This window comes from Tenrec ecaudatus, unplaced genomic scaffold, assembly GCF_050624435.1.
Source record: "Tenrec ecaudatus isolate mTenEca1 unplaced genomic scaffold, mTenEca1.hap1 Scaffold_453, whole genome shotgun sequence".
NCBI lineage: Eukaryota > Metazoa > Chordata > Mammalia > Afrosoricida > Tenrecidae > Tenrec > Tenrec ecaudatus.
In genome coordinates, this window is record NW_027459360.1 from 60,347 (window position 1) to 204,525 (window position 144,179).

At 45.5% G+C, this 144,179-nt stretch overlaps 1 long non-coding RNA gene across 4 annotated transcripts; it reads left to right on the plus strand.

Annotated features, from left to right (window-relative positions):
- The first annotated feature begins 41,300 nt into the window (after positions 1–41,300).
- LOC142436604 (uncharacterized) lies at positions 41,301–119,675 on the plus strand. 4 transcript variants are annotated; one of them, XR_012782023.1, is made up of 7 exons: positions 41,301–41,464; positions 41,759–41,801; positions 92,498–92,643; positions 97,690–97,801; positions 101,511–101,637; positions 111,267–111,360; positions 117,451–119,675. It is a non-coding gene; the product is annotated as an uncharacterized LOC142436604 (long non-coding RNA). The 4 variants fall into 4 exon arrangements; XR_012782022.1 differs by lacking the exon at positions 117,451–119,675 and having other exon boundaries at positions 41,303–41,464; positions 111,267–113,627; XR_012782021.1 differs by lacking the exons at positions 111,267–111,360; positions 117,451–119,675 and adding an exon at positions 105,592–110,088 and having other exon boundaries at positions 41,303–41,464.
- The last annotated feature ends 24,504 nt before the right edge of the window (positions 119,676–144,179 follow it).

Sequence of the window (144,179 nt, forward strand, 5' to 3'; positions counted from 1 at the left end):
TTTCAAACACAAGCATAGTTACCCGTGGTGGAAAATTTTCAGAAAAGCTTACAAGCTAAATAGACTAGAAAGAATAACCTGCCAATCTACATCTGAAAAAAAATAGTGGTGTTTGTGGAGCACATTGATAGCAGTGGAATATTGTTTCATATAGTGCAGGATGATGAACCCCTCAAGTTGGAAGACACTCAAAATATAATTGGGGAAGAGCTGTCTCCTCAAAGTAGAGTTGACCTTAGTGATATAAAGTTTTCAGGACCTATATTTGTTGATGTGGCAATGACTCAAAATGAGAAGAAACAGCAGTACTGCAATAACCACTAACAAGAAGATGGGATGCATGAAATATGGATCTAGAAAAATTGGAAGCCATGAAAAAATGGAACACATAAAGATCAAACACTCTAGGTGTTATTGAACTGAAATAGACTGGTATTGGCCATTTTGAATGTCACAATAATATGGTTTACATACCAGAGTAACAAATTTGAAAGGAATGGATGACTTTCATGTTAAAAATGAGAATGTTTCAACATCGATTCCAATGTTCACCATTGTTAGGTGTAGGATATATTACACCTACAAGGATGAATAATTAATAAAGTTATTATTCAAATTTACACACCAACCACTAATGCTAACAATAAAGCCATTGAGGATTTTTACCAACCTTTTCAGTCTGAAATTGATGAAACATGCAATCAAGATTACTGATGACTTGAATGCAAAAATTGGAAACTAAGGAGGAGGATCACTAGTTAGAAAATATGGCCATGGGGATGGAAGCCACATGGGAGATCTCATGATAGAATTTTCCAAAAAGGATGGCTTATTGATTGAAGATTTATTTTTCAGGGATGTAAACAGTAACCATAGACATGGATCATGTATATTCGATAGAAATACACACGAATTAAATCAACTATATCTGTTGAAATAAACTACTATACATACTCGAGTATAACCCAAGGCAACTAATTTTACCCCCCAAAGCTGGGGTGCTTTTTCAGCATAAAAAATGTGCTGAAAAAACCTCGGCTTATACTCAAGTATTTACGGTATAAAGAAGTTCAATATCATCAGTCACGAGACTGGAGACGAACTGTGGAACAAACCATCAATGGCAAATTCAACTCGAATTCCAACAAAATTAAAACAAGTCCCCAAGAGTCAAAGTATGAATTTGAGTATATCTCATCTAAATTAGAGGATACTTCAAGAAGAAAGTTGACACATTGAACACAAATCACCTGAGATGATACGAGTTCTGCAATAATATCAAGAACATCATAAATAAAGAAATTCAAAGATAATTAAAAAGATAGAAACTAAAGAAAAGACAAAACGGATGTCACCTTGAATGTGGAGTAGCTGAAGCCAATGAAAGAAATGATGAAGTACGAAAAAGAGAGAGAGAAATATAGAAATAATTGATGAAGTAAAGACGCTGAATAAAGAAGCTGAACATAAAATTTCAAAGGGGAATTAAAAAAAGATGGAATAAAGAATTATATGAAAAGGTGCAAAGACCTGGAATTAGGACAGCAAAAATGAAAAGCATGTGCATTTCACTAGCTGAAAAAATTGAAGAGAAATTCAAAATACAGAATTACACAGATAGCATCAAAAGAAGATGAAAGGGATTCACTGACCACATGAAGCCCAGGCTCCACAGCGCTGAGTCCAGAAGACCAAGATAGCATAGGGTTCTCACTGCAGATTGCTCTGAAAGTGCTCACAGTAGTAGGCCCTGGATCAACTGGGGAAAATGTAGAACTCAAAATAAGAAGACTAACCTTAGGATATGATAGGCACTAGTGGAATTCCCATTTGACACCTGACCTCACCTCCATGGCTCAACTTTCAGCCCCCAAATAGGAGACCTATACTGTCAACGATGTACAATTCAGAGCCCAGCATTTGTCAGGGAGTTACTCAGAAGGCAGGAAGGCATGGGAACGAAAGACCAATGGAAACGGCAAACAAAGGGAGGGAATAGGAAAAGTAGTATTGCATTGTAGGTATTGCAATCAATATCATAAAACATTGCATGAATTGTAAAGAAAATCAATTTACTCTGTAGATTTTCCCTCACATCACAATCAAAACAGTGTAAAAAGAAAATAAGTCATATGACCGAGTACACTGGTAGATCTTGCTGAAGACCAATTTCCAGTGTTAAAAGATGTCACTTTGAGGAATAAGGCACAGCTGAGCCCTAGTGGTATAGTGGTTACAAACATAATGCGTCAGAACCAACCAAGTTGGGTTGCTCAACACAAGATCAGCAGTTCTGCTCCCATACAAAGTTCCAGTATTGGAAACCCACAGGGATATCTCTCCCCTGTCCTATAGAGTTGCTAAGGGTTGGAATCAACTTGATGGCAGTGAACTGGATGTAAGCCAGGCTGACTAGAGACACAAATCAAGTGACACTCATATATGTGCAATAAATAGTTTTTAATCAAGAAGTCATTATAGTATTTCTATTTCAAGGAAATAGCCCAGGCCAGTCCAACTCAAGTCCATAAGTCCAACACTAGCCCATAAGTTCCTTTCCAACTTATGCAGTTACATGCAATGATGCAGAATGCAGGGATGTCAAAGGCCAGTGATTGCAATGTCGTGTGGACCCAAGGTCGATGGAAGCATGGCAAGACTCTGGCAGCTCTCAACGTGGGCAGGACGCAGTCAGGTGAATGCAAAAAGAAGGGGAGGTTCCCAGGGCCCTCCTTATGAGAAGGCCATGGTCACAAAGAGGCACCATCAGGCTATGGTGTGATTGACAGATTGGATACCAACCTTACACTTTTACATATCTTCAAACTGACATAAAATTATATAACTATCATACTATGGCATTTTCAATCACCTCATATGTACTTGAAAATGGACAATAATTATGAAAGGTAAAATAAAAGTTGATGTCTTTGAATTATGATGCTGGTGAAGAATATTGAATATTCCATGGACTTTCAGAAGAAGGAACAAATCTTTCTTGGCGGAAGTAGAGCCAGAATGCTTCCTAGACGTGAGAATGGCAAGACTTCATATCACATACTTTGGACATCTTAACAGCTGAGCATAGTCCCTAGAGAAGGATATCATGCTTGGTAAAGTGGAGTGGTGAAAAAAAGAAGAAGGTCCTCAATGGGATGAATTGGCATACTGGCTGCAAAAATGGTCTCCAACATTAACTGTGAGGAAACAGGCTGTGGGTGCTATGAGTTAGAGCCAAATTAACAGTGTCTAACAATGACAACTCCCCTCCCGCGCCCCATCTGTCAATTTGCTGCACTGTGGTAGCTTGTGCTTTGCTGTGATGCTGGGAGTTAGTCCACTAGTACTTCAAATACCAGGCAGGATCACCCACGGTGAACAGATTTCAACACAGCTTCCAGACTAAGAACTGACAGGACAACAAAACAATCAGTCCACTTCTGAGGGATTCACCATTGAAAACTTTATGCATAGCAGTAAAATATTGTCTGATATAATGCCAGAAAATGAGTCCCTCAGATTGCAAAACAATCAAAATATCACCGAGAAAGAGAGCTTCCTCAAAGTAGAGTCCACCTTAATGATAACTCAAAACCTCACAACTAGAGCTGTAGATAACATCATAATAAATGGAGAAAATATTGAAGTTATCAAGGATTTCGTCTTGCTTAGATTCACAGCTAATGCTCATGGAAACAACAATCAAAAAAACCAAATAACATATTGCATTAGGCAAATCTACTGCACATAACCACTTTAAAGTACTGAAGATCAAGAATTTCACTTAGGATTAAGTTGCGCCTGGCCCAAGGCATGGCATTTTCCGCCACACCTTATGCATGTGAAATTTGAACATTGAATGAGAACGACTGAAGGAGAACTGGTGCATTTGAATTAAGGTACTGACAAAAAAATACTGAAAGTACCACGGGTGGAGAGAAGAACAAACAAATCTGTCTGAGAAGAAGTGCAGCTAAATGTTCCTTGGCAGATAGGATGGCGAGACTTCATCTCATGTACTTTGCAGATGTTATCAGGACAGACCAGTCCCTGGAGGACATCATACACATTACAGTGGAGGGGTTGCAAAAAGAGGAAGACACCCGATCAAATGGATCGAGACAATTCCTACAACAATGGACTCAAACATAACAAAATTTTTGAGTATGGGGCAGGACCAGGCAATGTTTCATTCTGTTGTGTAGGCATTATTATGAGACAGAACTGACTTGAAGGCATCTAGCAACAAAGTGTACTAAAGCTTCTTCTGGCACCTTCATTTGCTAATGGATTATAATTCAAAATGAGAAAAATCATTGCAACCATTCATTAATAATCAGAACATGAAACGTGCAAAATAAGAATCTAGGAAAATTGGAAATCATAAAAAAACGGAATCTGACCTACAAAGATCAATATCCTAGGCATTGGTGAGTTGAAATAGTCCCTTTGAATCTTAAAATGATAAGAATGACTATGCTGACAATGACAAATTCAAAAGAATGTCTCTTTCATCCTCAAAAAGAGCATTTTTAGATCTATCTTGAAGTGCAATGCTGCCTGTGACAGAATAATATTTATCTTCATACACAAGGAAGGCCGGTTAATAGAACCATTATTCAAATTTTCTCACAAACCACTAAAGCCAATGAAGAATTGTACCAACTTCTTTAGTCTGAAATTGACCACACATGTACTGAAAATGCATTAATAATTGCTGACAATTGGAATGCACACATGGAAACAAAAAGGAAGGAAGAGTAATTAGAAACTATGGCTTTGGGGATTGAAAAGAAGCTGAAGACTGCATGAAAGAATTCTGCAAGAGCAATAACTTCCTCATTGCAAACACCTTTATTCAACAACAGGAGCGGCATATATACATGTGGAATACACAGGAATGGAACTGATTAAATCTGTGGGAAGACAGGATAGAGAAGCTCAATATCATTGAGACAAAACAAGACCGGGGGCCAACTATGTAAAAGACTATCAATTACTAATATGCAAGTTCAAATCAAACCTGAAGAAAATTAAAATAAGAACGCAAAAGAGCCCAAATACAGTCTATATTATATCTGTGGTCGGCTGGGGTTTCTAGAGAAACAAACCAGTGATACTGATACATGTAGAAGAAGGAAATTTATATCAATAAGAATTTTACATTAAGAAGTCCACACAACAAGAAACCCCAGTCCAACTCCAGCCCATAAATCAGATGCAAACTAGAGGCCCTTCCAGACTCCTGAAGCTGTTGGAGGAATAGCCCAAGAAACAGGAAAACCACAGGTTGGTGGAAGCAGAGTTGGGAGAATCCAATGTCAACAGGCAGTTGGCAGGCCACAGACAGCTCTTAGGGTCAGCAGGTCTCATGGTGATTGCCATCCCAAGAAGCCAGACGTAGGGTCCAGGGTCATTTCATCAGGAAGAAAAAGAGTGAGCCCATTCTCCACAGTCTACTTATAGCTATGAAATAGGTCATACCCCCAAGGAGAGTGTGAGCTGCACCTTCTGAAGATCCTGGTCAAGCTAAATTGACACGAAACCTTACTATCACAATATCTCACCTGAATTTAGAGCCTATCTCAAGAATGGTTCGGACATATTGAACATTAATGATCAGCTACCAGAAGACTTGTGAAATAGCATAAAGGTCATCAATCTTTTTTTTTTGTCATGTCACCTGTGGCTATTTATTTATTTATCATAAATCATTTTATTGGGGGCTCCTCAAAAAGATCATTAATAATACAGGAAAGAAAGAAAATACTACAGTGGATATCAGAGGAGACTGGGAAACTTGCTCTTGAACCTAAAGCAGTTAAAGCAAATGGAAGAAATGATGAAATAAAAGAGTTGAACAGAAAAATTTGAAAGGCCAGCTTGAGAAGATAAAGTAAAGAATTATATTGTAACGTGTAAAGACCTGGAATTAGGAAAGCAAAAGGAATGAGTACAGTCAGCATATCATAAATTGAAAGAACAGAAGAAAAAATCCAAGCCTCGGATTACAATGTTCAAGGATTATTTATCAAACTATTGAATGATGTAGGGAGAATCCAAAGAATATGGACGGAGTGTCCAGAGTCTCTGTTCCCAAGAATTAGTTGAGGTTCTACTAGTTCAAAAGGCCAAGAGGAAGTTGAAGCTGCAATGTAAGCATTAGTGAAAAGCAAGGAAGGGATAGGAATGGAAATATTTCAACACGCTCATGCAGTGATAGTCCATGTCAAGAAATTTGGAAGATAGCTATCTGGCCAACCAACTGGAAGTGATTAATATTTGTGTCCACTCTAAAGAAATATGACGCAACAAAATCTGAAAATTAATTTAAAATAACATTAATATGACATGCAAGTACAATTTTATTGACGATACCTTTAAAAGTAGTTATAGCAATATGTCAACAGGAAGCTGCAAGAAATCCAGGCTGTATTAAAAGAGGGCATGGGGCAAGGTATATCAATGCTGGTTTCAGATGGACCTTGGCTGAAAACAGAGGATACAAGGAAAATGCTTACTTATGTACTATTGACTATGCAGAGGATTTTACTGTGTATCATAACAAACTTTGGGTAGCATATGAATACATATGAGAACAATGGGAATTCCCGTACATTTAATTGTGCTCCTGTGGTACCTGTACACAAACCAACAGGAAGTGGTTCGAATAGAACAAGTGGATAGTGCATGGTTTAAAATCAGGAGAGTGTGTGTTGTGGTTATATCCTTTCACCATATGTGTTAGACAGGGTTCTCTAGAGAAACAAAACCAGGACATTTATGATTTGATAGATAGATAGAACACGAAGGAATATAACAGCTAATTAGTCCACATAGCAGTACAAAGGACTCAGTTTAACTCACTTCCATGCAACAGTAATTATGGCAGTACAGCCAGGCAGCAAACTGCAGAACTAGGTAAGGCAGCCACACACTGGTCTGATCACCAGAGAGCAACTGAGAGATAGGTGTGGCTTGCTGAGCCATTTATCTCTTTGCCCACGAATCAAACTGCGAACTTATTAATCCCACATGTTCTTATTGGCCAGGTTGGCACTATAAACCTACCTATCTATCACACTATACTTATTCAAATAATCTGAGAAGCTGCTCTGTATGAAGAAGTTGAGGCATCTGGTTTGGAGGAAGAATCATTAACAACCTGTATTATGCAGATGACCCAATCTTGCTGGCTGAAAGTCAATAGGCCTTGAAGTACTTACTGATAAAGCTCATATAGTACACCTTCAGTATGAATTAGTCTTCAACACTAAGAATACAAATGTCTTCTCAACTTGACAAATATAAACACACAACATCATTACAAATAGAGAAATGTAGCTAAACTCTATTTTACTTGGACCCACAATCAATACTCACAGAAGCAGCAGTCAATAAATCAACGTATTTCATTGGAAAAATCTGTTGTAAAAGACCTCTTTAAAATGTGAAAGAGCAAATGTTTTACTCTGGGGATTAGCAAATTATGCCTGCTTTTAGCCTTGATATTTTTAATCACCTTAGATGCATGTGAAAGGAGTCTTAATTTCAGTGTCTGGTATGGGTTGAATGACTAACAGCAAGGTTGGTGGTTCAACCCACTTGCTGCTCCACAGAAGAAAGAGGAAGCTATTTGACCCTGTAAAGATTTACAGCCTTGGAAACCCTATATGGTCACTATGAATAAGAATAGACTTGATGGTAATGTTTGACATATGCATGTAAAAGATGGACCATAAATAAGGAAGACTGAAGAAAATATGATGCCTTTAAAATATGATGTTGCAAATAATATTGAATATGCCATGAATGCCCAGCAGAACAAAGAGGTCTATCCCGGAAGAAGTACAGCCAGAATGTATTTTAGAAGTGAGGATGGTAAAACTCCATTTCATATACTTTGAACATGGTATCAGGAGAAATTAGTCCCTAGAAAAGGACAAAATACTTGGTAGAGCATCGTCAAAAAACAGGTAAGCCCTGAATGAGATGGATCAACACAGTGGCTGTAACAATAGGCTAAAATATGACCATTGTGAGGATGTCACAGGACTAGAAAGGCTTTTATTCTATTGTGCATAGGGTCACTATAAGTGGCAGTGCGTGAGTTTTTGTTGATTAACAACACTGGGATATGAGCAATGTGCCCATGGCATATGCTAAACTGTCACCATGCTGGACACAGTTGATCTTTGTGGCTTTAGAGGGTAATTATTTAGAGGGTTATGATTCCACTGAATTTTTTTCTGTGTATTCAAACTATTCCATCCTAAGATTCCACAGATCTATCCAAACCAAGCTCACTGCCATTGAATCAATGCTAACTCATATCGACCCTACAGGACATGGGTAAAATTGTACCTGTGAGGTTCTGAGACTGTACCTCTTTACAGAGGAGAGTCCCATCTTTCTCCCGAAGAGCAGCCGGTGATTTCAAAATACCGACCGTGCAATTAGCAGCCCAATGTGTAACCAAGAACTATTCAGGGAAGCTAGAGGGAGAGCATGAAAAGAAATGAGTAGTTGAGGTGGTTGGATGCGCATCCATCCCTTTGTTCTACTCTCTATGACTTTTTCTGAGTTCATTCAAAATGTAAATTAAGACACAAAATAGAATTCTACCCAACCCTGCTATATGCCTAAACAGTATCCATTTTTCTCATTCTTACTACTAATAGAAGCTCAGTTTTGTTTAGGGTGATAATGTACCTACTTAAATCGCTCCCTCCTAGGCTCCCTTGCAGCTATGCATAAGCATTTGACCCAGTTTGGGCCAAATATGTGTAGGTGAAAGATACTGAGTAGGACTCCCAAGAAAGTTTTTGTTGTTGTTTAAGGCAAAACACTTGTCTGGCATAACCCATTTCATTTTTGTCCTTGGCTCTTCTGCTGTCATGCTCCCTAGTCAGAATATTGAAAGATGAGAGAGTCACATAGGTTACATGAGTTTGGCAGACCAAAAAGCATGCATTCTCCTATATCCAAGATGAGTCCCTGAGCAAATACGCCAGACCTAGGCTACCTATTTCAAGACATACTATTGTATAAGGCAAACCCCTGTGTGGTGCAAAGGGTTAACACAATTCACTGCTAAGACAAAGATGCCTTGGAAGAAAAACCTGGCAATCTACATTTAAAAATTCAGCCCTTGAAAACCTCATGGGGCACAGTTCTACCCTGAATCATATGGGGTAACTGTAAATCAGAATCAATTCAGTGGCAACTGGTTTGGTATTTTTGGTGTTAATATAAGAAAAATGAAGCTTTTGTGATTAGACCACTAGTGTCGGTTTGTTTTTTCCCATGTAGCCAGATGCAATTTGGACTGATAGAGAAATAATTAAAAGAATGTAGAGTTAAGTAAGCGTAATGATTATGGAACTAATCATTTAGCAATGGGCTGTCACGGCGTATCATATGAGGTCAGCCAGCGGGCCTTGGGGGCCCTTCCCATTATCCATAGATATTTGAAATAAATGGAGGCCCTCAGCAAGATGGGCTGCAGACACCTCCAGGACTCACTTGATCCTTGGGAAGCTCCCTTAGCCTTAGGACACCACCTGCTGGAACTGTGGCTTTGCTGCCTCTCCTGGCTCTCAACTTCCCTCCTAGAGGACTCCAGCCACCCTTCCCCTTCCAGATCCTTCCAGCAGGAGGCAGATATTGGTCTCTATGCTTTTGCATGTGGCCAGTTTTCTAGGGACAGATCAGCCTCTCCCAAGAATTTGGGTTGACCAGAGTGAGCGTGCCCACAAGTCTGCAGAGCGTACGGCCAGGCCTCTGAAGAGAGAACTGCTGGAAGATTTGCCCCTTTTCAAAAGCGCTAATTCCATAGTTGAGAGCTCGTCTCCTGGGGACTCAGCTTGAGTCTTAAGGAGCACATCCCCTTTGACACTGCTGGCAACTCGAGGTGCTGTGGATCATTTTCTTGCCTTTGAGGAGTGCAAGGGAAATGCTACAATCTGTCCCTTCACATGAACCACCAATCCTTATCTGGAGAACTCTCCGAGATGACAGGGATGGGAGGGAGATGTTTCTGGGGCACGCTTTCACCTGCACATCTCTCAGGTGAGTCAAACATTTGACCCCCCAAAAGTTGAGTGTGATGGTGAGAGTTCAGGCTGGGAGATAGAGTGTCTGGGTTCAAATCAAGAGACTGCACATCTCAACTCCCATGGTTCTCCTGCATAAAACCCAAGCCAAGCAGTTTATCACTTCCCTGCTGAGCATCCTACTGAGGCCAGCTAAACTCAATCTTTGCTGATGACAACGTTGCTTGTACCAAATGGCTTTGCCATGTAGCCCTTAGCAATGGCCAGAAGGGCTGCTCATCAAACCGCAGAGCAGGGCTTCTGGCGCACATGTTAAGAAGGGGGCTATTCACAACAAAGTCGGTAGTTCAGAACCCACTAGCTGTTTCTCTGGAGAAAAACTGTGGCTGTGTGCTTCCATAAAGATGCCCAGCCATGGAACCCCCCTGGAGAGGGCCATGATGAGCTGGAGTGAGCTCTACAGGAGTGGGATTTTTTACTGTGGATGTAATCCCACCCGGGCAGAGATTTTCTTTGTGACATTAAAGAGGCTGTACCTTACACCAATCACTTGGCTGATACAAAAGGATTCAATTCAACACTGAAGCAAACCAACTCCAAGGGAAGAAGGCAGAGAGCTCCAAGGACCACCAACCATGGAGGTTTTTGAAGTCAAAACAAGAATACCGCCCACGAGCCCTCAGCCCCCAGGGATGGACAAAGAGAGCCTGCCCATCAAGCTGGTGCACTGGCATGATGCTGTCAGCCTCCGGTGCTGTGAGAACATTGACTTTAGTGTGTTAAAGGCACCCACTTGCGGTATGTTTGTGATGTCAGCGTGTGGAAACTATGGCAAGCCCCCCTCCCTGCCTCACAGCAGCAAAGCCTTGGCATTAAAACCCCGTGCCTTCTGTGGCGCTTGCCAGCTGTGAGAGGGCAGTAAATGCCCTTGGCTTTTCTGCTCCTTGTTGCGACCTCCCGCTGAGGCAGGGAGCAGAGGATGTGAGGTTGGAATCTGTTTTGTTTCATCACTACCCTTTGTCATCTCTCTGAACACTGTCATGTGCTCCTCACCAGTGCTTCGCCCTCTCTATCACCAAGCCATGTGCTCTTTAAAACATGCACACACACACACACACACACACACACACCTGATGTTCACATTTTGAGGCACATTTGTCTTTAATTCACTAATAATAACCATAATTATTCAAGCCCCTTTACCATCTGAAAAGAAATCTCTATGCATACACTTAGATCATGGATGCCAACTGCCTTCTTAACAACATTTCCCAATGAAATATTCAGCAGCGATTATATTAAGCCTGAAGCTGTTCATCCAGTTTGTGTTAATCAAAACAAAAACAAGAGACGAAGGGATCCAAAAGGACATGTAAGATCATAGACTGAAAGTAGCCCCCTCGAGCACCAAAGGCTTGTCCAGAAGGGCAGAGCCACAGGTAAAAGCTATGTCTCTCTGGAGTTGCTGGCATTTAACTAGATGCAAAATGTCAGCGCAGGAAATTGCTTGCCCAATGCAAATACTAACAAGGGTGGCATGTGTTCCTGTGTAAATGGAGCTTCTGCCAATCCGGGCCTTCAGGATCCAGCTCCCATCGCAGCATCCACGGGAAGCACCAGGGGAATGTTCCGTTTGCTTATTTTCCCTCTCTTTGCTAAGAAGAAAAAGAGCCTTTGTGGCCTAGTGGCTACAGGTTGGGCTGCTAATTGCTATAACAGCAGTTTGAAACTACCAGCTGCTTTGTGGGAGAAAGATAAGGCATTCGGCTCCCATAAAGAGTTCGAGTTTCAGACATTCACAGGGGCAAACTTACAGGGGCAGTTCTACTCTGCCCTATAAGTTGGCTGTGAGTCAGCATGGATTCGATGGCAATGAGTTTTCTAAGAGTAAGGAGTATCTAGGGGTGTAAACAGTTAATGAGCTCTGCTATTAAGGGAAAAGTTGTCATTCCCAACCCACTTAGAGGAGCTGTGAAAGAGAAGCCTGGCAATCTTCTTCAGAATCCTCGGCCATTGAAAAGTTTATAGAATGTATTGACCTTGGTTGTTAAATAGATCCAAGTATATGGTGGAGCATACAGGGACCAATGTCAAAAATCTCTGAGACAGATGCAAAAACTGTGAGGGAATGAGTTGTTGAGCCTGGGGGATCAGGACCATCGTCTCTGGGATTTTCAAAGTTCCTGAGCAATCAGGAAAGGGGCAACAGTTGGTCTCTCCACATCCAGAGGACAGCAGAAGAGGAGAACTGATTGGGCACAATGAATCAATGACTAGTGACTCAAGCAACGATCACCCTCCACCACTGGAGACCAGAAGAACTAGATGGTGCCTAGCTCTCACTATCGACTGCTATGAAAGAGATCACATTAGAAGGGCTTGATTAGAGTAGAAGGGAAATGTGGGGCAAAACTCAAAATCATGATAAAACACCAAGCTTACTGTTTGGATAAAGGCTGGTGAAATTGCAAGACTATGGTGCTTAGTTACCCTGCAGGTCTGGAACTGAACTCATCATGGCTCGATGTTCAACCAAACAATAGACAGGTCTATAATGGGAACAATGACATTAGAGACATACAAATACCGTAGAATAATAGATCACATGAGATCAAAAGACAGCATTCCCCCAAGAACGAAGTTCAAAAAAGTTGAGAATGAAGGCAGCTTGGAGACAAGAAACAAGAAGATGTGGGGGAAGTGATGGTACATTGTGGGAATTGCTGTCAATGACATGAAACAAAATGTGTATGCATTGCTCAATGGACAGCTGAGCTGCTCTTTAACCTTCACCCAAATCACAATAAAAATGTTTTTAATCAAAGAAAACTTCATGGTTCACTTCTACTCTGACACACACGGGGTGATGAGGAAAGAGTGTCAACCGGGTTTGCTGTGGTCCAACCACCAGACATGTGCTTATGGGAGAAAGAGCATGATGACGCTGGCAATACCGAGCAGGACCAAGATGGTTTTATTTGCCTGCATCATGAAGATGGTAGCCTGGTGTTGAGATGATTCAGAGCTCAAGTGCTAACCAAGAAGCCACCCAGTTTAAACTCACCCAGCCCTACTGAAGGAGATTTCCCTCCTCAAAGGTGTTGTTGGTTGTTATGTGCCATTGAGGCGATTCTGACTCCCTGTGACGGGAAGGAAAGGCACACTGTGTTATAGTGTTAGGGTTTTCAGCGGCTACTTCCTCTGAAGTGGGCAGTGGGACCCTTCTTTGTATTCTGTTCTTAGCCTGGAAGTTTCCCTGACACCTCTTCACTTGGGGTAACCCTGCTGGCATTTGAAATACCAGTCACGTGGCTTCCAGCATCACAGTAACACACAACTCACCACAGCACCACAAATGGATAGACAACAACAGGCTAGGAGTCTTCATGGGAGCAGGCAGTCACGTCTTCACTCTCTCGATGGGGATCAGCGAGTTCAAACTGCCAGTCTCTCTGTTACAGCCGCACATGCAACCCCTGTGCTGCTAGGTACATTTCCTTAAAATTCTGCCTAGAAAAATCTGTGGAACAGTTCTTCTCTGTCACAGAGGGTCACTGTGAGCCAGGATGGGCTCTGAGACACACAAATGCAACACCATGAAGCCACCTTACTCTGTCCTGCTCTTATTTAACTCTATTCTTTTCTGAGCTATCTTTTCCATATATTCAGAAGAGACTGGCACTGAGCAGTGTTAATTCCACCAAGGCCAGGAAGGAGGTCAAAGAGTCACAAAGGACTATCTCTTTGCTCTCATGCCACTGCACTAAGGAGGCTTGGGTGGCAGCTGGAAGCTGCACATTTCACTCCCTGTCCCTACACTCCTGGCTGAGTCTCCTCAGAGTGAGACTGCCCCTTTACCCAGCTCACTGCATTGGCTGTCTTGCTCTGAAAAGAGAATTCGCACATGTGAGTCTGACTGGGTGGCAGATGGGAATCTTAATGCTGCTCTTTGGAATATGAAAGGTCTTGGATCAGAGTGCTGCAGGGGAGTGATGTCTGCAGAAGACCTGCTGGTCTCCCAGTTAGAAAGAAGCCTTCCCCTTTGCCTCAGAGGTGCGTTCACTGTGGGTGGCAAGTCAGATCCTTGGGCTGGCACTCTCAGTAAACAGATCATATGGGCACCTTGAGAAGCGCTTGCTCACTGACCCAGCTCCCCAAGGATGTAAATATACCAACCAGGATGACTAAGGACACCAGTGCCAAGAATGATCACATTCTTTGCATGTGTACAAATGAGGTGGGCAGCCACCTTCGCTGATGGTGGCTGCACAGTGAGTGTCTGGAATCACACCTGGCTAGGTGGACCATTGAAAGAGTTGGTGACATGATAATAGGGAGTACACCCCCTTGCCAGTAAAGCTGAGGAAATGGCATTTGAGGAAGCAGGGGCAGCCGGGTCGCCAGAATGAGGTCAGCGAGAACCTTGCTTGTGCCTCCTTTGTTCACTGGTGGCTGCTGGCATCTGGGTAGTGAGGACACCATGGCTACTGCCAGAATTCTCCACGGTCCCTGGTTCCACTCTCAAGTCGCTGGCTTCATCACTACCACTGCCATCGAGTCGATTCTGACTCACAGCAACCCGAAAGGACAGAGTAGAACTGCGGCTGGTGGGTCTGCGGGGACTGTGGATCATTATGAGAGCATTTCTATCTCGCAGTAGCTAAAGGGTCCAAAATGCTGACCTTATGGTTAGCAGCCCAACATAACCCACTTGGTCATGAACCCTTGCCAGCTGATCCAGGGAGTCCATTCCCAAGTGCATATCTAAAAGAATGAAAGACGAGTACCCAGATGGATGCTGTACTAATCACTATGGGCAAAAGGTAAACAATAAGCCAACAATACCCATCAGTAGAAGAATAGAGAAAATATGATCTACACAGAGTGGGGTATACATATAGTCTGTCACAAGAAAACTAAGGCCTTTGATTCGGACAGACTCTGTAACACAGGTGAATGCAAGACATGAAGTGAAAGACGCCAAACACCAAATGCCATGTATTGTGAGTCCATTTAGAGGAAAAATGCTGGACAGGTAAATCCCGTAGAGCCATAGAGTAGATTGGTGGTTTCCCAGGGTGGGGTGGGAGGGGCAATGGGGAATGACTGCTTAATGGCTGCAGGGTCGATGAAAATGTTCTGGAACTGGATGGTGGGAAGCTTTCACAGTGTCCTTAAAACTACTCTTAAAAAGGGGAGAGAAAGAATCTGCAGAAAGCACAGTTCTGATTGACTCACATGAATGCGGTCACCAAGAATTGGAATCCACTAGAATTGGAATGGCAGCTAGACTATTGTTTCCTTGGGAGGTGCCTCCAGGAAGGACCAGTAGAGAAGGGTAATACTGATAGAGCAAAGGGAAGGGGCCGATAAAGAAATGTCATTGAGTAGGTTCCCAGAGACAGTATAAATCCTCTTGTAGTTGTCCCACCCAAAGGCTGAGGGAACTGGAGTGTGGCTCCACCTATCCCCATGTGTCATTGGTTAAAGTGGCATTAGGTCCTGGAGGATGTCAACTCCCCTGTCTGCTCAATGACTGTTCCCTGTGTGGGGAGTTACATGTGCTTCCTGTGAGACCATTGGCATTTATGGGAGTGGTATATGCCAAGTGCTAATACATGGGCACATTAGCAGCTGCTACAGCAAGTGTTGTACATTTTTAGCTGCTTGAGTGACAGGTGGGCCCTACCTCCTGCCTATATTCAGTGGTAGGGTGTTCAGATGGGGGGCATTCGAAAAATAACAAGGCCCTATTCTTTGCAAATAGACATTATTATTATTTTAATCTGTCCCAACCCCCTTTCTTATCTGTCCCTGTGAACTACCTCACTGGCTGAAATATCAGTTCCCTGGGGAAGACACCACATTTCAATATGGTCACAAGGCTGTTTTCATTGGCCCAGTGGAGACACTGACATAAGATGGGTCAACTCGATGCTTTTTCTGGAGCATTTCCAACCAAAAAACGAAAAAGAAATCCCGCTTTTGCAAGTGGCCTGGCATCTAAGAAGCATAATTCAGAAGCACATGTCCCGCCACGTGGAGGAGGCGGTCTATGTTGCGAGATTACAGCATGTGCCCTGAGAGACAGACACAAAGAACACAGGAACATGCCAGTGGTGGTCAGGAACGGTCGACAGAGCCAGCTGTCCTCTTGTTCTCCCCACCTTTCCATTCTCCTAGGATTCTCTCTTCCAAGTATTGGTCCCTTTGCCTGTTTACAACCAAATGAGCCCCAAATAAGATCCAGATCATAGAAATAGAAGGAGGAAGTTGGATGGAGACTGCAGTTCATACTCCCTGGAAGCCATTCAGACTCCCTGCAAGAAGGAGACACTGTGATGGAATTAGCTCTGGATTCCTGACATTTATTGAGGAATGCGCAGGGAATAAGCACCTGTGGGGGGAATCAAGGAAGGGCACAAGAGGGAAATCTCAACAGAGGTCTCAGCCCTGCCTATGGAGAGTGTCATAGTCAGTGTTCCCTAGAGAAACCAAACCAGTTATATAGCTGTAACTGGAGATATCTGTATATCCACCAGGGCTCCTATGGTTAACCACTGCACCAGCCACTCATTGCCATCAAGGTGGACTCAAAGTGACTGTGTAAAACAGTATAGAACTGACCTTTTGGGCGTTGGAGACTGTAACTCTTCAGGAGATTATGAAGCTTCATCTTTCCCTCAAGGAGCCCTTGGTGTTTTCAAACTGCTGTCCTGGCTGTTGGATGCCCAATGGGCCACCCACTATGACACCAGTGCCCCAGAGAGTGAGGCTTATTTCTAGGAATTGGCTCACATAGGGGAATGGCAAGTTCCAAATTCAGAGGTCAGGCAACAGCCTAAAGAGCTCTGTAGATGTTCATCCTAAAATCGATAGGTTAGGTGATGGGAAAAGACAAGAATAAGAATGGTCAGAACACACCCTAGGGAAACTCCCTTTCTGCGCTGAAGGCCTTTGGCTGAAAGGTATACCCCTTCCCACATTATGGAAGGTATTCTATTTTGCTTGAGACCAACTCCTTCATAAGAGCAAATAGATGAGGTGAACAAGCGGCCATCTAGCTCAGAAGCAATAAAGCCCACCTGGAAGAAGCACACCAGCCGGTACGATCACGAGGTGCCAAAGGGACCATGTATAAGGCATCATGCAAAAGTAAAAGAATATATATATATATATATATCTGTGTGTATATGGGTATATATATATACCATAGAGAATGAAGGGGGAAGTGCAGAGTGGAGACCAGAGGCCCAAATGTCGACCACTGGAGATCCCCTCATAGAGGGCTTTAGGAGAGGAGATGGGTCAGTCAGGGTGCGATGTAGTACCGATGAAGAACACAGTTTTCCCCCAGATCCTGGATGCTTCCTCTCCCCAACTACCAGGATCCAAATTCTACCTTGCAGGACTGGATAGGGCAGAGGCTGTACACTGGTGCATATGGGAGCTGGAGGCACAAGGAATCCAGGGTGGACGATACCTTCAGGACCAGGGGTGTGAGGGGTGATACTGGGAGAGTGGAGGGTGAGTGGGTTGGAATGGGGGAACTGATTACAAGGATCCATATGTGACCTCCTCCCTGGGAGATGGACGGCAGAGAAGGGGGGAAGGGAGACTCCGGAAAGGGCAAGAGATGACAAAATAACAATCTGTGGATTATCAAGGGCTCATGAGGGAGGGAGGAGCGGGGAGGGAGGGGACAAAAAAAGAGGACCTGATGCAGAGGGCTTAAGTGAAGAGCAAATGCTTTGAGAGTGATTAGGGCAAAGAATGTACAGATGTGCAGACCTTCAGATAGGGCTTTGGTTAACAGGCTCATGGCCAAGAGTCTCTCTTTGTGAATAAAATTCTATCAGCACACGGCTATGTCCTTCTCTACTGCTTGCTGCTATTTTCACACTCCATCAGTTGGGTTCAGTAATAGTCTCCAAGAGTATATGACCAGTGGAATCATAAAGTATGATTTTCAGGCCTTTTTCAAAAAAGAAATTTGCTGATCCTTGATCTAGGGGAAGAGTCAGGAAGAAAAACAGCAAGACTTTCGGAAATATATAATTTTAAACTATAATGATTATTTGACAGAATATAATATTTTAAAATTTTCACTTGAATGGATAGGTAAGAACTACCTACCATGGTGGTACAGTGGTGACTTGCCCAGTAGTTAAATGAAAAGTCAATCATTCAGACCCAGCAACTGCTCTGTGGGAGAAATTTTTGGTAGAATAACCTCATAAGGAACTACAGGCTTGGTTTTCTTATATGAGAAGTTCTCATCTGTCCTATAGGATTACTAGGAGTTGGAAATGATCAGTTTTAGCACACTTTTAGTTTGGGTGAAAAGCAACTTTTTTCAATATATTATACTTGAATAAATGACACCAATTTTCAAACCACCAACTTTACAGCCATTAGTTGAGTCCTTAACAGTTAGCACTATCCAGGAACTTCACTGAGTCTGCCTGAAAGCTATTCGACTGTGGCAGTTAAGTGATTTCCTGTCAACTTGCAAAAGAATGAACTCTAGCCTGTCAATCAGTTTGCAGCTAAATGACCTAATTTGGAGGTGCAAATAAGATAAACATCTCACTAGAGGCCACATACATTCTCTCCATGCGAGGCATTCCTGTTCACAAGTCACATGGAGCTACGCAAATAGCAGCCAGAGCCTTGGAGCTGGAGGAGTCCCATGGAAACCCATGTTAGCACTAAGATGCTTTCAAGGCCACTGGATCCACAAGACCTTCCACCCACTAACTAGCCTGTGATCTGCCTGTACTCAGCGTTGTTGCATATGTTGCATGAATCGAGAGGAATTTACAGATTGGTGTCAGACATATGGACTACTATTGGACTTATAAGTTTGATCTGTCCTGGGCTGGTATGCTTTCTCAATTTACAATTGCTGCTTCTATAAAGCTCTTTCTATACACATAGAAGTGCCTATGAATTGATTTCTACAATCCACCCAGACTAACATACTGACCTCAAGACATATGCTGATCACCCCTGACAGAGTAATATACACTCCCTGTAGAACAAGCTCATTTGTTTGTTTTCCTCTCCAACAGAATGTTTTCTCTTCTTACAACTTTGAATCCACAAACATTAAGGGTAGGCACTGAATCATAAACAATATAGATTCCAAGTGGGAAACTATGAGATGAAGAACCCTGGATCAAAGTAAGAAACCTGACTTGAAACTCCCTCTCCAAATGCTCCAGAGTCAGAATGCTTCCTTCTTTTCAGGCCCTTACAGCACCCTACAATACACAGCTCCCTCCCTGCATGGGCGGTTCGTATCTGTACTCACACTGACTTCCCTCCGTGTGTCTTACCCACCGTAATACATGGAATTGTGATTGACTTTTAGACTGTCCATTCGCTGATACAGTGTGTTCTTGGCAATGTTTCTAGAGATGGTACACCAGCCTTCACGGAATCTACATAATATGCGATAGCAACAGTACTAATATGTGAAACCCACTGTAGGCCTGGAGCATGACTGATACAGGTCACAGCAGTGCTACTGAAAGTGAATCCAGAGATTGCACAAAAGAATCTCAAAGACATCTTAAGCTCCCTCAAGTCTCCTTCAGACCCAGCCGGTTGCACATTAGTGTTGACACTTGCAAACACAGAATATGCTGGTCATGAAAACCATGACATATTTCCAGTCTCCTGCTCCACACACTAGCTCTCAATAAAATGACTTGTTAAAATACCTGAGTGAGACAAGTCTGTGTTCATACAAACTACTGAATGGGCTTACCTGGGGACTCTGGTACTGAGGATCTTTTCCCAGAGCTGTATGGTTGGGAATGGTGTGGATTTTAGTAGCAGAAGGGGGGGGGGCGGTATTTGCATATCTTCCTAATATACAGTGGCAACTATGGCTGAATATTTTCAAAATGCTCACTGTTCCACCTTAAACGTAAATGAGTCTCCCAGAAGGATTCATTGGGATTATTACTTGGAAATGGTTCCTTATTATGTGATTGCGATACACAGAATACAGTCCTGTTCATATTGTTTCATACACAATAAGCGATTTATATATAGCTGATTTAAGACAGTATGTATGCTCATTTGCTTAACATATTTCACTCAATTTATTTCATTTATGTGGCAATAGACCCATAAGTTTATATCTAGTCAGCATGAAATGATTTTAATGCTTAACATCTTAGAGAAGGAACACGCATATACTACAATTTATCTCTTTTTAGACATTTAGGTTATTTCTCATTTCTGGTTTTATAATGAAAGTTACTATTTGGGTTGAAATAAAAGAGAAGAGAAAAAAAGCATTCACATTAATATTACAAGAAATCACAGTAACAGACATGGCCTTACAGTAAACTTTTCTTCAACACAATTGTAATATTAACAATAAATATCATATTTTTAGTGAGAGCGTTCCCATTAGGACAGAAACACACCAAAGTCTTAACTTTGCTAGAGAAGATGTCTTAGATGACATTGGAACTGCATAAAGATTTTTCTAAAATATTTAATAGTTTAAAGCCTCTTGTGTCAAAGTCAATAGGATCTCCCAGAAGCACAGACTTACGACAATACTTGTTTTATTGCAGAACATATCTTAAGATGTAGATAACAAATGTGGCGAAGAAAGCTGATGTTGCCTGGCTATCGAAAGAGATAGTGTCTGGGGTCTTAAAGGCTTGAAGGTGAACAAGCGGTCATGTAGCTCAGAAGCAACAAAGCCCACATGGAAGAAGCACACCAGCCTGGGCGATCACGAGATGCCAAAGGGACCAGGTATAAGGCATCATGCAAAAAAAAATGTGTATATATATGTGTGTGTGTGTATATATACATACCATAGTGAATGAAGGGGGAAGTGCAGAGTGGAGACCCAAGGCCCATTTACCGGCCACTGGAGATCCCCTCACAGAGGGGTTTAGGAGAGGAGATGGGTCAGTCAGGGTGTGATGTAGTACTGATGAAGAGCACAGCTTTCCCCAGATCCAGCATGCTTCCTCCCCCAACTACCATGATCCGAATTCTACCTTGCAGGACTGGATTGGGCAGAGGTTGTACACTGGTGCATATGGGAGCTGGAGGCACAGGGAATCCAGGGTGGATGATACCTTCAGGAGCAGGGGTGTGAGAGGTGATACTAGGAGAGTAGAGGGTGAGTGGGTTGGAAAGGGGGAACTGATTATAATGATCCACATGTGACCTCCTCCCTGGGAGCTGGATGGCAGAGAAGGGGGGGTAGGGATACTCCAGATAGGACAAGATATGACAAAATAACAATCTATAAAATATCAAGAGCTCATGAGGGAGGGGGGAGCAGGGAGGGAGGGGAAAAAAAGAGAACCCGTTGCAAAGGGCTTAAGTGGAGAGCAAATGCTTTGAAAATGATTAGGGCAAAGAATGTACGGATGTGCTTTATACAATTGATGTTTGTATATGTATGTACTGTGATAAGAGTTGTATGAGCCCCTAATAAAATATATAAAAAAAGAGGTAAGTAACAAACAAAATTGATTTCCTTCTAATCGCTTGATGGTGGCTAGGGTAGCAGGAGAGTAATCACTGACAAAATGCAACCAAACTTACCTCTCCTGAAACTCAACAGAATAAAATCACTGAAAGGCTAGGTGTACATTCATAAAAATCTATATCTGACACAGATAAGAACAAATCTGAAATTATGTCCAGAAGTTACTCTTCAGTTTGTTTGTGTATGAAGTCTTCCATTTCAAGAGGAACATAGACATTTGTAGCTGAAAATATTTTTCAACAAGGGAAAAAGGAAAGGGCAGGCACAGCTTCTCGACCTTTGCAGGAGGAAAGAAACAATGAGAAAGTCGTATCTCAGATGCAGGTTCTAAAAGGAAAGAAATGGGCTTACTTCAGGCAATGGTAGTTACCTGGACTTGAGGTGGGTGATCTTCAGTGGGGCCTTATACCCTGGGTACCATCAATCCTCCAAGGCCAAGCCAAGCAGCTCTTCTACTGAGGCATCTTGAGCAGGTTGCTCCGGAGGTGTAGTGGAATAAACTGTACCACACACTTTGTGTTGAGTGGGGCAGTCATTTCCCCAGCAACCTTTCTGTTCATACTATGGACATTACTTTCTTGGAGGTAACAAATTAGGACATACATTTGCCCATGGCCCCGAGTGGGAGCATCTGAAGCAGGGTGCTCATGGTTCACTCGTGGGTGGCCCAATAACTAGTTTAGATACACCCACTCAGTCCTGGAGGGCACTTGCTAACATTTGAAATTTAACCTTAAGTCTTGATAGCTTATATAACTTTTCCTGATCCTCGCTACTGTTGAAAACTTTGAATGCTGCACTGCGATCTTGCTGTGAAGTCTGGGGTCCACAGTCTAACTTTTTAAGGTTTCTTTTAATGTCTGGAGCTGATTGTGAGATGAAATTTGAGTGACGTACAATGATCCCTTTTGGTGTAGTAGGGTCTACTTTCATGTATTTAAACCTTCTGGAAGATGATGTGACAGAAATTTGGCAGAATTTTCATTTGGTTCCTAAATGATTTCCCTAATTTTGTCATAATTGGCTGCTTTATTTGAGGCTTTTGGCAAGCCCTCAATGAGATGAAAATCATATCATTTTGAAGAATTGGGTGCTCATGATCATCTGATAATTCTAATTAGGGTTGTGCTTGGGAACTGCCTTGAAGTCCACGGGCTTAACCCAGTCTGGGCATACCCTTCATCAGCTCTCTTTGAGCAGCTATCCAGATTCTCTCCCGATCTTCAGGGGTCAAGGTAGTTGTTAAAATCATATGGATGTCATGGCAGGTAAGATCATATGACTGAGTGACATATTTAAATTATTTTATTATCTTTTATTTCATAATCATAAACTTAACTCTGCTTTCCAGCTGGACACAGGAGAAATAAGGAAAGTAGGAAACCTGAGTAACTGGAGGGAGAGCACAAGATTAAACGATACTGCAAGCACATTGGGAACAGAAGGGTGATTTCTCAAGCTACAAAAGGAATGGTCTGGTGCTTAAGATAAAACATGAAAATTCAGATCAAATTTAATTAGAGTTGTCCACAGTCAACAATGGTGATCTTCTTGCTGGTTTTGCCATTCGCGGAACCAAAACGCTCCATGGCTTCCACAATATTCATGCCTTCTTTCACCAGACCGAAGACCACGTGCTTGCCATCCAACCACTCAGTGTTTGCGGGACAGATAACTGACTGGGAACTGTTCGTAGTGGGCCCAGTATTTGCATAGACAGGGTGCCAGGACTTGTGTGCTTCAGGATGAAGTTCTCATCTTCAAATTTCTCTCTATAGATGGACTTGCACCAGTGCCATTATGGCATGTGAAATCACCACCCTGGCAAATGAACTCTGGAATGCGCCTGTGAAAGAAGGAGCCTTTATAACCAAAGCCTTTCCCCTCAGTACTCAGAGTGCGGAAGTTTTCTGCTGTCTTTGAAACTTGTCTGCAAACAGCTTGAAAGAGATGCAGCCGAGGGGCTCACCATTGACAGCTATGTCGAAAAACACAGTAGGGGTGACCGTGGCTGGACCAGAAACCCTAAAAATTCAAGCAGCAGCATCTGCAAAGCCGATATTTAAATTCTTTAATGTAAGTGTCTGGGTCCAATGTATAGCATCTAAGATGTTTTCCTAAGCCTGAAAAATAATTTAACAAAAAAGGGATCTGAGTTTTTACTAGCCTCTCTGCTCCTGCAACATCACAGAGGGTACTGAGGGGGGATAGGATTGAGCATGGATGCTTTGGATTTGAAGGAGCTGTCTTTGTGCTGGAGAGGGCTGGACATAAAAGAATGAGAGGTGGAGATGGTGCTGGCAGTAGGGGACAGGTGTCAGATGTCTTATAACATGGCAAGGGTGGGAGGGGAACTGGTGACAGAGAGGTGGGAGGACTGGACAATCATGGTATGGACAAGGGAGGAGTTTGGGTAGAAAGTGTATGAGGTAACAGGGTAGGGGATACTGGATTACAGAGTGTGGGCTCAGAGGTGGTGGGAGGGTGTTGAAACAAGGCAGGAGTGGGAGGAGGTGGTGAGGAGGAAGGCTGAAGAAGAATGAGACACTATAGCAAGAGATATAGGGTTACAGTCTGGCAACTGGGAGAATGTAGCAGCATCCTGTGGGTTGGAGAAACCTGAAGGAGGTTGTAAAGGGGAGGGGAGAAAGAAGGCACAGCTGCAGTTTGGTCAGAGACAATAGGCACTGAAATTGGCGGCATATCATGAACAGAAGGATCACAGACTGATTCTTAGTCTGAGAGAGGAACATTCTCCTGAACCAGTAGGACTTGCATAGTGGAACAATTCTGAAATAAATGAGGTTGAGCACAAAGGAGAAAACTTGGATATACGGAATATCAGAATATATTTTGTAGATTAAAAAGAAATTATTGAGATCTTGAAAAAATTTAAAATCAAGTATACCACCTGGTGACCATCTTGAATTGTTGTCCAATTTGTACTGCAGTCATGCATTATTACATGAGAAAATCAATTTTCCCCTATGAATAACTGATTTAAGACCGAGTGAATTGAAGTTTGCCAGTACACAAACTAGAAGTATTTTATGCCATTGCTTAGTGTGGTAGTTATATAAACATTTGACAATTTGATGATTAAGACTGAAGGGGTGGAGTCCAGCCTGCCAATCAAAATATAACCAATGGCCCCTGTGTGGGTACGGCCTTCTCCTGACAATTTTGGAATTCCGGAATTTCCTTCTTGGAGGCAGGAGACAGTCTCTCTCTCTCTCTCTCTCTCTCTCTCTCTCTCTCTCTCTCTCTCTCTCTCTCTCTCTCTCTCTCTCTCTCTCTCTCTTTCTCTCGGCTCACTCTCTTAGAGACGCTCTACTGACCAGACACATGATACTATGCTGATAGACCCCATGCCCTGGGAACTAGAGAAGCCACATGGAGACCCCTGCCAATGCTGAGATGCTTACACCACCACTGAATCCAGACTTTCTACGCACTGGCCTGTGATTATCCTGCATTCAGCATCATTGCATGTGTTTCTTAAGTCTGAAGGGGACTTCATGGATTGGTATCGGACATATGGGCTAATATCAGACTTATGGGCTTGAACTGGACTGGGTGGGAATGCTTTGTTAATGTACAATTTCTCTTTATATAAACCTCTTATACACACGACTTTCTATGAATTTCTCTAGCCTACCTGGACTAACACACTGAGCATTCTTACAACCCATTTTAAAATGCTGAGTGAAAATGTGAGCTCTGTTATATGAGGTAGTAAAACAGGAGAGCGTCCTTACACTGGGTAATTACCACCTAAGCCCCCGGGGCTGGGAAGACAATCTGACTGAGCAAAGCTTTCTGGTACGTGGACATTTTCAGAAAGGCCAAGAGAAAATGAGCAGATGACCTTGAAGTAGGGAGCTTTGGATTTAACACTCACCAATGTGTTGTCAGAGGGTCTTTAGCTGAAGATGTGGAGATCCCTCTGTTAGGCTCACTGGCTTGAAGGGGGTCCAGGAAGGCTGCTGGGAACTTTAGAGGCTAGGGAAAGGAAAGTGCCACTCCAGTCCTAGCCTCGACAGCCCCCCACCTCCCCCGTGCAGGCCACCATATATCAGGTTTTACAGAGATAAGAGACAGAGTGAGACCTTTAATTTATAGATTTATTGAGGGAGGTGTGGTTTGTAGGGAACAGGAAATCATAGGGGTTTAGAATAGTTAGGTAAGAAAGGTTAGAGCTGGCCCTTCGTCTAAAGCCAGAGGATTAGCTAAATTAAAATGTGTAAAATCCATGAGACCCACTATTACATAAGAGAACATGAACGAACTACAGTAGAATTGGTGAGGAAGGGGTTAAACAGCTCTAATGTCTGCTGCAGAACCTGCAGAAAGAATCTAAGTGGGAGGGAGAGCCAGCCTTACAGGTAGAGAGAAGAGGTGAGAGCAAAAGAGGCCAGAGCAGCAGGAGGGTAGAAGGAGCCCAATCCAATCCAGGCTCAATTTGAGTGTGTAAGTCTTTGGGATATCTGTACTCTTTTTGATAGGAGGGTTCCCCCACATCTTTGTGGGTGGTCTGGATAACTCCAATGGACTGGCTGCCAGCTTCCACAGACTGACAACACAGCTGGGTGGCAAGATAGATGGAGGAAGCTTTGTAAACATAAGAAACCTATGCTTTCCTTAGTAAAGGCTTCCAACGAACCCTAGAAGGGTTCTGGCCCTTCTAGAGACCTATAAGCTTTTCCCCAAAATACTGGGTCTCCCTTTGACTGAGTTCCAGGTCACTGAACCCAATCTTTCTAGGGCGGGGCGTGTCTCTTCTTCTCCTGCCAGCTGCCAAGGTGTTCACTAAGAGCCACCGAACTGGGCCATCTCCCTGAGGCCCCAGTCCTGGAAGGGCTTAGCCCAGCAACCTGGGAATGCCAATCAGTTTCAGTGCATGGTGGCTGCACTGGAATACCACTTCTACACCCACAAGGCTGAGGCTCCCTGCGGCCACACAACAGCTGGCACTAAGAGCCAGGGAGTTTCTAGAACTGGACCTTGGGTTCTCCCCCGGCCCTGCTTCAGAAGAAGGTACCGCACAGGTGACAAGTCTTAGCAAACCTCCGGAGGAAGCCCTAATGTTTTGCGCACCAGCTGCAGCCACTAGCTTCTGGAGACGCGTGCTCTTCTTCGTAGTGAGAGAAACAACAGACCCCAGGGCTCACCGTTGAGCTGATGAGATGCAAGGAGTCTCTGGGAGAAGGTATCGATGTATGGAAACAATGAAAAGGGGGGTGAGCAGAAACCCACAAGGCAACGAAACTGGGAACCTCGAAGACAAGACCCCCAGCCTGGGATTACCTTTCTCCAACAGGGATTTCCACCAAGAACCCCAACCAATCCAAAAGTTGGGGGATGGGACACCAGCTCACCTCTCACCAGGAGAGGAGCGTCCCCTGGGGAAGGTGAGGAGAAGAGAAAGGTCGTTTACACCCCAGCAGGACTTCTGTGTGCACCAGGGTACCCCAAACTGGCTGCTGCCCACACGCACATGCTTGGGAAAGAGCGCCCCTCACCTGGGAGCGCTGGTTACTACGCAGAGCTAAGGTACCAGGAGGTTCTCTCGCACCACATGCAGCGCACAGTAAGTAGGACGCTAGGACGCGCCCAATAAGCCACACTTCCGGCTGGGACATCGCCACTTCCACCCCATCTCTGAGCACCCGGGTTAGGAGGAGCCGGCGGGGTTGGTCTCTGCCTTCACTTCACCTTTGAGGCGGTTCTGGACCGGACCATTGGCTTGGATGCACACACCCAGGTGTCTGGGGAAGGGAAGAACCAGAGTGCTGTTTAGGCTGGGGGCGGGGCCAGAGGCGGGGCCTGGGGCGGCGCAGGGAGGAGCCAGTGATAGTCCTCCCGCAACAATGGGCCCTCAGACTTTGATAATGATGGCCAAGTCACCTGAGGGCAGAAACGGTACTTTCTCCCAGCACCAAGAGTGTGCATGGGAGACATAAAACGATGTACAACGTACGTGGACTGTGTAAGCTTGTGATCAGATTCCCCAGATGGGGCATCCTCCTCACTAACATGAACCATCCAGCCATTCAACCCTGCCACGGTGTTAATGGTGCTGACGCAAGAACCGAAACTAATGACCTTTGAGGTGAAGGGCCATTCTGCTCCCCAAAGCATTGTCATGTATGAAGACTGCCTTTAGGAAAAAAGAAGTAGCTGGCATCAAATGCTCTAGGTAAATTTTATGTCAGAGTAACAAAATTTAAATATAAAACAAGCGGAAGCACTAAAACGTGATGGGAGAAGGGGGAGGGGAGTTGTTAAACTTGACTGTCCTTAGAGTTGGAGTTTGTACTTTTATCTTGTTTTATTTTGCTTGAATGCTATTGGGGCAGTTAAACATGACAGTTCGATTCAATTATGCATATCATGATTTCCCCACTCTGCTAATTTAATTTATCACTCACCAGAGGTTCTATCAATCCAATGGTTTCAAGTGCATGGGCAGAATATTTGTAGAGACTCTTCCAAATTGCGAGGTCTGGAATTTAAATTTAATTCCTCCAAGTAACTCTTGTCTGTTGGGTCTCTCACAACAAGTGCTTATGGGACAGATCAAAGTGAAGCATGTCCCTATTAATTTGCATCCATAAAGACTATGCTTCTTTTATGGCTGTTATACTAGATAATTTCATTATGAAAGTTCTAGTCAGATTCCAAAGTTGCTGGCTGAAAACGGAGATACAAGAATTTCAATATTGTTACATTTCCCAATTTGGTGAGATCATTCCACAGACGATGGAAAACTGTCGCCTAACTTTATAAGGAATCAAAAAAAAAGTCACTTATCAGCAAATATTTACTGAATTAAACTGATTTATGTTGCCAGTTCTGATGGACTCGCCATATCCTTAAATCTTGGGAAACAGAGACTAGATTTTGCAAAGAAAAGGGGACTTCTCTTGAAATACCTGCCCTGTTCGACTGGGTAGGCTAGAGAAACAAATCCAGGGACACTCATAATGTATACGAAAGAGCTTTATATCAAAGTGTAATTGGATATCAAGAAAACATCTCAGCCCAGTCCAGACCAAGTCCATAAGTCTGATATTAGCCCATTACTCCAATACTAGTCCATATATTCCTCTTCAGACTCATGCACCACATGCAATGATGCTGAATGCAGAAGGATCACAGGTCGGTGGCTGAAAATTCTTGTGTATCCAATGGCAGTAGACTTTCTTAGTGCTGGCTCAGGTCTCTATGTGGCTCTTTTGGCTCTCTGAACAGTGTGAAGGTGAAGCAGAGAGAAAGAAGTTGGCCAACTTCCAGGGAGAAAGAGTGGAAGTTCCCAGAATTCTCATGAGAAGGTCAAGCCCACCAGGAAGCATCATGGAGCTGTGACATGAATGACAGGCTAACCTTCACCCCTAGACTAATTTATCAGGTGAATATGAAATTATGTAACTACTACACCTGCTTTCATGTGAGGTTTTCTGCCCCCATGGATAAATCATGAATTGTCAAAAAAATAAAACAAGCAAACAAAAAAATCAATCACTGCGATCGAGTCAATATGGACTCAGAGGGATGCTTATAGGACAGGGTAGAACTGCCCTTGTGAGTTTCCAATTCAGCGTCCAAATTAAGTTCCCATGGTTCAGATGTTTACATATTTTTGCAGTAGTTGATTTCACAGTACATGATTTTACATTTACCCTGTAATTATAATTCATGAAGTGTTGTTTTACTTCCAGTATTGCTGCTTCCAACCCAGTAGCTGCTTTTAACAGACTAGATACTTTCAACACAGCAGCTGCTCTCTACAAAGTAGCTGCTCTCTACACATGTGTTCCTGGTAAGCAAAAGCACATTATGGCACTAACCCTGTCACACACACTTGCATTTGTACGGGGTGTATGTGATTGGGTTGGAGTTATGATATCATTACGCCAGTTACTCATATGTGGGTGTTTTTTGCATGTGGGAGGATCTGCCTGGAGACAGATAGAGGATTGGTGTCTTGGTTCCTAAGACCATCAGAAATATGTGTTTTCTGATGGTCTTAGGCGATCCCTGCAAAACGGTGTTTGTCTGGGTATTTTAGAGAAACAAATCCAAAGAAACTCGTGTATCAGAGAGAGTTTTATATAAAGGTTAAGTACACATCGAGAAAATATACCAACGCAGTGGTACCCAAGCCCACAAGTCCAAGATTAACCCTCATGTCTGACACCAATCCATTAAGTCCTCCTCCACCTCACAAAATACACACAATGACTGGAGGAAAGCCAAATCAGAGAACATGTAAACATCTCAGTGCTGGAAGGGGTCTGCCACGGCTGCTCCAGGGCTGTATTGGGGTAGGTCCATGCGACTTCTCCTTGGGGATGTCTTGCAGGAAGTGAACCTTGTCAGCTTAAGCAGAGAACTGGCCAAGGCCGCTGCACCCTGGTCCGACCATCACAACGCAAGAGACCTGGGAACTAGAAAGGCAAGGCTCACCGAGTCATTTATCCCTCGGCCCTTCAAACAATCCCACATGTGTTTATCGGCCAGGTAGGCACAATAAACTAATTACCTTGAGTAGTTCGACCTTCAAAGGGGTATCGACCCTCCAAGTTGAGAACCAGTGCTCTATAGGGTTTATATCAGTCTTAAGTGACTGGACAGATGTGAATTGTATGTTTGGGGTCCAGCCTCTAGCGTTGCACCTGAGATAGACCCAAGGTAACAAGGACAATCACAGTTAGCCATGTGTTCAAGAGGAGCATCTCCCCACTCTCATGTCTGAATTCCTAAGGTACTCTCCTCTGGAAACAGCTCCCAGAATGGACTCACTTGATTTGATTTTTCTAAATATAAATCAACCAGTTTTTAGGGAAGAGGCTGAAAAGAATTTATTTCTACATAAGTCCAATGGTCACAAATCATAATATGCTTCATAAAGGAAAGGCAGATGAACCACTCAAGAGAGATTTGAAAACAGTTTCCCCTTGCAAATTAATGGATTGAAACCTGAGGACACAGGCTTGAATGACCCAGCAAACTATAGTGAAGAGCAGTCATTGTGAACTCCAATGAGGCTAACCCTACTCTCTACCCCTGGTTTTCCCAGCTTTCCACCTGACCACTTTTTAGCACTTATTTCATGGAATATATTTGTTTTCCCTTTCCACAACTTTTTACCTTATGCTACTATTTCCTTTCTAAAGCTTTACAGCAATCCCTTTCTCGTTGTTGTTCTACTAATTCTACTACTTCTGCTTCATCTTCGTTTTCTTTTACATTAAGAGAAAATAGAATGGTTCCTACTGGAATTCCTACTAAATCTGTTGCTAAAATCCAAATTTTGTTTGAACAAAATAAACTAAAAACCACAGCAGACCATCCTATTTGTGCTCTCACTTGCACCTACTCCTGGATCCTGGGCCTGTGCTTTTTGGGCCTGAGCACACCCATTACCCTGAATTCCCTTCAGTTCAACCCCAACCCTGTGCTGCAGGGTGGTTTATATGGGAACTCACATTAACTTTCCCTCACTGTGTCTTCTTGCACAGTCATACGCAGCCGGGTCCTCCACGGCCACAGTGCTCAGGTGCAGGGAGAACTGGTTCTTGGATGTGTCTGGGTTGATGAATAGATGATCTCTGAAGGATGGTGTGTATTCGCTAAATCACTCTTACCTGTAGAAGCTCCTTCCTATCCACCCAGGGCCTCTCCCAGGGCTGCCTGATCTGCTCCCAAATAGCGCTGGTTCTGGAGCCTGAGTCCCCAGTGATGGTGCAAGTGTGCGTGAGGGTCTGTGATGCCCTCACCACCTCATGGTCTGACTCCTGCAGCTTCACTTTGGACGGGACACAAGGAGACTTACAAAACAAGTATTAAATATCCCACCTGTCATTAAAACTGCTGTGACCTACTGTATCTCCCTGCCACTGACACGATGGGAGACACAGTACCATCAAAATGAGAAAAAGAATGCAAGCAGACCTTTCTGTATCAGAGTCTCCCTGGTACAGCAGGCTCTGGAATTCTGCTGGTTCCAGAGGGGAATCTTGAGGGTGGGGTGGGTGTTCATATCATTTAAATAATAAACCACACCAGGCTTTTGCTTATGAGTGTTACTGGCTGTTATCAGAGGGTCAGAGGATGACTATTAAGAGTGTGCTAATTGACAGGGCTCACAGCTCCACATGGAAGCTTCTCCAGAGCTGGTTCTTGAAGCACGTTGTATGGCAGTGATATGTAAGCAATGAGAGTGGGGTGGCCCACAGGCATACACTGAATTTATACCCTCCCAGATCCTAATATTTGCAATCATAAAATTATCCGAGTTCCAGTGTACCTTGTATTGTTTGATTTGAAAAAATGCATCCACTAGTGTGTGCATTAATTTATTCATTTGAGTTCTGAGAGCTATGAACACGCCAGACATTCTTCTGCACTGAGGGAAAATCAGTAAACCACGCAACTGAGCTAGGAAATGAATGATCTCTTCCTCAAAAACTAAACCCACTGCGAGTGCACCTGTCCTGATTCATGGGAACCTTATAAGATTGATTAAAGCTGCTCATAGAAATTCTCTGACTGTAAATAATAACAGGAAAAGACAACCTCATCTTACTTAGGAGGAATGGTTGGCTGGTTTGTGGTGAGCAACCCAATACTTATCCCATTACATCACCACATCTCTGTATATCTTTATACTAAGAAGCCCATATTAAGGGCTTTTTAAATGTCACTTTGAGAAGCCAAGTGGTGATACTTTCAATATTATTATATGAATATGAGCCCTGGACTATGAATAAGGGGTCCATAACCAAATTTATGGCCATTCACTTACCTTTTGGAAAAGAATGTTGAAAGTACCATGGACTGGGCTATCAATATAACAAGCAGATCTCTTGTGAGGGAAACATAGCCTGGGAGTTCCTTAGAATGAAGGATGGTGAGACTTAGTTTCATGTACTTGAACATGTTATCATGACACCAGTCCATTGAGAAAGACATCATCAATGATAAAGGGGATCAGTAAAGAAGAAGGTGATGGACTGACACAGTGGCTGTAACAATGGGCTCAAACATATTTATTGTGATAATGGTGCTGAACTAGGCATTATTCAGTTCTGTTTTGCGTTGAATCACTGAGATTTGAAATTGATTCTGTGGCACTTAACATCATCAAAATTAAATGAAAAGACACAATATTCTTCCAAAGTTGAATGACAGTGCTGGGGAAAGGATATATGTTTTATTTTCCGTAGCAAAAGGAAATATGTAACAGACTACACTCTTTATAATTGTTCTTATGTGGAATTTCATTTTGCCTTGGTTAAATATTGGTTGCAAAAGTCTTGTCTTCGTATTTATAGAACATTAAGCATCCAAGGTTGTTTGGGTGCAGGAACATAAAGACTCTTAGTGACCCTACATGAAAGAGAACTCTCTGAAAGGATTTTCTTTTCTGTAATAATGATGGGATAACCTTATCAGGTCTTTAACCAACTGAGTCACCATGTGGTTTTGAACTGCCAACCTTTTGGCTAGAAGTTGAGCATTTAATCATGCCCACATAGTTTTGTGGTCCAGGTTCTACTACATATAATTTACATGTATCTACTTTTACTTCCTACAGGTGAATATTTATGTGTATGTTGACTGGTCTTAAGACATTATGTAGAGTTCTTCTAGGTCAATACTATTACTATTATTTGTTCCTTGAGTGTTTAATATGGGATTCTGTCCAATGCATTGTGTGATTTTAGTAGTAACCCTGGGCACCGTCTTCAGTGCCAGAAACACCTCCCACAATTGTGAAAACTAAGAGTGACTCCTGTAATGGCCAAATACCCCATAAGACATATCAAGGAATTGATGCATTTGGGTTATGTTGTGGCAGTTTCATCATCTCTTATCAACTTGGGAAGGGATGGAGTCTAGCCTGTCAATGAGATCTCAGCTTGATGACTTCATTTGTAGGTGCAAAGGAGATGAATATCTCCCTGGAAGCCAGACCCAGATAGCATCTCTTCTTGTTGAGACATTCCTGTTTACAAAGCCACATGGAGCTACACTGATGCAGCTAGAGCCCTGGAAATGGAGGGGCCATGTGCAGACCCATGACAGTGCTGAGATGCTTCCATCACCATAAGAACCACAAGACTTTCCACCCACCGGCCTGTGATCTACATCATTGCATGTGTTTCATGAATCTGAAGAAGAATTTATAGACTGATATCAGACATAGGGGCTAATATTGGACTTATGGACTTGATCTAAGCTGGGATGTTTTCTTAATATACAAATACTCTTTGATATAAAACTCTTTCTTACACACATGTGAGTTTCTCCCTGGATTTGTTTCTCTAGTATACCCAGAATAGCACATGGTGTTACAGAATAATATTAAATCTGTCATGGGCTGCCTGAAGGACAAGCAGGTCTGTCTTGGAGTAAACACATCTTGTTTAATTCTTGTAATCATTCAAATAAGATTGTAACTCACTTATTTGGGCATGACATTAAGGAGAACCAGAACCCAGAGAATGATCTTGTACTTGGTAAAGTAGAATGTCAATGAAAATGTGAGAGACTTTCAATGGGACTGATTGTCATAAGGCTGCAATGATGAGTCCAAAGAGAGGGATGATTGTAAGGATGGCGCACTTTCGGGCAGTATTTCATCCTGTTAGTATTAGTCTGGGTACTTTAGAGAAACAAATCCAATGAAACTCATATGTATAAGAGAGTTTTATATAAAGGCAAGTGCACATCAAGAAAACATCCCCAACCGGTGCTGCCCAGGCCCACAAGTCCAACATTAGCCCATACGTTCAACACCAATCCACAAAGTCCATTTCCATCTCAAAAATACATGTATTGACACCGACTGCAGGAGGAAAGCTGAGTCAATTAATGTGTAAGCATCTCAGCTCTGGCAGAGGTCTCAACATGGCTGCTCCAGTATCTAGGGTGCATTGGGGTGGGTTCATGTGGCTTCTTCTCAGGGATGTCTTGCAGGAAGTAACCCTTGCCAGCTGAAGCAGGGAACTGGCTAAGGCAGCTGCACCTTGGTCCAACCATCAGAAAACAAGAGACCCGAGAACTAGAAAGATGAGGCTCACCGAGCCATTTAGCACTCTGCCCTTCAATTAACACCACGTGTTTATCCGCTACATTGCACAATAAACTAACCACCTCACTGTTGTTCATGTGATCACTGTGAACTTAAGCCAACTTAAAGATCCCTAACAAAATATTATGCAGGTTATTGTAAGTTAAAATTATTACATAAACATATATTTGTGAGTATTCACTGGAAGGAAAATATTGGACATGCAGCTGATGGATTGGAGAAAATTTGAGGCTCACATAAGAATTTTATACTGCATTAATATTTTTATAAGGAGTTTTGGTGGCATAGTGGTTATGCATTGTGCTAAGATTTGCATTCACCAGTTTGCAACTACTAGCCACTCCATGGAAGAAAGACGGGGATTCTACATCAGTAAAAATCAGAAACTCACTATAAATTGGCATTGAAATAATGGCAGTGCGTTTGGGTTTGGTTTTCTTTTAATATTTTTAACTTGACAACAAATGGCACTAGTTAGTGTCCTGAATTGTAAACTGAGATCTGAGTAGATATTGTTGTGAAGTCTGCCTTTGGGTAGATGGTAAAAAAAGGCCATCCCTATAAAAAGAAGTATGGTCAGATGCCTGGAGATTCCCTAGAATCACACTCTGCACAATGGTCCCTAGAGAGGTGCTGACAAGGCGAGGGAACCACAGCGTCTGAGAGGAAAGCATCACTGACCTAAGTCTCTTGCATCTGCTTAAACCATGACCTGATGTACTAAGGTTTGTGTCTGGGCTCACACTGACTTCCCATCACTGTGTCTCTAGCACAGTAATACACGGCTGTGTCCTCAGGATTCACAGAGCTCAGTTTTAAATAAACTTGGCTCTTGGAGGTGCCCAGGTGATGCTGACTTGGGCCTGGAGAGCTGGATTATAGTCTGTGCTCCCATCACCCCGTATATCACCAACTCACTCCAGTCCTTTTCCTGGGGCCTGGCAGATCCAGTACATACCATAGCTGGTTAAAGAGAATCCAGAGACAGTACAGGTGAGAGACAGGGTCTGTGAGGGCTTCACCAGTCCAAGACCTGACTCATAATTGCACCTTGGCCAGGATACCTGGGTATAAAGACAAACACAGTGAGTCGTGTGCTCAAATGCTGTAATCTCAGACTTCATGTACGAATCTCTGAAGCACTCACCTCCCAGAGTTGCCACCAGAAACAAGAAAAGCCATACACAATTCATGTTCATGTGGCTGAGATTCATGATAAAGGAATGCTCTCCAGGGTGAGAAGGCATATGACTTTAAGTACATGTATGCTGTGGTTTCATCTGAATGCATATTAGGCATTTGCATGTGGGAGGTGCGGTTGTATGTAAAAAGGTGGAAAGGGCAGAATGGTGGTGTCCAAGTGTGTAATCTAAAAAGACTTTCCCCCAGCTTTGTCTTCCCTAAAAATATGCCAAACATTAGAGGCTATTTGCCAGCGTATTGTGGGAGGTAATTGTTTCCATGGAGAGCCAGAGAAGTGGTCAAACCTGCTCAGTGACATCCAAAGTTAGGCTGCCATCCTGAATCTGAGATCCGTCCATCTTGGCACAGGTATACCCCAATCCCTCCCCTTCCTATTGCCTGTATACCCCTAGATTTTCATCCTCTCATTACTGTATTACCTATAGTATGACCCCTCCCTGTGATGTGTGTCTTTACCTGAAATTAGGGGGCTTGCACACCCTCAAAGGTATATAAATCTTGGTTAGAAATAAAGAATCTCTCTCCCGTGGTGCTCTCCTCTGCGGTCCTCGCTTCCGTGTCCCCTCTCCCCTTGTTCTCCTTCCCCTCACTCTCCTGCCCTCAGGTCTCCCATCTCTATGGGAATCACGGAGCGGGGCTACGGTGAGCATGCTAACATGAAATTTGTCTGATTCCATCATTTTACTCTTTCTTCTATCGCCTGTAATTCTCTATGAGTTTACTATAATCTTTAATTATTATCACTGTACAATTGTGCCTACCAGACCTGGGATGATTTGTGAGGCGCTGGCTACCCTGACAGCCATGGGAGAATACAGTCTTCTCCCTGAGGTCTTCACTCTAGCAATCATACAAACATCTGTGCAGATTTCATGTTTAATGTAGCTTTATGTCATTTCCATCAAAATACCCAGATGTTCTATTGAAATTAAAGACAATCTCTATCCTCACGATATTTAGGTAACAAGACCAGGCCTACCTGAATCTTTCCATACATCTGAACACATAGGGAAACTAGAGTATGTCATCCATAAAGCTCCTTGGCCCTATGATATTTCAGAATATTTAGAAAGGAGTAAAAATACTTTAACCCTATCTTCTAGATTTAGAGTTGGAATAAAAGGTTTCCTAACAATATGGTTATTGTGTGGTTAAAAGAAACCACAGAAATAAGAAAAAGTGCATTTATCCTCTCATGAGTTATTACCGAGGGTGGGCATTGGGCTCAGTGTATTTTGAGAGGCGCCTGCTAACAGCGAGAGGCGTTTCCTGGACTTACACTGTCTTCCACAACTGTGGGTACCTCAGCAACATTCTTTTCTGGTACTGAGCTTTCAGACTCTTGGTCAGGAGTATTACCTGGAGTTGTCTCTGCAGGTTTCCTGCCATGGGCAGTAGAGCTACCATAGTGGTCAGCACAGCAGTTCTAGCTGACCAGGCACTGCAGTCCTTACCCAGACTCCTGTCTTCACTTCTATCTTCTCTTGGTCCAGAGCTGGTGGATCCTTAGCATCCATGCAAGTCTGCTTTCTCCCTGAGACTGGTTTTCTGTCTGGACTCACACTGACTCTCACTCACCGTGAAAAGCTTGGGCCATAGAGAATGATACAAGTTGCGAACACTCTGAATTGGTTGCAGTGAAATGAAGTGAGATCGATTCATGTAGATATTTATATAGATATTGTTATGAGATATATGCCACAATAAAATATCAATCAAGAAAGACATTTGCCTGAAAGACAATCAAAGTATTAAACAGAGGTTAGGGTTCATTCTGTCCACAGAAATAGGAACCATACTTAAAGCAGATTTCTATTCAAAGTAATTCAAGCAAGAGAGTTATAGAGTTATTTATTCCATGTTAAGGAAGAAATTGTCAAGTGAGAATTCTTTTTATGGGTTTCTGTGATGCGTTTGGGAGGGAATTTTGCAGCTGTTGGTAATTGTTGAACACAATAATAATCTAATGCCATTTGTGTTAGTCTGGGTACATTAGATAAATGATCCACAGAAACTCATATGTATAAGAGAGTTTTATATAAAGGTTAAGTGCACATCAAGAAAACATCCTAACTCAGTGGTACCCAAGCCCACAACTCCAACATTAGCCCATATGTCCAACACCAATCCACAAAGTCTTCTTCCATCTCACAAAACATGCACAATGAGGCCGATGGCAGGAAGAAAGCCAAGTAAGAGAATGTGTAAGCATCTCAGCACAGGCAGGGTCAACCCTCAGCTGTTCTAGCACTCAGGGCTTCATGGGGGTAGGTCCATGCAGCTTCTCTTAAGGGATGTTCTTGCAGGAAGTGAGCCTTGCCAGATGAAGCAGGGAACTGTCTAAGGCAGCTGCACCCTTGTCTGACCATCAGAAAACAAGTGACCCTAGAACTAGAAAGGCGAGGCTCACCAAGCCATTTATCCCTCAGCCCTTCAATTGACCCCATAAGAGTTTATCGGCCAGGTTGGCACAATAAACTATGTACCTCTCCATTGAATTATGTATGAGAAGAATGTTGAAAATATTATTTTGTAGCACATATATGATAAAAATAACTTAGAATATGACATAGTTTTCATTTTTTACTCACAATTAGAAATGATGGAGAGTGTTGCTGGTACAACATTTCAAAAGACTAGCTAAAATATTCAATCAGAAAAGAGATTATGATATAAGCCAGAAATTTGAATTTATAAAAAGTGTTAGCAATGGAATAAATATTCTTTATTTAATATTTTATTTATTGTCTCACTTTTCCTCCAAAACTGTTTTATTGGGAGCAAATGCAGTTGTCATATCCATCCGTAGTTCAAGTGCATCAAGCAGTATTATACAACTGCTACCCCAATTAGCTTGAAAACATCATCTTCCTTTCTCAACTAGTGGCACCATCTCCCTTTATTCCACCACCACCACCACTCCACTGTAGTCCCAGAAACCCCTATTCTACTTGCTGTCTCTTTATGTTAATCAATTCTGGCTTTCATCTACCATCAAAAAGAAAAACATATCGCTGAAATTCAAGAATGCTATCCCCCAATGACAAAATACATGAGATAAACTCCAATAAGAATTTAAATTGAGGAAGCAGGCAGTCCAAGTGCAGTCAGCAGCCCTTCCTTGGAATCCATAACAGACCTAGGTGTGCTTCGGATGTGTCAGTCTGGCTACTGGAATGTGAGGATCTTGTCAGTTGACTGCCTTTCTCAGGATATTCTGGATCCAAAAGCACTCTTTAGTAGCTGGTGTCCTGCAACACGCCCTGTGGCTCATGCTGAACACGCAAACTGCTTGTCATATGCATGATATTGAATACAGCAAGAAACAACAAAAAACACCTACTCCCTGCCTTCAAGGAGATTTCAGCTCACAGCACAGCCTTATTTCTCTATGTTTGCTGTTCTTCAACTGCAGCACAAAGGAGGGATGCTTGCAAACCTCCCTCCCTGCACTGGCCACAGAGTGAAACCACTGGCTGTGAGGACTGCTGCCTACTCTGATGGTGAGCCGGCTCTGTCTCTTCTCTGTGAGCAAACTACTGTTGCACACAGAGCCTGTGTGTGAGCTGAGCTTTTGTCAGTGACTTCCGACACTGGTTTAACAGAAATCAACAGTTATATGTGTGCAGTACACAAGAAGGGGAGTAATTCAACTTGAAGGGAGAATAAGGTTATTTTTATAAAAGAACCTTGTAAATTGAAGCACAATCAGGAAAAATATATTTAAAAGGAAAACCATTAACATGTTAAGAAAGATTTTTAAAATAATATAAAAGATGTCACAGAAAAGGATGATATAATTAAAATGAGAATATGATATATGAAGTTTTGTGGAGACCAGGATGATGGAAAAAATAGAACAATTTTTAAAAATAGAACAATTCCTGATAATAATATGAAGTATGATTAAACACAATGCAGAATACACAGAAAACAAATTAATGGACATAAATAAACAAAACAAGATGCAAATTCAGAAATTCGATAACTATAAGCCATTGGCACCGTTGAATCCCGAATCACAGTGATTCTAGGACAGAGTAGAACTGCTCCGTAGGGTGTCAGACACTGTTAATCTTTTGGAGGAGCAAACAGCCTCATCTTTCTCGCTTGGAGGAGCTGGTGATTTCAAACTACTGACATTGAACTTTGCATCCCAATGTAAAATAGATAAAAAGATGGCAAAATGAAAACCTGTGCCAGGGGAGGCTAAGAGTTAAGTGAGAAAGCCCTAATTCCACAGGAAATCCTCCCTGTCATCCATCTGTGCCTGTCTAAGGCTGGGTTCTCTGCGCCCCCTGCTGCCCAGTGTCTTCCCTGCAGGGGAGGTTTGTGTCTGGGCTCACACTGACTTCCCCTCACTGTGCTCCTTGCACAGTAATACGTAGCCGTGTCCTCAGCGGTCACGGAGCTCAGCTGCCGGGAGAACTGATTCTTCGATGTGTCTCTGGTGATGGAGAGTCGGCTTTGGAAGGACGGGTTATAACCTGTATTACCACCATAATCTATGCACCCCATCCACTGCAGCCCCTTCCCCGAGGTCTGGCGGATCCAGCTCCAACAGTAAACACTGCTTGTTATGGAGAAACCAGAGACAATGCAGGTGAGGGACAGCTTCTGGGAGGGCTTCACCAGTCCTGGACCCGACTCCTGAAGCTGCACCTGGGACAGGACGCCTGCAAATTAAAAAAAGAAAATTCCATGTCAGTCACAACTATCTCCATAGACCCAGGTCGGATATCTGAATCTCTCACCTTGGGGAACTGTCACAGGCACAGCAGAACACACAGCAATAGCATCTTTAGACCACAGCTCTGTTTCCCAAGAGACCCACAGCCCTGTCTGTAGAGAACTGATAGTTTTCCCACCCCAAGGGTGAAATTGTACCCTAGTGCCTGAAAGATAATTTGCATATGAGGGAGTCCTGTCCTTATAAACAGAAAGTGATAGAGGCCAGGCCCCCCTTTATCTTCTGAGCCCATGGTACGGTAACTGTTTGAACTCATATGTTAAGCAGGGACCCTCAGTTCTTGCTTCAGCCCCATTAACACTTTGGCAGAGTTGGGGGGTTGGGTGTTTCCAGTTTGTTAGGAGGATACACATCCACACCCAACGTACATGGTTCTATCTCAACCATGTCACCCATGCACTCCCTCTGCAAACGGCCAAATTACTGGTGCCTCAGCCATTGTTATCTGAGTCTTTGCCGCTGGAGTTTCAGCCACAGGTGTGGACCCTTTGGCGTGGACCGCCTCTCTCCTCTCTGGCTCCTCCCCGAGCCCCGCCCCAAGCCGGCCAGGCCCCGCCCACCCCCTCACCAGGCGCCTGTGCTGGCATCTCAGCAGAAATGGGCGGGGAAAGAGCTGCCTTGAGAGGAAGTGAAGGCAGACCCCTACCCCTCTCTGACCCCGCCAGCTCCTCCCACCCCGGGTCACGCCCAGACAGGGCCGGAAGTGGCGGTGTCTTATTCTGAACTGCAACTCACTGCAAGGATTCCACTGTCGGTGCTCTGCTTGCGGTGCCAGAGAAGCGTCCACAGCCTGAGCACCCTGTTGCTGGCGCTCCCAGGTGGGAGGCTCTGGGCTCCGGGACATGTATGTGGGCGGAGGCTGTTTTATTCCAGCTGACTAGGGTGCAAGCGCCCTTTCTCTCCCCCAGGAACCCTGCCAGCGCTTCTCTTGGTGAGAGGTGGGCGGGTGTCCCCAAGGCCGGTCCTATTTCCCTGCTTTCAGATTGGTTGTGGTTCATGGTGGGAGTCCCTGTTGGAGAAAGGGGATCCCGGCTGGGGTTTGGGGCTTCGGGGTTCCCTGATTCTCTCTTTGCGGGTCTCCTAACCCCCCTCCCTTGTTTCCTTCCGCACAGCGATGCCTCCTCCCGAGACTCCTTGTGCCTCCTCAGCTCAAAGGTGAGCCCGGGATCTTGTTCTGCTGACCTCTCTCTGGACCCGACCAGAGTCTGTTCTAGGCGCAAGATCTCTTGCTGGTCCGTGACAGAAACGTCTTCCCTGGCTTTAAAATATTGGTGGCCGCCCTTTCTTCTTACTCTTTGTTTTTATTTCTATCTATATATTACTAAGGTTTTTAAAATCATTCCCATTTCATTTCCTTTCTATTCTTTATTGTTTCTGTTGGGTTCAGTTTGTGAAGCACAAAAGGAGTGGATGCCTAGAGATGAAATAACATGCGAGTGTCTGTAAGGATGCCTGGGTGGGGTCGGGGTGGGTCGCTGGCGGAGTTGGGGAGGGTGAGGGGACTTGGGGAGTAAGAATGAAGGATTGAGGGGACTGAACACTACAACTGAAGGTGACTAATAAGTCTGCTTAAAGGCGATTTAATCATAGTGGGAAAATAGACGATGTGAAATCGATTGTGGTAATGATTGTGGAATGCTTAAGATGGCTGAATTGTGGGATTATGTGGGATATGTGGATTAAGTGCCCCAAAACATGTTAAAAAGAAAGAAAGATGCTCTCCATCACAAAAGTAATCTAACTAAACTATGCACAGAAGAATCAAAAACCAAACTGAAACAAAGGAACCAAAAACAAGGTAATGTTAAGGTGTTCAACCTCTATTTGGGGGATGAAACTGGAAGTGACCCTGAAATGGGCCCTTGGCGTTTGAACGTTGTGAGGCTGAAGGACAATTTATTTGGGGCTGGTGTAGTGGGCGTTGGCCCTGGGGCCCTTGGCCAAGGCGCCTCTGCCAGCTGTCCAGGCAGCAGCAGGCTCATGGTCACCAGGATGTCGCAGGCTGTGATGGTGGAGTAGTTTGGAATGTGCCAGTTGAGATGCCTGGTCGGCGATGTGCCCAAAGGTGTCTTTGATCAACGAGTGCACAACGCTCATGGCCCTGAACGAGATACTGGAGTCTGAGTGGACCTACTGGAGCATCTTGTGCACATAACACACAGTAGGTCTCCTTGCCGCTGCATTGGCATTTCTTGCTGTGCTCCCTTTGAGCCTTAGCTGCAGCCTCCTTGGGACTCCTCCCTGGAGCAGGCAGGGACTTAGCAGGGTCAGGTGGGTTGTTTGACTGGGACGGTACACCTGGTAAAGGTAATGTAGGTGTCCTAAGGCGAGCTGAGGGAGGACAGAAACCTCCCCTGGAGCAGAAATTGTTGAAGCTCACTGGATCTTGATTTTTAGTAGGAATTTAGACCATGAAAGAAGGACCTCTAGATCCCTCTGACCTGTTGGGGTTTCAGCAGGAAGTGTTGGAAAAGTTACCACAGGGATAACTGGCTTGTGGTGGCCAAGTGTTCATAGTGATGTCACTTTTTAATCCTTCAATGTCGGATGATTTGATCTAATCTTCCTTGTAAGATGGGGGTGGAGGGGTGAGGGGAAGGAGTAGAGGAGGGAGGACAGGAGAGAGGAAGGAGGTGAGAGGGAATGATTGGAGCTGCCTCCACACTCCCTGATCGCCCCTAGCCTTGAACCCCGGGCAGCCACCTGCTGGAAAAGGTGTGTAGGCCAGCCACTGAGTGGGGACTTGTTTTTCTCGACACTACCTAGGTGGTCAATGAGGAGGTCCTGTTAGGAAAATGGGTTGGAGATGCTCACATTGTGCACTTGTGTGTCAGCATGCCGTTTGGATCCCTGGCCCGCTGTCGGCACTCTCCCACCCTGGGGTCCCCAGGCTTTCCCACCTGTCTCACAAACTTGAATAGTTGAGTTGGATCCCATTTTATTTTTGTAGATCTTATCATTGTTTCAAAATGTTTCACACACACAAAAATCTATTTTCAATTTCATTATTTATGTGATTTTGGTGTGTACATAAGTGCATGTGTGTGTACCATACACGTTTTTGTAGTATCCTTTTTGATAACAACTAAGGATGTTTACCAGTAGTTTTGTTAGGGCAAAATGTGTGCTACCTGCTAACTGCATATATAAATCTCCTAGTACTGCTTTTGCCCATTTTAGCCCTGCAGGCAGGCTGGCCGGCTCTCCCTGCTCTCTGGCAAACAGCATCACCTCCTCCTCCTCTTGTGTTTTAGAAGGGTATAGGTGTGTTTGAAAGATGGTCAGCATCTTAATATGTAAGGGTTAATGGTTTGGGAGTTGGAGATTAGCAGTTTATCATTAGGGGTTTAAGTACCAAGTATTTTTGTGTGTTGAAATGTTGCCTAGAACATTTTAACATTTACTACCTATATATAGTATTTATGACCTATTTGGCAACTTTTAAAAAATTTAATAAATCTTTTTATTGGGGCTCATACAACCCTTATCACAATGCATAAATATATCAATTGAGTAAAGCACCCTTATACATTAGTTGCCCTCGTTATTCTCAAAATTCTCCTTCCACTTGGGTTCCTGGAATCAGCTCGTTTTCCTTTTTATCCCTTCCCTTCCCTCCCCGCTCTCCCCTCCCCCATGAACCCTTAATAGTTTATAAATTATTATGTTATCTTATACTTCCAGGCCTCTCCCCTCACCCACCTTCCCATTGCCCATCCCCCAGAGATTAGAGGAAGGTGATCACACAATGATGGTTTTTGTTCTTGGTGTCTGCCACCTGGTCCGTTCAACACCTTGTATTCGCTTAGGTTGCGCACTTCTCTGTGGGCTTTGTTGTTTCCGAGCTAGATGGCCGCTTGTTTGCCTTCAATTGGCAACTTTTTTACATGACATCTTCAATTTATGATGAATAAGGAATTTTCTTTTCTTCTTTTTGGAAGTCATTTTCTTCTTTTTATTAATTCTTTTTTTCTGATCAATCTAGCTAGTATCATTTTTAATATGAGTGGTGAAAATGGATATGTATGTTTATCCTGATTCTGCGATGGGGTGAACTTTTTTCTCTTTCTCTTACATGTGACATTTTCAAAGTTTTTTTTACAAGAATGTATATTAGCATATTGAGTTTTACCTATTTCATGTTAGATTTGTAGTTGTTTTTTTTTAACATGAAAAGCTTTTTACTTTGTTTATTATTCATTCTGTGTCAATTTAGATAATTGACTTTTCCCCCATCACTAGGCATATTTGAGTGTTCATTTTCTTGTGTTAAATTAATTCTGGGATGAATTAGAATTAATCTTGATGCATGCTTATTTTAATATATTGTCTGACTCAGTTTCCTATTTTAAAAATAACTTTTTCATTCAGATCCATTATCAACACTCGTCTATAGTTTTCTTAAAATATCGTCATCTGACATGGGTATCAGGTTATTTCTTGTCTCATAGAAAATGTTACTAAGTGCTCTAAAAACTATTGTTATGTTGGAACCCAATAAGTTGAACTTAAGCAACAAAACAGTAAAAAAGTGCTTATTAATCTTATGTGAATACTCTAGCTGCCAGAATTTTTAGTTTTCATCTATCTTACAGTTAGGCTGGAAGTTTCTCAAGAAATTTTATTTTGATTCAATTGATTATAGACCTTCTAAGCATCCTGCAATCCAGTGAGTAATTATTGTCAGTCTCTTGCTCTGCTGGATCCTCTGAACTTCCAGCTGAACCCTCAGTGTACAGGACTGCATGATTTACAGTTTCCTAGACAGACAAATAGCTGCTCACCACTTAGTGAGTGTGTTGTTTTAGACTAGAGCCCATGTTCCTGAAAGTACTCTGCCACCTGGCATGCTGTGAGGCCCTTAGAGAACTGCCTTCAGCTCACCAAAAGAATGGACTAATGAGGGGTGGAAATGCCTCAGTGATTTTGTTGTCACCTTGTTTGTTCCAACTTTTTTTAACTGAAGAAACCTCTTCCCTTTTTTTCATGAGAGAAATAATATCTTTTGTAAACATAACACACTAATGTCTTTGTGTTTGCGCTGGGTGTATATTTGTGGTTTCTGAGACTGTTGTCATATCAGCTGTCATTGAGTCAGTGCCATCTCACTGGGACCCATTGCACAACAGAACAAAACATTGCACTCTCCTGTGCCATCCTCATAATTGAGGATGAACGCATGTTTTTAAAAAATTTATTTATTTTAACTCATTTTATCAGGGGCTTGTACAGCTTGTATTACAATCCATGCATATATCAATTGTGTTACATACATTTGTACATGTTGCTATCATCACTTTCAAAACATTTTCTTTCTACTTGAGCGCTGTATCAGCTCATTTTATTCTTCCCTCATGAAGCCCTGATAAATTATAATTTTTTATTGCTTTTTCGTGTCTTATACTGTCTGATGTCTCCCTTCACCCACTTTTCTGTTGTCCATCCCCCTGAGAAGGGGTTATATGTAGATCATTGTGTTCATTTCCCCTTTCACCCCTCACCTACCCCTTACTCTCCTGGTATTGCCACTCTGATTATTGGTCCTGATGGGTTTATCTGCCCTTGATTCCCTGTGTTTCTAGCTCTTTTCGGTACCCATGTGCATTCTCTGGTCTAGCCAGTTTCGTACAGTAGATTTGGGGTCATGATTGTGGGGTGGGGGGAGCACTAAACAACTAGAGAAAAGTTGTATGTTTCATAGGTGTTATACTGAACCCTAACTGGCTCATCCTTGTGACCCATTCTGATAGGTTAGTTTATTGTGCCAACCTGGCTCATAGGAACATGGTATAAATAATGTTGCAGTTTGATTGGAGGGCAAAGAGATAAATGGCTAGGCAAACCGTGCCTCTCTCTCTCTTGCACTCTTCTCATCAGATCAGGGTGCGCCTGCTAGTTCTCTGCCACAACTTGTGAGCTACACTAAGTGTTGGCCTAACAACCTGTGGATCATGTCACTAGAGCTTGAGGTTCCTTTGAGAAGTGCTTCATCATGTTGCTGATGTATGCATCACTTGAGCTTGGGACTGTTGGATCCTATCTTCTTGCTCTTTGTTGATGATCTGCCCTTTGTTTGCTGCCTGTGTCCAGACTGCCTGCATTGCCGTACATAAGACTCACCTGTCTGCTTCCTTGACCTTGGACCCAGTGGCCCTCATGAGTTGAAGGACTTCCAGTATATTAAATGTTTCACGGAAGTGAGTTGAACTGAGCACTCTGGACAGCTGTGTGAACAAATTAGCTGCTATATTCTTTTGTGCTTTATATGTCTATCCATTATATAGAATATATAATAATATATAATGATTATATATAATGGTTTTATATATAATGATTATATATTGTATATGTAATAGATGTATGTATGCACATATCTATATATATTCACAAGTGTCCTGGTTTTGTTTCTGTGTAACACACCCTTCTGTAAGGGGGTGTCCAATTGCCTACAGATAGACTTTGGGTCTCACTCCACACTACCCCTCTTTCAAATTGATAGGATTTTTTGTTCTGTGTCTCTGATGCCAGATACCTGATCCTATTGACACCTCATGATCACACAGGCTTGTGTGCTTCTTCCATGTGGACTTTGTAGCTTCTCAGTTTGATGGCCTTTAGGACCCCAGAAGCTATATCTTTTGATAGCCAGGCAGCATCAACTTTCTTCACCATATTTGCTTCTGCACCATTTTGTCTTAATCGATTGTGTCAGGAAGCTGAGCATCATGGAATGCCAGGTTATTAGAACAAAGTCTTCTTTCATTGAGAGAGTACTGGGGTAGAGGTCCAATGTCTATCTGCTACTTTTATACTTAAAATTTAAATATATTTACATAGATATGTTACCCTTTTGTCATATATATGTGTACATATGTAAATGACTGTATTTAGAACTCTATAAATGCCCTTTGTCTCCTACTTCTTTCCTCTATTTCCTTTTACTTTCCTCTTGTCCCACTATCATGTTTGGCCTTCATCAGTTTTCAGTAATTCCTCTCATTACATTGCCCTTGATCACGCCCTACCAGGCATCCTACACTCTCCTCAACGTCGATTTTAGATCACTTGTTGTGCCCTTGACCCCAGGCTTACAGCCACTTCCTTTCCCCCACTTCCCTGTTTCCTTTATCCCCCCCCCCCCAGAACCATCAGCCCCATTGTTGTCTCCTCTGGTGTGTTTATCCTGCCAATCTTATCTAGACAGACATGCGGAGACAATAATAAGCACAGAAACAAGACAGAGCAAAATAACAACAACAAAAAAGGAAGCAACCACCGGAAAAAAAGAGAAAAGACTTAAGAATCATTCCAGGTTTGTTCGTTGATCATTAGGAGTATTTTACTGTTGGTTGAGTCTGATGTGGTACCATGCCTTGGCCACTCAGTCTGTTTTTTTGTATTTCCCGGGCACTTCATTGCTTTGCTCCTCTTGCTGCTCTGTTGCATGCCCTTAGAGTTTTGCCCCAGTGTGGTGAAGTCAGATCGAGCACATTTCCCACAGTGTGCCACAGTGTTGTCCCTCATAGCGCTGTGGGTCATTAAGGGATGCCGTGTCTTGTGATTGGGATGGCCCTATGGTCCTCTCTGTGCATTAGGCAATTTGAGCAGGAATATCATTCTTCGGGTTTGGTGAACCATTTGTCGCAGTCACTTTGTTAATCCATTTGGTAGTGGGATTCATGTTTTTCACTGCCCGTCATCTTTACCAAACAAAATATCCTTTTCGAGGAATGATCTTTTCTGATATATGTCCAAAGTATATAATATGAACTCTCACCATCCTTGCCTCTAAGTAGCACTCTGACATTACATCTTCCAAAACAGACTTGTTTGTCCTTTGCATGTCCATGGTATGTGGGACATTCTTGTCCAGAACTACAATTCTAATATATTCATTCTTCTTCAGCCTTCCTTTGTTCATCTTTCAAATGCACAAGAGTCAATTGACAATAGCCTGCTTTGGTCAGGTGAAACCAGTCCTCCAGGTAATATCTTTTCCTTTCAATACTCTAAAGAGGCATTGTTCAGCAGATTTATCTAATGCAATGATTGATCTCTTGACTGTTATACTTTCAGTATTCAGGATATTTGTTTGTTTGGTCTTTTTTCTATACACCAACCAATTTTTTTTCTGGAAGGAGTTAAAATTTACTCAAGCTTTAGATTAAGAATTTTGATCAAGGAGGGGCTGTCGGAGCCAGCTCAGGAGTCAAACCGTCCTGAAAGAGGGGAAATGATTATTAGGGTAAAAAGAAGAGATTAAAAGTATTGGGAGGGCAACAGTGAATACTGAAGCTTCGGGTTTGTTTTACATACTCCTTTTATCCATGCAGAAACAACCCGGGGTTTATTATCTCATTGTTAAGCAAGCACATTTGCTACACATAGCAATTTTGTCTTCTGCCAAGGCAGACATCCCTGAGAAAATTAAACAACGTATCTTCCCAGACTTTGCATACTTTCTTGTTCTTTTTTTTTTTGTTGTTCTTGTTCTTAACAGTATGTTCAAAACGTAAAGTCACAGAAGAAATCAGCAAACACTGACACATAGTTCATGAGAGTTATCAGCTGTTTCAAAGCTGAGTCTTAATGGCCTTCAACAGCCCCCGCTTTTTTATTTACTGAAGACGTCTTTACTCAAAACGTCAGCAGATCACTGTGTCTGTCTTAGGTTGTGAAGTCCTGAAATCGCCCTTACCCGTCATCAGTCACTGTCTGCAGGAGACTATGACCTGTCTTAGGTTGGAATACTCAGACTCGATTTTACCCGTCTGACTAACCAGCCTCTGCCTTATACTCCTGTTTGGGGAGGGAGTGAAGTATGCAGGTGTACTTCCTGTAATTTTGTTCCTAAAGCCAATAATTCAACCATAACCTTGTGCAGTATCATAGGGAGTATGCATAAGATAAACAATACACACACTCCCGCTGTGACTAGAGAAAAAGCATGTGAGGTAGGCCTCTGAGATTTCCTAACGAAGGGAAAGAATCTTGAAAATGCTGGAGCCAATCCTCAGCAACCTTGTCGACATCAAAATAAAGAGACTTAGCATCTTTTATGGCTAATATTTCTTGATGGAGTTGTAATCAATCTAAAGACTCATTAGCATTGTGCCAAGTACCTTGAAGATGATTCTACACTTTAATCCAGCTATACTGACTGTTAGTGTACTATTTAGGTGTAACACAGATCCATGTATGTACAGCATGGCACTGTAGACTAGACCTGGCCTTAAGCCCCTGCACCTCGTCTCCTAAATACATGACCATGTCATAAAGAGCATTTACTTTTTGTTCTAACTTCCTGTCTATATCTTCTTGAGTACCCAAAACATTAGTCACATCTTTGGATAATTCATTTCCACAGTGGGCAGTTTGTAAGATTTGTGAAAGTACAATTGCTGCAGTAGTAGCAGTAGCAACTAAACTTAATATAGCTAAAATACTTGCTATAAGCAAACCTACAAAACACTTAAATCTGGTTGATGCTTTTTCAGTCTCTTCTAATACCTGTAACCCTCTTTCTGAATACCAAGGCCCAGTAATATTCACTGGCAGCATAACAAAAGAAGGTTGATATAAAATGGCGATGACAATACCTTCAGGGGACCAGGTAATACAATTAGACAAATTGCAGTTATTACAAGACCTGTTAAACTTAGAGTCATCATGATCTATAGTAATATTCCCTGCCAAAAGTACATAAGGCGATGGTACGCAGGCAGTAACATTTCCCTGTGGTCTGGAGGTAGGGCCCATAAGCTTCATGTCCCCCTAAGCAGCCCCTATTTTCCACCACTGAGTTTGTGGAAAACCCAAATCTGACCACCAAAGCCCTGCAGACAGCCCCTTTTCCCATTTGGCAGTGTTTTTTTTTTTAGTATTGTCCTGGTTAACAGACCAATCGATGATATATCTCTCTTTTGTGACGTTATACCTGATGGGCTTGTCTGTGAGACACGATCTCCACAATATGGTTTTATTATTCTTTTGAATCTCTAGTCTACATGAGGAAAAAGACTGTGGAGTGGGTGGAATAACATTTCCTTCACTTTGTACAGGGAGGGCGTGAGTCATTAACCCACATCTTGATTTCCAGACCTTCCCAGACAGCAGGAAGTAAGAGTGGTGGATCAGAAACTTAAGCCTAGTACTTCTCACTGAGCCATGTCCCCAGAAGCACTCTGAGGCAAATTACCATCTGCATGGTTTGCAAACTGCACCAACCATTCAGGCAGCCCCCATGCTCCATCAGCATCCTGTGTAAAAACCCAAACATGCCCTCCTCCCCATATTAATAGCGGGTTGGGGCCATTCCTCCAGGCAAAACAAGCCAATGATATCTCTTCATAGGCTCTTTGAAGTTGGTGGAAGGGACACTAAAGGCAAATCTCTTACAATATTTTGGATCCAAGGGCGTGGTATAAAAACAATCTTTTAAATCTAAAATGATCTTATATGTATTGGCTGGAATAGCAGAGGGGGAAGGGAGCCCAGCCTGCAGGGCTCCCATAAGTTCCATAGTATCATTAACCCTCCTTTACTGTTTTTCCTTACAAAGCAGCTGCTATCGCAAGCCCCTGAGTAAAGAAAGGTTCAATGTCTGAGCATAGTCTGATATAATCGGACAGGTTGCCCTTTTTTCCAAAAGGTCTCAGCGCTGCCTGGCAGGCAGTATTTGCATTTTCAAAAGCCAATTGTTTCCATTCTGCGGCGGGAAGCACCTCGAAGGAAAGTGTATCTAATAAAGATTGAGTAAAAGAGGCAGTTGGGCCATATTGGGCACAAGCAACCTTGAGTTCTTTTAGCTGTTTGAAAGGAATAGGAGTAAGCCCTCTCCAATAGTTTGTGTTATTTTTCATCAGTTAACCTTATTTAGAGAGCTTGAACCCCATTCTCTGGGCAAAGATGATGGAAGATAAGTCATCCTTTTCCTTGATCCATCTCATTTACCTTTAAACTTCTGCATTCACGTTGGCTCTTGGCATCACCCATGTACCTACAACTAGACATCCTTTGAGTGTAGCGTGCATTCTTTTACAAAGGCTTTATCATTGCCATCCATAAACACAAGAGCTTCAGAGAGGAGAAAATAAACATCCCTCTGGGCCTGTTTCCTAGTTAAGGATGTCTCTGCATTGACTAGTTCACCTCTAGGATTTGCTGTTCATGTCCTTCTGTTTCTTATTGTCCACTTTAAAAAGAAGTTTCACGGATTAGCGTACTCTGCTGTGCATATTACTATGGGCCTCTAATGGATTCCCCCATGCTTAGTAATTTCTTAACACTCAATAAAGTATTTTATTCAAGGAGATGTGAGCTCATAAAGTTTGAAGAGCTCACATGGGTTGGACTGAACACACGCAAGCAGGAAACTCACATAATGACATTTGTGTTTTAACAGTCATATTAACATACACATGCCTACTATGAACAAATCAGCACATATACTAGAACTAACAAATCTTCATACAATACCCTCAGATTAATAAATATACATGCATTTACTTAAGAAAAAAACCCACAAAGACACACTAAAATATACTAGAATTATAATAATAGAATCAATGCAGAACAGACTACAAGTTCTGTCACATAGTATAACATATTAAGGCACAGAGTAGTTCATGTGTACTAGCACATACAAAAAAACAGACAAAGTGCATACAAGAATATACACACTGAGCTACAAGAATGTGGAGGTGTGTGGCAGAGACATTTTCTCTGCAGGTAGAGGAAATAGGTACCTAATTTAACTAATCCTTCTTAGGCTCCTCTACATTTCTCCCCTGAGGGTCCCTGTTATCTGTGGGCTTGAGTGACCCCTGAGCCCCGCCCTCTCCCTGTATGGGTGTATGTGTCTGGGTACCCATAGCCTTTCCCTCTGTGTGTGCCTGACTCAGAAATATGTGATCATAACTACAGCAGTCACAGTACTGATTGACAGAAAATCAGTCCCTGGGCATGTCTCTAGAGAAGGATATTCTGACAGAACTTGAAGGGAACCTGTGGGTGCCCTGTACAGAATAGGATGCTTATAGCCCATGCACAAGGGGACATAGGGCAGGAAGGGAGGTGAGGTCTGTGGAGGCATGTTGAGACTAAGCATAAAATGTGTCTTACCTCCCTTTTCCTACTCTTGTATCAATATGCACAACTGCTAAATTAAACAGCCTTTGGAGAAAAAAACACTGACTCTCAAATTAGCCTGTGGTGGACAAGGACAGACAGGAGCTGTGAATGAATAAAATGAATGAACTCAGAGAAGAAAGTCTCCATTTGGATGAATGGAGAGAGGTGACTTGATCTAGGATTGGGCTACTGGTGGTAAGTTCATGTAGTATGTTGTGTGGAAATATATATATATATATACACACACACACACATACAAAGATAATAAAGTGAGATCCTTTGCACAGCAGGGACTGTTATCCCGAGGAAGGAGGGAATACAGGAGGGTTATTGAAAGCAAGGGATAAAGTTTTTGATGAAGCCGATGATTTGAACAGAATTTGTCCTAGATGCAGGAATTACCAATTACATGGGAAATTTGAGACAATTCAAGGGAAAAACGAAACAAGCTAAGTTTGAAATCATCCTATCATCAGAGGGAGATTGGGTGAGTGTTTCAGAAAGACGGGAGGAGATGCACTGATTCCCTGAGGGATGCTGAGAAGGAGAAGAATCCCCAGACACAACAGGAAGCCAGTAGTGAAGCTCCATTTGGACCTACTCCTGGGTCTGAGTCCTGTGCTCTGCAGATCCTGAGGGGTTCCTGCAGCCTAACCTCTTCCACTAGGGTACATTCATGTCTGGGTTAACTCTGACTTCTCCTCACTGTGTGCGTTGGTCTGGGTAGACTAGAGAAACCAATCCATAGACACACGTATATTGTGTATAAGAGATTTAATATAAAGGGCAATTGTACATTTAGAAAGCATCTTAACCCCAGTTAGGGCCAAGCCCATAAGTCCATTATTAGCCCATGTGTCGGATACCAATGTATAAATTCCTCTTCATACTTATGAAATACATACAATGATCCAGAATGCAAGATGGTCACAGGCCAGTGGGCAGAAAGTCTTTGGATCCAGTGGCATTGTAAGCTTTTCAGCGGAGACGGGTCTCTACATGTCTTCTCCAGAACCCAGGGCTGCATGGGGTAGGTCCATGTGGCTTCTATTCAGGGATGTCTCACAGAGAGTCACCCTTGTCAGTAGGGTGTCTCCCAGGGATTAGAGAATCTCTCTTCCACCTCCAAGATGGAATACGGGATTTCCCAGAATTCTCAGAAGGCCATGCCCACGCAGAGGCTTCATTGGCTATGATCCAATTGACAGACTCCAACCCTTCCCTCTTTATCCTCTGAAGTCCCAAATTCACACCAGATTATGTAACTACCATACTGTGCATCTTTTGCACAGAAATACAAAACTGTGTCCTTGAAGTTCAGGTTGTCCATTTGAAGTTATAGTATGTCCTTACCATTGTCTTTGGAGATGGTGAATTGGCCCTTCGGAGAGTCCTACCAACACTATTCATGTATGAAACCCACTGCCGCCCCTTCTCTGGGGCTAGGCAGATCCAGTGTATATTATAAATACAGGCAATGAATGCAGAGACTGTACGGGAGAATATCAGAGAAGCCTCCGACTGCCTCAAGTCTCCCTCAGATGCCATAGCTCCACCTCACACTGGACACCTGCAAACACACAGACATCCTGATCCTGAAAATCATATTTACTGCCTCTCACTCATGCCCCCTCATGCACACTTTCTCTGCATCAAAGCATCTTTTGAAATTCCAAAAAGGAAAATTGAGCTCAATAGAGATTCCATTGTGACTTGATTTGTTCAGTCTTGAATGGGGGTACCTTGGAATTCCAGAGGTGGAGCAACTGTCCAAGAGCTTCAGAGTTGGGACTTGGATGGTTTTCCTCAGCAGGGGAGGGGTCTATTTGCATACCTTCTGCCTATATAGTCATAAGTAATGTTGAATGACTTCTAAGAGAGTCACTCCAAGAGTAGATAAGAATGTTCTAGATATCTTGGAAAGCCCTGCGTGTGGGGTTCATTATGCAGTGTGCTGCTAAATGCAAGGTCAGTCATTCTAAATCTCCAATGGCTCTGCAGGGGGAAGAATTCTCTACACACCCATGAAGATTTATAGACTCAGAAGCCTACAAGGGCAGCCCTATTCTATAGGGTTGTTAAGAGAAAGAATTGACTTAATGGAAATGTCAACCTACAGTTAGAGACAGTGCCTTGAAATGTGCCCTCCTCCTCTCCACCCCTTAAGTGTGGTGCTTATTCATTTCTTGATGCAGTTAAATAAATATTCCCCTAGAAATATATATTTAATCTGACACAAGCTTCCCTTGTCTAATTCTCTTTTAAATTATCTTTTGGAAAAGAAAATTCATATGCTAAAAGTAAAACCCTCCCCAGCCCCTTCTAGACCTTCCCTTAATTGTCCCCTTGAGCTGAATATGACAGCGGCTCCTGAGTCTCGCTCCTTCCCTGCAGGTTTGTCTTGCCTTGAATCAAGCTTGCCTTCCCTTCACAAATCTTTTGCACACCAAGAATTTTAAGGTACTGAGTTAAACTTAGAAGTTCTGTAGATGCTGAAGGTCTCTACATACCCAGAGAAGCCAATGCTGTCTGTGAATTTGCATAACACATCGGGACGTTTCCAGGGCATCTTCCAAAAACTAGAGGAAGTCTCCCATGCTTGAGGAGTTGATTGTGCTCTCCAAAATCTAGGTATTATGCTTTACAATACTAATGCTTTCTTTTTTATTAAATACTTTTATTGGGGGCTCTTAGGGCTCTTATCACAATTCATGCATTCATCCATTGTCAAGCACATTTGTACATATGCTGCCATCATCATTTTCAAAGCGTTTGCTTTGTACTGGAGCCCTTGATATCAGTTCCTCATTTTCCCCTCCCTCTCCCACTCTCCCTCTTTCATGAACCTTGATAAATTATAAATTATGATTTTCATATTTTGCATTGTCTGCTGTCTCACTTCACCTACTTTTCTGCTGTTTGTCCCACTGGGAGGGAGTTCTATGTCAATCCTTGTGATTGATTTCCTCTTTCTACTCCCACCTTCCCATTACTCTCTTGATATCTCTATTCTCATTGTTGGTTCTGAGCGGTTTATCTGTCCTGGATTCCCTGTGTTGCGAGATCTTATCTGTAGCAGTGTAAATATTCTGGTCTACTAAGATTTATAAGGTAGGATTGAGGCCATGATAGTGGGGGGAGAAGCATTAAAGAACTAGAGGAAAGTTGTTTGTTTCATCGGTGCTGTAGTGCACCCTGACTGGCTCTTCTCTTTCTTGTGACCTTTCTGTAAGGAGATGTCCAATTGTCTATAGATGGGCTTTGGGTCTCCACTACACACTCTTCTTCATTCACAAAGATATTATTTTGTTCTGGGTCTTTGATATCTGATACATGATCACGTGTACACCTCATGATCATACAGGCTGATGTGCAAAGAATGTACAGACGTGCTTTATACAATTGATGCATGTATATTTATGGATTGTGATAAGAGTTTTATGAGCCCCTAATAAAATGTAAAAAAAAATAATTTGACAAATCCTGGTTAAAGGATATGTTTTTCTCAAGAGAATAATTACCTATTAAAATAATAAATATTGACAAAAATAATATACAACTGTCAATTATTTCAGAAATGGTAAAATCAGGTTTGGTTTGGTTTTCTCTTCACAGGAGATACTTGGGCTGGGATTCACACACATACAATTTCAACCTAAAGTAATTTGGAAAAAATAATTAGGATGGAGAGAAACTGATTGTGTGAGTGAAGCACATGGAGGTCAGAATTTAACGGCATAGAGAGACTACCAGTCCTTCTGGGATTGATTTCAACTTGTCCCAAGTGTGATTTCTTTCTCCCCTGTCTTCTGAGGAAGAATATGGGCTTTTAATTTTTAGGATCTGCCCTCCAGGAAAATAAGAGGCATGCGAACCTAGTTGCTGAAGGTTCCTTGAAGTGCTCTTCCACATGGGTGAATTGGAAAACTCCAGACACAAGAGCAAAGAAACACTTGGCACCCCCTGCACCTGCTCCTGTGGCAAAGATTGTGTCCCATGTACCCTGAGCTCCCTCTGCTGCCAAATTAGGGTTGTGATGCTTGAGATGTTTGACCATTAAGCCTTCATTGTGTCTCCTAGTACGTTTCCTACATTTTACATGTCAGTGTCCTCAGGTTTCAGATTGTTAAAACACATGCAGCTGGTTGAGCTATAGTGGTTGCAATGCATCAATATGTGAAAACTGAGTTGTTGCTAAGACTCATCACAAGGCTTCTGTGCCACCTAACACAGGTCGTGTTTCCCAGAGCCTTTTAGATCTAGAAACATTGATATTTTCAGACCTGGAAGCTAGACATAGCACTTTGAGACATAGCACATAGCTTTCCCAACTCATGACTGGTCTGTAGCAGCTCTACCTGCACGATCACACCTAGGAATACGGGGGGAAATATAATTTAAAACCATTCTAAGATGAAAAGAACTGCTTTTGACATGAAGGTGCTTACAGGGTAGGACATTCATGTCACCAAGAAGAATCCAGAAGGGTGTCACCTCCACAGGCATCTCTGTTTAACATGGTAAGGATGAAGGCCTAAGATACCTGACTTTCATGTGTGACTTGGAGCTCTGTTACCATATTTTACTGTAGGCGATCCACGTGTGCTGTGCTTGTGGAAGCAGAAAGAGGATGGCTCTGAGGAGGAGCAGTAATGGCCTCTAGAGGGGATTTTCCTGACCTGTGTTCTGTGAGGTCAATCTCTACCCTTCATCATTTGCACTGACTGTGGACAAACAATTTCTTCCTGAAAACCATGGGTAGATTTGTAGAAATGCAGACAGTTGGCCTGAGGTGTGAGCCATAATGAAGGGAATTCCTGGGGATACTATTTTCCTAGGAATGTTCCACTTTCTCTCTGGGCAGCCCAGTTCTACCCTTAGGACAAGGGTAGCCCATGAGATGTGCAGGCTGTTGAGTTAAAGTGGAAGGTAAAATGATGAATATTTCTGAGCATCCACTTCAAAACAAAACACTTTTATTAGAACTTTCCCCCTTATATAATTCAATACTTCAACCATATCAAGAAGAGTTGTATAATCTTTACCACAGTCAATTATAGAACAATTTCTCCCCCTCTGTAATCATTATTCATGTAATATATTTCACATACTTGCAAAACTGTATGCAACAAAACTTTCACCGATTCAACGCCTTCTACATGTGTAATTCAGTGCCATTGAGTATTCTTTTCAGGTTGTAGAACCATTATTTTTATTCCCCTGCATATTGTTTCACTGCAGTTAAACTTAATTTAATGCCCCCCTAAGCCAAATCTCTTCCCACTTCACACATGGTAACCATAGATCGTTTTCTTTCTTTCTTTCTTTCTTTCTTTCTTTCTTTCTTTCTTTCTTTCTTTCTTTCTTTCTTTTCCTGATATAACATTCACATTTCCATACTTAAAACACTTCTAAAAAAAAGTTGTATGCCCATTTTCAAAATAAGCTTAATGCTCCCTCCTGCTTCACAGATCCACTGATTACTCCTCCCCCTTCCATATAAACCATTGCCTCAGTTATGGTCTCTATTCATCCACTCCTTTACTTCCAAACTTGGAGATAATAACAAAAACAATTAAAAACAAAGATATAATTAAACATAAAGAAAAATTATAATGACATAAAGATACAAATAAGAGTAGAGTACAAAACAAATAGAGAAGGTACCTACTTCGCTTTTCCTGTCCTGCTCTTTATCTGCCTCCATGGTTGCTGTGGTAGTTGTATAATCTGCTGTCAATTTGAGACTTAAGATGAAGGGATGGAGTTTAGTCTGTCAATCTGGGTGCAGTTTGATGACATCATTTGGAGGCACTGAGGAGAAAAATAGCTCGCTGGAGGCAGGACACAGTCTCATGCCCTATGAGACATTCCTGTCAACAATGCACAAGGAGCTACGCTAGAGCCCTGGAGCTGAAGGAGCCACGTGGAGACTCTTAACAGCTTTGAGATGTTTCCACCCATCTCCACTGGATCCACAAGACTTTGCACCCACTGGCATGTGCTCTTCATGCATTCGGCATCATTGCATGTGTTGCATGAGTCTGAAGAATTTATAGTCTGGTGTCAGATATCTGGGCTAATATCAGACTTATGGACTTGAACTGGACTGGGCGGTTATGCCTTCTTAATGTACAATTTCTCTGTGATATAAAGTTCTCTCTTGTACACATATGAATGTCTGTGAATTTTTTTCCCTAGTCCACCCAGACTAACATAGTTGTGGAGTTTCACATGTTCACTTTCCAGGCACTAGTTAGAGGTGCCCATGGTATATGACAGGATTTAGCTAGATCCATCCTCTAGGTGATCATATTCTGGGTACAGGATCTTAACATGGCTCTGCTCAATACTTACCTTCATTGAAAAATCAATGAAGATAGGGGCATTATAGCAAAGTGGGGTGAAGAAAGCAGATGGTACCAGGGTATCAATTATCTGGGATCTAAATGGCTTGTCTTCAAGCAGCCATCTAAGTCAGGTGTCAAGGAAGTCCACAATGAAGAAGCACACCAGCATGTGTGACCCAAAGATAGTGACAATTCAAATGTGATGAAGGAAAAACCTTCAGAGCTCAAATTATGAACATCCAATTTGTCGAAGGGTAGGTGAACAGTGAGAACTCAAAAAAATCCATCTGAAGAATATTTAGTCATATTAAACCTCTGGCAGATCCCCTTGAAAAGCTTTACTCTCAGACAGAGATAACTGCGAACTTGATCACGGTGGATCAGACCATGGCATAATATGACAATTGGTCAGTTGACCTACCTCTCAATCCAACCTGTACTTGCTCTAAGGTAAAGCATTTCTCACTTGTTCCATGACAGGATTTTTTTTTTTTTTGCTGAACTTTAAAATATTGATGGTAGTCTTTCCTTCTTTATTCTTCATTTTCATTTTTATCTTTATATTATTATTATTTTCTTCTTGCTGTTTTATTTTGGTTTTGTTTTTTGTTGTTTCTATTGGGTTTCAAAGTTTGTAAAGCACAGAAGGCGCGGATCCCTAGAGACAATAACTGATGCAATGGTCTATAGGGCCCTAGGGGAGTAGAGGAGTAGGAAGGGTGAGGAACTTTCGGGAGCAAACAATGAATGTGGGAGGGGGAGAGAACCAAAGAATTCATTATTATATATATGCATATATACATATAGTACAACATTTTAAACATCTATGTAAATGAATACTATTTTTAAAAAACATTTTATTAGGGACTCAGACAACTCTTATGACAATCCATACTTACATTAATTGTATAAAGCACATCTGTACATTCTTTGCCCTCATCATTTTCAAAGCTCCCTCCTCCCTCATGTTCCCTTGACAATTTATAAATTATTATTTTGTCATATCTTGCCCAGTTCAGAGTCTCCCTTCACCCCCTTTTCTGTTGTCTGTCCCCCAGGGAGGAGGTCACATGTAGAGCCTTGTAATCGGTTCCCTCTTTCCAACCTACTCACCCTCTACCCTGCCAGTATCACCCCTCACACCCTGGTCCTGAAGGTATCATCCTCCCTGGATTCCCTGTGCCTCCAGCTCCTATCTGCACCAGTGTACATCCTCTGCTCTATCCAGACTTGCAAGGTAGAATTTGGATCATGGTAGTGGGGTGGGGTGGGGTGGAGGGAGGGGTGGAAGCATTTATGAACTGGAGGAAAGCTGTATTCTTCATCAGTGCTATATCACACCCTGACTGACTCAAGTCCTCCCCTAGACCGCTCTGCAAGGGGATCTACAGTGGCCAACAAATGGGCTTAGGGTCACCACTCTGCACTTTCCCCTTCATTCACTCTGGTAAGATTTTTTTTTTCTTATGATGCCTATACCTGATCCCTTCCACACCTCTTGATGACACAGGCTGGTGTGCTTCTTCCATGTGGGCTTTGTTGCTTCTGAGTTAGATAGCCGTTTGTTTACCTTCAAGCCTTTAAGACCCCAGACACTATCTCTTTTGATAGCCGGCACCATCAGCTTTGTTCACCACATTTGCATATGCACCTGTTTGTCCTCGGTGATTGTATCATGGAGGTATGCACCCAATTATAAAGATTTTTTTGTTCTTTGATGCCTGATATGTGAATATTATATACATCTATTTTTAAAACTATATAAAAACAAACAAAGCTTGACCAATGGTTACCATGGGTGAAGGTGAAATGGTTGTTGCTTAGGGGGAATTCAGTTTATATTATTGGTGATGGGATAATTTTGAAAAGGATATCAATAATGGTTGTAAACATGAAAAGTATCATCAAAGATACTCAATTGTACATATAACAGTGGTTGAATTGGAGAATGTTTTCTTGTGTACATTTTGCCAAAAATGTAATGATATGAACAAAAGGAAGAAAAAATTTAATCGATAGTGATGATGATTGTATGCCCCCCACTTTTTTTAAAAAAAAGAAGCATCTTTATTAATACAGTATTTATTTGTCTCTGTCAAACCTTGAGCCAATTATTTTCCCCAGGCTGTCCGGGGAGGTGCAGGGAAGGGAAATTTTGGGCAGAGAGACTTGGGACAGAGAAATGTGGGGGGTAGATATGGCTCCTTCACATGGTAAAAAGGATGAGGAAGGCCACCATCAGGCAGAAAAGCCCGAGGGCCTTCGAGAAGGCAAAGCCCAGGATGGCATAGGAGAAGAGCGGCTGCTTCAGAGAAGGGTTCCTGGCATAAGCAAGGATGAGGCTCCCAAACCCAGTCCCAATGCGGGCTCCAGAGATGCCACTCCAACTGTGGCAGCCCCAATGAGCTTGGCTGCTGTGTCAATGTCCTTTGAGATATGCTGGTTTGGAAGCTGTGACTAGGGATCAATCAAGTCAGGGAATGTAGGGATGCCAAGCTGCTGAAGCGCTCTTCTGTCAGTGTCTAGGATGTTTCTGCGCCACAGATGGGACACCTCATCAGCTGGGAGGCATTCCTGACCAAGGGATGAGTGGAGAAGAATTTGGCACTGGCAAAAATTTTTAGGGGATGAGGGGTAGTGGCAGGCAAGCTGCTCCTACTGCAGAGAAAATCAAGACAGGTATATGCCTCTTCTTGATATGATTGAATTATATCATGTGCATGAAATTCCAATAAAACTGTTTTAGAAAAGAAACAGAAGATCATCTGTTACTTACACAGACCCTCATTGAAGGGCTTTGGTTAACAGGCTCATGGCCCAGTGCCTGTCTTTGTGAATAACATTCTATTAGCACACAGCTATGCCCTTTTCTCTTTCCTGCTGTTGTTTTCACAATCAGTAAGGTTGAATAATTGTCTCCAAGTCTATATGACCAATGGAATAATCAATTATAGTTTTCAGAGGTCTTTTTGAAAAAAGAAATTTACTGACCCCTGATCTAGGGGAAGAATCTGGATGAAAAACAGCAAGGCTTGATGAAAAACATAATTCTAAACTATGAAGACTGTTTGACAGGATATAATATTTTTTAAAAATAACTGATAGATAAGTAAGAACTACCAATCCTAATGGGACAGTCATGACTTGCCTAGCTGTTAAATGAAAATTCAGTCATTCAGACCCACGAACTGCTGTGTGGGAGAATTTGTGGTGGAATAATCTCATAAGGAAATACAGGCTTGGAAATCTTGTAGGAGCAGTTCTAGTCTGTCCTCTAGGATTACTATGACTTGGAACTGATCAATGTCAACAGAATTTTAGTTTGGGTGAAAGCAACTTTTTACAATATATTGTACTTGAATAAATGACACCACGTTTCAAACCACCAACTTTACAGCCATTAATTGAGGCCTTAACGGTTAGCACTCCACTGAGTCTTCCTGAAAGATATTCAGACTGTGGCAGTTACATGATCTCCTGTGAACCTGCGAAGGGGTGCAGTCTAGCCTGTCAATCAGGTCACGCCTTCATGACCTCATTTGGAGGTGCAAAGGAGATGAATAGCTCACTGAAGGCTAGATACACTCTCTCCCTGTGAGGCATTGTTGTTGACAAGCCACATGGAGCTATGCTAATGGCAGCCAGAACCTTGGAGCTGGAGGAGTCACGTGGAGGCCCACGCCAGCAGTAAGATGCTTCTAATGCCACTGGATCCACAAGACTTTCCACCCACTAACCTGTGATTTTCTTGCACCTGGCATTGTATCATGTATTGCATGAGTCTGAAGAGGAATTTACAGAATGGTATCAGACATATGGGCTAATATTGGCCTTATGGGTTTAATCTGCACTGGACTGGTGTGTTTTCTCAATATACCGTTGCTCTTTATATAAAGCTTTTTCCTATACACATAGGAGTGTCTATGAATTTGTTTCTCCAGTCCACCAGGACTAAAACACTGACCTTCTCAAAATACACGCTGATCACCCCTGGAAAATTTCTACTCCCTATGGGACAAGCTCATTTTGGTTGGTTGTTTTTCTCTCTATGAGAATGTTTTATTTTCTTACAATACAACTTTGAATTCACAGATATTAAGGGTAGGAACTGAATCATAAAAAGAAAACAAAACATAAATTCCCGTGTGAAATAGTGAGATGAAGAACCCTGGATCACAATAGAGATCCAGACTAGAAACTCCCTCTCCAAATGCACATGATCCAGAATCATTCCTTCTGTTCATGCCCTTACAGAGCCCTGCAACACAGCTCCCTCCCTGCATAGGAGGTTTGTGTCTGTACTCACTTTGACTTCTCTCTGTGTTTCTTCCCCACCATTATACATGGACGTGTGATTGACTTTTAGACTGTCCTTTCGCTGATACGGTGTGTTCTTGGCAATGTCTCTGGAGATGGTAAACCAGCTTTCATGGAATCTGTACAATATGTGATATCAACAGTACTAATAAGACACCCTGCAGGCCTGGAACTTGGCTCATACAGGTCATGGAAAAGTTACTAAATGTAAATCCAGAGTTTGCACATTAGAATCTCAAAAATGTCTTATGCTCCCTCAAGTTTCCTTCAGACTCAACCAGTTGCACATTGCAATTGCCATTTTCAAACAAAATATATGCCGGTCATGAAAGCGATCACACATGTCAACTGTGTGCAACTCATACCCACTCACACACACTTGCTCTCAATAGCATTACTTATTAAAATAGCTGCCTGAAAAACCCAGCTTAGTACAGACTCCATGATGATTCTGTGTTCATACAAATTTCAGAACAGCGACTCTTGTAGATTATGGTACTGAGGATCTTCTCCAAGAACTGTTTTGTTGGGATTGGGGTGTTTTTTTTATCAGCATAAGGAGGGCCTTTATTTGCATACGCTTCTCCTGAAGAGAATGAGCCTGATTCACAGATAAAGCAGTCACAAAACCCCATGCTTCAATCCCTGAGCGTTTCACCTCTGAGAGTTTCCCCAAGAAGAGGAAGAAACTGACATATTGGCAATGAGGCCTATTTTCCCAGGTGTATTAAATCAGAATAAGAGCTAAATTTGAGTAAATACATCATGAGACTATATCCAATGGACTATGTGCAGATTTGCATGTGAGTGGTAACTTTGTAATAAAGTTTAAAAGGGGTCAATCTGAGATGAGAATGTTGGCTGCTTCCTCATAGAACACATTCCCTTCCGTGACTTCTCCATTCTTCAAGAACAAGGCCTATTCTTTCAGGCCACAGAAAGTGATGAAGAAGATGGTTGAGGAGGGAGACACAAATTAAGTTTGAGAACAGCTTTGGGAATAAAGGCAGTAGTCCTCTCCTCTCAGGGACTTATATCTTTCTAAGATACTCAGAACAAAACCAAGAGCATTTAAATTGTCAGATACACATTTTCTCTCTGCAATAGATTATGTAAAATTAGATATTCAAATATTTGAAGGTCAGGTAAATCTAGAAATCTCATTGAATTCAGCCAAAAATAGCTCCCATTCAATGTGTGCTGTAAATAGGAGTGGCTTTTGTAAGTCACTAAGAAGGAAGAACTTTTCTTTGACAACTACACTCCTACATCTACTCAAGAGTTATTCTAGTGTGGAAAGAGTACATGCAACACTAAAAAAATTACCTTTGACACAGGAAGACATGTAGTATCCACAAAGTCATCATTAATAAAGTTATTCACACCTAATCTTACATTTCATACAGGATCTTATACCAAAATAGCTGAAATTCTTCACTTAAGGTTGTGTGTCAATGGATACTGGGAATGTTACCGGTATCAAACAACAAAATACTAGCAAAGCCACTAGGAGGAGGATGAGCTCATTAATAGGACAAATGTGGACCCTCTGGGTGAAACCAGAAGGAGTGGCCGACATTCTTTGGGGCTGTGAAGGTGAAGATACAACATCCAGCATGAAGAACTGAATGATCCCGTTTGGCCCTAAGCTCTCCCTGAATCCTGAATTTTCACAAAAAGGTAGTGTGTTTCCTGGACTATCATGGGCTACAGGTTCTGAAGGATAGACTGATATAGGATATTAACACCCAGATAATAAAATGCAGTTGGCGAATTTATGTATTTTCAGATGGGATTCCAGAAAAGATACACACACACACACACAGCCACAAAGGTTAGGAAAAACAACCAAAGCTGTCCTGACCCCTGAGATTTCCCCAAATGTTGGAAACTTGACTGAATAATTTGTGGTAGTAGAGCCCTGCGTTTGCACTCTACCCTGGGGTAAAAAAAAGGAAAACAAAAAAAGCAAAAATCAGCAACAACAAAAATTGTGTCATTTGAAGAAACAATTCAATATAAAATAGGCAGACTGCCTATCTTTTATTAAATTATTAGCTAGATGATTGCCAGAATTCCTCAGAGTGTGCTGAAAGAACATACTGTTAGACTTTCAGCCAATACTCAAACACTTAATAGATACCTTTACCCAGGCACCATTTTCCTGAAGTCTGATTGGAAAATATTTTATCTGAGCGTCTTGAGAACTCTGATGCAGGGACCGCTGGCAAAGTCATTTCCTGTCCTTAAAGGTTAAGAAGCGGATTGTTGCTGTGGGACAGAATATAGTTTTGGTTACAATATAACTTTGAATTCACAGATGCCAGGAGTAGGCACAGAAGTATTATTTTTTAAATTAGAGATTTCCCACAAGGAACTGAGATTTCTGAGAATCCACATATAACCACAGGAAACCAGCCTTGAGCTCCAGCTGCTCCTGGGTCTGAGTCCTGTGCTTTGTGGGTCCTGCGCACCCCCTGGAGACCAATATCCTCCCACCAGGGGAAGTTTGTGTCCGGGCTCTCACTGACTTCCCCTCACTGTGTCTCTTGCACAGTAATACATGGCTGTGTCTTCGGCTTTCAGGCTGTTCATCTGCAGATACAGCGTGTTCTTGGCGTTGTCTCTGGAGATGGTTAATTGGCCCTTTACTGAATCTGTATAGTATGTACTAACACCAGTACTAATGCCTGCGACCCACTGCAGGCCCTTCCCTGGATACTGGCGGGCCCAGCTCATCCATGGTCACTGAAGGTGAATCCAGAAGCTGCACAAGAGAGTCTCAAAGACTCTCCAGGCTTTCTCAGATCGCCCACAGACTACACCAGGTGCACCTCACACTGAACACCTGCAAACAGACACTCTGATTAGATGACTTACATACAAACACATGCACTCACAATTATACACACACACAGCAAGCTCTACAATGATTACCATGTAAAATGGCCAAAATGAAAGCCACGTTTGGTACCAAATTCATTATGTGTCCTCTGGACTAGCTCTTGCTTTCAAAATATTAACAGCAGAGACCCCAGAAACGGGTACTGTCCTCTGAGAAGTCCCACATCAGGGCCTGTGGTTGTTTTATCAGCAGGCAGAGAGCTGCATTTGCATGTCCCCTGATATTTAGAAGCAGATGAGTAGAGAATATAGACAAGAGTTCTCCCTCAGACTGAACGAGCACTCCCAACAGAAAACAGCTCTTAAGCAGGTTGTTTATCAAGCATTGCTTTAATTGTTATCAATTATCAATCTTTTTAAGAAATAGTTTTCAATTTGTAAACTTTATATTACATACATAACAAACTTTCTAATTGAGTGGTATGAGCATTCACAATGCATCCTCTCTGATTCCCCTTATGGTGTGGATTCACATGATGATAGTGGACCGTTCTATTATCTGTTTCTTGTGTGGGAACCTTACTGATTTTCTTTCCTTCTAAGCATTTCCATATTTCAGTGATATTTGTACAGTGTGGACAGGAAGTTCTTCATAAAGCATGTCCACAAAACATGCAGAATGGTGTCTCCTCTCCGGTTTCTGATCTGAGAGATTCCAGTCCTCCTGCTTTTGTGATAATCAGGAAACCTGGCTATTTATCACTTTTCTTCATCTTCTAAAAGAGTCAGTTTTCATATAATCAGCTTACTGGTTGTGTTCCTGTTATTTCATTTATCTTGGTTACTTTTTTATTGTCTCTCCCAGGCCCGTGCTACCTATGCCATGGATATTACCTATGCATACTCACCTTTTTCTAGTTCCATTAGTTGGAAACTGAAGTAATCAATCTCAAGAGTTTTACTTCTACACTATACAACTGTGTGTTGCTATGAATTCCTCATTAAGTTCTCTTCCGATGAACCCCACGGTTTGTTGTCTTGTGATTTCATTTAATCCAGTACAGCCATCTAGGATGTGAAAATCATTAAACACATGTTCATGACACAAATAATATAGTATATATCCATATATTCATCACTCACACTCACTGCCATGAGCCAGTGCAGACTCATCATGACCCTATAGACAGCGTAGAATTGTCCTTGAGCACTTCTGAAACTGTAACTCTTTAGGGAGAAGAAAGCCCTGTTTTTCTACTGTGGAACAGCTAGTACTTAAGAACTCCTGAAATTTCAGGTCGCAGCTTAATGAGTAACCAACGCACCACCAGGATTCATTTATGCATACATATATTTAAATGTGTTTATGCATACAACATATAAATGAATGAATATTGAAATTGATGTGGTGTTTTGTAATATTTAGGAAGACAAGATTCTCAGAGAAAATGTTTTGGAGGGAAAGGAAACCCTAGATACTAAGAGGAAGCTCCTTGCTCCCATGCCTCCCCCATTGCCCTTGCCCAGAAGTCTGGCTCCTGTGCTCTGTGCAGCTCATGTGATCCCTATAGACTAAGGTCATTATTACAGGGAAGGTTGTGCCTGGATGGCACTGAGTCCTCTCACTGTTCCTCTCACACAGTAATGGACAGCTGTGCCCTCAGTGGTCATTGCGCTCAGCTGCGGGGAGAACTGCTTGGTGGATATGCTTTTGGCGCTTGAGAGTCAGCTGCATTAAGGCAGGTAATTGTTTCCTGATGCTCAAACATATTGATAACAAGTGCTGCAAACTTTTCTGCTGGTTGTGGTAGATTCAGGTCCAGAAATATGGAGCCACAAGAGACAGCAAATCTTAGGGAGAGGATTTGTGAGGGATTCATCACTCCTGGGCTCAAATCCTGATGCTGTACCTGTCACAGGGCACCCAGGACAGGGAGGAAAAAAATTCATGCTGACAACTAATGTAAGTCTCTTTTATGTTAACCCATTTTTGGAGTCTCTTGCTATTACCAGAGACATAACTTCCAGGCCAAAGAATATATGAAAGAAAATAAAAACTTGCGGACAAGTTATACAGTTTCTGGAGAATTGTGACCAGTGTGGTGCCTTTCACCATGTTTTGAACTTTAACCTGGAAATTGAAGGAGTGATCTGCATGTTAGAGCCCAAGGAGAACAAAGTAGAGATACTTTCAATCTTTTCTCAAAAAACCGAAAAGAGAGTCTAATGTCTTCATCTTCTCTGGAATTGGCTTCCATTTATTGAGAACTCAAGTTCCTTACACCAAAGAGTGGAGAAAATGTCTGGACACAGAAAGCTTAGAGAGTGTTAAGAAATTCTGATTTCATTAACCCCCAGCTGACAGTGGATATTACTTCTACTGTGTTCTCTCATTTCTCTGAATAGTCTCTTGAAAATTCAGTCCTCTTTCTTTAGCCTAACATGTAAATTAGCACGAGTTGTGATGGTGGACATGTACAGAGTTTTGAGATGCAAATGGGCAAAGGGCATGAATAGATACTTGACTAAAGGGGACATTCAATTTGCAAAGATACACATACAAATATGTTAATTCCCCTTACTCATTGGTGGTGTTATTGTTTATTTGGTTGACTTTGTTTTTGAGATCTTTTCTTGGAATGGTTACAGAATACCTGGCCATATTTTCTGGAAAACATTTTAAGCACTTTCACGGAATATTTTTTCTAAAACATATATGTTTAATACAACCTGTAGTGTGGTTTGTTTGTTTTTTCCATGAATTTTCATTGTGCATCACAGTAATACAGAATCATTGAAAGCTGTAGTAGTTTCTCTGTGCAACACGCTGTTCTGAGCAAATAACCTGAGAAGCTGTACTAACTGAAAACTATGACATCAAGATTGAAGGAAGCCAGGTTCATAATCCGGCACATGCAAATGACATAAAACTACATGTTGCAAGACAATATGACTTGTATAACTTACTGATAAAGAGCAGGGATTACTGCCTTCACTTTAGATTAAAATTCAATGTAAAGAAAATTAAACTCCCTAATATGGGACCAATGGAAAGTATCAGGATAAATGGGGATAATATTGAAATTTGGAAGAAGTTCATCTCTCTTGGATCTACAATCAATATTCATGGAAGCTTGACTCAATCAACTGCTGCATTTAGTTGAGGAAACCTGCTGCACAGACCTCGTCAAAGGTGAAGAGCAAGGAAGTCTCTTTGAAGACTCAGATGTACCTGGCCCAAATTATGAGGTTTCCAATTGTCTCATGTGCATGTCAAAGTCGGACAATGAATGAAAAGGATGAAAGATCAAACGATGTACCTGAATTATGGTACTGGAGAATAATTTGATGGTAGGATGGACCACCAGAAGAACAAACAATTGTATATTGAATGATGTGCAATGCTTAATAGAAAGAAGGGAGGAGGTGATTACTTCATCTCAAGTACTTCGGACATTTGTTAGGAAAATCAGAACTTGGATAAGGACCTAATGCTTTATGAAACATAAGGTTATTAAAAAAGGTAACCTTTAACAAGCTAGATTGGCACAGTAACTGCAAAAAAGGCCTCATACATCACAACTGTGAGAATGAAGCAAGACCTATGCTTCATTCTGTTTTCTCTAGTGTTGCTGTGGGTCCAAATTTATTTGATAGGACTTAAAACAGCAAAATGCAAGGTCAATGACAAACATTGAACTCAATGCAGAGTAAGTGAAGGCATTCACCTTTCAAATTGGAATCAGATAAGGCTATCATTAAATACCAATCTTAATTCGTATTGTGCTGAAACTGTGGTAGTTAAATAATCTGGTGTCAGCTTGAGAATATTGAAAGTGAAGGGGTGGAATTTAGCCTGTCAATCGGGTCACAGCTTGATGACCTCATTTGGTAATGCTATGGAAATAAATAGCTTGCTGGAGGAGGGATACACACTCACTCTAGTTGTGGGATACAAAATGCCCCCCAGCTTTGTCTCACACAAATTTCTGACAAACAGAGGTTATTTGAAAGCTCATGGTGGGAGGTCAGATGCTTAGACATATTCCTCCTGCAGGCATCTGTTCCACTCTAGGTGGGGTACCCACCCAACTGTTAATGGTTTCCATGGAGAGCCAGGAAACAGGTCAAACCTGCTTGGTGACATACAAAGTTAGGCTGCCATCCTGAATCTAGGATCCACCCATCTTATCACATGTAAACCCTTAATCCCTCCTCTTCCTATAGTGTATGTACCCCTATATCACCCCCCCTACCACTACTGTATTACCTATTCCACAACCCTTTTCTCTGATGTATGTCTTTACCTGTAATTCGGGGGCTTACATGCCCCACCCAAAAGAAGATATATAAGCCTGGGTTAACAATATAAAGCTCTCTCCCCTCACTCTCCCTGGCTCTCAGCTCTCCCTTCATCTCCCTCCATCCTTGCTCCCCTGTTCCCTTTCCCATTGTCCTCCTTCCTCTCCTCCTCTCTCCTGCCCTCCTGTCTCCCATCTCCACGTGGACCACCAAGTGGGGCTGAGGTGAGCATGCTACCAGGAAATGTGTCTGACTCCATTATTTCAATCTCTCTTCTAATCTCTCCGTATTCTCTAGGACTTTATTATAATCTTTATATATCTCAACTGTACTATTGTGCCTATCAAACCTGCAATTAGTTGTGGGAGGCTGACCTTTACCTCACACTCCCTGTGACACGTTCCTGCTGTTAAGACACATGGAGCTACACTAGATTCCTGCAGCTGGAGGATCCTGTAGAGACCCCTGCCAGCATTGAGAGTTTCCATTGCCTCTGGATCCACAAGTCTTTCCACCTACTGGCCTGCGATCTTCCTGTATCCAGGGTCATTGCATGTGTTGCATGAGTCTGAAGCGGTATTTTTAGATTGGTATTGGACATATGGGTTAATATAGGACGTATGGACTTGGATAGGATGTTTTCTCAATATACAATTGCTCTTTTATGTAAAGGTCTTTCTTAAACAGATTTGAGTGTCTATGAGTTTGTTTCTCTAGTCCACCCTGACTAACACAAACTTTGAACAATAGCTATCAGTCAACAAATGAAAACCAAATGCATCCTAAATGGCAACAAAGAGGTAAAACTCTCTATAATTGCTGATGACAACTCTCTGTAATTGCTGATGATTTTCTAAACATAGAAAATCCAAAAGCCCTAGAAGAAAATTGTTGAAAGCTCTGAAAAGGAAATCAGAAAATAATATCATTTACAATAGCTACCTAAAAGATAAAATAAATGGAATAAACCTAAGAGAACCAAAGTCTTGTAGAAAGAAGTCTATAAGAAAAACACTACTCCAAGTTACCAAAAGAAATGCAAATAATGAGACTAATGGACCATGTTCATGAAGCAGAAGGCTCAGCTTTGTGAAAATAACACACTCTAAGCAATCTATAATTATAATGCAATTACCATTATAATTAACTTCTGACCAAGATCCCAGTGTCTATCTTCAAGGACATGGAAATTACTGACCATATTTTAAAAGAAATGGGAGGAGATGAGTCACTCAGGGTTCAGTGTAGCAACAATGAAAATCAAAACCTTCCTCTAGTGCTTGAACGCTTCCTCCCCTCAATTCTCATGATCCCAATTCTGCCTTGGGGACCTGGTTAGACCAGAGGATGCACAGCGGTGCAGTAAGGATCTGGAAACAGGGAATCTAGGACGGATGAACCCCTTAGGACCAGCGGTGAGAGTGGCGACACCTGGAGGGAAGGGGGTATAGAAAGGGAGAACCGATCTAGGGGATCTACATGTAACCTCCTCTCTGGGTGATGGGAAACGGGAAGGAAGGTGAGGGGAGAGACCGGACAGTGTAAGATAAGATAAAATAATAATTTATAAACTATTAAGGGTTCATGGGGGAGGGGGGAGAAAAGAGGGAGGGGTAGGGGAAAAAGGAAAATGAGATGATTCCAGGAACCCAAGTGGAAGGCGAATTTTGAGAATGATGAGGGCAATGAATGTATAAGGATGCTTTACTCAATTGATGTATGTATGGATTGTGATAAGAGTTGTATGAGCCCCAATAAAATGGTTTATTAAAAATTACTCTTCAACTTAAAAAAATGAAACAAGTCCATCATAAAAAGGCCAAAGCTACACAGACACTCCATACCTAGGAGATCCAGTGGTGTTGTAGATTACAAAATAGACTACTATTTGCAAGTTCTGCAGTTCAAGACCATCATCTAATCCTCAGGAGAAAGACAAAGCTTTCTGATCATGGAAGGTTTTACAGTCTCAGAAATCCAAAGGGGCAATGATGGTGTGTCCTGTACAGTTTCTATGAATCTTAATTGATTCAACAGCAGTTAAGTTGGGTGTTTGGGGGTGGGGGGACAATCCCTATAACTGCACCTGAGATTGACCTATGGGAAAACGGACAATCACAGTTTAAGTGGATCATCGCTAGACTTGTCTCTGAGTCCCTAAGACAGTCTTCTCTGGAAATGTCCACCTGGAAAAAAAATCACTCACTTGTGTCTCAGGTATTCTGGATGTGAATGAGCTAGTTTCTAGAGAATATACTAGAACAGATTGATCCATATATAAAGCCAAGGGTCACACAGCAGAATATGTTTCACAAATCCAGGCAGATGAACTACCTCAAGAAATGATTTCAAAATACTTTCCCTATGCAAATGAATGGATTGAAATTGAGGACACAACCTTGTATGAGTGTGCAAGATAAAAACAAATTTTAAAAAAATGTCCCCAAACAAAGCAACACACTCAGGGAATTAAAATAGAGATAAATGACTCCAGGTGGGAATACACAGTTAAAATGGAGTCGGCATAAGTCTAAACATAGGACAAGCTACTAGAAACTTCTTCAGAGGAAACAGAAATTTACCTTTGGGCAATAAATAAGCAGGAGCAGCTCCCACACTCCCCCGGCTTTGTAAAAATTAAAGAAACAACGCAAAATTCTTGAAGAGTGTATGTGGGAAGGGAGATCTTCCGTACTTGGCTCTTGCCCTTCTATCGAGACCAATACGCTTTCCCAAAGAAAGACTGGCCTTCACTTTGGCTGAGTTCCTGCTCACTGAACCCCATCTTTGTACAGCTGGGCCTGTCTCTTTCTCCTTTTACTTGCCACCTGCCAGACTGTTGACTGATAGCCACCAACCTGGGTCACCTCGCTTGAGGCCTCCAGTCCTGGAAGGACTTAGCCCAGCTACCTGGGAATGCCAATCATGTCTCAGTGCGCCGTGCGTGCGCTGGAATATCACTTCAACAACCTCAAGGGTGGGTGTACTCCCCGCAGACACCCTACTGGCTGGCAAGGAGCCAGGGCATTTCCAGACCTGGGTTCTCCCCCCCGCCCCGCTCCCCGGGGAAAGTTACTGCACAGGTCACAACATTGGGCAAACTCAGGAGGAAGCCCTAACGTTCTGTGCACCAGCTGCAACCACTCGCTTCCTGAATAGCGTTCACTTCTTCATAGCGAGAGAAGAAAGGGACCCGGGGCTCATCTTTGAGCTGAAGATGTTCCAGGAGTCTCGGGGAGGTGGCACACTGTATGGAGACAATGCAGGGGGCTTAGGAGAGACCTGCAAAGCGACTAATCGGGAACACAGACGCCCAAAGCCAGTCTGGGATCCCCCTTTCTCCAACAGGTTTCTCGCAAGGAATTCCAACCAATCCCCAAACAGGGGGATGGGACCAGTCTCTGGGACACCCTCCCACATCTCACCGTACAAGGGGAGAGGTACTGGATAAGAGGAGGTGAGGGGAGAAGGGTGCTTGCACCCGAGCCAGGCTGCTGTGTGCGGCAAGGTCACCCCAACTGGTCACCAACACGACCCCAACGTGGGCGCGCCGACTACACAGAGCTCAGGCTGCAACACTTCTCTGGCTCCACACCGTGCACAGCAAGTAGGAACCTAGCTATGACCCTCACTTCCGGCTAGGACACTGCCACTTCTGTCCTGTCTCAGCGTGACCCGGAATAGGAGAAGCATAGTCATGGGTGTGATTGGGAAACACATAAGTGAAAATTCAGTCAGGACAGACTTCATTAAGCACAGATATTCAGGAAAATATGGATGTGGTAGAGGTTAATATGGATGTGGCAGAGACATCAAAAACAGTAGTTCCTGGTGCTTAAATTCCCACCAACGTATCTGAAAGTTTGTTCTTCATAACACTGACCATACAGGAAATAATTCAGATGAGTTGGAAATAATGCAATGTGTAGGTCTTAGTGGGGAAAACCCCCCCCCACCAGATTCTTATCCTGAAAAACGGTTAGATTAGTATTACATGTATGATCAAAGTCACATATCCCATACAGCACTGAGCTAAAAGCACCAACCTGTGACATTCAGTATCCACATCGGAAAAGGTGACGCCTGAGTCACTGTGATAGTGGGTCAGGATGTCATTCTCTTACAACCAGAATCTCACAGCTGTGCTCAGGGCCTCATAAAACAATTAAGAATACACTTCTACCATATCGACACAGTTGTATACAAAATAAACTGAATATGTTCTTCAGCTCTTGGATAGTCGAGTACATTTTAACTTCCAGGTGGTGCTTATACATGTCTGAGACTGAGAAAATCAACCACTGCATCACCTGTCTAGTTTTGGACTATTGTCTATAAGGACACTACTTGCTGTGGTAAAGATGAAACATGTTCTATAAAATGTAAAACACAAAAGCCTAAGGAGCTGTTTCTCTGCTCTCTGTGGTTCTATGAGTCAGAATTCACACAACAGCTCTGACTTTATTGTTCTTCTTTTAAATGTATTTTCTTATTCCATATATGTAAAACCTTTAGAGTTTTGTGTATTTGCAAACCGGAGGCAAAAACAAGAGATATATCACTTCAACCATGGAGCTTGGTAAACAAGAGGAAAACTTTTTAGATTGAAAGAGGCTGAGACAATGGGCTCAAATATAAGAACAATTATGAGGACGGTTTAGGGCAAGCCAGTGTTTCTCCCTGTGGTGATATGGTCACTATGATTTGGAACTAACTTAGTGACACCTAACAACCTCTCTTGTACAGGGACTGTATGTACAATAAGTACTGAAATGTTAGAGTGTTTCTTTTTAAAATAAGCAGTAAAGTAATAATCATTCCAGAATCTTGTTGAAAAAAAATATAATCATGGTTTTAATATGTATACCTGCAATATGAATCAATAGTAAAGGACAAAATTGAATAAATATAGATTTGTACAAGAAACCTTTTTATTAATGCATGAGAAACTTTAAAAGAAAATTTTATGACTACAGAGAATATGGGGTAAAATTATTTATAAAATACACTCTACAACAGAATATATTATACTAATATTTTAACAATAAAGGAACATATTTGATGATTACATAACTATTGGTTTAGGTGAGTGAGTAGATCATACATCAGACCAATTTATCTTTACATTTGTGGAAATGGGATGGATTGAGTTAGAGAGCGCCTATCCCTGACTTTGAGTTCATATTTCAACTTGATTAAGTGGGATTATTACCAGGGATACAAGAATGTTTCGATATTAGAAAAAATTAATGTAACCAACCACATAAATAGGACAAATAATAAGAACCATATCATATTAATAGATGCGTAAAAGGCATTTGACAATATCTACTACCTATTCCTGATAAAAACCCTCAATAACATAGAAATAGAAAGGAGAGACCTCAACACATGAAATATATTAAAGGAAACATTCTGTGTAGGACAATTAGTTGACTGTAACTTGGTCAAAATAGACACTTGTTCACATAGAAAGGTTTCATAAAAACCTATGTGAACATAAGAACCCACAGATTGGGGGGAAATAAATCTTAAGCAGTGCTGGGAGAGAGAGAGAGCAAGGGAGGAGAAGAAGACAACAGGATAACTGGCATTTTCAGGGATTCCCCATCTTGATGCTCACCTGATCATACACAGGGAGCAGAGCCTGAAGCACAGGGAGCAGAGCCTGAAATCAGTGTCTGAGTTTTAGAGGCGTCCAGGTGAAAAGCAGGAGAGATGTGGTCAGGTGGAGCAGATGGCAGCAGATGCTGTCAAGTGTGTGTCTCTGTGGCCCTAGCTGCTGGAGTGTCTCTTGGGGAAATTCCCACTTGGGAAGCATGCCTTCCACCCATCACTTTTCTTTCAGTTTGTCTTTGTGCCTGGACTTGTGTGGTGTTGGGATTCAAATGCAAACGCTTTTCAAATGCAAGCTGGGCCACCCAAAGTGCTCAGATTTCAGCAGGGCTTCCAGACTAAGAAGAAACTACTAAGAATGAATCCTTTGCCTTGCCAGGCCCTGAGCCTCACCTCCAGGAACCTCCCTCCACGACACCCTCATTACCTCCAGGCCCCGCCCCTTCCCACAGAGACCACCCCACCCCCTCCCCAGGTGATAGTTTCCTGCTGAACCCATTTCCTCTGAGTGAGAAGGATCCAAGAGTGCGGCCCAAGAGCTTCTGTGGGTGAGTTTCTGTGTTTCTGTGCTGATCCCTGGCGCGGAATCCCCTGCAGGCCTGGAGTCCCAGCTGTGTCCGGGTTCCCGTGGACGTTACACTTCCCGCACCCCATACAACAGTGTTCCAGGTCGCCGCGACCCCCTGGGACATTTCCAGTTAAATCCTTATTGAATTGGTTGCAGGCCTTTGCCTTCGGGCGCGGAAATACTCTGGCCGCTTTTTCTGCTCAGAGTTCCTCCGTCCAGAAAGGCGCGATTGCGTGGTTTTTTTGTTTTTTTTTTGGGGGGGGGGTTGCCTGGGGCCTGTCCCTTCGTGTCAGGTCGCGGGCATGAGAGCATGGGGACCCCAGAGTGGCCTTTACTGAAAGGAGAGGCAGCCTTGCAGTCATCAGGCCACCCCACTGATGACCGAGGTCTGTATTAGAGCTTAACTTCTCAGCACCCTGCTTTGCAAAGGGGTACCAGAGCAGTGACAGCCCCAAATCCCCGCACAGATCTGGTCCTTGCATAGATTGCAGAGCCCCACATGGAGTGAGCCTCTATTGAGTGGTTTCTGCCCAGGAACCAAGGTAGTAGGTAATCTGGCCCTCAGGCTTTGCAGGGTGGCTTTGCTTCACCTCTGCAGGCAGCCCATGGAGAAGCAGTTTCTCTTGGAGGTTTGCCTGAGTGTGTGTCCTTGATGGAGGTCACCAAACTGGAGACAGTCCAGGGGACTCCTAGTCAGGAGCCACTTGCTTTTAGCCTTTCCCTGACTGCATTGGTCAGGAGGCCCTGGACCCATTTTGTAAGCCTGCTATCTAAGGATGGAATGTCTGCCATTGAGATGCATGCTTTTGTGAGTTTCCTTTGCCCCGCCCCTCCCCCACACCCTCTTTGGCTCACATCTCAGTTGTGAACCTTGGAAGCCATTTCCACCTCCTGTTGGTGGCTTCCTTCATTCAGATGATGTGTTTGTGCCCTTGTGCTGTCTTTGTCTCATAAGATTTAATAGATGTTCTCTTTAAACTATATTTAAAACGCGGTCTCCTTTTTACTCTACTGCATGTTCTTAACCATTTCTGCCCATCAAAAACTAGCTTGTGCTCTGATTTGGACTACAAAAGGAACTCCAATCTCAAATATAATTTACGGAGAACATTTATTAATTATTAAAAGAGACAAAGAGAATACAAAGACACGGACCCATCACCGGATGGAGATCATAGTGCAGTTCAGGGAAACAGTCAAGTCGGGAATCGAATGAAATAAGATTGCAACAGAGGAAACGGTCACACGTTTCTGATTGGTGGAGCATCAGTACAGCATGTTATAAATGGGACTACAGAAGCAGGGACAGGACTGTAACTGAGCCACCTTCATTGCCAGATAGAGCATTTTACAAGATTGTTCCAAGTCCTTCTGACCCAGGCAGTCAGGGCTCAACTGCTAAGGCATTTTGGGCTCCTGACTATAGGACCCTCTGCATTACCTGGAGATCAGTGAATGGTGTTCACCTTCCCAGTTCCTCTGTCCCTGGGCCAATTTAATCTATTTCCTTGCTTGATGATCAGAAAGAATTCAATGGAGGCTTAATCTACAGCCATCTATCCTATAGCGATTTACTCACTGGAGTGCTAAGACTTTAATCTCTAATACAGCTCCTGAGATTTGTGTCTGCGGATGCTGGACTTTTCCACTTGGAGTGTGAAGAGCCCCAGGGGGGGATGTTTCCCCTATAAGCCTCATCTCAGAGATTGGTTGCATTGATGGCTCATCTCTCTTTAAACTGCCACTTTCCCCCCTGCCGCCACCCTCTTATGATCCTTCTTGGCTCTTAGAGCTTGCTGGCCCAGATTTAATATCCACTCATATTTTTAATAGGGAGTTTTGGTTTCCTTTTACATCCTTTTGAATTGCAGGACCCAGCAATTATTTTACTTACTTATTTTCAAGTCATTTTATATATTAATGTGGAGAAATAATAGGTCTTCCCCTGTAGTGTTTCAGTTTTGAAAATCCACAGGGCAGTTCTACTCTGTCCTCGGGGGTCACTGTGAGTCAGAATTGATGTAAGTTAGTGGCACATGTGGTCAAGGTCAGCACTTTTTGGTAATTTCAGTTATTTTATTTTCACAGTGACATAGATTGAAATCCATCATTTATCCTACTGGATACAGAAAGCGTTTGAAATATCCTGATGTTTATTAATTAACCAGATGAATTTAGCTTCTATATTTTCCAGCTTATGCTTGAGTTGGTCCCCATCCTCCCCAACCCCCTCTCCCCACATGATTTATTTTGAAATCATTAATAGTGGACATACATCCACATCCTAATGGCTGCATACTGTGACTGAACGACCCTAAGTCTCATTTGCTAACCTGCTGACACTCGCCTCTATATTTCCATTGCTTAAGCTTGCTATTTCTGCATTGGTCCCCGGACCCACCAGATTCAAAATGTTAGTGGGCTGCTGCCCATGCCCATGTTGGATATCAGCAGGAAGTTCCCTAGCTGCTCCACCCCCCTTAGTCAGCGTGTACAGTTGTGATCGGAGGAGAAAAGTATTCCCGACCGTTCGTGGTTTCTTGCTGTATAAACCAGAGTTCAAGTAGTGCGCTTGGGGCCCGATGGATTGAGCGCCAGCTGTTTCCTGGCGGCCAGCTCCAGTGAAGCTTTGCATTTGATCCTTTTCCCTGTGGCCCTGATTAATCTTTTGATTTACTTTTTTTTCATATGTTAGCTCTTCAATTTGTTTGCATTTGCTGTTCAAGAACAGAGCCCTACTAATAGCTCCTCCTTTTAAAATTTGTGTCATGATTATTTCTAATAGAAGGCAACCTCCAGATATATAACTGTTATATATAGTAAGATAGCATGTTATTTTCTCTGTGCCCCACTGCATGGTAATGCTTGAATGTTCTAGCCTTTTATCCACGCGTTCTTGATAAGAGGCTTGTTTTGTCCACTGCGCTACAGTGGATTCTGTGAGTGATGTCACAGCACCTTCCACTCCTCGTTGGGGTTTCTAGGCTATAATCATGCGTTACCAGATGGCCACTTCATGGAGCTGCCAGTCCTTTAACCACTGGAGCAGTGGGGCTTCTTCACGGACTAATTTAGATGGGCCACACTGACATGTTATTCATTGCAGACATGGTGATTCTTAATGGGAATTATATTTGTTTTTGATTTAGTCATAATTTCAATGTAATATCCATGTGTATACATAGACAAGAATATGTGATCATGTTCAATTTCCCCTTTGGTTAGGTGTCATGGAGTTAGTTCCATCTCATGGCTATGTCATGTGTTATAGAGCAGAACTGTTCCATAGTTTTTCTGGAGCATCATGTTTGTGGAAGCAGATCTCCTGTTCTTCCACAGTAATGCGGGCTGTTTACCCCCATCAAGCCTCAGGGGAACAGTCTAGTGCAAGCTGTTTGTGCCACCTAGAAACTTTGTCCCACCCCCCAAAACAAACTCACTGCCACACAGTCAATTCTGACTCATAGTGTTCCTCCATAGGTATCTGATAACAAAATCTATACAGAAGCAACCAGCCTCATTTTCCTTTTGCAGATGTGCTGGTGAGGTTGAACTGCCAGCCTGCAGAGTAGCAAATGATACCAGAATTCATTTTTCCCCCAAAGGAATGAACCAAATCAAGCATCTGCCATCAAACCCACACCAACTCCTGGGGACTCCATGTGAGTCAGAGTGCAGGGATGTTGCCGAGGGGTTTCAGTGACTGGTTTCTCAAGTGCATCACCCAGGCTTTCTTCCCTGGAGACTGAGTAGACACAAACTTCCAGCCTTTCCATGAACACCTATCCATGGTAACCATTATCATGCTCAGGGACATAAAAAACTAAGCAAGACACACATGTGTGTATGTACACACATGCCAGAACCTATGAAACCTGGCAATCTATCAAAGAAGGAAAATTCAAAACTACAAGGAGATTGAGTTTCTAACTATAACATGAAAAACCACACAGTTGAATTTGTAAAATTTGCAGGACCCAGAAAAATAAAGTCATTCTGTAAATTTTCAGCTCTCAAGTTTTTATGTGTATCGTACATATATACGGTAACCTAACTGGTCTCTTTACCATAGATAGAGAATAAAATTAATATCAGCTTTAATAGATCTTTAAGAGAGATGCTATATGTAAATAGCTTAGTATTCTTTCTGAATTATCATGGAAGATGAACAGGGATCCTAAATACTTTAAAGATGTACAATATTTGAGGAATTTAAAAAGATTTATGACATTATTCTATTTAGCATAATTTTGCACTGTTTAGCATAATCTATTAGGAAAAGATATGCAGTAGCTTCCAAATGGAAAAATTCCATTATTTTTATTCCATTTTCCCATGGCCTTTTTCAAAAACCCCTTGTGCATTCATGGCATGAAGGATTGGCTACCAATGAGCTCCTTGTATCTCAATTAAGTAATACTTGTTAAATATCAATCATTTTGCCTACCATTGGGTTCCATATGGTGACCGTATGTGGTTTCAGAGTAAAACTATGCTCCGTAAGATTTTCATTGGCTAACTTCAGAAGTTGTTGATTTCTTCTAAGGTTGCCTTCAGTCTCTAATCATTTGTTTGGTAGCTGAGCACTCTGTTGCTCACACTACTCAGGGACTCCATTTAGGGACCTGCATCTTGAAGTGTGAGTGCTTGCAGGCAGAGCCCTGTGTAGCCTGATGTGTCAGGAATTAGCTTCCCTTACAAATTGGTGGGCCTTTCTGGAGCTGCTTTTCTTTTTCTGTAGGTCTTTCATGAGTTCCTGTAATGATACTTTATTGTATGTGGGACACGTGAACAAAGGAGTCCTTTTGTCCAGTGGGTTAAATATTGGGCTGCTGACTGCAAGGGCAGCTGTGCACACTCACCAGAAATGTGCAGAGAAGATGAGTCTGCCTGCTCCACTAAAGATGTGCAGGCGTGGGAGTCCTACAGGGAGTTCTGCTCTGTGATAGCTCTGCTGTGAGTTGGACCAGATGTGGTGGCAGGGAGTTATGTGCGGACAATGCCAACCCTTGTTCTTGACCCCTTATTAGCTATTTGAGGCTAAATGCAATTTGATTCACATTTTTTGTGGACTCTTGTGAAGTGCAAAAAATAGAATATTTTTTGTTGACAGTTTTGGGAACTGATATATTAGTGGAGGAGAGTTTTTTGGAACATGCTATTTTTTTTAATCATTTACGTTGGGCTCAGACAACTCTTATCACTATCCATACATCCATCCACTGTGTCCGATGTCTCCCTTCACCCACTTTTCTGTTGTTCATCCCCCATTTGTCTTTAGTGATCTTATAGGGAAAGTGAGCACACAATGGTATGAAATTTTGGAACATGCTACTTTTTTATTGATTTCAATCTTTTTGCATTTCTTCATTGAAATCCCAACGACACACCTTTCTGACTTCCTTTATCCTTATAAAAATGTATTTGTTCAACCTGGGCTTTGACTATCCTTAAAACATAGCAAGTACATTTCTTCCTAATACCCTGTGGTCTGGTATTTTCTCCTCTAGGAACAAACTCTTTTGGACTACCCATTAGTTAATCCCATCACATCCTTCAAATCACTGTTTTCAATGAATGCAATTGATTAGACTACTAAGGGCAGATAAGGAAAACCACTTGTAAACAAAAGGGCCCCATAGGCAGGTACACAGAATGATTTCACAATGAAATCAGCTGAGAGAGTACCTGTTTTCACCGCCCCTCTGTATTGAGGACAGATGTTTGCTCTGGGTCCTAACTAGAGTAATTAATTAGAGGCATTTAAAAGGATGCTTTTCTTGTTGTTAGTTACCATCTAGTTTTCTCCAATTTATTACAACACTGTGCACCCATGGTGATGTAGTGTGCTATGCGTTGGGTTGGTACCCACATGTTCAGCCATTCAAAACCGCTCACTGGTCCACAGTAGAAGATGAGGCTTTCTACTCCCTTAAAGAGTTGCAGTTTCAGAAACGCGCAGGCCCTGTTCTACTCTGCTCTGTGGGGATGCTTTGAGTCAGAATTGACTCAATGACAGTAATTTTTTTAAAAAATGTACACCAGAAAGAAAAACATGCCCTGTGACCTCCGTACTCTGACTTCAACATGGTCAGCTTTTATCTCTGAGACTGGAATGGTGACTTTGAGCTCTTCACATATTGGTCATAAACCTGAACGTCCTCATTTGCATTTCTTTTAACTATTGCCTCTTTTGTTTTACTTTCTTGCTGGTGCTTCTTCATGCTCCACTTATTTTCCAGTGTGGGAAGTTCCATGAATGCTTATTGCTAACGAGCTTTTCATTTAGTGGCTGACCATGGAGCTTCCCTCTCCGGCCCCTGAAGACCTGGGTGCTCTTTGACTCCTTAGCCTGTATGTTTGAGAAACGGAAATCGAACTGAGCATTTGCAAATTCATCACAGAACCTTCCCATGTTGTTAGAATTTCCTTATCATGCCAGGGTTCTCTGGCTAGTGTTTCCTAAAGTGATCATTTTATTTCTCCCTACACTAGCTCACGAAATGTAAATATGTATGTGTTAATGCTTAGACTCCACCTCTGTTGCATTTCTCATAAGAGTTATTATCATTTGGCCTTGTGCTTTTGTTCTTGTTTTTTACTGTGGAGTGTTTTCAACTCATAGCCACCTCATGTGTCCAGGGTTGAACTGTTGGTTTTGGAATGGTGTGCCCTCTCAGAACACATTGGTCTGGTTTTGTTCTGATTTGCTCAATGGTTTTTTATTTGCTCAATCAATCTAATAATTTCTTATATGCAAGAGCCAGTTGTACGGCCCTGAGGTAAGCAGTATTGTCTGAGGGTCCTGGCTTTTCCAGGACAATGCGTTCCAGTTATCTGAATTGAATAGATTGTTTTCTTCATCTCCTCTTTGTACTACACAGAAGATCCAGATCATCTCTGTAACTGATGACTGACAGAATAAAAAGCTCTGGGCATATGAACAGAAATGTAATTGCCAGGCATTTAGTTGTACACACATGGACCTGCATGCTGACCTGGTTCAACAAGTTTTCATTTGAGCAATACTGAAATTGTGAGTAATGTTGGTGACTTCAGCTCTATCCCATTGGGAGCAACATCTGCTTAAAAGTGAGTGACAAGAGGACTAAATGAGCCAATGTGGCCAAATCTTTTTGGAAATTGCCTCAGAATCGTGGTTGCTGAATAAATGCAGTGTTTTATCATGAACATGTTGTGTGAAAGAGGCCCTAGTGGTTCACTGGTTTAATCGATGCCGCTGGCCAGACCCTTTGTGGCTCCAGCATTCCAGGCCCATCAAGGGAGGCCAAGGAGGCTGCGTGGGCCCGTGAAGATTTACAGACTTGGAAACACTAGCGAGCAGTTCCACTCCCTGTTTTATGGTCAAAATGAGTTAAAATGTACTTGACCGCAGTCCATTTGGTTTTGGTTCATCATGAAGGAAAGGGAAGGCTTTAAAACCCGGCACCCGATGCACTGCTGTGGATGAGATTTTGAAAGGCTTATTGGGTCGACACTAGGTTACACTGTTGTAGCAGAATTGTGGAGTGACCGTGACAGCTCATGCGACTTTATGCCATAGCTAGTTGGCCATGCTGTGAAATCTTAGCATAAAGTGCAACCTTTTCTATGTTGTTGTTAGGTGGCTTCGTGTCCATTCCAGCCCCTAAAGCCCTCTATGTAACAGCGCGACACACTGCCCTGTCCTGCACCATCCTCACATGTTCCCACGTTGGAGCCATTGCGACAGCCCCTGTGTCGATCCATGTTGGCGAAGGCCTTTCTCTTCTTTGCCTCTCTCTCCCTCACCAAGCACCATGTCCTTCTCCAGGGACTGGTCTCTCCTGAAAAGATGCGGGAACAAAAGTATGACAAGTCATGGAGGCCAGTCCCACAGCTGAGAGAATGCTAGTGGTCATCATGTTCAGCTAGTCGTCCTTCCATGATCTGCAAATGTGAAAAAATCTTTAAAAATCTAAAATGTGAAAAACATCTCAAAGCCTGGTATGTAAGTCCTAGTATCCTAACAGTTTAACATTGAAATGCACTGAAGTTCAGTCAACTTATAAGAAAATTGGAACCTAAGTACATTTTCCCAATCAGCAAAAAGGACATGCTATTATGATACTGAATATATTGTGCTCTTTTGTCAGTATATCCTATGAGCTTAGTGTGTATTGATGTGCGTATCCAGTATTTTTTGAGGGGAGCAGTCCATAATAATTACATGACAGTAGCTTTGTCTCAGTGGGAAAATTTTCAAGATATCTGCATATATTCTTTTTTTTAATCATTATATTACAACTCATCACAATCCATACATCAATTGTGTAAAGCACATTTGCACATTCATTTCCATTATCAATCTCAAAGCATTTGCACTTTACCTAAGCCCCTGGCATCAGCTCCTCATTTTTGCCCCTCCCTCCCCACTACCCCCTCCCTTATGAACCCTTGATAACTTATAAATTATTATTTTGTCATATCTTATACTGTCCAAAATGTCCCTTCACCCACTTTTCTGTTGTCAATCCCCCAGGGAGGAGGTTATATGTAGATCCTTGTAATCAGTTCGCTCTTTCCACCCCACCCTCCCTCCATCCTCCTGGTATCGCCACTCTCACCACTGGACCTGAATGGATCATCCACCTTGGATTCCTTGTTTCCATGTTCCTATCTGTACCAGTGTACAGAGGGTATCTATATTCTGTTGTTACCTTTCACTCTTGCCCGGTTTCCCTTTTCAATAGCTTGTCCTATCTCATTGAAAATACAAAATACACAAGCGTGCAACTGCAGAGTGACTGGAAAGTAGGCGAGTAACATAGACACTCTATAGAAAATTTCATAATTCCCCAAATAATCATCTCTATCACCAGGTAACACGTCAGCTCTTGATCACGTAGAATTCTCCAAGAGGATACCATGACTCCAGGGCTTTGGGTCCCTACTTTGTTAGTTCATACCAGCAGCTCTCCAATGGCTAAGGAGGGGCGACAGGGAGAAGCACAAATTCTGCAGTGTTTCCTAGTTGTCATCTTCCTTTCACCCTGTGCTTCCTGTTCTGATAAATATTCTAATTTCAATCCTCCCTCCAATGGAAGAGAGGATATGAATTTGGAATCGAGGCTTTTATTTTTGATCATTCATCTGATTTATGTGTTCTGACTGTTCTCTATTCTGAAACAGCTAGATAGAAATAAGGCTGCAGTTGGTCACAGACAAACTGTACAGAGATAAACTCATTATGCTAGAAGCATGCAGTCCTTGGGATAACATGTAATTAGTGAGGGAGTGTGTCTAGTGCAGTGGTTCTCAACCTTCCTAATGCTGCAACCCTTTAATACAGTTCCTCATGTGTGCTCACCCCCCAACCAAAAAATTATTTTCATTACTGTAATTTTGCTACTGTTATGAACGGGAGAACCCTTTGAGAGGGTTGTTCAACCCCCAAAGGAGTTGCAACCCACAGGTTCAGAACAGCTGATCTAGTGGGTGAAGTGGGTTAGCTAAACCCTGATGGAAATCCTTAGAGCAAGACCCCTGTGTCTAATGCCCATGTGAAGTCTCTGTTTCCCCAGGACTGTCTTCTTCATCCTTTCACATAGTGGAATGCATGGTACCTTGCCAAGCCAGAATATACGGGATGTTTTAGGACACTGTGGCTGTTGAGGAGGTGGCTCTGAATTTCTCCGAGGAAGAATGGGCATTGCTGGACCTTTCTGAGAGGAAACTATAGAGACACGGGATGATGGAAACTTTTAGAAACCTGGCCTCAGTAGGTATGAATATTTTCATTAAAAACGGAAAGATGTGTGCGTGCGTGTGTATATGTATATTTGTGTATGTTTCATACTCAGTGATGCTATTGCAGTATGTGAGCTGAGTAATGGGAATACTTTGTTATATAAACAAGTGTAGTACTTTCCTCTCAGGAGCATGATGTCATGTTTCCCCATGAATATAAGGCTCTTAGTGTTATACTGATTTCTTATATCAAGTGTGACTATGAGTCTACTAAGTTTCCTTACGTGTTATAAATGTGAGTGTTGACCTTTGGTGCAGAGAGGCTATGTGTGCATTGTGCCTTGTAAGAGCTCTGTGTTTTTTCAAGGTTAACATGATAGCTTTATCTATTTATTATCTATTTATCCATTGTGTGTCAAGCACAGTTGTACATGTGTTACCTTATCATCCTCAAAACATTTGCTTTCTACTTGAGCCCTTGGTATCAGCTCCTCAATTTCCCCCCTCCCTGCTCACTGCCTCTCCATCATGAACCCTTGATAATTTATAAATTATTATTTTTTCATCCTTACACTGTCCGATGTCTCCCTTCACCCACTTTTCTGTTGTCCATCCCCCAGGGAGGGGGTTTTATGTAGATCCTTGTAATGGGTCCCCCCTTTCTGCCCCACCTTCCTTTCACCCTCATGATAGCACCACTCTCACCACTGGTCCTGAAGGCATCTTCTGTCCCAGATTCCCTATGTTTCAGGTTCCTATCTGTACCAGTGTGCATCCTCTGGTCTAGCTGGATTTGTAAGAGAATTAGGTTCATGATAGTGGAGGGGAGGAGGAGCATTTAGGAAGTAGAGGAAAGTTGTATTTTCATTGTTTCTACACTGTACCCTGACTGGCTCGTCTCTTCCCTATGATCCTTCTGTAAGGGGCTGTCCAGTTGCTGACAGACGGGCTTTGGATCCCCAATCTTCACTCCCCTTCATTCACAATATGCCCGATACTGATCCCATCGACACCTTGTAATCAATCCATAGGTTGTGTGCTTTTTCCATGTGGGCTTTCTTGCTTCTAAGCTAGATGGCCACTTGTTTACCTTCAACCCTTTAAGATCCCATATGCTATATCTTTTGGTAGCTGGGCTCCATCAGTTTTCTTCACATTTTCTTTGCACACAGTTGTCTTCAGCTATCATCTTAGGAAGGTGAGCATCGTGGAATGCCAGGTAATAGAACAAAGTGTTCTTGCATTGAGGGAGCACTTGCATGGAGGCCCAATGTCCATCTGATACCGTAATACTAAACCTATTAATATATGCACCTAGATCTATTTCCCCACCCTAATATAAATATATTTACATATGCACATGCTTGTATTTAGACTTCTGTAAATGCTCTTTGTCTCCTAGTTCTTTCCTCTATTTCCTTTTACTTTCCTCTTGTCCCACTATCATGCTCTGTCTGTAGTTCAGTAATTTCAGGGTTTCAGTAATTCTTCTCAGTTACATTGCCTTGATCAATCCCTACCAGGCATCTTACACCCTCCTTGCCACTTATTTTGTGTCAGGGGAAAGGCCAGACCCTAACACATCACAGCGGGTCGGTTGGTGCAATTGTACAGTGATAATAAATAAAGATTATAGTAAAGTCATAGGGAGCATGAGAGATAGAAGAGGGATTGAAATAATGGAGTCAGACACATTTCATAGTTGCATGTTCACCTCAGCCTCACTTGGTGGTCCACATGGGGAGAGAAATATTTATTGCTAACCAAGGCTTTTATATCATCTGGGGATGTGCAGGCCCCCTAATTACAGGTGAAGAAATCCATCACAGGAAAGTGTTGTGCTATAGGTAATATAGTAATGGGAGTGGGCTGCTGTAGGGGTTCATATGCTGTTGGAAGAGGAGGGAGTAAGGGTGTGCATGTGACAAGATGGGCGGACCCGAGATTCAGCATGGCAGCCTAACTTTGGATGTCACTGAGCAGGTTTGACCTGTTCTCTGGTTCACTGTAGAAATCATTATCAGTAAGGTGTACTGTAAACCCACCTTGCAGGGTCTAAATTGAAGCCTTTAGGGGGAAGTATCCCATTGTCCTTAACAGCAGGGATGGGCCCTATATGTGGTGGGACTAGACAGTCCTCTGACAGCTGATTGCCTTCAGGGAGGTAACTTGACAATTATTTACCATTAATTGTGAGCAGTGTCCTAAGTCTAACATATATTTGGGGGAGATGACTTGGAGAAATCTTTCTGTTTCCCACTATTTTGGATCACTTATTGATTGTTCCCTTTTCCCTGGGTTGGTTAACACCACTTTCTTTCCCCCACCTCCCCTTCTCCCATGTCATGCTCCCCGCCCCAACCATGGGTCCTGTTGCTTTCTCCTCCAGATTGTTTATCTGGCCTATATTATCTAGTTAGAAGTGCAGATATAATATGCACACACACACACACATACACACACACAAGCACACATACACACAAAAGAGCAAAACAAAATGACAAAAGAAAACAAAACAACAGCAACAAGAAAAAAAGGGAAAAAAGAGAAAAGCCTGTAAAAAGTTAGAGGTCTCTATGTTGACCTTTAGGAGTGCTTTTCTGTGGAGTCTGATGGGGTGCCACGCTTTGGCCCCCGAGTCTAATTTTGGTACTCTTGGGACTTCCTTGCTCTACTTCCCTTGCTGTTCTGTTGCACAACACCCTTAGTGTTTTGCCTGGGTGTGGTGGGGTCAGATCGGATGCAATTCCCAAACTGTCTCCAGTGTTGTCCCCTATAGGGCTATAGGTCAGTGAGGGATGTCATGACTCATAGTCGGGGCAGCCATAGTGCTTCTTTTTGCATGGGCTGCTCAGAGCAGGCATATTGTCCTCAAAGCTTGGTGGGCCAGGATGTGTGCTCCACTCTCTCTTCCTCCCCCTTCATTTTCTCCCGTGTGCTCTGATCAGACATGTCCCTTTCCCTGAGCTGTAGCTTCAGTGTTGTCCTCTGAAGTAAATTCTTCTGGGGGAAGGGGCAGCTGTCCTCTTAGTTGGGATTGGGGCTGGCCCCTCTGATATTTTTGTTATAAATAGATTTTCTTCCACCAAAATTCCACAGACCTAGAGGAGCATAGGACTGGCTCAGTGTCAGGGAATTGTTGATTATCTTTTCACACTTTCCTTGTGATGTGTTTTTCTCCAAGAGCAGCATGTCAGGTACACCTTTTCGCCCTCATATGACACTAATGTGATGGGGATCTGCCTTAGGCTGGATTCTCTAGAAAAATAAAACTATAGACACTGACATATGCATAAGAGAGAGCTTTTCATCAAGAGAACATCCCAGCCCAGTCCAACTGAAGCCCATGGGTCCAATGCTACCTAGAGCATCCATGGCTCAGTGTGTTCAAGTCCCCAAACTTCAGTTTTTGGGTGAGCATCAATCCTATCTGTTGTCCAGCTTGATATATGTGTGTGTATCACATACATATATGTGTGTGTATCACATACATATATGTGTGTCTATATAGTCACTCTAATATTATATGTGCACACGAATGCCTTGGTTTAGTTTATTAATTCATCAGTATATGAGGACCTTCAACACTACAGAAAACTACAGGACTCTAAATTCATGCTTTCATCACAGAATGGGTGGAAACAAATTCCCTGTTTCAGGGTTTTAATCTGAATACATTTGTACTTCCTTTTCTGTAAGATAAATGCTATAATTTTGATCATGCTGTATTTCTTTTTTTATTAAATCACTTTATTGGGTCTTGTAGAACTCTTATCATAATCCACACCTCCATCCATTGTGTCAAGCACATTAGTACATTTGTTGGCATACTCATTCTCAAAGCATTTTCTTTCTACTTGAGCCCTTGCTGTCAGCTTCTCATTTTTATTCCCCCCTCCTCATGAACCCTTGATAATTTGTAAAGTATTATTTGTTCATCTCTTACACTGCCCTATGTCTTCCTTCACCCACTTTTCTGTTGTCTATCCCCCTGGGGAGGGAGTTATACGTAGATCATTGTGATAGGTTCCCTCTTTCTCCCCCCACCTTCCCCTTCCACTTCTGATTAACAATTAATAGTTAGGGAGTTAAGTACCAAGAGTTATTTCAGCGTGTTTAAATGTAGCCTACAATGTTTTAGCATTTATTAGCTATTCATGGCATATCGTGAATATTTTATGGATGTGATAATTAAATTATGATTAAAGGAATTTTTATGTCTTTTTGGAAGCCTCTTCCTTAAAAAAAAGTGAACCTGGTAGCTCTAGTTAGAACATACAGTCAATTTTTAATATCACTGGTAAAAGTGGACATTTATGGTTGTCCTTTTTCTGACGTGGGGTGATGTTTTTTCAAGTATGACTTTTTCTTTTTAGGAATGTATATTAGCATATTAACATTTTGAACTATATTTGTTTTATGTTAGATTTGTAGAGTTATTTTTCCTTAGCATGAAAAGTCTTTGACTTTGTTTAGTAAGTTTTGTGTCTATTTAGATTATTAATTCTTTTTTACATTAATTGGTATATATTACAGTGCTCATTTTCTTATATTAAATCAACTCTAGGATAGATTCTACTTAATTATCATGTGTAATTATTTTCATGTGTTTTCTGACTCTATTCCCAATGTTTTCAAGAACTTTTTCATGTAGATCCATTATCAATATTGCTCTACAGTTTTCTTGAAGTATCATTATCTGACCTTGTTTACAGGTTATTACTGGTCTCATAGAAAATATTAATAAGGTTACTCTGACAATTATTGTTATGTTTCACCCAATAACGTGAACTTAGACAAAAAGAATAAAGCGTCTATTCATATTGCGTGAATACTCTCCTGTCTAGCTGCCAGAATCTTCAACTTTAATCTGTCTTACAGTTAGCCTTGAAGTTTCTCATGGAATTGAATTGTGATTCAGTTGATTGTAAACTTTCTGAACATCCTGAAACCCACTCGACTCTCATAGATCACTTGCTCTGGCTGGATCCTCTAGAGTGATAAATGATTTACACCCCTCTTGACGGGACAAATCGTCACTCACACCTGAGACTATGGATGGGACATCCTTGAACCCAAGCCAATAAGCCCACTACTACAGTGTGTGTTGTTTGCCATCAGTCAGCATTACCTAGAAAGCTTGGAATCCAGAATTTAGGTCAAGATGACAAAATGGTTTGATCAGTCATCTCTTTTCTGGATACATCTTGCATTTTTAAGCATCTTCCCTCACCTTGGCTCTTACCACGACCCCTTGCCATTCCATGACTGTAAGCTGCAGTCTTTCCCAAAGGCTTTAAAATCGGACATCTGTAAACACAAGAGCTTAAGAGAGTAGCAAATAAGGATTCCCCTGGCTTGTTTTCTTGTTTAGAATATCTCTATCTTGGCCAAGGTACCTCTAGGATGTGCTATTGGTGTCGCTCTGTCTCTTGTTGTCCACCTGTACAAAAACTTTCTCTAGTTACTACACTATTGTGCATAAATGGCCACCCAACCATAGGGATTTCTTCACACAATAGATATTGTAAAGAATACCCAGGATGCAAGGGGATTGGAGTAGGTTTTACTTAATGAGAAGCTCAGCCTGAGTTGGAGTGGCAGATATGAGCGTGATTCAGCTTGATCACTTTCACCAGATATGTCAAGGGTTTTGGTCTGAGGTTCCGTTATGGGCTTTTAAAGAACATTCTTCATAAAATATTCCGTTCTTCAGTTAGATTGCTGGTGAAAAGAAGATATTTACCTTCAATGGAGCTTGAGAAATTTGAGGCCTTAAGTACTTCCACTTTGTGGATCCAAAGTTGATCATGATATTTGGGAAATTAGTAAAATTGCTCTGCAAAGATAGAGTGGACCCTTGTTTAATGCAAACCCTCAGCTTTGAGCAGGATTTTGATCCCAGGTGGTGGGGGTGGTCACTATTTAGCGCAAGAAGTACAGGCCAAGAAAGTGATATGCCTTTTTCAACATTGCCTCCTCTTCTGTTTCAGAACAAAGATTTGCCACAGAGAAATACAGTCCAGTCTAGGGAGCTAGAAATCTGGTACTAGTGTCTTGCACATTGAAGCATGACAAGGAAGGACTTCAACTTCTGACTGGGTCGTGAACCAAATCCATTCACCTGACTCCAAGCAGGGTGAGCATCCCTGGGGTTCCTGGGGTCAGCACTGGGCAGAGGAGTTTGAGGGGAAGCAGGAGGGATCTGAGCTTTCTGGGGTCTGAACCCAGGAAACACCAGTGTACAAGAACCCAGGCTGCCCCATTGGTCGGGGTCCGAGCAATTTGCGCATCTCCCGGAATGATAGAATTTGCTGATAATGTAACCATGTATAATTGTATTAGAACTTAAATTGTGAGCACTCCAATTTGCAAAAGGCGGGTGGCATAGTGGTTACAGATTGGACTGCTAACTGCAAGGTCAGCAGTTCAGAATTACAAGTCACCCCTGAGGAGAAAAACAAGGTTTCCAATCTTGGTAAGAGTTATAGTCTCCGAAATCCACAAGGGGCCATTCCACCTCCCTTTAAAGGGTCACTGTAACCAGAATCCACTCTGTGGCACTGAGTTGGGTTTAAGGTTTGCATTGCTGATGACAGTGACAACTCTGTCCATTTGCTGCCTCCCCAGTTTGATTAAGCCTCCATTGAATTCCTTTTGATAATTAGCCAAGAATGTAGATCATCTTACCCTTGCGGAAAATGCCTTACAAAATAGATTGCCTGCACTCCTCTCCATCCATCCCCCTCCAAGGGCCTGCCTAGATGTATCCTTGATGGAGCTCACCTAAGCGAGGACAGCACAGGGGCCATTGTTATGAGTCTGGCCTTGATTGCCTCAGTTTGAAGGCCCTGGACCAATCTTTTAAGTCTTTCTATCTAATAATGTGCATGTCCCAATTATGGTCCCATTCCTGCTGCTGCAGTCCCACCTGTATCTGATGTATTGCTTTGCCACCAATCATGATCTGTGACATGGCCTTTTGTTCTGTGTCCTATTTATCTAGGGTCCCGACTCTGAATCCTCAGTTGCATTTGAACTGCTAATGGCCTCCCTTATCCATATGATGTGTGTGCGTATCTTTTGTTGTCTCTTAAAGTTCAATAAATGCTCTCCTCAAATTATGTTTGACAAAGAAGTCACTTTTCCACCCTAACACACAATTTAGCATCATCAGTGCCTCAAGGTACAGTTCTCTGGGACAGCATCTTGACAGCCGTACCTGCAGGTGAGGTCAGGCCCTACAACCCCCTGGCTTCTGTCCTAAATGTACAAAAATTACAAAGTTCTCTTAGTTCTGCGGATAAATTCTCTCTCTGCACCTTAGCCTTATACCAGACACACTTAGCTCTATGTGGGTTGGCAAATCTAGTTCCCCAGATAAGAACTCAAATGTACCCCTATTTCACCTCTAACCTCCTGCCCAAAGGCACTTAGCTCTCTTGTTCTGTGGTCTGGGAATGCCACTGCTCTGTCTCAGGCTCTTGGTTCTGCTGCCACCATGTCTCTGTTGCTGCTTCTTCCCTTCATGTCCACTCTTGTGTCACAGCTGCCTGTCTGCTGGATTGAAGAATTTCTGTGAAAGAATCTGGGATCTAAAGGCCCCTACTCCTGGTTCTTTTTTTTTTTTAAGTCATTTTATTAGGGACTCATACAACTCCTAATACAATCCATACATATATCAATTGTGTAAAGCACATTTTTACATTCGTTGCCCTCATCATTCTCAAAACATTTGCTCTCCACCCAAGCCCCTGGCTTCAGGTCCTCAATTTTTCTTCTCCCTCCTCACTCCCTCCTCCCTCATGAACCCTTGATAATTTATAAATTGTTATTTTGTCATATATTTCTGTGTCCCATTTTTCTGTTGTATGTCCCCCAGGGAGGAGGTCACATGTAGATTCTTGAAATAGGTTCCACTTTTCCAACCCAACCTCACTGTGCCCTTCAAATATCACCACTCACACCACCAGTCCTGAGGGGATTATCTGCCATGGCTTCCCTGCATTTTCAGTTCCCATCTGCACCAGTGTACATCCCCTGGTCTAGTCAGACCTGCAAGTCAGGATTCAGACCATGACAGTTGGAGGGGGGAAGGAAGCACCCAGAAACTTGATCAAAGTTGTATTTTTCATCGTTGCTACATCACACCCTGACTGTTTCATCGCCTCCCCAAGACCCTTCTGTAAGGGAATGTCCAGTGGCCTACAAATGGGCTTTGGGTCTCCACTCCACACTCCCCCGCTGATTCACTATGGTAAGATTTTTTGTTCTGATGATGCCTGATACCTGATCCCTTGATACCTTGTGATTGCACAGGCTGGTATGCTTCTTCCATGTGGGCTTTGTTGCTTCTGAGCTAGATGGCCGCTTTTTTACCTTCAAGCCATTAAGATCCCAGATGCTATATCTTTTGATAGCTGAGCACCATCAACTTTCTTCACCACATTTGCTTGTGCACAAATCTGTCTTCAGTGATCATATTATCGAGATGAGCGTGCAATGTAATGACTCTTCTCCATCTATCTTGATTGATAATTTGGCTTGGTAGCGTATTCTTGGGTTTGCATTGTTTTCCTTCAATTTTTTGAAAATGTTACTCCACTCTCTCTTCTTCATAGTTTCTGCTGATAGGTCTGATCATATTCTTATTTGGGAACCTTTATATATGATTGCTTGTTTTCCCCTAGCTGCTCTCATGATTTTCTCCTTTTCCTCAAAGTTGGATAATTTAACTATTATGTGCCTTGATGACTTCTTCTTGGGATCCAGTCTTGCTGGGATTCTTTCAGCTTCCTGAATGGTTGCCTTGTTTTAATTCACTAAGCTGGGGAAGCTTTCCTCCAAGAATTCTCTCACTACTGTTGCAGATGACTTCTTTGTTGTGTCTTCCTCCAGTAAGCCAATACTTCTAATGATGTACCGCTTCATAGCATCAGACTTAGTTCTTAAGTTTTCTTCAGCTTCTCTGATGATCTTATTAGATTTTTGTTCTCGTTTGTTGAAGTCTGCTTGGCTGTCCTCCAAGTCACTGATGCGGGCCTCTGATTCTTCCAGTTGCTTGTCGAGGTCCATGAGTGTGCTACTGGTTTTTGTTATCTCCTCCCTAAGCTCCTGTATTTCTCTTTGATTTATGGTTTTTACCTTTTCTATCATTTCATCATTTTTCTGTATTGTTTCCCTCATATCCCCTGACTCCAAGTAACATTCTGAAAATTTCTTTCTGTGGCAGCTCAATGTCTGCTTCCTCTATGCATGCATTATGTTCAGGACATCTTCTGGCTTTGCCTTTTGTTCCTCTCCTTTTTTTGTTGAGGTTTTTGGGGCTGATGGCTGCTTGTGTTGCGTTGTTTTAGATGAGCCAGGTGCCATTTTCCAGGGAGTCGAAGAGCACTGGCTCTCTCTGGGAGACTTTGAACTGCCTATAGCTTATTTCACTATGGAATTAACCTACCACTTTGTCCTCCTGTGGCTTCCCTCTCGGGGGAGTGACCCAGAAGGGTTGCCTGCTTTGGTGTTGCAGAGGTTGGGCAGAGGCTCCTGCAGTAACTTTTGTTGAGGAGTGTTGGCCGAGCTGCCTTATGCCCCACAGGCACAAAGGCTGGAAGGAGTTCCCCAGTCAGAAGTTGAGCAGAGTATCCCCTGTTGGGGGCCAGCAGGGATTTTTCCAGCCTGCTAACTACACAGGGTGGAGCTCACCTAGCTGCGTGTGGCTCAGGTGTAAATACCCTAAGCTAAGGGAGTGGTCTGGAGGTTAGCAGTAGAGTGTGAGAGACCAAGAAAGAGGAAAAGAGGAGAAAAAAAAGTTAAAAAGCAAGCCAAATGTGCCCATGAGGGGCGGGGGAGGGGGAATATAGTGAAGAGATGGATAGAAAGCAACAATGTAGCTGAGCCCTTATCCAGGCCAGAGGAGCTGCAAGGGTTTAATCCTTGTTCGGAGGTGGTAGCAGCAAGCTGTGGCTGTGTTGAGAAAAGGCTGCTGCACAGCCCTCCAAGACTGATAGGGTGACAGAGAGGAGATGCAAAGGTCTAGTGCCTGCCCCAAGGCAGGTGGTGGCAAACTGTGGCTGTGTTGAGACCAAGCAGCCCTACAGACTCCAAATGGTCCTGGCTCTGGCAGAGACAGTGGCGGGGCAAAGGTCAAGTCCCAGCCGGCCTCCACTGAAGTAAACCAAAAGCCCCCAGCCCCTCAAAACCCCATGGGTCTGTGCCTACTTGTCTTTATGATGCTCCTCCTGCATTCCAGCAGTGTTCAGTTATCTCTAAGTAACTCTCCTAGCTTGAATTCTGTGGAGTTCCTCTGGTGTTTGTTACTCCTTCGCCATCTTGCCGGAAGTCCCCCTGGTTCTTCTTTTTTGTTGGTAGTGAGATCCCAATTTCTGTCTCTGAAATAACTCAATTAGTTGTAACATGAATTCCAAAGTAACTAATCTGTAGGTTAGGTTTCAGACAGTTTATTTACATAACCACAAGGCACAACGGTACCAATGTATTGTTGGCCAAGCTGCCCGATTGTCTTATATGACAGCCCCAGTGGGTTTCCAAGACTGTAACTTTATAACGGAGTAAAAAGCCATGTCACTCATGCTTTCGAGGAGAAATTGGTGGTTTCCAATTGCTGACCTTGCAATTAGCAGCCTGACAGTAACCACTATGAGGGACAACTTTTCCTCGTTCACATTGGCAGGCGACAAACCCAGGTAAATAATTTGGAGGAAGTTAAGGGGGCATAGCTAGACTGTGTACTTGTATAGACCACCTGTCTGACTCAGTGATTCTCAACCTTCCTAATGCTGCGACCCTTTAATGCAGTTCCTCATGTTGTGGTGAAGCTCCAACCATAAAACTACTTTTGTTGCTACTTCATGACAGTAAGTTTACTACTGTTATGAATCAGGCAACCCCTGTGAAAGGGTCCTTCAACCCCCAAAAGGGTCTCAACCCATAGGTGGAGAACCACTGATCTAACTGCATTAGGTACTACAAATAATGGTATATTAAAAACATTATCTATATTGGGATTCAAAAGTGCACTCATTATTGGGGGATATATACTTCTTCATTTACATTTATATGTAATTTATATATGTATAGATATAAATTTCAATCTAATAAATGTCATATAAATGTTTATTATGGAGCCTTGTTTTTGACATGTGTTAAGTGTTGGACTTCTATCCTCAAGGTCAGAGGTACACACCCATTAGCATCCTGTCATGGCTTTAGAATCTTGGAAGCTCTGTACAGCAGTTCTCCTGTGTCCTATCTGCAGCTTATATGTCTAACTCTACTTGATGGTGAGTTTAAAAGTGTTTCTAAAGTTATTTTACAATTTATAGTTCTCCTATAAAATAATCTTTAGTTTATAATAGCTCTTTATATATCCCATGTAAAATGTTTCCAGATGCTTTAATTAACATAATCATCTTAAAGGTTCATTGATTTGTCATTCTCTTTGAGAGTCACACAGTAAGGAATTGGTAGTTTGTATGCTGTGGGGTAGGGATCCAACTCTTTGTTTATTTTTTTATATTTATATTTGATTGCCCAATCTCTATTTGTTATAAAATAATCTTTTATTCACATGTGTGAACATTATGAGTTTTAGATTTTATTGCTCATGGTATAAGCATGTTTCCCATTACTCAGTAAGGGCACCGTTAACAGTATTGGGGACTTTGGGTGTTTAGAAGAAGGAAAGAACAGTAACAGCACCTGGACCTATTGGTTATGTGTTACACTGTATTCTCCCATCAGCCTGCCGATGGTGCATCACCAGCAGCTTAGAGGAAGGAGGAAGAGTGCCTTGTATTATTACTTTTGGGATTTCCTCACGAGAGATTGAAATTTGTGAGCATCATTAGAGCTGATCCAGATAAGACAGAGCATCCCAGTTGCCTGTAGTGTCCTAAGGACCAAAGAAAATGGCCAAGGCTCAGGTGCTTCTGATGTGTTTTATCCTTTTCTGTATTTTCTACTGGAATTGTAGGAGCCTGTATAATACTGATTCAGTTCATTGGAAAAGCAGAAATTTGAAATAGTAGAACTTAGAGCTAAACTTTTACTCTGATTTCAACATTTGGCTGGAGAAGATTAGGAATATATTGATCATAGGATTAACAATAAACTATTGACATTGAACATAATATAGCACTGAGGATTCTTTGGATAACATTATCTTCCAGCTCATAATTTATTATTCTATGGCCAGCATATCTTTCAAATTATATGCTATACATGGTTTTTAAGGAGAAATAAAATCACTTCTTTAGGAGAGTTCAGTAGTCCATGGGATTTTTGTTTGAGTAACTTTCTTTAATGCTTATTTCTGAAGGTGATATGTTAAATACTCTCCCACACAGCAGCATTCTCATCAATGCATCTAAAATGGGTCTTGTTGCATTAGTGGTTTAAAAATGAGACAGCATCTCACCTCCTCTAACTAGAGATGCAGGAGAGAGAATTAACTGTCAACATCAGCTCTGATTCATATGAGGCAGAGCTTAGACAGACCTGTACCCTCCAATGGTTTTCCAGTCTGACACCAGTATCTTTGCCACACTCCTCTCCTACTCAGCTTATTCTTTTTTTTTTTTTTTTTTTTGCAGTGGCCATGGACTAATTACAGTCCAGAGTCACAGGTACAAGTTTTACTCAGTAACAGAGTATAATTTGGTATCAGAATTAGTAGGCTACACATTGACTTTCATATTAAAGAACCATGTAGGCACATTTGCTCTTCTTTAGGGAAGGCCTGTTTTCCCTGTCCCCTATCAGACATTTTTCCTTCTAAAGATAGGCTCATTTCTTAGTTCCATCTTTATATGGTCCTCTCAACTACTTTTGGATATCCTCTTCTTGATCTTGCCTGCCTGTCCCACTTTCTTGGCTGAAAAGCCCTTTCTGGACCTGACACCATTGGCTCTGTCACTCCTGTCCCTTCTACCCTGGTCATTGTCTCCATTGGTGCAGCTCTTGACCCATGAATAGTACAGTTCATTTTGCAGGAGCAGCAGTAGACCCATCCCTATGTGGTAGAGGTTCAAGATGGTCCATGATTTGCTCAGCAACATCTCACAAAACTCAAAAGTCATCAAGTAAATAAATCGCACTTCAAGATGTGGAAGCTGGTGAGTTCCAGATCTATATAAAGGTCAGGAATCAGTCTGTAGGTTTTTCCTCATTGATTTGTTTATAAACGCTGATGAACCAGATCATCAGGTCAGACCACAGTCCACTGCCTCACAAAGAGAAGTTGTTGAATCTCGTCAGCTAATAGGTTGCAGGGGCTGAGGAACCCAAATTGGAAGGTCAGACAGCAAGCTAATGGCTCATAGAGTGGAGGAAGCTCTCAAGTCAGGTCACACAGGCAGCTCATAGTTGCCATTCAAGGAAATGCCACATTAATTTTTTGGAAGCTGCAAATCCCTAATCCATGGGTTCATTCTGAACTGTGTGGCTGCAGGGGCTAATAAACCCAAATCAACAGCTCAGATGACAGGATAATGCCTCACTGTCTCCTCTCAAACCATGCCTGCAGGCAGTTCTCTCTCTCCCTCTTAATATGTTGGCTTCTTAGGCCAACCCAGCATCTTCCCTGCCTAGGCAAGATTAGGAAGGCTCCAGAGATCCACCCAGCAGAATTAGGCTGGGGGCGCCTTGGAGAGCATGTGGTGAAAGATGGCAAGTTCAAGAGGACCTTGCAATTAAAGTTAAGATAATTCACTCCAAAGGTGGCTGAGGAGAATTTGTCCTAAGGTTGTCAAGAGGAGCTTGTCCTAAGGTGGCCTTTAAGAGCTTAGAAAGTTGTTCTGCACTCAGTAAGGGAGATAATGTCTATGAACATTCTGATCTTGGTTCTGACTTATAGCTTCTTGTTCCTGATCCCGAGTTGTACCTTGTTCATTAATAGACCACTTTGATCTATTGAGTGTTGTGTGACCACAGCAACAGATTATCAAACCCAGAAGTGAGACAGAGTGGTGTGGAAGGATTGACTTGTTTTAGAGTTGACAAAAAGTGTTGGAGAGTTGAGGTATGTTTGACCTCCCCCATCTGCACTGTTCCCAGTACTTATTGCCACTGAAGGTACCGAGCCTCTAATAATGGTGATGCTGGTAGAAACCCTAATGCCATTTAATAACAAATAGGTCTTTATCTACCTTGTGTGATTATAAAGCTGAGCTATTTCTAGAACATTCAGATAATGTCACTGGAACTCAAAATTCTAATGTTAAGAGTGGGTGCATTATTTTCAGGCACTGGGGTCCCCAACACTCCAAAAGTGATCCTCAGGAGTGACATTGCAATTGTGAAAATATTAAAAGACAGAGAGCAGACAGCTGGACACAGGGGCTCTCTTCCCATGTCAGGCCTGAGAGAGTGAATATATTTTCCAGTGGGTATATATAATGGAGCTTACAGGTCTTTCCATAAGGCGTTCGTGTCATGCAGTTAGCATGTACATAGTTAATGGGTCATATCATAAGCGGGTAAAATTCTAAACAAGCAAGATGCTGAGTTACCATCTTGACCTAGTGTTAGTTGACTTCAAACCGGCCCTGTGCCCTCCCCAGGTGTTTGCTACATTTATGTTGGGCTGGCTCTAGAACCTGATTGCTCAGATATACAGATAACCTTCAGGCATAGTGAAGTAGCCAGGTACAGAAATGATTCCTCTACTATGGGAGCTCCTTTAAGCCTGCTCCTTAATGTGGAGCTAGCTATTGTGGGGGCACTGTATTTGACCTGGAGAATGTATTTGAAAACATTTATTTCTCAGAACACTGGAGATCTTTCTAAAATTAGGGCTAGTTTTCTCGGCTGATGGTCGTGAATGTAGAAATAAGGTAAAATATTTTGTACCAAGTCCTCAGTTAATGACGCATTATGGAATGAACTACCACAATAGTTTTTATTATTGTTTTGCTTTTTTTACTGTAAGATATATTTTTTTTAAATCTTCAAATGGAAAATACTTCATTAAGTAGACCCCTCTTACTACAGGAACCACTGACATTCAACGATGTGGCTGTAAAGTTCACCCGGAAGGAATTGCAGCTCCTGAACTCTGCTCAGAAAACCCTATATCAGGATGTGATGTTGGAGAACTATCGCAACCTGGTTTCCATTGGTGAGGAGAATTCTCAAGTCATTGACCTCGTCACTGGCTTTTCCTGTCTTATATGTTAAAAACTTTGCGGTGTTTGTGGTATTCTCAAAGAGGTAGATTCTCATTGCATTGTCTCATCCTAGGTTAGTGGGTTAGGTCTTCTACCCTTGAAAGAATGCTATTTACTTTGTTCCTTTGAACATTATTTTTCTAGAAATACAAAACTGCAGTCTTTACAAACTTTACGTTAATTTTGGTGTGTCCATGATTCTGTAATTTCCCATAAACAGGTTATCTAATTGTCACCCCAGAAGCTTTCTCTCAGTTGGAACAAGAGAACTGTGTTTGGTATTAGAAGCAAGCTGTAGTGGAATTTTCTCAGATGCATGGTCAAAACACCTTAAGGGGAATTGGCTGGGGTAGTTGATTGAACAGGGAGAAGGCCTCATATCTATGAAAGGTGTCAGAAAATGCATAAAAGTGTGTGCTACTTTGTATGTGAGAGTTCACTTGTCCAAGATGTTGAGGGAAGTACACCTGTAGCTCTTATGAGATTAGATTTCCATTTTCTTGTTTTACACTATGTGTGTTTGCTTCCATAATTTTCTTTAACATTCTGAAATTTTCCCTTCTTTTATGTTTCCACTTTACTATGAAAATCTGTCTTGCACGCTTCTCTCCAAACAGAGAACTCTGAATTAGTAACTGTCCTCTGAATACAGCACATTCCTCCCCTACTAAGTAAGAATGGATATCCATTTGCAGTATGCAGCACCATCTTGCATCTTGAGCTCCCACCATAAACGGGTCTCCTTTGTGCTTCCTTAGCTTCCCCCCTTGGAGTTTCTCTAAAGATTTGGTGTCCATATTCTCATTTGGTGTCCTGTTCCTTTAAAGTTTTCTTCATGCAGGTGATGTCAGTTCTTTCTGTTTTCTTAGAGAGATGGTCAATTTGCCTTCTCTGTTGGAATTCTTTAACAGACATATTTCCCCATATTTTACTCCTTTTGGTGAAATATATTTATGACTTCTGTTGTTTCCAGGTATCTAAAATCATCTTCCTAGCAAGAAAATTATCAGCTTTAAAGTATACTTTAGCACTGTACCTTACATTTTTTTCTACCTGTAAGATTTTTTTAAGTTGTCTGTTCCTCCAATAATTTTTGTAAGTGGAAAGGGCATGTTTTTTTTTTAATTAAGCAATGTCTGCTATATATTTCTTACTATGTAGTGTCCCTTCCTTAGGCCCACCCCTTCTTAACAGGTCCAATACACGAAAGATGACTGTTGCTGCTTCTAAAGAACATTTTTGCAGTATATTCCAATAGGTTTTATTGCTGTTATTCAAACAATGCATAGTACATTCAATATTGCTCTCTTTTCTTTTCTGTCTCTTGAGTAGCCTTTTGGTTTCCATGTGTAAGTTGCCTTTCATGTCATCCCACATCTCATCTGGTCTCTGTCATTAGTCTTCAGTCAGACTTTTATTCCTCATGTTTATTCTTTACATAGTCTCTAAGCTGTGCTCTAGCTACTTTGGCTAGCTTCTACTTGGATTTGAGCAATTTATGATCTGTTCCACAGTTAACCCCTGGGCGTGTTTTGACTTATAAGCTTCTCCACCATTTCTTTCTGTAGATGTGGTTGATTTGATTTTCATTTGTTCCATTCCGGAAAATCCATATGTGTAGTTTCCATTTCTGGTGTTTAATAAGGAATTTGCTATGAATTCATCATTAGTCTCAAAATGTTATCAGTGAACCTGTGTGTCATTTCTGTTACTAAGGTCACATTTTCCAACTACTGCTACTTTCCCCAAATTTTACACTTATCAGTGTGTATGATTGTTTGGTTGATCAATGTCAGGCTGAAAAATTCATGTGAAAATTTCAATATATATTTTTAAATATTTTATTGGGAGCTCTTATAGATATCATAACTTCCCATAGTTCAATTACATGGAGCAGTCCTGTACAATAGCTACCACAGTTTGAAAACTTTTTCTTCTTTAATTCCTTGATATCAGCTCTCCTTTATCCCTTCTCCCCTCAATTTCATTATTGTGGTGGTAAACAGAACCTGGATGAAAGTGTGAGCAGCAGCCTTATATCTGTACTCCTGACCACAGGGCTTGGAAGACCAGTTCTAGTGTTGGAAGAAAACCCCCACAAGTCCCAAAGCTAGAACTGCTAATGAGCAATCTCCAGACAGAGATTTCCCCCCAACTGCCCTCCAGGAAGATGTTAGTATACAGCTGCTACAGGTGCCTGACTTCTTGCTTCTCAGCTGAAAGATGCCTAGCTTTGAAAGCAATCAGGTTCCCTTTGTTGCTGTCACTTAAGGAATCAATTATCTCTTTCTCTCTTAAATGCCCACTGGATGGGTCCTAAAGGACTGGTGTGTAATTGAAGGGCAGAAATAAAAAGGCTTTGCATTCTTTCACCAATTTATATAATCTCAGGGCATGCAGCTCCCCCGCCTCCCACACAAACACAGGCAGACACCTAGCTACCTAACAAGGTAGGCAGGATCTTTAGCCTCGGGATCCCTGAAATAATTGGATGAGCAACTTAAGTAGGTGGAGTGGAGTAATTGTCTCCTGAGCGGGGAGAACAATAACAACAACATGTCTGCTCTTGTCGTTAAAGCAGCTGGCAGATAGTAATTAGCCATGCGCTTGTATGAGGTATCATTAAGGTGGCACTACAATGAAAGGATAGTGTGGCGATGATATTTAACTAAGAGTATGTGACTGGGACTCTTCTCCAACTTTGTGAATGCTTCTATGTTTGCTTTAATTGGTGCACAAAACTGAATAACACTTGTACTAACTGGTCTTGCTTGCAGGCATATGAATATTAGCCTACCACTGACAAAATTATACATCAGGGAAGATATTGCAGTGTGCTTTTGGATAATGAATATGATGCCAATCTTCTTGAATTTGTCGATCTCAGCCTTATAAACCACTTGATTATCTAATTAAAAATAGCCAGTACCAGTCTATTAAAGTTGAATAATGCATACACTATCAATTTTTACCATTCCATTTTGTTTTGACAACTTGCAATTTTTCATGATAATATTGCATGTATGCCATTTTCCATTTACTAGAGGATATTAGCAGCTATTTTTTCTCATTTTCAGTCATGCCATGTCAAGCACTGAAGGTCCCCAAAGCTTTTCCTCCATCTACATCATTATGGTTGACTGTACTTTGAGGATTTAGTACTTGTTCAGTGTTATTTCATTGCCATTAAACCTGAGGGGTTCATGTTCCAGAAGTCGATCACCAGATCTTCCTCCCAGTCCCTATTTCTGGAGAATCCACTAAGACCTGTGCACCATGGGTGGTCCTGCTTGTATTTGAAACACTGGGTGGCAGTGCTTCTGGCATCACAGCAACCTGCACGCCACCACAGGACAGCACTGTAAGAGGAGTGCTGTGAGCTAAAATACAGGCTCCACAAACATAAGGAATGTGTTTCTGTACCATAATCCCTTTCATATATACCTGTAAAAATGGTTTTCTCCCAAGTAGAATATTCGCCATGTTTCGCATTCCCAACTTTATCTAGCACTTAGTTGTCTTTCAGTAAAGATTGATTAAATGAATACATTTAACCTCTACCAAATGGAATTAGCAAGTCATATCACTCCTGTGGTCTATTGGTCTCATGTCTTCCTTCTGTTATGTTTGTTGTATGTATTCATGTACCTCTTTAAGCAAATATCAAACCTGTGTCCATTTATCACTTTCATATCCAACCTGATTTCTATAGTAACTATTTTTACCATTTGAATTGTTTACATGATTGTATTTCGTCCAATGGGCAATAAACATTAAGCATAGTGTTTTATTTATAGTCATAAAAGAGGGTTGTCACTAAAGATCTACTTTATATCAATGTGTATTTTATGGGGTCCATTGAAAACCAAGATATTTAAAAGAGTCAATGTTGTGTTCTTTTATAGAAATCCAGAAAGATGATGATCATTTGCTTGAGCACTTGCAATGTGAAAGATGCATTGACAGAATGGAATGGTGCTACAAATGTAATACATATTCTCAGCATAAAAATAATTTTCCTCCAAAGGAAACTTATGAGATGTTTGGATTACATGAAAAAAATGTAAAATCAGATTTAATCATTCTGGAATTAAATCAGAACAGAAGCAACAAAATACAGAAGTCAGTTGTGCTCACTGAAGATGAGAAAACTTTTCTCCACAGTGAACAAGAGCAATTTAATACTGAAATGAAATTCCCTGAGTGTGAACCACCCAGGTTCATGAAGTCACAGTGCATTCAGCATCAGGAGTCTGATGAAATTGAGAAACCACACACAGGCGATAAATGTGGAACAACCTTCATTGAAGACTCTGTGTTCTATGAACACCAGATTATTGGTATACTAGATAAGACCTACGAATGCAGTCAGTGTGGGCAAATATTCAAGAAAATGTTCAAACTCAATGAACATTATCAAAAAAGTCATGAAGGACAAAAGCTAGGAAAATGCTTGCAATGTGGGAAAAATTTTCACAGTGTATCATACCTCAAGGGACATCAGGAACCTCATGTGGCAGGAATGTCCTATGTATGCAGTGAATGTGGGAAAGGCTTCACTAGGCAGAGTGATCTCACTGCTCATCAGCAAACTCATACTGGAGAGAAACCCCACATATGTGGTGAATATGGAAAAGCCTTTATCAGGAAGACTCTTCTCACTTTTCATCAGCGAACTCATACTGGAGAGAAACCCCATGTATGTGGTGAATATGGCAAAGGCTTTAGCCAGAAGAGTAAATTTACTGTTTATCAGCGAACTCATACTGGTGAGAAATCCTATGTATGTGGTCAATGTGGAAAAACCTTTCTCACGAAGGATGTTCTCACCGTTCATCAGTGAACCCATACTGGAGAGAAACCCCATGTATGTGGTGAATGTGGAAAAGCCTTTATTCGGAAGCATGCTCTCACTGTTCATCAGCGAACTCATACTGGAGAGAAACCCCATGTGTGTAGTCAATGTGGAAAAGCTTTTATCAGAAAGAGTAAACTTACTGTTCATCAGCGAACTCATACTGGAGAAAACCTCCATGTATGTGGTGAATGTGGAAAAGGCTTTATCCAGAAGACTGCTCTCACTATTAATCAGCAAACTCATAGTGGAGAGAAACCACATAAATGTGGTGAATGTGGCAAAAGCTTCATTCGTAAAGGAAATCTCAAAACTCATATAAAAATTCACAGGAGTAAAACCCTATATATGTGGCAAAGGCTTTATCCAGAAGATTTCTCTCACTGTTCATCAGCTAATTCACACTCGGGAGAAACCCCATGTATGTCATGAATGTGGAAAAGCCTTTATCTGGATGGCTTCTCTTACTGTTCATCAGTGAACTCATACTGGAGAGAAACCCCATATATGTGATGAATGTGGAAAAGCTTTCAGCCAGACACAATGCCTTACAGCACATCAGAGATTTGACAAAAGGAAAAAAGCCCTTTGCATGAATTAAATGTGGAACATCTTATATGTGGGCATCAGATCTCGTTAATCATGAGAAATTTTCATCAAGAAAAACTTTCATTGGAGTTAGTGTAACAAAGCTTTCAAAACAAAGGAAGAGGTGCTGGAGTTTGGCCTGGGCCAAGTGTGTGAACGGACAGTTGTGACTTACCATATGGGTACCCGTGTTCTGTGTTGCTGTCCCTCTACTGACATGGCCCACCATTTTGGCGACAGATGACCTTCCAGACTTCCACAGAGTGCATGTTCTTCCTCAGATGCATGAAGGTTCCCTAGACTATACACGGTAGTCCCTGGAGAAGTGCTGACAAGGTGGGGAAACCACAGCTTCTGAGAGGAAAGCCTCACTGCCTTCATTCCCTTGTCTCTGCTGAAACTGAGTTTGTGTCTGGGCTCACACTGAGTTCCCATCACTGTGTAACTTGCACAGTAATACATGGCCGTGACGTCAGGATTCACAGAGCTCAGTTTTAAATTAACCTGGTTCTGGGATGTATCCCTGGTGATGCTGACTCAGTACTGGAGAGCTAGATTATAGTTTGTGCCCCCCATTCTCCCATATTATCCCAATCCACTCCAGATCCTTTCCTGGAGCCCGGTGGACCCAGGTCACATGATAGCTGGTTAAAGACAATCTAGAGACCGCACAAGTGAGAGATAGGGTCTGTGAGGGCCTCACTAGTCCAGGGCCTGACTCTTGTACCTGCACCTGGGCCTATACAGCTGGGGATAGAGAGAAACCCAGTGAGTCATGTGCCCCGATTCTTCACTCCCAGACTTCATGTCTGACTCCCTGAACCACTCACCACCCTGAGTTGCCAGAAAGAGGAAAACCCACACATGCTTCATGTTCATGTGGATAAGATTCGTGACACCCAGAAAATGCTCTCCAGGTGAGAAGGAATATGAATTTAAGTCCTTGCATGTTGTGGTTTTATTTGGGTTCTTGTCAGGCATTTGCGTGTGGGAGGTGCATGGTATGTAAAGGTGGAAAGGGCTGAATGGGGCCCCTGCCTCTGGGACTCACACTAGAAAAGTGATGCTGGTGGAGTCCTTGAGAGAACACAGCCCTCTCTTTGAGGTCTTCCCTCTACCAATCATGCGGACATCTGTGTAGATTTTAAGTTTAATGTAGCTTTACATCTATTACCATCAGAAGTACACAGATGATCTGGTGAAATTAAAGACAATCTCTAGGCTTACCATGCAATGGAATCAAGACTAGGCCTACCTGAATCTTTTCATTCCTTTGACCACGTAGGGAAACAAGTATATGTCTCCCTAAAACTCCTTTCCCCTATAACATTTCAGAATATTTGGGAAAGGATAAAATATACTGCGTTATAGTCCATGTTTAATATTGGAAAAAAAGTGTTTCCTACCAACAAGGTTATTTGTGGGGAAACAGGAACCCACAGAAGTCTTAAGAAGGTCATATTTCTTCCCATGGATTAGTACCCTCTGTGGGTGATGGGTATTCTGAGCCCCCTGCTGACAGCAACCCATCACATACAGGAGAGGTGTTTCCTGGGCTTACACAGTCTTCCAACTTCTGTGGGGCACACAGTAACATTTTCTCTGGTCATAAGCATTCAGATTGTTGGTCAGGAGTGTTACCTGGAGTTGTCTCTGCAGATTTCCAAACACGGGCACTGGAGCTACCATAGTGGTCAGCACAGCAGCTCTAACTACAGTCTGTATCCAGGCTCCTGTGGGGCCTAAGCACCCCTGCAAGTCAACTTTCTCCCAGAGGTTATTTTTACCTCTGGTCCCTCAGTGGGAAAAGCTTTAGAGGTAGAGAGTGCTACAAGTTGCAAACACTGTGAGCTGGATACAGTGAAAGGAAGTATGATCTACAGACATAGCTCTTTATACAGATTTTGATATTGAGATATAAGCCACAAAAAATACTGGTAAAGAAAATCTGGCTCAAAGACAAAGATATTCTACAGGATTTAGGCTGCCTTCTTTACAGAGGAACGGGGAAGTATTTAAATCAGGCTTCTATTCAAAATAATTGAAACTGGAACATTTTAGTTAATTATTTGATGTTAAGGGGAAAGTTTCTAGTCAGAATTATTTTGGGGGTGGTTTTCTGTTATGTTTGATGGGAAATTTTGCAGATGTTTTTAATTGTTGAAAACAATACTCTAATGCCACTGAACTACACCTGAGAAGAATGTTGCAAATAGTATTTTGTTGCATGTTTCATGAGAAAAATATGTTCCAATACATGACAGAAAGTTTTGCACACATAGCTGCAAACGGACAGAAATTCTTGCCAGTACAATATTTCAAAAACTTTAAAATATTGAACAGGAAAAGGGATTGTGATATAAACCAATAACTGAATTTACAATAAAAAATTTCATAATGAAATAATCTATGTTTATTATTTTATTTGATTATTTGTTTTTTGCCCAAACCATCTTATAGTTAGCTGTGGTCGTCATATAATCATTTGTCAATTTCACAGGATTAAGAGTGAAGGGGTGGAGTCTAGCCAGTTAATCAGATCATAGCCAATGTGGCCTCTGTGTTGGAGTGGCCTCCTGAGGATTCTGGGAACTCCTTCATTCCTCCTTGAATGTAGGAGTCTGTCTCTCTCTGTCTCTTTCTGTTGACTTCCTGGGAGACATTGCAGCTGACAAGACATGTGGAACTATGTGAGTGCTCTCAGCTGGAGAAATCACGTGGACCCATGCGAGCGCTGAGATGCTTACAATGCCACCAGATCCAGAAGACTTCCCACCCACTGGCCTGTGCTCTTGCTGCATTTGGCATCATTGCATGTGTTTTGTGAGTCTGAAGAAGACTTTAAAAATAGGTATCGGACATATGGTCTAAGATTGGACTTAAGGAATTGATCTGGACTGGGCTGGGATGTTTTCTTGATATTTGAGTTCTCTTGTACATAAAGCTATTTCTCAAGGACGTGAGTGTCTATGAATTTGTTTCTCTAGTCTACCCATAGTAACATAGATATCATATCATCCCACAGTTCCATCACATCAAGCAGGAGGAAAACATCTTTCTTGAACTTTTTAATATCGGCTCCCTTTTACCCCACCCATTGCCCCACTGTATCTCCAAGAAATCCTTGTTTGTCTTGCTGCCTCTATACATTTATCAATTCTGGGTTCGTATACTGTTAAACAGAAAGACACATAACAAAACTCAAGAGAATTACCCCCAATTGCAAAATACATCTGAGGTGAACCCAAAAGGAATTGCAAGTTGAGGAAGAAGGCAGTCCAAGTGTACTCTTCTGTCCTTCCCTGGAGTCCAGGACTGAACCAGTTGTGTTTAGGATCAATTATGTCAGTCTGGCTCCTGGGATGTGGTGACCTTGCTGGATCACTGCCTTTCCAGGGCTTCTGTGTTCAAACATACTCTTTAGGTCTGGTGTCCTACAGCCTGCCCCTTCTACCTTTGGTTGAACACATGCTAACATTCCCCAAACTGATTGTTAAATATATTACAAGGAATACAAACGACGACGACAAAACTAACTCCCTGCCTTCCAGTAGATTCTCCCTCATAGCACAGCCCTATTTTGTCATCTTTGCTGGTGAGGAGGGAACACTGTTCTTTTAGCAGCTCAAACGAAGGATGCTTACAAAACAACATCCCTGCACTGGTCGCAAAGTGAGACTGCTGGCTGGGGGTAGTGAGACCCATTACTGATGAGCCAGCTCCATCTCTTCTCTGTGTGTGCAAAGTACTGTTGCATGCAGTGTTTGTTGGTAAACTGTGCTTTTGCTGGGGACCGCAGACAATGGTTTAACAGATTCATGCTGTTAAGTTGACCTTACATTACAATAGAGGGGGATACTATTGGAAGGAAGAATAAGGCTATTTTTGTACATCTACCTTTAAATTGAAGCAAAGCAAGTGAAAAAATATATTTAAAAGGAAAGCTAAGTGTTGGATCGGCCCTGTGAACAGCTCACTGCTGTGGGATTGCCAAATTTGCAGGTACGTAGCTGGGTTGGGGCCTGGGATATAATACCAGGTGTCCTTTAAATTGGTTTATCCACAGAGAGCACAGCTGTGCTCTCAATCATGCCGTCGGAGTTCACAGCACCTTCCTGTGCTTTGCTTCCCTTGCAGATGCTGTGGCAACTCCCGGCCGAACTGTTGATACTTCAGGATCATCCCACAGAAGCCTGCAGAGACAACTGGAGGCTTGATGCTGAACCACAAGGTCTGCAGAGGGAGGAGAGCTCCCACTGGTGATAATCCCTAGCTATGCCCAGCTCCTTCCTGCAGATGATTAGATCAGGCCACGTGGAGAGAGTCTCAGCACTGGGGAAACAGGAGTGCTTGGAATCTGCCAGGAGCAGGGCTAGGTGTCGGTGGAGGTGTTTCTATATTGCTTTGAGAAAGGAATCACAAAATGCCTCACCGTGCTAGTAGAAATAGGACCTGGTATTTCCAGGTTTCCGGCACTTGTCCTGCACAGGCCAGGTACCTTTCAGAACTGGTGCCCAGACTGTAGCCTGATCCACTTCTGAATGTACACTCCTCCCTGGGCCATTCATTGTAATAGAAAATTGACACCCCAGGACCACGCATAAACAGCGGATAATTCTGAGCTGTTTAGGAAACCACTGTTATAAGCACAATAAAAGTGCACTCTTCTAAAAATAATTCACAGGGTACATAAGGGACTGTAGTGGATTGATTATACTCCTCCCTTGCCCCAAACCACAATAACCTCTGGAAATACAGACTGGTATCTCTCATGAATATAGATGCCAAAATCCTCAACAAAGCCCTGGTCAATAGAATCCAACAGCATATAAATTTATTTTAAAAGACCAATATTCTCAGGTCAATGAATCAGGACAGAAAACCCAACAATAAAAACATCCACATACAATTGATTTTTACATTGGCCCAAAAGACATTAAATGGGAAGCAGGTGCCCTCCTCAATAAATGGTGCTGGAAAATCTGGATAACCACCTGCAGAAGAATGAAATGAAATATCTCATTCTATGTACTAAAATAACTCCAGGTGGATTAAACACCTACATGTAAAATCCAGAGCTAGCAGGATCATTAGTCCAGGGAATACATGGGTTGGCAGAATTAACAAAAGAAACATACTCCATAGAAGGTAACATAGATGAATGGGACCTATGAAAAAGAAAACACTTGTGTAAATCAATAGAGTTTATTTAATAAAAGAGTAAAAAGAGAGCCCCCAGACTGGAAAAGGATATTTAGTAATGACACATCATATAAAAGACTGATGATTAAGATCCACAGAATTTTACAAGGTTATAGCAAGAAAAAAACTTGGTAAGATGGGCTAAAGACCTGAACAAACAATTCGTACAAGATGATAGATAAATGGCTAATAAACACATGTGGAAATGTTCTAGGTCTGTAGTCATTCAGGAATTGGAAATCAAAACAACAATGTGATACCAACTAAAGCCCAGTAATGTATCCCAATTTAAAAACAAAACATAACAGAACAATAAAGGGTGGACAGGGTCTGGTGGGATAAGGACTTTTGTACAACTGCTAGTAGTCATGTAAATATGTACAGCCACTATAGAAGGCGATATGGCGATACCTAAAACATATGGAAATTGAACTACCATCTGACTCACCAATACCATTACTGGGCATATACCCCAAAGAAATAAGAAAGAGATGATGAACAGACATGTGTTCCCCCATGATCATTGCAGCACAGTTCACAATAGCACGAAGCTGGAAACAGCCTAAATTCCCATCAAGAGAAAAGTGGATACATTAAAAAAAAACCAACTCTGATGTAAACACACAAATAATATGAATCCCTAAAAAGCAGCATTGAAACACTTCAAGTCGTGGAAGGATCTGGAAGACATGCTTAGTGAAGTTAGTCAAGCACAAAAGGACAAATGCTATTTAAGTTCACTCCACTTGGAAAAAGTCGCAGAAAGGGCACAAGCTCAAGTTTGCACGTCATCAGGCCCTCTGGCTAGGAGCTAGATCGCCTGGGAAAGAGCTGGACCAGTGCCATGAACCACAAATCCTCTGGTTAAGGTAAGTATAGTGGAGGTCATTTGGCCAGAGGACACTTCCTGATCTCCTGATAGCTGGGATCCATTGGTGGGGGAAAGGGGGCAGGATGCTGAGTAGTAGCAATATGGATCTGGGGTGAGGTCCCCTGGAGAGGGTGGTGGCCCTCTCAAAGGGGTGAGGCTTAGTGATGGTAGGGCGTGGGCAGCACTGAAGAGGGGAGATGGAACAGTCAATTTTGGGTGAACGTAAGTGCATGTCTGCTCGGGTGTGGGAAAGGAGAGCTGACAGCCAAGTGGAGTAAGGAGAGACTGCAGGTGCTCTTCGGATCAAAAGGTAGGGAGGGTATTTCATGACTTGCACTCGGAGAGCAGAGCTGACTTAGGACTCTGGGGTTACCTGGGAAGCCAGGTCAGATGTCACAGAACAGTGGGAAACTGAATCCTGACTCTCAGAGTACAAGTCATGCTGCAGGGCTGCTTCTGTGGGATCCCCAAATGGGAACTCCACTGGGGGAACTGGATTCTACCCCAGACTCACTATAACCTGAGGAATTAAGCTGGAAAACACATGGTGTCTGGGGTTGAAGAAAATAGCTGTACCAAGAGCTGTCTACTATTGGTTGTCTAACAAACAAGTCTTGGTACAGCAAGTGTGCTGTGTTAAGACATATTATCCTGGCAACTGTGTGGCTGTTCTGTTGCAGTCTGCTTATACTCATCTACATTAGGCTGTTTCTCACAGGTGTGCCGCCATTGGAGCTCACCGTCTTGAAGCAGTGTAATTTGTTTGGTTATTTTTCAGAAAATGAAACCTAGGGATGTTGTGCCCACAGGGAAAGAAAGCATAACAAGGTTTTAGGGTGCTTGAAGGGTGGAGGAGAAAAAAGGGAGATGATTTCAAGAAGTCTAGGAAGGAACCCTATCATTTGGAAAACATGTATGAGTATGCAAGAAATTGCACAATTCGTTTTGACAGAATTGAACTATGGAACAATATGACCTATACAGTGGTTCCCAAGTTAAATAATTTTAATTTTATCAAATAAAAGGTAATAAAGTAATAGATCAAAGAATGGGTTTGGGGCTTGCACTAAATCCTATCCCCAATTTAAGGACTCAGTTCGAGCCCACAGGACGATGGCAACGTAGTGACACATGCCAGGGGGACTCTGCAGAATCCAGCCCAGGAGAGTTGCTTAGAGGGAAATTCAAAGCTGCTGGATCGCAGGAGGTGCATCATAAAGATAAGTATGCACATATCCACTGGGTTTTGAAGGGCTGTGGGTTTTGGCTTACATCACTGGAAGCCGCCGGGGGCTTGACCTTAGCCCAGCCACTGTAACTGCTGGAGCCCGGACCATTTGGAGCCCAGCCAATGTATCTGCCGGAGCCGGGGCCATTTGGAGCCTGTAGCAGGGCTTGGTCTAAACACAGCCACAATTTTCCCCTGCCTGCCTCAGGGCAGGGACAGGACCCTGGCAGCTCCACCAGCAGGGATCAGGGTTCAGCTACATTGTTGCTTCTGTTTATATCTCTGCTCTCTATTCCAACACAGCCGTGGAGGGCTGCACAGGAGCTTTTTCATGTCATGGCCACAGCTTGCGGTGCCTACGTGGTCTGAGCAGGGACTAAACCCAACACCCCACAGCCCAACAGGCAGGGATCAGGGTTCAGCTACACTGCTGCATCTGTTAACATCTCTGCTCTGTGTCCCCCCACTTCTTTGGGGGCTGCTCAGCAGCTTTCTTGCGACTCTTGGGGCTCAGCTGTGGATAGCAGCTGGGGCTTGGGGCAGGGAGTAAGCCCTTGCAGCTCCACAGGCAGGGAGTGGGACTCAGCTACATAGTTGCTTTTGCTTCCCTCACTTCCCTATACCCCTGCAGAGTCTAGTCTAACATTTTAATTTTTCTCCCCCTGCTCTTTATTCCTACCCTGCTCTCTCATGCTCCATTGCAGACATATGGGGCACTCCCATTGCCCTAGGGCATTTGCGCCTTGGCCACACCCAGCTAGGTGAGCTCCACCCTGCATAGATAGCCAAAGGCTAGGGAAAGGCCTGCTTGCTCTCCAGGGGATACTCCTCAGACTTCTCACCAGGGAGTTCCTGCCTGAGTACCTGGGGACATAAGGCAGCTCAGCCAACACTTTTCAACATTCAAACCAATAACAGGAACATCAGCCCAGCCTGTGCAACACTGGGGCAGGCAGCCGACCTGCCATCTGGGGTACTCCCCTGATAGGGAAGCCACAGGAAGATAAAGTGGTAGGTTAATACCATAGCAAAATCAGCTGTAGGCAGTTCGAAGAAGCATTCCTGTAAGTCTTCCAGAGAGAGACTAGAAAATGGCACCTGGTCCCTCTAAAATAACTCAACGCAAAAAGCCATCACCCCTAACGACTTCAACGAAAAAAACAGGAGAAAAAAAGACAAAGGCAGAAGATGTCCTGAACATAACAACATACATAGAAGAAGCAGACATTGAGATGCCACTCAAAGAAATTCTCAGAATGCTGCTTGGAGCCATGCAGGATATGAGGGAAACAATACAGAAAAAGGATGAAACGATACAGGAGCTTAGCGAGGAGATAATGAAAAACAATAGCACAATCATGTTCCTTGAAAATTGATTGGAGGAATCAGAGAACCCTATCAGTGTCTTGGAGGACAGCCAAGCAGACTTTAATAAACGTGAACAAAAATCTAACAAGAGCATCAGAGAAGCTGAAGAAAACCTAAGAGCTATGTCTGATGCTATGAAGCAGAACATTAGAATTATTGGCCTACCGGAGGAAGACACAACAAAGAATCATCTGCTACAATAGCGAGAGAATTCTTGGAGGAAAACTTGCCCAGCCTAATGAATGAAAACCAGGCAACCATCCAGGAGGCTGAAAGAACACCAGCATGACAGGACCCCAAGATGAAATCACCAAGGCACATAATAGTTAAACTATCCAACTTTGAGGAAAAGGAGAAAATCATGACAGCAGCCAGGGAAAAACAAGCAGTCACATATAAAGGTTCCCACATAAGGATATGCTCAGACCTATCAGCAGAAACTATGAAAAAAAGGAGAGAGTGGAGTGACATTACTCCAAAAATTGAAGGAAAACAACGCAAATCCAAGAATATCTACCCAGCCAAATTATCGATCAAGATCGATGGAGAAGTAAAAGTCTTCCCAGACAAGGAAAAACTCAAAAATTACATTACAACAAACCCAGCCTTACAAAAGATCCTCGCCGACTCAGTATGGGCAGATGAACAACACTCACCAAGCACAAATAAGAGACCAATACATAGAACAACTTCACCCAGAGCACAACAAGGAGAAAAGAGACCCCAAGATAGCATTGGTTTAAGGATGGAAAGAAGTCAAGAATGATACACACAAAAAACACACACTAATGAGAAAGGAAAGTAGGAAAACCCCAACACAAAAGGTATAAAATGGCATCACAGAGTCCACAGATGGAGATAATAACCCTGATTATCAGTGGCCTGAACTCAGGCATTAAAAGACTGAGACTAGCAGAATGGCTTAGAAAACACAACCCATCCATTTGCTGCCTACAGGAGACACATCTCAAGGCTACAGACAAAAATAGGCTGAGAATCAAAGGCTGGAGAAGGACCTACCAAGTACACAGCAATACAAAAAAAGCAGGGGTTGCAATCCTAATCTCGGAATAAATTGACCTCAAAGTACAAACCATAAAAAGAGATAAGGAAGGATACTATCTAATGCTCAAGGGAATCATAGACAATGAACCACTAAGCATTGTAAACATATATTCCCTGAATGAGAGACCAGCTGAATATGTCAACCAAACACTCCAAAAGATTAAGAAAAAATCACAGACCCGACAATTATAGTGGGTGACTTCAACACACCACTCTGAGAAAGATAGATCACAGGGAAAGAAACTCAACTATGATGCACATACCGGCTTGGGAGGAACTGGAGGAAATCATGCTAAGTGAAGTAAGTCAGGTACAAAAGGAAAAGTAAAACATGATCCTGCTGAGGCAAATATTAAAAAAAAAATGCTAATGTGGCATAGGGGAAAAAGTTACTATATACTCACATTTTTGGGTTGAAGACTGTGTAGTATGGCAGAGACCAGATCAAAACCAGGGATGCACATAGTAGACAACTGGGGAGGAGGTGGGGAAAGAAAAATAAAAGGATGAATATAAGGAAGAAAAGGTGAGCTGGGGCATGGGGCACTAACCCACCCAAGGGGAGGGTATTGTTTATATCTCCACAGGGAAAGTGGGACCAGACTTCCACCCAGTGCCGCGAGGTGTGAATGCAGCATTCCGGAGTGGAGTAGGGAACCAGTGGAGAGGTCTGGGAGGCTGGCCCCAACACCAAAAATTAAGTGGATTCCTGCCCCTCCCCCAAGAAGAATTTGTTTCAAAGGACGACATTGATTCTACAGCTCGGGCAGAAGGATATATCGGATCAGAGCACACGGGCGCAGATGAAGGGGAGGAGGAGAGAGTGGAGCACAGACTTGCCCACCAGGCCGTGAGGATGATGTTCCTGATTAGAGCAGCCAGTCCACAGAGAGGACAACATGGCCCCCACTATAAGACATGAAACCCCTCAGTGACCAATGGCGCTACCGGAGAAAGCATCAGAGACACAGTGTGCAGATTGCACCTGACCTGATCCAACCACACTGAGGCAAATCACTGGGAGAGTTCAGCAGAACAGCAAGGGAATGGAGTGGCAAGGTCCCCAGGGAATGCTGAAAGTGGATTTGGGGCCAGGGCGTGGTGCCCATACAGACTGGACTGGAAAACACTCCTAAAGGCCAACAAACGAACCTTGAACTAACTACAAGCTTTTCTATCTTGATGTGTTTTGTTTTGTTCTTTGTCAGTGGTTTGTTGTTGTTTTGTTGTCTGGCTGTATACTGTTGCTTTGTTTTCCTCTGTCTTATTTTTGTGCATGTTATTATCTCCACAGGTTTGTCTACATAAGACAGGCTGGATGAACTATCTGGAGGAAAAACAAAGGGACCGACAGTTCTGGGGGTACCTGGGATAGGGGGAGATTGGGCGTAAAGAAGTGGTGTTAACAAACCCAGGGACAAGGGAGCAACATGGGATCCAAATTGGTGGCGAGGTGGGGAGTGGCTGGCCTGGTAGGGAATGATAAGGGCAAGGTTACTTAAAGAAGAGGTATAGCTGTAAGCCAGGTGGGGATGGAGCATGATAGTGGGGCAGGAGGAAAGTCAAGGGAAATAGAGAAAAGAACTAGGAGGCAAAGTGCATTTATAGAGGTCTAGACAAAGACATGTACATGCAAATATATATATATGAGGATGGGAAAATAGATCTATGTGTCTATATTTATAGGTTTAGTATTAAGGTGGCAGAAGGACCTTGGGCCTCTACTGAAGCACTCCCTCAATACATGAATAGTTTCTTCTATTAAATTGTCATTCTATGATCCTCACCCTCCCGACACAATTGCTGAAGCCAAAGCATTTGAACAAGTAAATATGAAGAAAGTTGATGGTGCCCGGCTATCAAAAGAGATAGCGTCTGGGGTCTTAAAGCCTTGAAGGTGCACAAGTGGCCATCTAGCTCAGAAGCAACAAAGCCCACATGGAAGAGCACATCAGCTTGTGTGATCACGTGGTCCCGATGGGATCAGTTTTCAGGTATCAAAGAGCAAAAAATCATATCATTGGCTGCACAGCTCCATGATACGATTGTCGAGGACAAACGGGTGCATAAGCAAACGTGGCAAAGGAATCTGATGATGCCTGGCTATCAAAAGAGATAGTGTCTGGGGTCTTAATGCCTTGAAGGTGAGCAAGCGGCCATCTAGCTCAGAAGCAATAAAGCCCACACGGAAGAAGCACACCAGCTTGTGTGATCACGAGGTGCCAAAGGTATCAGGAATAAGGCATCATCATAAAAAAAAAACAACCCAAAAACTTAACATCGTGAATGAAGGAGGAAGTGTAGAGTGGAGACCCAAAGCCCATTTGTCGGCCACTGGAGATCCCCTCACAGAGGAGTCTAGGGGAGGAGATGAGTCAGTCAGGGTGCGATGTAGCACCAATGAAGTATACAACTTTCCTCCAGTTCCTAAATGCTTCCTCCACCCCACCCCCCAACTATCATGATCTGAAATCTACCTTGATAGAGCAGAGGTTGTACACTGGTGCATATAGGAGCTGGAGGCACAGGGAATCCAGGGTGGATGATACCTTCAGGACCAGGAGTGTGAGGTGCGATACTGGGAGGGTAGAGGGTGAGTGGGCTGGAAAGGGGAAACCGATTACAAGGATCTACATGTGACCTCCTCCCTGAGGGACAGACAACAGAAAAGGGGTGAAGGGAGACGCTGGATAGGGCAAGATATGACAAAATAATAATTTAAAAATTATTAAGGGCTCATGAGGTAGGGGTAGCAGGGAGGGAGGGGAAAAAAGAGGATCTGATGCAAAGGGCTTAAATGGAGAGCAAATGCTTTGAAAATGATGAGGACAAAGAATGTACAGATGTGCTTTATACAATTGATGTATGTATATGTATGAATTGTGATAAGAGTTGTATGAGTAATAAAATGTTAAAAAAAGAAAATAATCTAAGAAGTTGTCCTAAATATAGAAGAGCACGGAAATAATATTTGTGAAAGCCTTATTAATTCCCTGTAGTGTGAAGATGCCTTAATACTGCATGCCATAAGGTAGTCTGACTTGAAAAATGTACTGATGAAGATCAGAGACTGGTGCCTTAACTACAGCATACAGCTCGATGAAAGAAAACCAAAATCCTCACTATAGGACCAATACAAATTACCATGAAAAATGGAGATATCATTGAAGTTGTCAAGGATTTCATTTCACTTGGACCTCAATCAATATACACAGAAGCCATAGACAAGTGATGTGTTTCCCTGGGCATATTTGTTTCCCAGGACCTCTTTAAACATTTAAAAAGCAGTGTCTATTTGAGAACTAATATTTACCAGATCCAAGCTATTTTATTTTTAATTGTCTCATATGCCACTGAAAGTTGAAAAATGAATGAGGCTGTTTAAAAGTAAAATGATGCATTTTAATTATAGTGCTAGTGAAGAACTTGATAGTTTGATGCACTGTCAATTGTAGCTTAGAAGTTGTACAATTATAATGCTTGTCATAAATGGATACTATGAAAATTTCATTTTAAGTATATTAGAAATTTGCTGAGAGATCTGTCCATTAAAGGACATCATGCTTGATAAAGCAAAATATCATTGAAAAAAGGATGAACTTCAACAACATAGAACATCACAGTAACTGCAACTAAGCCCAAACTTGACAACTGTGAGAAGGAAGCAGGACCCATATGTGTTTCATTCTTTTTTTTCTCTAACATTTCTATGAGAGTGACATGATTTAATTTGACTTAAACAGCAAAATGCAATGCCAATGACAAACATTTTGCTTGATGCATAGTTAATTAAATTTTTCCCTTTACATATTGGCACCTGATAAGGATACCATTTAATACCACTTTTATTTAATAATATGCTGCAAGTCTTTATGGCAGTTATTGATCAACAAGTGTCTAATAAAAGCTGACAATGGTAGCAAAGATGTAAAACTGTAATTGGAGATGGTATCACTCTAAACATGGACAATCCAAGGCCCTACAAGAAAATCATTGCATCCAAATGAAATGTTCAGCAATTTCACACGCCATAGGTCAATATAGAAAAGTCCATTTGGATTCCGTGTACCAACAGAGAACGCCTAGGGGAGCCCGAGCCTAAAGCCTAGGGGTGCCCTAGCCTGAAGGCTAGGGGAGCCCTAGACTGAAGCCTAGGGGTGCCCGAGCCTGAAGGCTATGGGAGCCTTAGCCTGAAGCCTAGGGGAGCCCTAGCCTGATGCCTAGGGGTGCCCTAGCCTGAAGGCTAGGGGAGCCCTAGCCTGAAGCCTAGGGGAGCCCTAGCCTGAAGCCTAGGGGTGCGCTAACCTGAAGGCTAGGGGAGCCCTAGCCTAAAGCCTAGGGGTGCCCTAGCCTGAAGCCTAGGGGTGCCCTAGCCTGTAGGCTAGGGGAGCCCTTGCCTTAGCCTAGGGGAGCCCTAGCCTGAAGCCTAGGGGTGCCCAGCCTGAAGACTAGGGGAGCCCTAGCCTAAAGCCTAGGGGTGCCCTAGCCTGAAGGCTAGGGGTGCCCTAGCCTGAAGCCTAGGGGTGCCCTAGCCTGAAGGCTAGGGGAGCCCTAGCCTTAGCCTAGGGAAGCCCTAGCCTGAAGCCTAGGGGTGCCCTAGCCTGAAGGCTAGGGGAGCCCTAGCCTAAAGCCTAGGGGTGCCCTAGCCTGAAGCCTAGGGGTGCCCTAGCCTGAAGGCTAGGGGAGCCCTAGCCTGAAGCCTAGGGGTGCCCTAGCCTGAAGCCTAGGGGAGCCCTAGCCTAAAGCCTAGGGGTGCCCTAGCCTGAAGCCTAGGGGTGCCCTAGCCTGAAGCCTAGAGGTGCCCTAGCCTGAAGCCTAGGGGTGTCCTAGCCTGAAGGCTAGGGGAGCCCTAGCCTAAGCCTAGGGGAGCCCTAGCCTGAAGCCTAGGGGTGCCCTAGCCTAAAGGCTAGGGGAGCCCTAGCCTAAAAGCCTAGGGGTACCCTAGCCTGAAGCCTAGGGGTGCCCTAGCCTGAATGCTAGGGGAGCCCTAGCCTTAGCCTAGGGGAGCCCTAGCCTGAAGCCTACGGGTGCCCTAGCCTGAAGGCTAGGGGATCCCTAGCCTGAAGCCTAGGGGAGCCCTAGCCTAAAGCCTAGGGGTGCCCTAGACTGAAGTCTAGGGGAGCCCTAGCCTAAAGCCTAGGGGTGCCCTAGCCTGAAGCCTAGGGGTGCCCTAGCCTGAATGCTAGGGGAGCCCTAGCCTTAGCCTAGGGTAACCCTAGCCTGAAGCCTACGGGTGCCCTAGCCTGAAGGCTAGGGGAGCCCTAGCCTGAAGCCTAGGGGAGCCCTAGCCTAAAGCCTAGGGGTGCCCTAGCCTGAAGGCTAGGGGAGCCCTAGCCTTAGCCTAGGGGAGCCCTAGCCTAAAGCCTAGGGGTGCCCTAGCCTGAAGACTAGGGGAGCCCTCGCCTTAGTCTAGGGGAGCCCTAGCCTAAAACCTAGGGGTGCCCTAGCCTGAAGTCTAGGGGAGTCCTAGCCTTAGCCGAGGGGAGCCCTAGCCTAAAGCGTAGGGGTGCCCTAGCCTGAAGGCTAGGGGAGCGCTAGCCTTAGCCTAGGGGAGCCCTAGCCTAAAGCCTAGGGGTGCCCTAGCCTGAAGGCTAGGGGAGCCCTAGCCTTAGCCTAGGGGAGCCCTAGCCTAAAGCCTAGGGGTGCCCTAGCCTGAAGGCTAGGGGAGTCCTAGCCTTAGCCGAGGGGAGCCCTAGCCTAACGCCTAGGGGTGCCCTAGCATGAAGGCTAGGTGAGCCCTAGCCTAAAGTCTAGGGGTGCCCTAGCCTGAAGGCTAGGGGAGCCCTAGCCTTAGCCTAGGGGAGCCCTAGCCTAAAGCCTAGGGGTGCCCTAGCCTGAAGGCTAGGGGAGTCATAGCCTTAGCCGAGGGGAGCCCTAGCCTAACGCCTAGGGGTGCCCTAGCATGAAGGCTAGGGGAGCCCTAGCCTAAAGCCTAGGGGTGCCCTAGCCTGAAGGCTAGGGGAGCCCTAGCCTTAGCCTAGAGGAGCCCTAGCCTAAAGCCTAGGGGTGCCCTAGCCTGAAGGCTAGGGGAGCCCTAGCCTTAGCCTAGGGGAGCCCTAGCCTAAAGCCTAGGGGTGCCCTAGCCTGAAGGCTAGGGGAGCCCTAGCCTTAGCTTAGGGGAGCCCTAGCCTAAAGCCTAGGGGTGCCCTAGCCTGAAGGCTAGGGGAGCCCTAGCCTTAGCCTAGGGGAGCCTAAAGCCTAGGGGTGCCCTAGCCTGAAGGCTAGGGGAGCCCTAGCCTTAGCCAGGTGGAGCCTAAAGCCTAGGGGTGCCCAACCTGAAGGCTAGGGGAGCCCTAGTCTCAGCCCAGGGGAGCCTAAAGCATAGGGGTGCCCTAGCCTGAAGGCTAGGGGAGCCCTAGCCTTAGCCTAGGGGAGCCTAAGGCCTAGGGGTGCCCTAGCTTGAAGGCTAGGTGAGCCCTAGCATTAGCCCAAGGGCGCCTAAAGCTTAGGGGTGCCTTAGCCTGAAGGCTAGGGGAGCCCTAGCCTTAGACCAGGGGAGCCTAAATCCTAGGGGTGCCCTAGCCTGAAGGCTAGGGGAGCCCTAGGCTTAGCCTAGGGGAGCCCTAGCCTAAAGCCTAGGGGTGCCCTAGCCTGAAGGCTATGTGAGCCCTAGCCTTAGCCTAGGGTAGCCTAAAGCCTTGGGGTGCCCTAGCCTGTAGGCTAGGGGAGCCCTACCCTTAGCCTAGGGGAGCCTAAAGCCTAGGGGTGCCCTAGCCTGAAGGCTAGGGGAGCCCTAGCCTTTGTCTGGGGGAGCCCTAGCCTAAAGCCTAGGGGTGCTCTTGCCTGAAGGCTAGGGGAGCCCTAGGCTTAGCCTAGGGGAGCCCTAGCCTAAAGCCTAGGGGTGCCCTAGCCTGAAGGCTAGGGGAGGCCTAGTCTTAGCCTAGGGGAGCCCTTGCCTAAAGCCTAGGGGTGCCCTAGCCTGAAGGCTAGGGGAGCCCTAGGCTTAGCCTAGGGGAGCCCTAGCCTAAAGCCTAGGGGTGCCCTAGCGATAAGGCTAGGGGAGCCCTAGCCTTAGCCTAGGGGAGCCCTAGACTAAAGCTAGGGGTGCCCTAGCCTGAAGGCTAGGGGAGCCCTAACCTTAGCCTATGGAAGCCCTAGCCTAAAGCCTAGGGGTGCCCTAGCCTGAAGGCTAGGGGAGCCCTAGCCTTAGCCTAGGGGAGCCCTAGCCTAAAGCCTAGGAGTGCCCTAGCCTGAAGGGTAGGGGAGCCTTAGCCTTAGCCTAGGGGAGCCCTAGCCTAAAGCCTAGGGGTGCCCTAGCCTGAAGGCTAGGGGAGCCTTAGCCTTAGCCTAGGGGAGCCCTTGCCTAAAGCCTAGGGGTGCTCTAGCCTGAAGGCTAGAGGAGCCCTAGGCTTAGCCTAGTGGAGCCCTAGCCTAAAGCCTAGGGGTGCCCTAGAATGAAGGCTAGGGGAGCCCTAGCCTTAGACTAGGGGAGCCCTAGACTAAAGCTAGGGGTGCCCTAGCCTGAAGGCTGGGGGAGCCCTAACCTTAGCCTATGGAAGCCCTAGCCTAAAGCCGAGGGGTGCCATAGCCTGAAGGCTAGGGGAGCCCTAGCCTTAGCCTAGGGGAGCCCTAGCCTAAAGCCTAGGGGTGCCCTAGCCTGAAGGCTAGGGGAGCCCTAGCCTTAGCCTAGGGGAGCCCTAGCCTAAAGCCTAGTGGTGCCCTAGCCTGAAGGCTAGGGGAGCCCTTGCCTTAGCCTAGGGGAGCCCTAGCCTAAAGGCTAGGGGAGCCCTAGCCTTAGCCTAGGGGAGCCCTAGCCTAAAGCCTAGGGGTGCCCTTTTCTGAAGGCTAGGGGAGCCCTATCCTTAGCCTAGGGGAGCCTAAAGCCTAGTGGTGCCCTAGCCTGAAGGCTAGGGGAGCCCTATCCTTAGCCTAGGGGAGCCTAAAGCCTAGGGGTGCCCTAGCCTGAAGCTAGGGGAGCCCTAGCGTTAGCCTAGGGGAGCCTAAAGCCTAGGGGTGCTCTAGCCTGAAGGCTAGGGGAGCCCTAGCCTTAGACTAGGGGAGCCTAAAGCCTAGGGGTGCCCAAGCCTAAAGGCGAGGGGAGCCCTAGCCTTAGCCTAGGGGAGCCTAAAACCTAGGGGTGCCCTAGCCTGAAGGCGAGGGGAGCCCTAGCCTTAGCCTAGGGGTGTCTAAAGCCTAGGGGTGCCATAGCCTGAAGGCTAGGGGAGCCCAAGCCTTAGCCTAGGGGAGCCTAAAGCCTAGGGGAGCCCTAGCCTGAAGCCTAGGGGAGCCCTAGCCTGAAGGCTAGGGGAACCCGAGCCTGAAGGCTAGGGGAGCCCTAGCCTAAAGCCTAGGGGAGCCCTAGCCTGAAGGCTAGGGCAGCCCTAGCCTTAGCCCAGGGGAGCCTAAAGCCTAGGGGTGCCATAGCCTGAAGGCTAGGGGAGCCCTAGCCTTAGCCCAGGGGAGCCTAAAGCCTAGGGGTTCCCTAGCCTGAAGGCTAGGGGAGCCCTAGCCTTAGCCCAGGGGAGCCAAAAGCCTAGGGGTGCCCTAGCCTGAAGGCTAGGGGAGCCCTAGCCTTAGCCCAGGGGAGCCTAAAGCCTACGGGTGCCCTAGCTTGAAGGCTAGGTGAGCCCTTGCCTTAGCCCATGGGCACCTAAAGCTAAGGGGTGCCCTAGCCTGAAGGCTAGGGGAGCCCTAGCCTTAGCCTAGGGGAGCCCTAGCCTTAGCCTAGGGGAGCCTAAAGCCTAGGGGTGCCCTAGCCTGAAGGGTAGGGGAGCCCTAGCCTTAGCCCAGGGGAGCCTAAAGCCTAGGGGTGCCCTAGCCTGAAGGCTAGGTGAGCCCTAGCCTTAGCCCAGGGGAAATTAAAGCCTACGGGTGCCTTAGCCTGAAGGCTAGGTGAGCCCTAGCCTTAGCCCAGGGGAGCCTAAAGCCTAGGGGTGCCCTAGCCTGAAGGCAAGGGGAGCCCTAGCCTTAGCCCTGGAGAGCCTAAAGCCTAGGGGTGACCTAGCCTGAAGGCTAGGGGAGCCCTAGCCTTAGCCCAGGGGAGCCTAAAGCCTAGGGGTGCCCTAGCCTGAAGGCAAGGGGAGCCCTAGCCTTAGCCCAGGGGAGCCAAAAGCCTAGGGGTGCCCTAGCCTAAAGGCTAGGGGAGCCCGAGCCTTAGCCTAGGGGAGCCTAAAGCCTAGGGGTGCCCTAGCTTGAAGGCTATGTGAGCCCTAGCCTTAGCCCAGGGGCGCCTAAAGCTTAGGGGTGCCCTAGCCTGAAGGCTAGGGGAGCCCTAGCCTTAGCCTAGGGGAGCCCTAGCCTTAGCCTAGGGGAGCCTAAAACCTAGGGGTGCCCTAGCCTGAAGGCTAGGGGAGACCTAGCCTTAGCCCAGGGGATCCTAAAGCCTAGGGGTGCCCTAGCCTGAAGGCTAGGTGAGCCCTAGCCTTAGCCCAGGGGAGCCTAAAGCCTAGGGGTGCCCTAGCCTGAAGGCTAGGGGAGCCCTAGCCTTAGCCCAGGAGAGCCTAAAGCCTAGGGGTGCCCTGCCCTGAAGGCTAGGGGAGCCCTAGTCTTAGCCCAGGGGAGCCTAACGGCTAGGGGTGCCATAGCCTGAAGGCTAGGGGAGACCTAGCCTAAAGCCTAGGGGAGCCCGAGCCTGAAGGCTTGGGGAGCCCTAGCCTAAAGCCTAGGGGAGCCCTAGCCTGAAGGCTAGGGGAGAACTAGCCTTAGCCCAGGGGAGCCTAAAGCTTAGCGGTGCCCTAGCCTGATGGCTAGGGGAGCCCTAGCCTTAGCCCAGGGTAGCCTAAAGCCTAGGGGTGCCCTAGCCTGATTTCTAGGGGAGCCCTAGCCTTAGCCTAGGGGAGCCTCAAGCCTAGGGGAGCCCTAGCCTGAGGGTAAGGGGAGCCCTAGCCTTAGCCTAGGGGAGCCTCAAGCCTAGGTGTACCCTAGCCTGAGGGCTAGGGGAGCCCTAGCCTTAGCCTAAGGGAGCCTCAAGCCTAGAGGTGCCCTAGCCTGAGGGCTAGAGGAGCCCTAGCCTTAGCCTAGGGGATCCTTAAGCCTAGGGGTACCCTAACCTGAGGTCTAGGGGAGCCCTATCCTTAGCCTAGGGGAGCCTAAAGCCTAGGGGTGCCCTAGCCTGAAGGCTAGGGGAGCCCTATCCTTAGCCTAGGGGAGCCTAAAGCCTAGGGGTGCCCTAGCCTGAAGGCTAGGGGAGCACTAGCCTTAGCCTAGGGGAGCCTAAAGCCTAGGGGTGCACTAGCATGAAGGCTAGGGGAGCCCTAGCCTTAGACTAGGGGAGCCTAAAGCCTAGGGGTGCCCAAGCCTGAAGGCGAGGGGAGCCCTAGCCTTAGCCTAGGGGAGCCTAAAGCCTAGGGGTGCCCTAGCCTGAATGCGAGGGGAGCCCTAGCCTTAGCCTAGGGGAGTCTAAAGCATAGGGGTGCCCTAGCCTGAAGGCTAGGGGAGCCCTATCCTTAGCCTAGGGGAGTCTAAAGACTAGGGGAGCCCTAGCCTGAAGCCTAGGGGAGCCCTAGCCTGAAGGCTAGGGGAGCCCTAGCCTAAAGCCTAGGGGAGCCCTAGCCTGAAGGTTAGGGCAGCCCTAGCCTTAGCCCAGGGGAGCCTAAAGCCTAGGGGTGCCCTAGCCTGAAGGCTAGGGGAGCCCTAGCCTTAGCCCACGGGAGCCTAAAGCCTAGGGGTTCCCTAGCCTGAAGGCTAGGGGAGCCCTAGCCTTAGCCCAGGGGAGCCAAAAGCCTAGGGGTGCCCTAGCCTGATGGCTAGAGGAGCCCTAGCCTTAGCCTAGGGGAGCCTAAAGCCTAGGGGTGCCCTAGCTTGAAGGCTAGGTGAGCCCTTGCCTTAGCCCATGGGCACCTAAAGCTTAGGGGTGCCCTAGCCTGAAGGCTAGGGGAGCCCTAGCCTTAGCCTAGGGGAGCCCTAGCCTTAGCCTTGGGGAGCCTAAAGCCTAGGGGTGCCCTAGCCTGAAGGGTAGGGGAGCCCTAGCCTTAGCCCAGGGGAGCCTAAAGCCTAGGGTTGCCCCAGCCTGAAGGCTAGGGGAGCCCTAGCCTTAGCCTAGGGGAGCCTAAAGCCTAGGGGTGCCCTAGCCTGAAGGGTAGGGGAGCCCTAGCCTTAGCCCAGGGGAGCCTAAAGCCTAGGGGTGCCCTAGCCTGAAGGCTAGGTGAGCCCTAGCCTTAGCCCAGGGGAAATTAAAGCCTAGGGGTGCCCTAGCCTGAAGGCTAGGTGAGCCCTAGCCTTAGCCTAGGGGAGCCTAAAGCCTAGGGGTGCCCTAGCTTGAAGGCTATGTGAGCCCTAGCCTTAGCCCAGGGGCGCCTAAAGCTTAGGGGTGCCCTAGCCTGAAGGCTAGGGGAGCCCTAGCCTTAGCCTAGGGGAGCCCTAGCCTTAGCCTAGGGGAGCCTAAAACCTAGGGGTGCCCTAGCCTGAAGGCTAGGGGAGCCCTAGCCTTAGCCCAGGGGAGCCTAAAGCCTAGGGGTGCCCTAGCCTGAAGGCTAGGGGAGCCCTAGCCTTAGCCCAGGGGAGCCTAACGGCTAGGGCTGCCATAGCCTGAAGGCTAGGGGAGACCTAGCCTAAAGCCTAGGGGAGCCCGAGTCTGAAGGCTTGGGGAGCCCTAGCCTAAAGCCTAGGGGAGCCCTAGCCTGAAGGCTAGGGGAGCCCTAGCCTTAGCCCAGGGGAGCCTAAAGCTTAGCGGTGCCCTAGCCTGATGGCTAGGGGAGCCCTAGCCTTAGCCCAGGGTAGCCTAAAGCCTAGGGGTGCCCTAGCCTGATTTCTAGGGGTGCCTTAGCCTTAGCCTAGGGGAGCCTCAAGCCTAGGGGAGCCCTAGCCTGAGGGTAAGGGGAGCCCTAGCCTTAGCCTAGGGGAGCCTCAAGCCTAGGTGTACCCTAGCCTGAGGGCTAGGGGAGCCCTAGCCTTAGCCTAGGGGAGCCTCAAGTCTAGGGGTGCCCCAGCCTGAGGGCTAGGGGAGCCCTAGCCTTAGCCTAAGGGAGCCTCAAGCCTAGAGGTGCCCTAGCCTGAGGGCTAGAGGAGCCCTAGCCTTAGCCTAGGGGATCCTTAAGCCTAGGGGTACCCTAACCTGAGGTCTAGGGGAGCCCTCTCCTTAGCCTAGGGGAGCCTAAAGCCTAGGTGTGCCCTAGCCTGAAGGCTAGAGGAGCCCTATCCTTAGCCTAGGGGAGCCTAAAGCCTAGGGGTGCCCTAGCCTGAAGGCTAGGGGAGCCCTAGCCTTAGCCTAGGGGAGCCTAAAGCCTAGGGGTACCCTAGCCTGAAGCCTAGGGGTGCCCTAGCCTGAATGCTAGGGGAGCCCTAGCCTTAGCCTAGGGGAGCCCTAGCCTGAAGCCTACGGGTGCCCTAGCCTGAAGGCTAGGGGATCCCTAGCCTGAAGCCTAGGGGAGCCCTAGCCTAAAGCCTAGGGGTGCCCTAGACTGAAGTCTAGGGGAGCCCTAGCCTAAAGCCAAGGGGTGCCCTAGAGTGAAGCCTACGGGGTGCCCTAGCCTGAATGCTAGGGGAGACCTAGCCTTAGCCTAGGGTAACCCTAGCCTGAAGCCTACGGGTGCCCTAGCCTGAAGGCTAGGGGAGCCCTAGCCTGAAGCCTAGGGGAGCCCTAGCCTAAAGCCTAGGGGTGCCCTAGCCTGAAGGCTAGGGGAGCCCTAGCCTTAGCCCAGGGGAGCCTAAAGCCTAGGGGTGCCCTAGCCTGAAGGCAAGGGGAGCCCTAGCCTTAGCCCAGGCGAGCCAAAAGCCTAGGGGTGCCCTAGCCTAAAGGCTAGGGGAGCCCTAGCCTTAGCCTAGGGGAGCCTAAAGCCTAGGGGTGCCCTAGCTTGAAGGCTATGTGAGCCCTAGCCTTAGCCCAGGGGCGCCTAAAGCTTAGGGGTGCCCTAGCCTGAAGGCTAGGGGAGCCCTAGCCTTAGCCTAGGGGAGCCCTAGCCTTAGCCTAGGGGAGCCTAAAACCTAGGGGTGCCCTAGCCTGAAGGCTAGGGGAGCCCTAGCCTTAGCCCAGGGGATCCTAAAGCCTAGGGGTGCCCTAGCCTGAAGGCTTGGTGAGCCCTAGCCTTAGCCCAGGGGAGCCTAAAGCCTAGGGGTGCCCTAGCCTGAAGGCTAGGGGAGCCCTAGTCTTAGCCCAGGAGAGCCTAAAGCCTAGGGGTGCCCTAGCCTGAAGGCTAGGGGAGCCCTAGTCTTAGCCCAGGGGAGCCTAACGGCTAGGGGTGCCATAGCCTGAAGGCTAGGGGAGACCTAGCCTAAAGCCTAGGGGAGCCCGAGCCTGAAGGCTTGGGGAGCCCTAGCCTAAAGCCTAGGGGAGCCCTAGCCTGAAGGCTAGGGGAGAACTAGCCTTAGCCCAGGGGAGCCTAAAGCTTAGCGGTGCCCTAGCCTGATGGCTAGGGGAGCCCTAGCCTTAGCCCAGGGTAGCCTAAAGCCTAGGGGTGCCCTAGCCTGATTTCTAGGGGAGCCCTAGCCTTAGCCTAGGGGAGCCTCAAGCCTAGGGGAGCCCTAGCCTGAGGGTAAGGGGAGCCCTAGCCTTAGCCTAGGGGAGCCTCAAGCCTAGGTGTACCCTAGCCTGAGGGCTAGGGGAGCCCTAGCCTTAGCCTAGGGGAGCCTCAAGTCTAGGGGTGCCCTAGCCTGAGGGCTAGGGGAGCCCTAGCCTTAGCCTAAGGGAGCCTCAAGCCTAGAGGTGCCCTAGCCTGAGGGCTAGAGGAGCCCTAGCCTTAGCCTAGGGGATCCTTAAGCCTAGGGGTACCCTAACCTGAGGTCTAGGGGAGCCCTATCCTTAGCCTAGGGGAGCCTAAAGCCTAGGGGTGCCCTAGCCTGAAGGCTAGGGGAGCCCTATCCTTAGCCTAGGGGAGCCTAAAGCCTAGGGGTGCCCTAGCCTGAAGGCTAGGGGAGCCCTAGCCTTAGCCTAGGGGAGCCTAAAGCCTAGGGGTGCTCTAGCCTGAAGGCTAGGGGAGCCCTAGCCTTAGACTAGGGGAGCCTAAAGCCTAGGGGTGCCCAAGCCTGAAGGCGAGGGGAGCCCTAGCCTTAGCCTAGGGGAGCCTAAAGCCTAGGGGTGCCCTAGCCTGAATGCGAGGGGAGCCCTAGCCTTAGCCTATGGGAGTCTAAAGCATAGGGGTGCCCTAGCCTGAAGGCTAGGGGAGCCCTATCCTTAGCCTAGGGGAGTCTAAAGACTAGGGGAGCCCTAGCCTGAAGCCTAGGGGAGCCCTAGCCTGAAGGCTAGGGGAGCCCTAGCCTAAAGCCTAGGGGAGCCCTAGCCTGAAGGCTAGGGCAGCCCTAGCCTTAGCCCAGGGGAGCCTAAAGCCTAGGGGTGCCCTAGCCTGAAGGCTAGGGGAGCCCTAGCCTTAGCCCACGGGAGCCTAAAGCCTAGGGGTTCCCTAGCCTGAAGGCTAGGGGAGCCCTAGCCTTAGCCCAGGGGAGCCAAAAGCCTAGAGGTGCCCTAGCCTGATGGCTAGGGGAGCCCTAGCCTTAGCCTAGGGGAGCCTAAAGCCTAGGGGTGCCCTAGCTTGAAGGCTAGGTGAGCCCTTGCCTTAGCCCATGGGCACCTAAAGCTTAGGGGTGCCCTAGCCTGAAGGCTAGGGGAGCCCTAGCCTTAGCCTAGGGGAGCCCTAGCCTTAGCCTTGGGGAGCCTAAAGCCTAGGGGTGCCCTAGCCTGAAGGGTAGGGGAGCCCTAGCCTTAGCCCAGGGGAGCCTAAAGCCTAGGGGTGCCCCAGCCTGAAGGCTAGGGGAGCCCTAGCCTTAGCCTAGGGGAGCCTAAAGCCTAGGGGTGCCCTAGCCTGAAGGGTAGAGGAGCCCTAGCCTTAGCCCAGGGGAGCCTAAAGCCTAGGGGTGCCCTAGCCTGAAGGCTAGGTGAGCCCTAGCCTTAGCCCAGGGGAAATTAAAGCCTAGGGGTGCCCTAGCCTGAAGGCTAGGTGAGCCCTAGCCTTAGCCTAGGGGAGCCTAAAGCCTAGGGGTGCCCTAGCTTGAAGGCTATGTGAGCCCTAGCCTTAGCCCAGGGGCGCCTAAAGCTTAGGGGTGCCCTAGCCTGAAGGCTAGGGGAGCCCTAGCCTTAGCCTAGGGGAGCCCTAGCCTTAGCCTAGGGGAGCCTAAAACCTAGGGGTGCCCTAGCCTGAAGGCTAGGGGAGCCCTAGCCTTAGCCCAGGGGAGCCTAAAGCCTAGGGGTGCCCTAGCCTGAAGGCTAGGTGAGCCCTAGCCTTAGCCCAGGGGAGCCTAACGGCTAGGGCTGCCATAGCCTGAAGGCTAGGGGAGACCTAGCCTAAAGCCTAGGGGAGCCCGAGTCTGAAGGCTTGGGGAGCCCTAGCCTAAAGCCTAGGGGAGCCCTAGCCTGAAGGCTAGGGGAGCCCTAGCCTTAGCCCAGGGGAGCCTAAAGCTTAGCGGTGCCCTAGCCTGATGGCTAGGGGAGCCCTAGCCTTAGCCCAGGGTAGCCTAAAGCCTAGGGGTGCCCTAGCCTGATTTCTAGGGGAGCCCTAGCCTTAGCCTAGGGGAGCCTCAAGCCTAGGGGAGCCCTAGCCTGAGGGTAAGGGGAGCCCTAGCCTTAGCCTAGGGGAGCCTCAAGCCTAGGTGTACCCTAGCCTGAGGGCTAGGGGAGCCCTAGCCTTAGCCTAGGGGAGCCTCAAGTCTAGGGGTGCCCCAGCCTGAGGGCTAGGGGAGCCCTAGCCTTAGCCTAAGGGAGCCTCAAGCCTAGAGGTGCCCTAGCCTGAGGGCTAGAGGAGCCCTAGCCTTAGCCTAGGGGATCCTTAAGCCTAGGGGTACCCTAACCTGAGGTCTAGGGGAGCCCTCTCCTTAGCCTAGGGGAGCCTAAAGCCTAGGTGTGCCCTAGCCTGAAGGCTAGAGGAGCCCTATCCTTAGCCTAGGGGAGCCTAAAGCCTAGGGGTGCCCTAGCCTGAAGGCTAGGGGAGCCCTAGCCTTAGCCTAGGGGAGCCTAAAGCCTAGGGGTACCCTAGCCTGAAGCCTAGGGGTGCCCTAGCCTGAATGCTAGGGGAGCCCTAGCCTTAGCCTAGGGGAGCCCTAGCCTGAAGCCTACGGGTGCCCTAGCCTGAAGGCTAGGGGATCCCTAGCCTGAAGCCTAGGGGAGCCCTAGCCTAAAGCCTAGGGGTGCCCTAGACTGAAGTCTAGGGGAGCCCTAGCCTAAAGCCAAGGGGTGCCCTAGAGTGAAGCCTACGGGGTGCCCTAGCCTGAATGCTAGGGGAGCCCTAGCCTAAAGCCTAGGGGTGCCCTAGCCTGAAGGCTAGGGGAGCCCTAGCCTTAGCCCAGGGGAGCCTAAAGCCTAGGGGTGCCCTAGCCTGAAGGCAAGGGGAGCCCTAGCCTTAGCCCAGGCGAGCCAAAAGCCTAGGGGTGCCCTAGCCTAAAGGCTAGGGGAGCCCTAGCCTTAGCCTAGGGGAGCCTAAAGCCTAGGGGTGCCCTAGCTTGAAGGCTATGTGAGCCCTAGCCTTAGCCCAGGGGCGCCTAAAGCTTAGGGGTGCCCTAGCCTGAAGGCTAGGGGAGCCCTAGCCTTAGCCTAGGGGAGCCCTAGCCTTAGCCTAGGGGAGCCTAAAACCTAGGGGTGCCCTAGCCTGAAGGCTAGGGGAGCCCTAGCCTTAGCCCAGGGGATCCTAAAGCCTAGGGGTGCCCTAGCCTGAAGGCTTGGTGAGCCCTAGCCTTAGCCCAGGGGAGCCTAAAGCCTAGGGGTGCCCTAGCCTGAAGGCTAGGGGAGCCCTAGTCTTAGCCCAGGAGAGCCTAAAGCCTAGGGGTGCCCTAGCCTGAAGGCTAGGGGAGCCCTAGTCTTAGCCCAGGGGAGCCTAACGGCTAGGGGTGCCATAGCCTGAAGGCTAGGGGAGACCTAGCCTAAAGCCTAGGGGAGCCCGAGCCTGAAGGCTTGGGGAGCCCTAGCCTAAAGCCTAGGGGAGCCCTAGCCTGAAGGCTAGGGGAGAACTAGCCTTAGCCCAGGGGAGCCTAAAGCTTAGCGGTGCCCTAGCCTGATGGCTAGGGGAGCCCTAGCCTTAGCCCAGGGTAGCCTAAAGCCTAGGGGTGCCCTAGCCTGATTTCTAGGGGAGCCCTAGCCTTAGCCTAGGGGAGCCTCAAGCCTAGGGGAGCCCTAGCCTGAGGGTAAGGGGAGCCCTAGCCTTAGCCTAGGGGAGCCTCAAGCCTAGGTGTACCCTAGCCTGAGGGCTAGGGGAGCCCTAGCCTTAGCCTAGGGGAGCCTCAAGTCTAGGGGTGCCCTAGCCTGAGGGCTAGGGGAGCCCTAGCCTTAGCCTAAGGGAGCCTCAAGCCTAGAGGTGCCCTAGCCTGAGGGCTAGAGGAGCCCTAGCCTTAGCCTAGGGGATCCTTAAGCCTAGGGGTACCCTAACCTGAGGTCTAGGGGAGCCCTATCCTTAGCCTAGGGGAGCCTAAAGCCTAGGGGTGCCCTAGCCTGAAGGCTAGGGGAGCCCTATCCTTAGCCTAGGGGAGCCTAAAGCCTAGGGGTGCCCTAGCCTGAAGGCTAGGGGAGCCCTAGCCTTAGCCTAGGGGAGCCTAAAGCCTAGGGGTGCTCTAGCCTGAAGGCTAGGGGAGCCCTAGCCTTAGACTAGGGGAGCCTAAAGCCTAGGGGTGCCCAAGCCTGAAGGCGAGGGGAGCCCTAGCCTTAGCCTAGGGGAGCCTAAAGCCTAGGGGTGCCCTAGCCTGAATGCGAGGGGAGCCCTAGCCTTAGCCTAGGGGAGTCTAAAGCATAGGGGTGCCCTAGCCTGAAGGCTAGGGGAGCCCTATCCTTAGCCTAGGGGAGTCTAAAGACTAGGGGAGCCCTAGCCTGAAGCCTAGGGGAGCCCTAGCCTGAAGGCTAGGGGAGCCCTAGCCTAAAGCCTAGGGGAGCCCTAGCCTGAAGGCTAGGGCAGCCCTAGCCTTAGCCCAGGGGAGCCTAAAGCCTAGGGGTGCCCTAGCCTGAAGGCTAGGGGAGCCCTAGCCTTAGCCCACGGGAGCCTAAAGCCTAGGGGTGCCCTAGCCTGAAGGCTAGGTGAGCCCTAGCCTTAGCCCAGGGGAGCCTAAAGCCTAGGGGTGCCCTAGCCTGAAGGCTAGGGGAGCCCTATCCTTAGCCCAGGAGAGCCTAAAGCCTAGGGGTGCCCTAGCCTGAAGGCTAGGGGAGCCCTAGCCTTAGCCCAGGGGAGCCTAACGGCTAGGGCTGCCATAGCCTGAAGGCTAGGGGAGACCTAGCCTAAAGCCTAGGGGAGCCCGAGCCTGAAGGCTTGGGGAGCCCTAGCCTAAAGCCTAGGGGAGCCCTAGCCTGAAGGCTAGGGGAGCCCTAGCCTTAGCCCAGGGGAGCCTAAAACTTAGCGGTGCCCTAGCCTGATGGCTAGGGGAGCCCTAGCCTTAGCCCAGGGTAGCCTAAAGCCTAGGGGTGCCCTAGCCTGATTTCTAGGGGAGCCCTAGCCTTAGCCTAGGGGAGCCTCAAGCCTAGGGGAGCCCTAGCCTGAGGGTAAGGGGAGCCCTAGCCTTAGCCTAGGGGAGCCTCAAGCCTAGGTGTACCCTAGCCTGAGGGCTAGGGGAGCCCTAGCCTTAGCCTAGGGGAGCCTCAAGTCTAGGGGTGCCCCAGCCTGAGGGCTAGGGGAGCCCTAGCCTTAGCCTAAGGGAGCCTCAAGCCTAGAGGTGCCCTAGCCTGAGGGCTAGAGGAGCCCTAGCCTTAGCCTAGGGGATCCTTAAGCCTAGGGGTACCCTAACCTGAGGTCTAGGGGAGCCCTATCCTTAGCCTAGGGGAGCCTAAAGCCTAGGGGTGCCCTAGCCTGAAGGCTAGAGGAGCCCTATCCTTAGCCTAGGGGAGCCTAAAGCCTAGGGGTGCCCTAGCCTGAAGGCTAGGGGAGCCCTAGCCTTAGCCTAGGGGAGCCTAAAGCCTAGGGGTACCCTAGCCTGAAGCCTAGGGGTGCCCTAGCCTGAATGCTAGGGGAGCCCTAGCCTGAAGCCTAGGGGTGCCCTAGCCTGAATGCTAGGGGAGCCCTAGCCTTAGCCTAGGGTAACCCTAGCCTGAAGCCTACGGGTGCCCTAGCCTGAAGGCTAGGGGAGCCCTAGCCTGAAGCCTAGGGGAGCCCTAGCCTAAAGCCTAGGGGTGCCCTAGCCTGAAGGCTAGGGGAGCCCTAGCCTTAGCCTAGGGGAGCCCTAGCCTAAAGCCTAGGGGTGCCCTAGCCTGAAGACTAGGGGAGCCCTCGCCTTAGTCTAGGGGAGCCCTAGCCTAAAACCTAGGGGTGCCCTAGCCTGAAGGCTAGGGGAGTCCTAGCCTTAGCCGAGGGGAGCCCTAGCCTAAAGCGTAGGGGTGCTCTAGCCTGAAGGCTAGGGGAGCGCTAGCCTTAGCCTAGGGGAGCCCTAGCCTAAAGCCTAGGGGTGCCCTAGCCTGAAGGCTAGGGGAGCCCGAGCCTTAGCCTAGGCTAGCCCTAGCCTAAAGCCTAGGGGTGCCCTAGCCTGAAGGCTAGGGGAGTCCTAGCCTTAGCCGAGGGGAGCCCTAGCCTAACGCCTAGGGGTGCCCTAGCATGAAGGCTAGGTGAGCCCTAGCCTAAAGCCTAGGGGTGCCCTAGCCTGAAGGCTAGGGGAGCCCTAGCCTTAGCCTAGGGGAGCCCTAGCCTAAAGCCTAGGGGTGCCCTAGCCTGAAGGCTAGGGGAGTCCTAGCCTTAGCCGAGGGGAGCCCTAGCCTAACGCCTAGGGGTGCCCTAGCATGAAGGCTAGGGGAGCCCTAGCCTAAAGCCTAGGGGTGCCCTAGCCTGAAGGCTAGGGGAGCCCTAGCCTTAGCCTAGGGGAGCCCTAGCCTAAAGCCTAGTGGTGCCCTAGCCTGAAGGCTAGGGGAGCCCTAGCCTTAGCCTAGGGGAGCCCTAGCCTAAAGCCTAGGGGTGCCCTAGCCTGAAGGCTAGGGGAGCCCTAGCCTTAGCCTAGAGGAGCCCTAGCCTAAAGCCTAGGGGTGCCCTAGCCTGAAGGCTAGGGGAGCCCTTACCTTAGCCTAGGGGAGCCCTAGCCTAAAGCCTAAGGGTGCCCTAGCCTGAAGGCTAGGGGAGCCCTAGCCTTAGCTTAGGGGAGCCCTAGCCTTAGCCTAGGGGTGTCTAAAGCCTAAGGGTGCCCTAGCCTGAAGGCTAGGGGAGCCCTAGCCTTAGCCTAGGGGAGCCTAAAGCCTAGGGGAGCCCTAGCCTGAAGCCTAGGGGAGCCCTAGCCTGAAGGCTAGGGGAACCCGAGCCTGAAGGCTAGGGGAGCCCTAGCCTAAAGCCTAGGGGAGCCCTAGCCTGAAGGCTAGGGCAGCCCTAGCCTTAGCCCAGGGGAGCCTAAAGCCTAGGGGTGCCATAGCCTGAAGGCTAGGGGAGCCCTAGCCTTAGCCCAGGGGAGCCTAAAGCCTAGGGGTTCCCAAGCCTGAAGGCTAGGGGAGCCCTAGCCTTAGCCCAAGGGAGCCAAAAGCCTAGGGGTGCCCTAGCCTGAAGGCTAGGGGAGCCCTAGCCTTAGCCCAGGGGAGCATAAAGCCTAGGGGTGCCCTAGCTTGAAGGCTAGGTGAGCCCTTGCCTTAGCCCATGGGCACCTAAAGCTAAGGGTTGCCCTAGCCTGAAGGCTAGGGGAGCCCTAGCCTTAGCCTAGGGGAGCCCTAGCCTTAGCCTAGGGGAGCCTAAAGCCTAGGGGTGCCCTAGCCTGAAGGGTAGGGGAGCCCTAGCCTTAGCCCAGGGGAGCCTAAAGCCTAGGGGTGCCCTAGCCTGAAGGCTAGGTGAGCCCTAGCCTTAGCCCAGGGGAAATTAAATCCTACGGGTGCCTTAGCCTGAAGGCTAGGTGAGCCCTAGCCTTAGCCCAGGGGAGCCTAAAGCCTAGGGGTGCCCTAGCCTGAAGGCAAGGGGAGCCCTAGCCTTAGCCCTGGAGAGCCTAAAGCCTAGGGGTGACCTAGCCTGAAGGCTAGGGGAGCCCTAGCCTTAGCCCAGGGGAGCCTAAAGCCTAGGGGTGCCCTAGCCTGAAGGCAAGGGGAGCCCTAGCCTTAGCCCAGGGGAGCCAAAAGCCTAGGGGTGCCCTAGCCTAAAGGCTAGGGGAGCCCTAGCCTTAGCCTAGGGGAACCTAAAGCCTAGGGGTGCCCTAGCTTGAAGGCTATGTGAGCCCTAGCCTTAGCCCAGGGGCGCCTAAAGCTTAGGGGTGCCCTAGCCTGAAGGCTAGGGGAGCCCTAGCCTTAGCCTAGGGGAGCCCTAGCCTTAGCCTAGGGGAGCCTAAAACCTAGGGGTGCCCTAGCCTGAAGGCTAGGGGAGCCCTAGCCTTATCCCAGGGGAGCCTAAAGCCTAGGGGTGCCCTAGCCTGAAGGCTAGGTGAGCCCTAGCCTTAGCCCAGGGGAGCCTAAAGCCTAGGGGTGCCCTAGCCTGAAGGCTAGGGGAGCCCTAGCCTTAGCCCAGGAGAGCCTAAAGCCTAGGGGTGCCCTAGCCTGAAGGCTAGGGGAGCCCTAGTCTTAGCCCAGGGGAGCCTAACGGCTAGGGGTGCCATAGCCTGAAGGCTAGGGGAGACCTAGCCTAAAGCCTAGGGGAGCCCGAGCCTGAAGGCTTGGGGAGCCCTAGCCTTAGCCCAGGGGAGCCTAAAGCCTAGGGGTGCCCTAGCCTGAAGGCAAGGGGAGCCCTAGCCTTAGCCCAGGGGAGCCAAAAGCCTAGGGGTGCCCTAGCCTAAAGGCTAGGGGAGCCCTAGCCTTAGCCTAGGGGAACCTAAAGCCTAGGGGTGCCCTAGCTTGAAGGCTATGTGAGCCCTAGCCTTAGCCCAGGGGCGCCTAAAGCTTAGGGGTGCCCTAGCCTGAAGGCTAGGGGAGCCCTAGCCTTAGCCTAGGGGAGCCCTAGCCTTAGCCTAGGGGAGCCTAAAACCTAGGGGTGCCCTAGCCTGAAGGCTAGGGGAGCCCTAGCCTTATCCCAGGGGAGCCTAAAGCCTAGGGGTGCCCTAGCCTGAAGGCTAGGTGAGCCCTAGCCTTAGCCCAGGGGAGCCTAAAGCCTAGGGGTGCCCTAGCCTGAAGGCTAGGGGAGCCCTAGCCTTAGCCCAGGAGAGCCTAAAGCCTAGGGGTGCCCTAGCCTGAAGGCTAGGGGAGCCCTAGTCTTAGCCCAGGGGAGCCTAACGGCTAGGGGTGCCATAGCCTGAAGGCTAGGGGAGACCTAGCCTAAAGCCTAGGGGAGCCCGAGCCTGAAGGCTTGGGGAGCCCTAGCCTAAAGCCTAGGGGAGCCCTAGCCTGAAGGCTAGGGGAGAACTAGCCTTAGCCCAGGGGAGCCTAAAGCTTAGCGGTGCCCTAGCCTGATGGCTAGGGGAGCCCTAGCCTTAGCCCAGGGTAGCCTAAAGCCTAGGGGTGCCCTAGCCTGATTTCTAGGGGAGCCCTAGCCTTAGCCTAGGGGAGCCTCAAGCCTAGGGGAGCCCTAGCCTGAGGGTAAGGGGAGCCCTAGCCTTAGCCTAGGGGAGCCTCAAGCCTAGGTGTACCCTAGCCTGAGGGCTAGAGGAGCCCTATCCTTAGCCTAGGGGAGCCTAAAGCCTAGGGGTGCCCTAGCCTGAAGGCTAGGGGAGCCCTAGCCTTAGCCTAGGGGAGCCTAAAGCCTAGGGGTACCCTAGCCTGAAGCCTAGGGGTGCCCTAGCCTGAATGCTAGGGGAGCCCTAGCCTGAAGCCTAGGGGTGCCCTAGCCTGAATGCTAGGGGAGCCCTAGCCTTAGCCTAGGGTAATCCTAGCCTGAAGCCTACGGGTGCCCTAGCCTGAAGGCTAGGGGAGCCCTAGCCTGAAGCCTAGGGGAGCCCTAGCCTAAAGCCTAGGGGTGCCCTAGCCTGAAGGCTAGGGGAGCCCTAGCCTTAGCCTAGGGGAGCCCTAGCCTAAAGCCTAGGGGTGCCCTAGCCTGAAGACTAGGGGAGCCCTCGCCTTAGTCTAGGGGAGCCCTAGCCTAAAACCTAGGGGTGCCCTAGCCTGAAGGCTAGGGGAGTCCTAGCCTTAGCCGAGGGGAGCCCTAGCCTAAAGCATAGGGGTGCCCTAGCCTGAAGGCTAGGGGACCGCTAGCCTTAGCCTAGGGGAGCCCTAGCCTAAAGCCTAGGGGTGCCCTAGCCTGAAGGCTAGGGGAGCCCTAGCCTTAGCCTAGGGGAGCCCTAGCCTAAAGCCTAGGGGTGCCCTAGCCTGAAGGCTAGGGGAGTCCTAGCCTTAGCCGAGGGGAGCCCTAGCCTAACGCCTAGGGGTGCCCTAGCATGAAGGCTAGGTGAGCCCTAGCCTAAAGCCTAGGGGTGCCCTAGCCTGAAGGCTAGGGGAGCCCTAGCCTTAGCCTAGGGGAGCCCTAGCCTAAAGCCTAGGGGTGCCCTAGCCTGAAGGGTAGGGGAGCCTTAGCCTTAGCCTAGGGGAGCCCTAGCCTAAAGCCTAGGGGTGCCCTAGCCTGAAGGCTAGGGGAGCCTTAGACTTAGCCTAGGGGAGCCCTTGCCTAAAGCCTAGGGGTGCTCTAGCCTGAAGGCTAGAGGAGCCCTAGGCTTAGCCTAGTGGAGCCCTAGCCTAAAGCCTAGGGGTGCCCTAGAATGAAGGCTAGGGGAGCCCTAGCCTTAGACTAGGGGAGCCCTAGACTAAAGCTAGGGGTGCCCTAGCCTGAAGGCTGGGGGAGCCCTAACCTTAGCCTATGGAAGCCCTAGCCTAAAGCCGAGGGGTGCCATAGCCTGAAGGCTAGGGGAGCCCTAGCCTTAGCGTAGGGGAGCCCTAGCCTAAAGCCTCGGGGTGCCCTAGCCTGAAGGCTAGGGGAGCCCTAGCCTTAGCCTAGGGGAGCCCTAGCCTTAGCCTAGGGGAGCCCTAGCCTAAAGCCTAGTGGTGCCCTAGCCTGAAGGCTAGGGGAGCCCTTGCCTTAGCCTAGGGGAGCCCTAGCCTAAAGGCCTGGGGAGCCCTAGCCTTAGCCTAGGGGAGCCCTAGCCTAAAGCCTAGGGGTGCCCTTTTCTGAAGGCTAGGGGAGCCCTATCCTTAGCCTAGGGGAGCCTAAAGCCTAGTGGTGCCCTAGCCTGAAGGCTAGGGGAGCCCTATCCTTAGCCTAGGGGAGCCTAAAGCCTAGGGGTGCCCTAGCCTGAAGCTAGGGGAGCCCTATCCTTAGCCTAGGGGAGCCTAAAGCCTAGTGGTGCCCTAGCCTGAAGGATAGGGAAGCCCTAGCCTTAGACTAGGGGAGCCTAAAGCCTAGGGGTGCCCAAGCATGAAGGCGAGGGGAGCCCTAGCCTTAGCCTAGGGGAGCCTAAAACCTAGGGGTGCCCTAGCCTGAAGGCGAGGGGAGCCCTAGCCTTAGCCTAGGGGTGTCTAAAGCCTAGGGGTGCCCTAGCCTGAAGGCTAGGGGAGCCCTAGCCTTAGCCTAGGGGAGCCTAAAGCCTAGGGGAGCCCTAGCCTGAAGCCTAGGGGAGCCCTAGCCTGAAGGCTAGGGGAGCCCTAGCCTAAAGCCTAGGGGAGCCCTAGCCTGAAGGCTAGGGCAGCCCTAGCCTTAGCCCAGGGGAGCCTAAAGCCTAGGGGTGCCATAGCCTGAAGGCTAGGGGAGCCCTAGCCTTAGCCCAGGGGAGCCTAAAGCCTAGGGGTTCCCAAGCCTGAAGGCTAGGGGAGCCCTAGCCTTAGCCCAAGGGAGCCAAAAGCCTAGGGGTGCCCTAGCCTGAAGGCTAGGGGAGCCCTAGCCTTAGCCCAGGGGAGCATAAAGCCTAGGGGTGCCCTAGCTTGAAGGCTAGGTGAGCCCTTGCCTTAGCCCATGGGCACCTAAAGCTAAGGGTTGCCCTAGCCTGAAGGCTAGGGGAGCCCTAGCCTTAGCCTAGGGGAGCCCTAGCCTTAGCCTAGGGGAGCCTAAAGCCTAGGGGTGCCCTAGCCTGAAGGGTAGGGGAGCCCTAGCCTTAGCCCAGGGGAGCCTAAAGCCTAGGGGTGCCCTAGCCTGAAGGCTAGGTGAGCCCTAGCCTTAGCCCAGGGGAAATTAAATCCTACGGGTGCCTTAGCCTGAAGGCTAGGTGAGCCCTAGCCTTAGCCAAGGGGAGCCTAAAGCCTAGGGGTGCCCTAGCCTGAAGGCAAGGGGAGCCCTAGCCTTAGCCCTGGAGAGCCTAAAGCCTAGGGGTGACCTAGCCTGAAGGCTAGGGGAGCCCTAGCCTTAGCCCAGGGGAGCCTAAAGCCTAGGGGTGCCCTAGCCTGAAGGCAAGGGGAGCCCTAGCCTTAGCCCAGGGGAGCCAAAAGCCTAGGGGTGCCCTAGCCTAAAGGCTAGGGGAGCCCTAGCCTTAGCCTAGGGGAACCTAAAGCCTAGGGGTGCCCTAGCTTGAAGGCTATGTGAGCCCTAGCCTTAGCCCAGGGGCGCCTAAAGCTTAGGGGTGCCCTAGCCTGAAGGCTAGGGGAGCCCTAGCCTTAGCCTAGGGGAGCCCTAGCCTTAGCCTAGGGGAGCCTAAAACCTAGGGGTGCCCTAGCCTGAAGGCTAGGGGAGCCCTAGCCTTATCCCAGGGGAGCCTAAAGCCTAGGGGTGCCCTAGCCTGAAGGCTAGGTGAGCCCTAGCCTTAGCCCAGGGGAGCCTAAAGCCTAGGGGTGCCCTAGCCTGAAGGCTAGGGGAGCCCGAGCCTTAGCCCAGGAGAGCCTAAAACCTAGGGGTGCCCTAGCCTGAAGGCTAGGGGAGCCCTAGTCTTAGCCCAGGGGAGCCTAACGGCTAGGGGTGCCATAGCCTGAAGGCTAGGGGAGACCTAGCCTAAAGCCTAGGGGAGCCCGAGCCTGAAGGCTTGGGGAGCCCTAGCCTAAAGCCTAGGGGAGCCCTAGCCTGAAGGCTAGGGGAGAACTAGCCTTAGCCCAGGGGAGCCTAAAGCTTAGCGGTGCCCTAGCCTGATGGCTAGGGGAGCCCTAGTCTTAGCCCAGGGTAGCCTAAAGCCTAGGGGTGCCCTAGCCTGATTTCTAGGGGAGCCCTAGCCTTAGCCTAGGGGAGCCTCAAGCCTAGGGGAGCCCTAGCCTGAGGGTAAGGGGAGCCCTAGCCTTAGCCTAGGGGAGCCTCAAGCCTAGGTGTACCCTAGCCTGAGGGCTAGAGGAGCCCTATCCTTAGCCTAGGGGAGCCTAAAGCCTAGGGGTGCCCTAGCCTGAAGGCTAGGGGAGCCCTAGCCTTAGCCTAGGGGAGCCTAAAGCCTAGGGGTACCCTAGCCTGAAGCCTAGGGGTGCCCTAGCCTGAATGCTAGGGGAGCCCTAGCCTGAAGCCTAGGGGTGCCCTAGCCTGAATGCTAGGGGAGCCCTAGCCTTAGCCTAGGGTAATCCTAGCCTGAAGCCTACGGGTGCCCTAGCCTGAAGGCTAGGGGAGCCCTAGCCTGAAGCCTAGGGGAGCCCTAGCCTAAAGCCTAGGGGTGCCCTAGCCTGAAGGCTAGGGGAGCCCTAGCCTTAGCCTAGGGGAGCCCTAGCCTAAAGCCTAGGGGTGCCCTAGCCTGAAGACTAGGGGAGCCCTCGCCTTAGTCTAGGGGAGCCCTAGCCTAAAACCTAGGGGTGCCCTAGCCTGAAGGCTAGGGGAGTCCTAGCCTTAGCCGAGGGGAGCCCTAGCCTAAAGCGTAGGGGTGCCCTAGCCTGAAGGCTAGGGGAGCGCTAGCCTTAGCCTAGGGGAGCCCTAGCCTAAAGCCTAGGGGTGCCCTAGCCTGAAGGCTAGGGGAGCCCTAGCCTTAGCCTAGGGGAGCCCTAGCCTAAAGCCTAGGGGTGCCCTAGCCTGAAGGCTAGGGGAGTCCTAGCCTTAGCCGAGGGGAGCCCTAGCCTAACGCCTAGGGGTGCCCTAGCATGAAGGCTAGGTGAGCCCTAGCCTAAAGCCTAGGGGTGCCCTAGCCTGAAGGCTAGGGGAGCCCTAGCCTTAGCCTAGGGGAGCCCTAGCCTAAAGCCTAGGGGTGCCCTAGCCTGAAGGCTAGGGGAGTCCTAGCCTTAGCCGAGGGGAGCCCTAGCCTAACGCCTAGGGTGCCCTAGCATGAAGGCTAGGGGAGCCCTAGCCTAAAGCCTAGGGGTGCCCTAGCCTGAATGCTAGGGGAGCCCTAGCCTTAGCCTAGGGGAGCCCTAGCCTAAAGCCTAGGGGTGCCCTAGCCTGAAGGCTAGGGTAGCCCTTACCTTAGCCTAGGGGAGCCCTAGCCTAAAGCCTAGGGGTGCCCTAGCCTGAAGGCTAGGGGAGCCCTAGCCTTAGCTTAGGGGAGCCCTAGCCTAAAGCCTAGGGGTGCCCTAGCCTGAAGGCTAGGGGAGTCCTAGCCTTAGCCTAGGGGAGCCTAAAGCCTAGGGGTGCCCTAGCCTGAAGGCTAGGGGAGCCCTAGCCTTAGCCAGGTGGAGCCTAAAGCCTAGGGGTGCCCAACCTGAAGGCTAGGGGAGCCCTAGCCTCAGCCCAGGGGAGCCTAAAGCATAGGGGTGCCCTAGCCTGAAGGCTAGGGGAGCCCTAGCCTTAGCCTAGGGGAGCCTAAGGCCTAGGGGTGCCCTAGCTTGAAGGCTAGGTGAGCCCTAGCATTAGCCCAAGGGCGCCTAAAGCTTAGGGGTGCCATAGCCTGAAGGCTAGGGGAGCCCTAGCCT